This window comes from Crinia signifera, chromosome 4 (assembly GCF_055691185.1).
Source record: "Crinia signifera chromosome 4, ASM5569118v1, whole genome shotgun sequence".
NCBI lineage: Eukaryota > Metazoa > Chordata > Amphibia > Anura > Myobatrachidae > Crinia > Crinia signifera.
Window position 1 is genome coordinate 185,248,284 of NC_139220.1, and position 130,356 is coordinate 185,378,639.

Here is a 130,356-nt window from a genome sequence, read left to right on the forward strand (position 1 = left end):
AACCCCCAGGGGTTTCACCAATTGTGGTACAACTGGGCAGTGAAAATGAAAAATTATTTTTTTTACACAAAAATGCAGTTCTGGCTCCAAATTTGTCATTTTCAGAAGGTATGAAGGAGACAAAGCACCCCAAAATCTGTGCCCCAATTTCTCCCGAGTACGGCAATGCCTCACATGTGACCAAAAAATACCATTTGGGTGCATGGCAGGACTCAGAAGGGAAGGAGTGATTTTTGGATTTTGCAGCTCAGATTCTGGTGGAATTTTGGTGGGTGCTATGTCGCATTAGCAAGACCCCCCAAGCACCAATACAGTGGAACCCCCCCACAAGTGACCCCATTTTGCAAACTACACCCCTCAGGGAATTCATCTAGGGGTATAGTGTACATTTCAAACCCCCAGGGGTTTCACCAATTTTGATACAAGTGGGCAGTGAAAATGAAAAATTACATTTTTTTACACAAAAATGCAGTTCTGGCTCAAAATTTTTCATTTTCACAAGGAATGAAGGAGAAAAAGCACCCCAAAATCTGTGCCCCAATTTCTCCCGAGTACGCCAATGCCTCACATGTGACCAAAAAATACCAGTTGGGTGCATGGCAGGACTCAGAAGGGAAGGAGTGATTTTTGGATTTTGCAGCACAGATTTTGGTGGAATGAATGGTGGGTGCTATGTTGCACCAATACAGTGGAACCCCCCCACAAGTCACCCCATTTTGCAAAGTACACCCCTCAGGGAATTCATCTAGGGGTATAGTGTACATTTCAAACCCCCAGGGGTTTCACCAATTTTGATACAAGTGGGCAGTGAAAATGAAAAATTACATTTTTTTACACAAAAATGCAGTTCTGGCTCAAAATTTTTCATTTTCAGAAGGTATGAAGGAGAAAAAGCACCCCAAAATATGTGCCCCAATTTCTCCCGAGTACGGCAATGCCTCACATGTGACCAAAAAATACCAGTTGGGTGCATGGCAGGACTCATAAGGGAAGGAGTGATTTTTGGATTTTGCAGCTCAGATTCTGGTGGAATTTTGGTGGGTGCTATGTCGCATTAGCAAGACCCCCCAAGCACCAATACAGTAGAACCCCCCCACAAGTGACCCCATTTTGCAAACTACACCCCTCAGGGAATTAATCTAGGGGTATAGTGTACATTTCAAACCCCCAGGGGTTTCACCAATTTTGATACAAGTGGGCAGTGAAAATGAAAAATTACATTTTTTACACAAAAATGCAGTTCTGGCTCAAAATTTTTCATTTTCAGAAGGTATGAAGGAGAAAAAGCACCCCAAAATCTGTGCCCCAATTTCTCCCGAGTACGGCAATGCCTCACATGTGACCAAAAAATACCATTTGGGTGCATGGCAGGACTCAGAAGGGAAGGAGTGATTTTTGGATTTTGCAGCTCAGATTCTGGTGGAATTTTGGTGGGTGCTATGTCGCATTAGCAAGACCCCCCAAGCACCAATACAGTGGAACCCCCCCACAAGTGACCCCATTTTGCAAACTACACCCCTCAGGGAATTCATCTAGGGGTATAGTGTACATTTCAAACCCCCAGGGGTTTCACCAATTTTGATACAAGTGGGCAGTGAAAATGAAAAATTACATTTTTTTACACAAAAATGCAGTTCTGGCTCAAAATTTTTCATTTTCAGAAGGTATGAAGGAGAAAAAGCACCCCAAAATCTGTGCCCCAATTTCTCCCGAGTACGGCAATGCCTCACATGTGACCAAAAAATACCAGTTGGGTGCATGGCAGGACTCAGAAGGGAAGGAGTGATTTTTGGATTTTGCAGCACAGATTTTGGTGGAATGAATGGTGGGTGCTATGTTGCACCTATACAGTGGAACCCCCCTACAAGTCACCCCATTTTGCAAAGTACACCCCTCAGGGAATTCATCTAGGGGTATAGTGTACATTTCAAACCCCCAGGGGTTTCACCAATTTTGATACAAGTGGGCAGTGAAAATGAAAAATTACATTTTTTTACACAAAAATGCAGTTCTGGCTCAAAATTTTTCATTTTCAGAAGGTATGAAGGAGAAAAAGCACCCCAAAATATGTGCCCCAATTTCTCCCGAGTACGGCAATGCCTCACATGTGACCAAAAAATACCAGTTGGGTGCATGGCAGGACTCAGAAGGGAAGGAGTGATTTTTGAATTTTGCAGCTCAGATTCTGGTGGAATTTTGGTGGGTGCTATGTCGCATTAGCAAGACCCCCCAAGCACCAATACAGTGGAACCCCCCCACAAGTGACCCCATTTTGCAAACTACACCCCTCAGGGAATTCATCTAGGGGTATAGTGTACATTTCAAACCCCCAGGGGTTTCACCAATTTTGATACAAGTGGGCAGTGAAAATGAAAAATTACATTTTTTACACAAAAATGCAGTTCTGGCTCAAAATTTTTCATTTTCAGAAGGTATGAAGGAGAAAAAGCACCCCAAAATCTGTGCCCCAATTTCTCCCGAGTACGGCAATGCCTCACATGTGACCAAAAAATACCATTTGGGTGCATGGCAGGACTCAGAAGGGAAGGAGTGATTTTTGGATTTTGCAGCTCAGATTCTGGTGGAATTTTGGTGGGTGCTATGTCGCATTAGCAAGACCCCCCAAGCACCAATACAGTGGAACCCCCCCACAAGTGACCCCATTTTGCAAACTACACCCCTCAGGGAATTCATCTAGGGGTATAGTGTACATTTCAAACCCCCAGGGGTTTCACCAATTTTGATACAACTGGGCTGTGCAAATGAAAAATTACATTTTTTACACAAAAATGCAGTTCTGGCTCAAAATTTTTCATTTTCAGAAGGTATGAAGGAGAAAAAGCACCCCAAAATCTGTGCCCCAATTTCTCCCGAGTACGGCAATGCCTCACATGTGACCAAAAAATACCAGTTGGGTGCATGGCAGGACTCAGAAGGGAAGGAGTGATTTTTGGATTTTGCAGCACAGATTTTGGTGGAATGAATGGTGGGTGCTATGTTGCACCTATACAGTGGAACCCCCCCACAAGTGACCCCATTTTGCAAACTACACCCCTCAGGGAATTCATCTAGGGGTATAGTGTACATTTCAAACCCCCAGGGGTTTCACCAATTTTGATACAAGTGGGCAGTGAAAATGAAAAATTACATTTTTTTACACAAAAATGCAGTTCTGGCTCAAATTTTTTCATTTTCAGAAGGAATGAAGGAGACAAAGCACCCCAAAATCTGTGCCCCAATTTTTCCCGAGTACGGCAATGCCTCCTGTGTGACCAAAAAGTGGCAGGACTCAGAAGGGAAGGAGTGATATTTGGATTTTGCAGCACAAATTCTGGTGGAATGATGGTGGGTGCTATGTCGCATTAGCAAGACCCCCAAAGCACCAATACAGTGGAACCCCCCCACAAGTGACCCCATTTTGCAAAGTACACCCCTCAGGGAATTCATCTAGGGGTATAGTGTACATTTCAAACCCCCAGGGGTTTCACCAATTTTGATACAAGTGGGCAGTGAAAATGAAAAATTACATTTTTTTACACAAAAATGCAGTTCTGGCTCAAAATTTTTCATTTTCACAAGGAATGAAGGAGAAAAAGCACCCCAAAATCTGTGCCCCAATTTCTCCCGAGTACGGCAATGCCTCACATGTGACCAAAAAATACCAGTTGGGTGCATGGCAGGACTCAGAAGGGAAGGAGTGATTTTTGGATTTTGCAGCACAGATTTTGGTGGAATGAATGGTGGGTGCTATGTTGCACCAATACAGTGGAACCCCCCCACAAGTCACCCCATTTTGCAAAGTACACCCCTCAGGGAATTCATCTAGGGGTATAGTGTACATTTCAAACCCCCAGGGGTTTCACCAATTTTGATACAAGTGGGCAGTGAAAATGAAAAATTACATTTTTTTACACAAAAATGCAGTTCTGGCTCAAAATTTTTCATTTTCAGAAGGTATGAAGGAGAAAAAGCACCCCAAAATATGTGCCCCAATTTCTCCCGAGTACGGCAATGCCTCACATGTGACCAAAAAATACCAGTTGGGTGCATGGCAGGACTCATAAGGGAAGGAGTGATTTTTGGATTTTGCAGCTCAGATTCTGGTGGAATTTTGGTGGGTGCTATGTCGCATTAGCAAGACCCCCCAAGCACCAATACAGTAGAACCCCCCCACAAGTGACCCCATTTTGCAAACTACACCCCTCACGGAATTAATCTAGGGGTATAGTGTACATTTCAAACCCCCAGGGGTTTCACCAATTTTGATACAAGTGGGCAGTGAAAATGAAAAATCACATTTTTTACACAAAAATGCAGTTCTGGCTCAAAATTTTTCATTTTCAGAAGGTATGAAGGAGAAAAAGCACCCCAAAATCTGTGCCCCAATTTCTCCCGAGTACGGCAATGCCTCACATGTGACCAAAAAATACCATTTGGGTGCATGGCAGGACTCAGAAGGGAAGGAGTGATTTTTGGATTTTGCAGCTCAGATTCTGGTGGAATTTTGGTGGGTGCTATGTCGCATTAGCAAGACCCCCCAAGCACCAATACAGTGAAACCCCCCCACAAGTGACCCCATTTTGCAAACTACACCCCTCAGGGAATTCATCTAGGGGTATAGTGTACATTTCAAACCCCCAGGGGTTTCACCAATTTTGATACAAGTGGGCAGTGAAAATGAAAAATTACATTTTTTTACACAAAAATGCAGTTCTGGCTCAAAATTTTTCATTTTCAGAAGGTATGAAGGAGAAAAAGCACCCCAAAATCTGTGCCCCAATTTCTCCCGAGTACGGCAATGCCTCACATGTGACCAAAAAATACCAGTTGGGTGCATGGCAGGACTCAGAAGGGAAGGAGTGATTTTTGGATTTTGCAGCACAGATTTTGGTGGAATGAATGGTGGGTGCTATGTTGCACCTATACAGTGGAACCCCCCTACAAGTCACCCCATTTTGCAAAGTACACCCCTCAGGGAATTCATCTAGGGGTATAGTGTACATTTCAAACCCCCAGGGGTTTCACCAATTTTGATACAAGTGGGCAGTGAAAATGAAAAATTACATTTTTTTACACAAAAATGCAGTTCTGGCTCAAAATTTTTCATTTTCAGAAGGTATGAAGGAGAAAAAGCACCCCAAAATATGTGCCCCAATTTCTCCGGAGTACGGCAATGCCTCACATGTGACCAAAAAATACCAGTTGGGTGCATGGCAGGACTCAGAAGGGAAGGAGTGATTTTTGAATTTTGCAGCTCAGATTCTGGTGGAATTTTGGTGGGTGCTATGTCGCATTAGCAAGACCCCCCAAGCACCAATACAGTGGAACCCCCCCACAAGTGACCCCATTTTGCAAACTACACCCCTCAGGGAATTCATCTAGGGGTATAGTGTACATTTCAAACCCCCAGGGGTTTCACCAATTTTGATACAAGTGGGCAGTGAAAATGAAAAATTACATTTTTTACACAAAAATGCAGTTCTGGCTCAAAATTTTTCATTTTCAGAAGGTATGAAGGAGAAAAAGCACCCCAAAATCTGTGCCCCAATTTCTCCCGAGTACGGCAATGCCTCACATGTGACCAAAAAATACCATTTGGGTGCATGGCAGGACTCAGAAGGGAAGGAGTGATTTTTGGATTTTGCAGCTCAGATTCTGGTGGAATTTTGGTGGGTGCTATGTCGCATTAGCAAGACCCCCCAAGCACCAATACAGTGGAACCCCCCCACAAGTGACCCCATTTTGCAAACTACACCCCTCAGGGAATTCATCTAGGGGTATAGTGTACATTTCAAACCCCCAGGGGTTTCACCAATTTTGATACAACTGGGCAGTGAAAATGAAAAATTACATTTTTTACACAAAAATGCAGTTCTGGCTCAAAATTTTTCATTTTCAGAAGGTATGAAGGAGAAAAAGCACCCCAAAATCTGTGCCCCAATTTCTCCCGAGTACGGCAATGCCTCACATGTGACCAAAAAATACCAGTTGGGTGCATGGCAGGACTCAGAAGGGAAGGAGTGATTTTTGGATTTTGCAGCACAGATTTTGGTGGAATGAATGGTGGGTGCTATGTTGCACCTATACAGTGGAACCCCCCCACAAGTGACCCCATTTTGCAAACTACACCCCTCAGGGAATTCATCTAGGGGTATAGTGTACATTTCAAACCCCCAGGGGTTTCACCAATTTTGATACAAGTGGGCAGTGAAAATGAAAAATTACATTTTTTTACACAAAAATGCAGTTCTGGCTCAAAATTTTTCATTTTCAGAAGGTATGAAGGAGAAAAAGCACCCCAAAATCTGTGCCCCAATTTCTCCCGAGTACGGCAATGCCTCACATGTGACCAAAAAATACCAGTTGGGTGCATGGCAGGACTCAGAAGGGAAGGAGTGATTTTTGGATTTTGCAGCACAGATTTTGGTGGAATGAATGGTGGGTGCTATGTTGCACCTATACAGTGGAACCCCCCTACAAGTCACCCCATTTTGCAAAGTACACCCCTCAGGGAATTCATCTAGGGGTATAGTGTACATTTCAAACCCCCAGGGGTTTCACCAATTTTGATACAAGTGGGCAGTGAAAATGAAAAATTACATTTTTTTACACAAAAATGCAGTTCTGGCTCAAAATTTTTCATTTTCAGAAGGTATGAAGGAGAAAAAGCACCCCAAAATATGTGCCCCAATTTCTCCCGAGTACGGCAATGCCTCACATGTGACCAAAAAATACCAGTTGGGTGCATGGCAGGACTCAGAAGGGAAGGAGTGATTTTTGAATTTTGCAGCTCAGATTCTGGTGGAATTTTGGTGGGTGCTATGTCGCATTAGCAAGACCCCCCAAGCACCAATACAGTGGAACCCCCCCACAAGTGACCCCATTTTGCAAACTACACCCCTCAGGGAATTCATCTAGGGGTATAGTGTACATTTCAAACCCCCAGGGGTTTCACCAATTTTGATACAAGTGGGCAGTGAAAATGAAAAATTACATTTTTTACACAAAAATGCAGTTCTGGCTCAAAATTTTTCATTTTCAGAAGGTATGAAGGAGAAAAAGCACCCCAAAATCTGTGCCCCAATTTCTCCCGAGTACGGCAATGCCTCACATGTGACCAAAAAATACCATTTGGGTGCATGGCAGGACTCAGAAGGGAAGGAGTGATTTTTGGATTTTGCAGCTCAGATTCTGGTGGAATTTTGGTGGGTGCTATGTCGCATTAGCAAGACCCCCCAAGCACCAATACAGTGGAACCCCCCCACAAGTGACCCCATTTTGCAAACTACACCCCTCAGGGAATTCATCTAGGGGTATAGTGTACATTTCAAACCCCCAGGGGTTTCACCAATTTTGATACAACTGGGCAGTGAAAATGAAAAATTACATTTTTTACACAAAAATGCAGTTCTGGCTCAAAATTTTTCATTTTCAGAAGGTATGAAGGAGAAAAAGCACCCCAAAATCTGTGCCCCAATTTCTCCCGAGTACGGCAATGCCTCACATGTGACCAAAAAATACCATTTGGGTGCATGGCAGGACTCAGAAGGGAAGGAGTGATTTTTGGATTTTGCAGCTCAGATTCTGGTGGAATTTTGGTGGGTGCTATGTCGCATTAGCAAGACCCCCCAAGCACCAATACAGTGGAACCCCCCCACAAGTGACCCCATTTTGCAAACTACACCCCTCAAGGAATTCATCTAGGGGTATAGTGTACATTTCAAACCCCCAGGGGTTTCACCAATTTTGATACAAGTGGGCAGTGAAAATGAAAAATTACATTTTTTTACACAAAAATGCAGTTCTGGCTCAAAAGTTTTCATTTTCAGAAGGTATGAAGGAGAAAAAGCACCCCAAAATCTGTGCCCCAATTTCTCCCGAGTACGGCAATGCCTCACATGTGACCAAAAAATACCAGTTGGGTGCATGGCAGGACTCAGAAGGGAAGGAGTGATTTTTGGATTTTGCAGCACAGATTTTGGTGGAATGAATGGTGGGTGCTATGTTGCACCTATACAGTGGAACCCCCCTACAAGTCACCCCATTTTGCAAAGTACACCCCTCAGGGAATTCATCTAGGGGTATAGTGTACATTTCAAACCCCCAGGGGTTTCACCAATTTTGATACAAGTGGGCAGTGAAAATGAAAAATTACATTTTTTTACACAAAAATGCAGTTCTGGCTCAAAATTTTTCATTTTCAGAAGGTATGAAGGAGAAAAAGCACCCCAAAATATGTGCCCCAATTTCTCCCGAGTACGGCAATGCCTCACATGTGACCAAAAAATACCAGTTGGGTGCATGGCAGGACTCAGAAGGGAAGGAGTGATTTTTGAATTTTGCAGCTCAGATTCTGGTGGAATTTTGGTGGGTGCTATGTCGCATTAGCAAGACCCCCCAAGCACCAATACAGTGGAACCCCCCCACAAGTGACCCCATTTTGCAAACTACACCCCTCAGGGAATTCATCTAGGGGTATAGTGTACATTTCAAACCCCCAGGGGTTTCACCAATTTTGATACAAGTGGGCAGTGAAAATGAAAAATTACATTTTTTTACACAAAAATGCAGTTCTGGCTCAAAATTTTTCATTTTCAGAAGGTATGAAGGAGTAAAAGCACCCCAAAATCTGTGCCCCAATTTCTCCCGAGTACGGCAATGCCTCACATGTGACCAAAAAATACCAGTTGGGTGCATGGCAGGACTCAGAAGGGAAGGAGTGATTTTTGGATTTTGCAGCACAGATTTTGGTGGAATGAATGGTGGGTGCTATGTTGCACCTATACAGTGGAACCCCCCTACAAGTCTCCCCATTTTGCAAAGTACACCCCTCAGGGAATTCATCTAGGGGTATAGTGTACATTTCAAACCCCCAGGGGTTTCACCAATTTTGATACAAGTGGGCAGTGAAAATGAAAAATTACATTTTTTTACACAAAAATGCAGTTCTGGCTCAAAATTTTTCATTTTCAGAAGGTATGAAGGAGAAAAAGCACCCCAAAATATGTGCCCCAATTTCTCCCGAGTACGGCAATGCCTCACATGTGACCAAAAAATACCAGTTGGGTGCATGGCAGGACTCAGAAGGGAAGGAGTGATTTTTGAATTTTGCAGCTCAGATTCTGGTGGAATTTTGGTGGGTGCTATGTCGCATTAGCAAGACCCCCCAAGCACCAATACAGTGGAACCCCCCCACAAGTGACCCCATTTTGCAAACTACACCCCTCAGGGAATTCATCTAGGGGTATAGTGTACATTTCAAACCCCCAGGGGTTTCACCAATTTTGATACAAGTGGGCAGTGAAAATGAAAAATTACATTTTTTACACAAAAATGCAGTTCTGGCTCAAAATTTTTCATTTTCAGAAGGTATGAAGGAGAAAAAGCACCCCAAAATCTGTGCCCCAATTTCTCCCGAGTACGGCAATGCCTCACATGTGACCAAAAAATACCATTTGGGTGCATGGCAGGACTCAGAAGGGAAGGAGTGATTTTTGGATTTTGCAGCTCAGATTCTGGTGGAATTTTGGTGGGTGCTATGTCGCATTAGCAAGACCCCCCAAGCACCAATACAGTGGAACCCCCCCACAAGTGACCCCATTTTGCAAACTACACCCCTCAGGGAATTCATCTAGGGGTATAGTGTACATTTCAAACCCCCAGGGGTTTCACCAATTTTGATACAACTGGGCAGTGAAAATGAAAAATTTCATTTTTTACACAAAAATGCAGTTCTGGCTCAAAATTTTTCATTTTCAGAAGGTATGAAGGAGAAAAAGCACCCCAAAATCTGTGCCCCAATTTCTCCCGAGTACGGCAATGCCTCACATGTGACCAAAAAATACCAGTTGGGTGCATGGCAGGACTCAGAAGGGAAGGAGTGATTTTTGGATTTTGCAGCACAGATTTTGGTGGAATGAATGGTGGGTGCTATGTTGCACCTATACAGTGGAACCCCCCCACAAGTGACCCCATTTTGCAAACTACACCCCTCAGGGAATTCATCTAGGGGTATAGTGTACATTTCAAACCCCCAGGGGTTTCACCAATTTTGATACAAGTGGGCAGTGAAAATGAAAAATTACATTTTTTTACACAAAAATGAAGTTCTGGCTCAAAAATTTTCATTTTCAGAAGGAATGAAGGAGACAAAGCACCCCAAAATCTGTGCCCCAATTTCTCCCGAGTACGGCAATGCCTCCTGTGTGACCAAAAAGTGGCAGGACTCAGAAGGGAAGGAGTGATATTTGGATTTTGCAGCACAAATTCTGGTGGAATGATGGTGGGTGCTATGTCGCATTAGCAAGACCCCCAAAGCACCAATACAGTGGAACCCCCCCACAAGTGACCCCATTTTGCAAAGTACACCCCTCAGGGAATTCATCTAGGGGTATAGTGTACATTTCAAACCCCCAGGGGTTTCACCAATTTTGATACAAGTGGGCAGTGAAAATGAAAAATTACATTTTTTTACACAAAAATGCAGTTCTGGCTCAAAATTTTTCATTTTCAGAAGGTATGAAGGAGAAAAAGCACCCCAAAATATGTGCCCCAATTTCTCCCGAGTACGGCAATGCCTTACATGTGACCAAAAAATACCATTTGGGTGCATGGCAGGACTCAGAAGGGAAGGAGTGATTTTTGGATTTTGCGGCTCAGATTCTGGTGGAATGAATGGTGGGTGCTATGTGGCATTAGCAAGACCCCCGAAGCACGGTGAAATTATGAACCTAAAAATCCATAGATGTGTGGTATATTTTAAAACACTCCTTTATACATAGGCCGGGTTTGTCGGGGCAAGTGTCACACTGGAAAATAGTTTGCTTTCTTATTCCCTTTTTATAGCAAACTTTGCACCTTTTTTGTGTCCTGCCCTTTTTTCCAGTGGAGGAGATTTCATCAGGAAAATGCTGCCCTGGTACAATACGGGGGCCAGTACTAGAAGTACTGGGGCCCTCTGCCTGCTGGTTCCCAAATATTAGGCCCTTTATGACTTCCTCTTGAAAGTGCATAAATGTCCCCCTCTGGCCGGTAGAACGGAATAGCACGTAAGCGTTATACAGTGCCATCTGGATGATATACACGGCCAGCTTCTTGTACCAGATTTTTGTTTTCCGCAGGGCACTGTACGGCTTCAGTACCTGATCTGAAAGATCCACTCCGCCCATGTACCTATTGTAATCCAGGATACAATTAGGTTTTGAGGTGTGGGTACTGGTACCTCGTACAGGGACGGAGGTGGTACTGTCTCCGTGAATTGTTGTCAGTATAAGGACATCCCTCTTGTCCTTATATTTGACCAACAACATATTTTCGGTGCATATTCCCCTGCTTTCACCCCTTCTCATTACTTGGGCAATGTGCGTTTTTGGGAGGCCTCTTTGGTTCTTGCGCACAGTACCGCAAGCTGCTGTACCTCTTGAACCAAGGGCCTTAAACAGGGGGATGCTGGTGTAAAAGTTATCCACATATAGGTGATAACCTTTATCCAGGAAGGGGTGCACTAAATCCCAGACAATTTTTCCACTAACACCTACGAGGGAGGGGGGGCATTCTGGCGGTTCAATTCTTGAATCCTTCCCTTCATATACCCTAAACCTGTGAGTGTACCCTGAGGTGCTTTCACACAGCTTATACATTTTTATGCCATACCTTGCCCTCTTACTGGGAAGGTACTGGCGGAATTTAACCCTTCCTTTAAAATGTATAAGGGACTCGTCTATGCAAATGAATTTATCTGGGATGTACATGTCTTCAAATTTGGCACTGAAATGATCAATGACCGGCCTGACTTTGAATAGCCGGTCAAAGGTGGGATCATCTCTGGGTGGGCACTGTGCATTATCGTTGTAATGCAAAAATTTAAGGATCGTCTCAAATCGAGCCCGGGGCATGGCCATACGGTAAAATGGGGTGCTGTACAGAACATCTGTACTCCAATATTTTACCTAATTTCTGGCTTTTTTACTATGCCCATATGAAACACCAGACCCCAAAACGTCATCATCTCTACTGCATCTACAGGGGTCCACCTAGCAAATGATGACGTGGGTTTTTTTTTTGTGTTACTGGTAGTGAAATGTTTCAACACGTGTATAGTGTAGGGGGGGGTACAAACTTTATTTCAACCCGGGGGGTATGTAGTGTGTAGTGTGTATGTAGTGTAGAAAAAAAAAATACTTTATACAAAAAAAAAAAATTGAAGGGGTTAAAAAAAAAAAAAAATTGAAGGGGTTAAAAAAAAAAATTGAAGGGGTTAAAAAAAAAAATTGAAGGGGTTAAAAAAAAAAAAAAAAAGGTCCTGCGCCAAAAATTGAGCACAGATGTTGGTCAGTAACGTCCGTCACTGAACAGCGCTCAAAGGCAACAGGAATTTGATCAAAAAAAAAAAAAAAAAATAGATCAACCCTGTGCCGAAAAAGATGATCAGTGATGTACGTCACTGATCAGCGCACAGCGGCCACAGGACACCCACAAAATCACAGTGTGTGTAAAAAAAAAATTAAAAAAAGACCCCACAGCACACACAAAAAAAAAAAAGGTGATCAGTGATGCGACACTGATTACCAGTGAGGGGCAGCAGGTGCACAACCTTTGGTGCAACTGACAGTGCAACTGGCAGGTATATATAAAAAAAAAAAAAACCTCTGCACCCCCAAAAAGTTGCTGATCACCTCAGATATAGTGATCAGCACAAAAGGCGGGGGCAGCAGACACAAAATTTAGCACTCTCTATCACTCTCTGTCACTATCTCTCTCTATCTCTCTATCTCTCACTATCTAACACTCTATGACACTGCAGCGGCAGCAGTGACAGGTATATATATATATAAAAAAAAACCTGCGCCCCCAAAAAGTTGCTGATCAGTTAATTTATACTGATCAGCACAAAAGGGGGGGCAGCAGTCAGTTATATAAAAAATATATAGCACAATCTGTCACTATCTCTATCTCTCTCTCTCTATCTCTCTCTATCTCTCTCTATCTCTCTATCTATAACTATCACACTGCAGCAGCACAAAATATAGCACTCTCTGTCACTAGGCCTCTATCTCTCTCTCTCTCTCTCTCTCTCTATCTCTCTCTATCTCTCTCTATCTCTCTCTATCTCTCTCTATCTCTCTCTATCTCTCTCTCTATAACTATATCACACTGCAGCAGCACAAAATATAGCACTCTCTGACACTATCTCTCTCTATCTCTCTCTATCTAACTAACGCTATTACACTGCAGCAGCACAAGTTCACAACACAGGAAGTCACAAGTAACAGGATCCAGGAAGCATCCAGCACACTACAAGCAGGCAAGATATTTGCAAGGATCAGGTAAGTATTTTGCAAGGTTCTGGTCAGTATATCGCGGCAGCTAGGCACGGTGACCGCACTGCACGCAATTCCAGACCGGAATGGCGTCTGCAGTGCAGTCACCGTTAGTTTAAACCCCCCTCCATGGCTGTGATTGGTCCGTCGGTCCGACGGACCAATCACAGCCTTTGGGGGCGGGCGGGGTGAGGTGGGGTGACACCAGTGTCACCCTTACACCCCGCGGTGATTGGTGCTGTACTTTACAGCACCAATCACCTCCGATCGCGTGTCACCGGCGAACGTTATTCGCCGGTGACACAGAAAACGCTGTAATTGGCTGTTCACACTGAACAGCCAATCACAGCGATCGCCGACGGGGGGGCGGCATCGCAGCCCCCCCTGGGCATGCACGGACATGTCTGCTGTCAGGGACAGCAGACATGTTGAAACTGTCACCGCGTCTATAGACGCGGTGACAGTTAAATGCCATGACGTACATTTACGCCATGTGTCGGGAAGTACTTCCCGACCATGACGTAAATGTACGTCAATTGTCGGGAAGGGGTTAAGACAGAAGCCCGGGGGAATGAGTCATGTTGGTTGGTATTGATTGTGTATATTACATTTAAACCACTGGAGTATATTAGTTTTAAACTAATAGTGTAATAATGCCTGGATAATGTTTATAGCTCCATCCAATTGAGAGACAATTACTTTATAAAGTCTCCTTGTAGTGTTACAAAGACAATGTATACATGCTGTGGCAAAGATCCAGACCAGGTTTTGGAGCAGTAGCAGCAACAATCTTGTGTAATCAGCAGCACCTGTGCTCTCTTGATAAAAGTGTTTCCTGGGCAGGGTGTAAATGCTCTTGATGGTAGATTAGCTGCCAGGGTGTGGGCTACGGTAGGGACCACTGGCTATTCCTGTAGTGCTTGTATTAGGCTGTGACTTGAATGCTGCAAATGCTGTAACCATCATTACTGTGCTGATTATGTGGTATGCTGTTTACCTGCTATGAAGAATAAAGACCAATACTCTATCTGATCCAGTGTATGGGCTTAAATTATCACAATACTTAAAATACACATATAAAAATAAAATCTATTGTATCATCTAGCTTGTCACATGCAGGAATAGAAGCAGCCTCTGTACTACTTACACACTGCAACAAGAATCAGTAGAGCTAGTGATGTCGCTGTACTCTGGCCAGGGGACCCCCTGACAGAGGGGGGCCAAGGGCACTACACCCCCCCCCCCCTACACTCCCTTAATCTAACTGTGGTTGTAACTTGTGCCTCATGAACTGTATGTGTGCAGATGTAGTGTAGTGATCAGTCACTGCTATGTTATCACAGAGTAAACCCAGGTTGTGCGTTGGTGTGACAGAGTTGGCCCAGCTAAAGAGTGCTGACTGCAATCCTAGTGGTGACGGGTTTTTCCAGGGTCTATTATCAGGGTGAAATTGTTATTAAAATAAGAGCTCCTTATGATGGAGACTAACCAAAGTCTCCCTTTTCACAGCATGTCCAGATCGGTCCATGGGAACAAACCCAGTAATAAATAGCCCAGACAGGCCCTTTCACACTGTCACAAGACCCATGTTTATCAAAAAGGGTATAAATGAACTTGTGAAAGTTTGGTAAATTAACCAGAAGGCAAAGAGACCCTTGATTATTGTGCTCTGTTTGAATTAGAGCTCGTCAGGCATCACTGAGTCTGTGCTGGGAAGCATCAGCTGATAGCGCCATCAGAAGGGAACAGTCGTTTCTTTAGCTTTGAAACTTTAGAATACAAGTATGCCCTCTTGTGCTTATGAGTAGTAGTCCCCCATGCTGTAGGGCCCTGAAATGGCAGCAATCTGGATGTAGCTTCTAGTTATTGCATGTATCCTCTGCGGGATGTAACAGGCACATAGAATGGTAAGTACGTTTGTGCCATTCTCAGATAGCTCTTTCAGCATGCATATGTTGTTGATTATAGTTTCTAATGTAAGCTCTATTTCCCTGAGGAATTGTGCGTACATATTCTAAGTGGCATATATATTTATTCTCTCATCGAGGGAAATTTACTATTTCACATGGGATGTTCCTATGGGCAACCAGTCAGAATGTACTTCTTATTTATTTAGCAACTACTAGAAGGTAAGAGATAGTATCTGATTGGTTGCCTATAGCAACATCCCATCTGAAATAGAACTTCCATCTTAGTAAATTTCCCCCATCATGTCAATTAATTTGACATGGTTCCAAATTGCATTTCTTTGCAAAAAGAAACTCTATTATTGTATCATCACACCATACTTTTTGTTGGTAGTGTTGCATTCGTGTATATTTATGATTACTTTATTACAGGCAAAACACTGTATTTCTTCAAACTTATTTTTGTTCACACTTTAGAGCCCCTGTCTTCCACTTCTTCAAGTACAAGCGCCCCATTTATCAACAGCCTCAGTGCAGCTACACAGGGCCGGCGCCACCACTAGGCAGCTTTAGGCATTTGCTTAGAGTGCCAGGCAAGTGGAGGGCGGTACTGAGTTGCAGCCAGTGCCACCCGTCCCAGCAGCAGCACTCCCGCTGAGGAGAGCAGGAAGAAAGCTGCAGCAGCAGCCAAGAAATACGGTACCCAGCTATTCCATCCAGCAGGGAGCAGGTGAGTGAGCCTTTCCCCCCCCCCCCCCGTGCGCCTGGAGCCCGCCCATGGAGCAGCGTTAAACCCGCTGGCCCCCCTGTGCTGGTAGTCATCTTTGGCAGGGGTAGCGCCTGCACCCAACCCTCCTGGAGCTCGCCCATGGATTATGATCGGCAGGTGGTGCCCCCCCCCCCCAGTTAGTCAGTGGCAGTCACCCGTTACCCCCCCCCCCCTTGCTGGTCAGCTGCACAGAGGCAATCTGCGGGTAGCACACATTTAAAAATGAATATATAAAAAATGGCATTGACAAAATAAAGAGGGGGGTAGGTTTGCCTAGGACACCTAGATGCCTTGCACCGGCCCTGCAGCTACAGTATGTTGGTGACATACTGTACCGGTGTTTCTAAATAGAGTACCATGTATATGGTACTGTATATTTTATATATATATATATATATATATATATATATTACACAAAAAAAGGAGGTACCCCTTCAATGCGCTAAAGATATGTTGGCTGGGCAGCAACCCCGTTAGTCCCCCCTGTTAGTGGGGGATATGGGGAAAACAGATAAAGGAAAAAGAACAGAGTGAACAGTTCACCTGCAGTTTGGTCTATGCTTCGACCTGCTGAGATGTTTTAAGGTTGTTGTTTGGAAGAATCTACTCAGAACCTGTAATTTTAACAAGGATATTTGTGGAAATTGATGCAGGCACGCATCTATCCATTAGGATCTTCAAGGGATCCAATTTTATAAATTGCACACCTTCCTTGAAAGGTCGACATCTGGAGTTCATAACAGTACTCATGGTCTTTGTACCTATGGAACGTTACCCCCGATGAAGTCGTTATCGACGAAACGCGTTGGGTTGTTTCCGTATATTTGTTGAACCGAATCATTGACTGCTTACAGATGAAAAAAGTGCTTTTATATTGTGTTTTATGAGAAAAATTTGTATTAAACCTGTTGAATAGTGATTTGTGCATTGTCACTACGGTTCTTCTCATTCGGTGGTGGAACTATATATCAGGGGCGCACTCTGTTCTTTTTCCTTTATATATATATAAATATATATATATATATATATATATATACGTGGATGGGCTCTGGCACTCTCTATAAAACAAATACTTGTCCCGTTGCCTTCCGCGATAAGGAACCTAGGCAGGTCCCATACAATACAATGTCCGGCGGCACTCGGAATGATAAAACAAAACAACAGCCACAGGCAATGTGCTGCCAACGTTTCAATTAGATTTACTAATTTTCCTCAGGGCATACAGAATATAAAAATTACTCACCATTTATGTGTTCACCCATCACCAAATGGGTCCGTCAGCGCTGCGCGGCAGGCACCACGCCGTCTGCACGCACGTAACGTCATGACGTCATCCCCGTGCTCCCACACCAATACAACAAACTTTATTAAAACTGTAACAAAAATGAACAGGCATCAATATCAAAATTCTCATAATAGCGCAACTGTCACTGTATAACAACAGCAGTATGCATAATAAGCAATCATTTGCTATATCCAAGATATGGATCTACTTAATGAAAATTAAGGTGATTATTGCACATAGAGAAACACTTTAAATAACAACAAGAAACAAATGGAAAACACTATAAAAAACAGTGTAGCCCGAGTGATTCATTCAGACCTTGGGGACTGAGAGTGCCCAGTCTGAAAATCCACTCCGCCTCACGCTGTAGAAGCATCTTAGATCTATTGCCCCCCCTAACTGTTGGGGGGACATGATCAATAATTTTATGCTTGAAAGCCGTGGGTGAGTGCCCCATTACTGCATAATGTCTAGCAACGGGTTGCTCACTAGACCCTTTGAGTACCGCGGTGCGTATGGCCATTCTATGCTGGGCCATGCGCACTTTGAATTGACAATCTGTCTTTCCAATATAATACTTGCCGCAAGGGCAGACAAGTACATATATAACATGAGTAGTGGAACAGGTGACCCTGAATTTTATGGGAAATGTGATGTTTTTGGCAGGATGTTTAATGCTGTCACCTGTCCACATGTAACTGCAAGTAACACAACCCGTGCATTTTACACAGCCCACTTTGGGAGCACCAAGGAACATAGTGTTGGGGGACTTTTCAAAATTAGTGATGTCGCTATGTACCAAAAGGTCACGCAAATTGTTGCCCCTCGAATAACTGGTAACCAATTTTTTACCATTAAGGCTGGGCAAATCCTTATCTGTGGTAATTATAGGCCAATAGGTTTTAACAGCTGCACTAGCTCTAGCACTAGCTGTATTAAACCTATTAGGCCAAAAAATCCTATTTTCAGAGGTTTTGCGTGATTTTTTCTTCAAAGCTTTTGACCTAGGGACTGCTAAGACCCTTTTCTTGGTGGATAACAGTTGTTCATAGTCATAACCTCTCTCCAAAAACTTATGGATCATCTGATCCAATTGGACCTGAAGATCCTCCTCATTGTTACAGATCCTCCGGACCCGCAACATCTGTGAATATGGCAGTCCCTTGGTTACTGAAGAAGGATGGAAACTGGAAGGAGACAGTAACATGTTCCTATCCGTAGATTTTACAAAAAGGGACGTATTCAAATGGCCATCAACAAGACTGATGCGCACATCCAAGAAGTCAATCTGACTATATGAATGTGTACATGTCAGTTTAATTGGACTATCACTGCCATTTTGATGATCAATGACCTCATTGAGGGCAGCTACAGAGCCTCTCCACAATAAAATCATGTCATCAATATAGCGAGCGTAATAAATGACGTTTTTGGTGACTTCGGGGTTAGAAAAGAAAATATTGCGTTCTACCATCATCATGAACGCATTAGCGTACGATGGGGCCACCGAGGACCCCATCGCACAGCCGGTGAGCTGAAGAAAAAATTGGCCATTAAAATAAAAATAATTTTTGGTAAGAACCATCTCTAAAAGATCACAGAAAAATCCCGCATCAGGACCCTGGTACTTGGGGCTGGTGGAGATCAAAGACCGAGTGGCCGCAATGCCCTGAGGGTGTGGTATGCTAGTGTAGAGTGAAGACACATCTATACTGCATAACACACATCCCTCAGGCATCTGGCCCAAATTATTTAATGCCAACAATAATGCAGTGGTATCTTGCAGGTAATATAAAGAATCTTGTATAACAGGCTGCAGGTAAATATCTAAATAGGCCGACACTGGTTGAAAGATGGATCCCCTGGCAGAGATGATAGGCCTGCCAGGGGGATTAACCAGGCTTTTATGCACTTTTGGGAGAGTGTATAACAACGGTCTCACCGTTGTTATACACTCTACCAAAAGTGCATAAAAGCCTGGTTAATCCCCCTGGCAGGCCTATCATCTCTGCCAGGGGATCCATCTTTCAACCAGTGTCGGCCTATTTAGATATTTACCTGCAGCCTGTTATACAAGATTCTTTATATTACCTGCAAGATACCACTGCATTATTGTTGGCATTAAACAATTTGGGCCAGATGCCTGAGGGATGTGTGTTATGCAGTATAGATGTGTCTTCACTCTACACTAGCATACCACACCCTCAGGGCATTGCGGCCACTCGGTCTTTGATCTCCACCAGCCCCAAGTACCAGGGTCCTGATGCGGGATTTTTCTGTGATCTTTTAGAGATGGTTCTTACCAAAAATTATTTTTATTTTAATGGCCAATTTTTTCTTCAGCTCACCGGCTGTGCGATGGGGTCCTCGGTGGCCCCATCGTACGCTAATGCGTTCATGATGATGGTAGAACGCGATATTTTCTTTTCTAACCCCGAAGTCACCAAAAACGTCATTTATTACGCTCGCTATATTGATGACATGATTTTATTGTGGAGAGGCTCTGTAGCTGCCCTCAATGAGGTCATTGATCATCAAAATGGCAGTGATAGTCCAATTAAACTGACATGTACACATTCATATAGTCAGATTGACTTCTTGGATGTGCGCATCAGTCTTGTTGATGGCCATTTGAATACGTCCCTTTTTGTAAAATCTACGGATAGGAACATGTTACTGTCTCCTTCCAGTTTCCATCCTTCTTCAGTAACCAAGGGACTGCCATATTCACAGATGTTGCGGGTCCGGAGGATCTGTAACAATGAGGAGGATCTTCAGGTCCAATTGGATCAGATGATCCATAAGTTTTTGGAGAGAGGTTATGACTATGAACAACTGTTATCCACCAAGAAAAGGGTCTTAGCAGTCCCTAGGTCAAAAGCTTTGAAGAAAAAATCACGCAAAACCTCTGAAAATAGGATTTTTTGGCCTAATAGGTTTAATACAGCTAGTGCTAGAGCTAGTGCAGCTGTAAGAACCTATTGGCCTATAATTACCACAGATAAGGATTTGCCCAGCCTTAAAGGTAAAAAATTGGTTACCAGTTATTCGAGGGGCAACAATTTGCGTGACCTTTTGGTACATAGCGACATCACTAATTTTGAAAAGTCCCCCAACACTATGTTCCTTGGTGCTCCCAAAGTGGGCTGTGTAAAATGCACGGGTTGTGTTACTTGCAGTTACATGTGGACAGGTGACAGCATTAAACATCCTGCCAAAAACATCACATTTCCCATAAAATTCAGGGTCACCTGTTCCACTACTCATGTTATATATGTACTTGTCTGCCCTTGCGGCAAGTATTATATTGGAAAGACAGATTGTCAATTCAAAGTGCGCATGGCCCAGCATAGAATGGCCATACGCACCGCGGTACTCAAAGGGTCTAGTGAGCAACCCGTTGCTAGACATTATGCAGTAATGGGGCACTCACCCACGGCTTTCAAGCATAAAATTATTGATCATGTCCCCCCAACAGTTAGGGGGGGCAATAGATCTAAGATGCTTCTACAGCGTGAGGCGGAGTGGATTTTCAGACTGGGCACTCTCAGTCCCCAAGGTCTGAATGAATCACTCGGGCTACACTGTTTTTTATAGTGTTTTCCATTTGTTTCTTGTTGTTATTTAAAGTGTTTCTCTATGTGCAATAATCACCTTAATTTTCATTAAGTAGATCCATATCTTGGATATAGCAAATGATTGCTTATTATGCATACTGCTGTTGTTATACAGTGACAGTTGCGCTATTATGAGAATTTTGATATTGATGCCTGTTCATTTTTGTTACAGTTTTAATAAAGTTTGTTGTATTGGTGTGGGAGCACGGGGATGACGTCATGACGTTACGTGCGTGCAGACGGCGTGGTGCCTGCCGCGCAGCGCTGACGGACCCATTTGGTGATGGGTGAACACATAAATGGTGAGTAATTTTTATATTCTGTATGCCCTGAGGAAAATTAGTAAATCTAATTGAAACGTTGGCAGCACATTGCCTGTGGCTGTTGTTTTGTTTTATCATTCCGAGTGCCGCCGGACATTGTATTATATATATATATATATATAATATTACTATATATATATATATAGAAATCCTGGGGATGGCACTCCAGTCGATGAATATATTATGCAGCAGGTAAATATCCGGTGCCTTCCTAATCAAGGGCGAGCATTGTCCCCTCTGGATATAGATAGGTGTGGGCGGCGGCACCCGGAAATAAATGCGAGACAGCGGGCAATGTGGGGTGCCGACGTTTCAAAGCCCGCAGGCTTTTTTATCACCAGCACCTTAATAAAAAAGCCTGCGGGCTTTGAAACGTCGGCACCCCACATTGCCCGCTGTCTCGCATTTATTTCCGAGTGCCGCCGCCCACACCTATCTATATATATATATATATATATATATATAATATTACTTTGCATTTGCTGATAGAAAAATAAAGATGCCCACCAGAACTACAGTATCACAACTCATTTACAATTGCGTACACATTTGCACCCTATATGCAAGAACAAAATATACAGTAGTAGGCTTAAAAGGTAGACTAATTGTTATGCAAATTGGACACGGCAGTGGCGACATAGGTGTCATGTTTCTGTATGTAAGACCTCTTAGCTGACATCTGATACACGCACCCAAAACGGCCGTGAAACCAATTTTTTTAAACCACACCCTGTTAGCTCTCCCAAACAGGCCCCCCGAGTCAGTAAAAAAATTCTCATTGCGAGCGGGTTCACAGTGGCGCCATCAGGGGCAGATCTAGACTTTTTTCTAGGGGGGGGGGGGGGGGGGCAGTTTAATCTTGACCCTCCCCCTTCCAGTGCCAACCCCTTCCCTTCCCAGTCCCCTACCAATAACTATATTTTAGTAACTGGTAGTGCCATTATTAAAGATAAAATAATTTATATTAAATAGGTGGGTTGGGGCTCTATTGTAGGCAATTAAATCCTATGTATCACTATAGGCAAATCATGGCAAAAGATGCAGCTTTCTGCACCTTCTCCTGGCAGCGCCAGTGTTCCCGGCACTTCTGGGTAAAGATATACACGCAGTGGCATAACTGTAAATTTTGCACGCCCCCATGGCATTTTAGTGCCAAGTACACACATAATGCCCCCTGAAGTGATGCTTACATGCATAATGCCCCTATGCAGTGCCGATTACACATAATGCCTACTGTAGTTACTACATACTGCCCTTGTAGAACTGCTGCTTAGTGCCCCTATAGTGGTCTGTAGTCTGGGCCGGCCTCCTTCTCCACCGCTATGTGTATGAGAGCCAGGGCTGGCAACAGAAATTAGGGGCCCCATACATTGATGTCTGTGGGGGCCCCCTCACCCTCAAAAACTACTACCCCCCACCTTTGCTGGAAAATAACCTGGAAGCGCATGCCCATTACTGGAGAGGTGTGGAGCAGGCCTGTGCTCTACCAATCAAAGAAAAAAAGAGAGATTTGAGCGCTGATTGTTTTATTTTGCACTATAGAAAAGAGTGGAGCTGCGCTTTGCAAAATAATATCCAATTTATTAAAATATAAAATATACAATTTATCTCAAGTGGCCACTGTGACAGACAAGACAGACACACATATAATAATGCTCTGTTAAAAAAGTTCCTTGTGTTAGGATATTAGTATGCATTCATCCTGTTAGTCCATTACTGGTAACATACACTGGTTAGTATGATCATTTATAATTCCCAACTTTGGATAATGTCCCCCACTCATGTGCACATGTAGGTGGTATATATAGTCACTCAATTGAGGGTTTTTAGCCAAATGGGGATCCGGCTATCGGTACCTGCATATTGACTCTGACCACACTTAGTAGATTCTTTCCGTGGTCATATCTGAGCGCTGTTATCTCACCAGGTCTGCCTCAGTCGCCAGCCGCTGTTCCCGTCGCCCTCTATGCGTTTCTCTGACTTCTAGTGTCAGCGGCTTCCTCAGGAGGTGTTTTTAACAGAGCATTATTATAGAACCACGAATGCTGAATAAGCACTGAGTGAGCATAAACCCCTGATGGGTTCCCCAGGTTACACTGGAAGGTCAGCTGATATGCTAATAGGATGGGCACAAGGCCTATCAGAGCAGTGGGAGGGTACAGACAGGGAAGAAAAGGAACATACTTACAGGAAGTTCTCCCTCTGTCTGAAAAAGCTGCTGCAGGACCAGGCAAGCGCTGCTCTGCAGCAGACATTTAATTGTGCTTTACAAACGGAGCTTTTCATCTATATATTCTCTCTTTCTGTCTTCTAGATCAGTCCCTCTCTATCTTCATCTGTCCCTCTCTACCTAGCTAGTCTAGCCCAGGAGTGATCGCTTACCTGCGTCACTTGCATCATGGCCTACAGGCCGCGCAGGGCTACCCGCCCGCCTGCCCGCCTTCATGATCGTGCGGAGGCTGCCTGGGAGGTCGCTGGGCCTAGCGGCGTGGTCCCTGGTGGTTCCAGTGGGGACAGGAGGGGATCGCGTCGGGGCCTGGCGGCGCCTGAGCCGCCCGCACAGCCTGACGCGAGGGTCGCGGCGCCGGCTGATGACGCGGCCCGGCGCCGGACCTCGCGTACAGCGCATACAGGCCGCGGCGCGCGCGGCGGAGGTCGCGGGTCAAAGGGGGGTCGGGCAGGGGTAGAGCCCGTGCCGCACAAGTACGCGGAAGAGGGCTAGGCCCCCCGCACAAACACTGGCGCGGCCGCTAGGCCTGGATCGCGGCCTTCCGCCTGGTCCAGCGCCGGAGGCGGATTCGCGCTAGGGAGACAGCCCACCTCCACTCAGCCCCATGATGCTAGGGCCTTGCCCAGCCTCCACCCCTCATCCAGTCCCATCCTGGCTTCCAGGCTGACCCAAGGGGGTCTCCCCTCCGGAGCCCCCTCTCCCACCATTAATAGACCGGGTAGGGGCCGTGGGCGAGCCAGGGGAGGAGGTCAGGGGCCGAATAGGGCCCAGATGGTGCCAGCAGCCCCCGCTGACACCCCTAGGGGCCTGAGCATACTGCTGTGCTAAATCTTCTGCTGGGATCTGGGTAGGGGTTCCGCAGCAGCCATGTTATTCAGCTCTCATGCAGTACATAGGTGGCAGTACATAACTGCTGCCACAGGGGGCAATGCTGAGCTCAGACATGGTCTAGACTCTGTGGATCTACATTGTACTGTTGACTCATGAGTCATGTAAATAGTTCAGTAGTTCAGTTAGTTCCCTTCCTACAGCTCCCAAAACTAATCTCTGACTCATACAGCCATAATGTGACTGTACAGTGCCTCTGGGCTGCCATGTGGGAACTGCCGTGCTCAGGCACATGTATGGTGTGTATGGAGCTGAACTATAGTAGGCACTGCCATGCTGCCTTCCTATTAGGTCACGAGCTACACTCCCAACCATGTTTAGGATGTTATATACTGTAGCTCTGTTTACTCCACAGGACAAAGAGGGATATGTATGAACCTCCATAAGACATAAAGTGGAGCAGTTTCCCCTAGCAACCGATCGGCTTAGGTCACATTTAGGCTGTGGAAGATAAATGACAGAAACTGACTGGATATTTTGCAAACTCTTTACTTTATCTCTCTCTAAAGTCAGTTACATTGGGGGAAAGGGACAGGTTAAATGCTGTATTTTAAAAGCAAAAAATAGTGACAGTATATTACTCTGAATTTGGGTATTTTAATGGCATATTATGGAATTTAAAATAATAACCAAAATGGGATAAGTTTGGTAGAGCTAAACAAAGAATGGGTCCCTATAGTGCGCTTTCGCACTGCCTAAACGCTTTACAAAGCTGTATTTAAGGCGGTATTCAAGACAGGTCTGAGCCTTGACATTGCAGTAGATGGCCGCTTTGAATGCCATTTGAATACTATTCACATCAATCAACCCGTTTGATCCCCTCAACACGTTTCAAGGCAGTAGGTAGGGGACGGGTCTGTAGTCTGATGTTTGTTTTTGCTAAATACCGTTTCGAGCCATTCTCACTGCATAACAAATGGCCCTAAAACGTGTAGGACCGTTTTGGAATATCGGGGATCTTTCACCGGTAAATCAGCTGGCACTTTCTGTTTGCCTTAAACGTGTTTAAATTGTGAAACAACGGCAATATACCGTTCAGGGCAGTGTGGAGGGGGTATAAGGGTGCTGTATAATTTACTCCTTCTAAAATAGGTTTAATAAATCAAAATTTCCCATCTGATCATCCTAACAAGAATATTACTCCTCCAATGAGCTAATATTAGAAATCCCTGCTCTGCGTGTAATAAGTTAGTCTGGTTCATCTAGTTCTAATCACGCCTCTCAGTCTCTGATGGAATAATGAGCCGGACGGACTGCCGTATGTAGGCTCGAGTGGAGGTCGTCCCGAATATAAGCCTAAGCACCTGAGTCTACATCAAATACTGGGAAGGTTATTGACTCGAGTGGGACCCTCACTTGAGTATAAGCCGAGACGGGCATTTTTCAGCATAAAAAATGTTATCGAAAAGTGAGCTTATACTCGAGTATATATATATGGTAGTCTTCTGAGCTAATCTTTTGGGTGAACTAGATCATAATGAAATAGTCACAAAAATTAACTAGATTTCCCATCACTAAGGGGTAGGCCGCGGCAATGGCGCCAGGACCTCCTGGCAGCCTGGGGGGTTGGGCAGAGTAGTGCCTATGGCGCATCGACCCCGGGGTGCGGCAGGGCCGCTTGGATGATGCCACTGCCCAGTCCTCGCCATTGGGGAGGTGCAGCATCTTGGCGCGATGGTTAACGCCATGAGGCAGGCTTCAACCCCCATAAGGGGCACCACCATATTATATAGTGGGGCCGTTAGAGGCAGGGGGCGGTGTACTCCTGCCACGAGCGCGGCACGCCCCTCTGGCGTTCCCGGCAGTACAGATGGTGTAATGGTTAGCATCACTGCCTCACAGCACTGATGGCATTGGTTTGGTTCCCACCATGGCTCCAACTGTGAGATGTTTGTATATTCTCCCTTTAGACTGGCCTGCGGGGTGACGTGTGACAGGGAGGTAGGGCTGGTAGTGCAGGCTACTGGGGACGGCCACCCCCTCCTATTGTGGGACCCCAGTCACTCCTGTCCATCCCCGGGGACATGCCTCCTGCAGGACCGGCCAGGCGACGATGGCTGCGGAGGACCAGGCCGGTCCCTCAGTGCAGCGCTAAAAGGGGGTCTCGGGTAGTTCCCGAAAATACTTCCCCTCTGTGGGCTGACGCGGTGTAGGGCCCCTGCCACCTACTGCCTGTAAGGGAGTACAGCAGTTTATGGCCCTTCTGAATTCCTTCATGGACCGCATGTCTGGGTTTTCCCCTACTGGGGCTCTGCCAGCTCCCAACCCTGTATTTTGCCTGCCCCTGATGAGCTGCCTGGGGTTACAGCCTCTTCACGGGTGGCGCCCGTAATTGTGTCCCCAACATGTGCAGTGGCACAGGAGCTCAGGCCGTTCGCCACTTAGGCCTCACAGGGCGGGCCAGCTCCTCCTCTGGTGGTTGTTCCTGGAACTCGGCTGTCGGGACCCCTGGCATGTCCACAGAGGTGAGCCTCATGCCGGAGGCAGGCACTTCAGGTGCTTGGCCTGGAATGGAGGGGCTAGCTATGAGGGCTATCATGCCCGGGACACTGTGGTGCTATCAGGAAGGATGGCACAAGGGGGAACAGTTTAGGCTGTCTGCCCCTCATGCAGGTAAGACACCTGGTGCGGCTATGGTGGCCGTTGTATGGAGTTGGTACTCCTTGGGGCGTTGTTGCCTCAGTACGCAGGATGCTGGCAGGGGCGCCTTTCTTTTGTCTCGGCTTGGTAGGGCGGACCCGTCCCGGTCCTTTCTGGTGTCCAGGGCGTTGCGTGGATGGCTGCGCGCCTCGCCGGCACTCCCAGACTGCGGGCGACCAATTGATTTGACATTGCTCCCAGCCTTGCTGGGTGCCCTGAGGGACATTTTGCGGGCCTGACTATGAGGTCCTGTTGTTCCGAATGGCGTATGCAACGGCGTATCATGGTGCCTTCAGGTTTGGGAGCTGGTGGCGCCGTCATAGCGAATACCCTCACCATTGACCGTGGATGACCTGGTGGTCCATGTGGATTCGGTGCTATGTCACCTGCGCCGTTCCAAGACTAGCCTGGCTGGAAGGGGGCGGTGGCTGTCTTTGCTCCCATGTGCGGTGGAAGGGGTGTGCCCCGTGGCGTTGGTTACGGCCTTCGCGCAGGTGCACCCAGACCTACCTGGTGCATGGCTGATGCATGATGAGGGGTCACCGCTCACCGAGTATCAGTTTTGCCACGGATTGGGACGGGCGCTGGAGGCCACGGGTCTCGATCCAAAGGAATTTGGGTCGCATTCCTTTCGGATTGGGGCTGCTACCTCGGCGGCTGCGGAGGGCCGCTCCGATTCAGAGATTCAGTCCCTGGGTCGATGGCGCTCGGCAGCATTCCGAAGGTACATTCGGCCAGCCTTATCTGTCACTTTCACCATGGTCGACTGGACGCATAAGCGCTCATCAACTTCCAGTGGGGGCCTTGAGGTGTTTTTTCACATCCGTCTGGGGGCACAATTCGGCTATAATTACAATCTGGCATGGCGTACTTGTTAGTTTACTCCAGACGGTGTGTTTTGTGCCTCAAGAGCTGGTCGGCCACGGTTTTTCTTCCATTCCTCTCTCCTAACAAGTGTGGTGCGTGTTTGGTATGCAAGCTTGTCGACAGCCTTCTAACCTCTCTATAAATATTTCAGGTCGACAGGACGTTAGGTCCATATGGATGATGGGACATTCCTTTGTCTTTTGAGCTTATAGGGCGACCATCGCCTCTGATGTGCGTGTGTTCCGTCGGGCTGGGGAGGTTAGGTGGCTGGGTGAGAGAGGTATGTTGTGGAAAGGACTGCAGGCTGGGCTGATTCGAGCCCTGCGAGATTTTGGGGTCCCGAGAGTCATTATATTCCACCTGGGTGGCAATGACTTAGGGCGGGTAACCGCTCTTGAGCTACGCTCTGTGATTGTGCGGGACCTCTATTTCATTTCGTTGTATTTGCCTGCATGTAAGTTGGTGTGGTCCTCCATTATATCGAGGATTGTGTGGAGGAATGCGGTGTCCTGCCCCCGCCTGGAGCGTTCGCGGAAGACGGTGAACGCTGCAGTTGAGAGTTACCTGCTGACCAATGGCGGGGGTGTTATTCGCCATGACGCCATCAGCTTTCAGCGGAGTGCGCTGTATAGAAGCGATGGTGTTCATCTGAGCCCGGAGGGCGTGGCTCTGTTTTTGGGCGATGTTTTAGTTGGTACACAGTGCTGAGCGTTTTCCTACTTGGTGGCGGTGCTGCGGCTTAGGGCCTAGCTTTGGCGGTAAAGAACGGTCATCCTTGTAAGATCTTGATGTGTGTGTGTAGATAGTGGGGTGTCGCTCTCTCCTGACATCGATGGTCATCGGCCATGCTTCCGCCCGGGGGGTGGTCACCACTAGCACGAGTGGATGACCGGGGAGAGCGATCACCAGCGATGGTGTGTATGGTAACATCTTTAACCCCACTTTCCTATAATGACCGTTCTTTGGTGCCGCCACCATTATATATATAGTTAGTTTAATTGTCAAAATAAATTGACATTCATTTTGAAACGCCAGCACTTGTGTCTGTGTCTTTTTTATTATATAAGTTAGTGTTAAGGTTTAGGTTAAGTTTATGGTGAGATGGAAAGGTGTGGACCTGGGGGATACCTGATGGGGAGTTTAATGTGTGTCTGTCTTGTCTGTCACAGTGGCCACTTGAGATAAATTGTATATTTTATATTTTAATAAATTGGATATTATTTTGCAAAGTGCAGCTCCACTCTTTGCTATAGTACTGTGCTCTACCACATTGACCGACTCCCTCACCCCACGGTCTGCGCTTTAGCATATTGACGCACTCCCTTGCTCTGCGGCCTGTTCTCTATCACACTAATGCACTCCTTCACCCTGTGGCCTGCGCTCCTATCAATTAACCTGCTTCCTCAACCCGCAGTCTGTGCATTAGAATACTGGCGCAATACCTCCCCCCACAGCCTGTGCTCTATCACACTGGCACACTCACCATGCGGCACTCCCTCACCCTGTGGCCTGCACTTTATCACATTGCCGTGCTCCCTCACCCTGCGCTCTATCCCACTGATGCGCTCCCTCACCCCACGCGGCCCTTGCTCTCATACTTGCGCACTCCCTAATGCTCCAACCTGTGCTCTATTACACCAGCGCACTCCTTAACCCTCCCCCCCCTGCAGCCTAATGCTGAACTTGTAACCACCACCGATTCTTACCTTAGAAACACCAGTCTTACTGTCTGGGCATCCTTGTCTAGAACTGCAGCAGCCTCTATCCTTGCTCAGGCAGCAGTAGCACCAGCAACTGTGAGTGCCATGTAGCCCCGCCCCCATTAACTATAGTGTAACTCTGCTCCAATTGAGTCCGTGTAGCCCCTCCTCCATTTTATAGCCCCACCCCCAATGAGCCCTGTGTAGCTCCGTCCATGTCCTGTCGAGTGAGGGGTGTCCGAGCAATGTGGCTATGTGCCTGGCTGATTGAGCTGCTGCATGGCAGCAGGCTGCAAGGTAGGGCCATGACATTGTGCCTGTGGAGATCTGAGCTGTTAGATGGCTGAGCACCCTGATGGCTTTGGGGCCTCTCAAACGGTCAGGGCTCGGGAAAGCTGTCCCGCTTGACCGCCCCCCCCCCCCCTGTCATCTGGACTGATGAGGGTGAAGAGCAGTGCCGCAGGCTTCCCTCAGCCCTCCGGCGGCTCTCAGACAATTTCAAATATGGCACGCCACCTTTATCCGTCCCTGTGACACAAATGCGTAGTGTGATTGCAACACATGGCATCTACTGAAAATAGCTCAGTAGTAAGGAACATCAGGATTGCGTCCATCTTTCAACCTTAAAACCAGAGGAACAGAATCCTTACTTAATAAAATAACTACTAAATTATATATAATAAAACTCATACTATGAAGAACCATATCCTATAGACAAGGAATCTTTAGTATTTTAATAAATGGCAGCATGAGCTACTGTACAGTAAAGCACAATAACAGGCAAATGTATGAATAAATTGCTTTCATTCATATTTTTACTTCTATTTAACATACATCTTCATGGGATTTTCCTCCCATGTGGGCAATGTGGACAATTTGTTGATGGTGGTCTCCTCAAGGGGCCATCCCCAGGCCTGGAAGAAAGGAGCCAGGTTCTTATCTACAGCTTGAGAGAACTTCTCTGCCCACAGATTCATTTTATCCTTATTGTTATTGCTGACATTTGACACTGTCTGGTAATCAGAGAAAACGCGTTTGAAGGAATCCCAGCCAAAGCCTTCTTGTAGCTAAAAAACAAATAAGATACAAAATAATACTGGATTTACTAAAATGTTACAATTACAAGTGATACAGGCACACATCTATGATGTGTGGGAGGTACCCATACGTAAGTCCCAGATACGCTCCATAATCCTTCCATTACACACCCTACTTCTACTGTTCCCCAACATACTTATCCCATAATAACTATCCCCCCCCCCTTCCTCACATCCCACAACCATGTGGGGGACTCCTTTATCCTTGTGAAGCTTGCATGAATGATGGTCCCACACCGACTTCTCACTTACCAGCACGTCGGTGGACCAGGGGCAGGATGAGGTTAGATGCAGCTAGTTGCTCTGTCTGAACTCCGAAGTTCTTGCAGCCTGCCCTCTCAGCACAGCCCCCCCCCCCCTCCCGTCTACACAATATCCCCTCGTCTGCGCTTCCCCACCACGGGCCCCCATACTCATCATGCCCCTGACTTTAAATTAAAAAAAAATGGTGCAGACGGCAGTGGGTCGGGCCCCATGAACTGGCTTGGGCCCTGGTGCACTGCACCATCTGCACCGCCAGTAGTTTTGCCCCTGGTCCAACACTATCCTGCTATTTCAGTAACTTTTTGGAGGGACCAGGATGGTTTCACTACTTTTTCATGCATTTCTCCCAGGTTACATCTAGTAGAAAAGTCACACAACCTCTCCGTAACTACGACAATAGGATATTTCTAACTAGTAGGATTAGTCATACCTGATCGCTGGGATCACTGCGATCAGATAATCAGCACCCAGCAACAGTAAAATCCCACCCTGTGCAAGCCTGTAAATCGATGTCCCCGGCTTGTGCATGGCTTGCAAATAAAATATTACGGCAATCGGAGATAAACAGTTCATCCATACACAAGACTGGAACCATCGATTGATTTCTCCACTGCATGGGAACACAAAAATATGCAACCCCCCCCCCCCCCCCGACATTTGCACGCACCCAAAAAATTCAGTTGTTGTGCTGCAGGAGGTGTGGCATTGCTGCAATGACTGTGGCTTTTCAGTAAAAGACCTTAAACTGACACAATAGTTGCTTTTACACCTGATAGTGACCTACCCTGTAATGCCCCTTGCATCATATTATGCCTCCTAGTAATGCCCCTGTCACTATACACTATACACAGGGCCATCTTAACAGCTGTGTGGGCCCCTGGGCAAAGCAATGCACTGGGGCCCTTACCCATTCACCCCTCCTAGGGGTGGGGGGTGCTATCAGCAGCAGCTTTGATGTCCCATGGGTGGCAGGGGGTGCTCTATCTTCCATTCAACATGTAGGACCTGGAGCAGTAACTTCTGCTAATTACTCCTTTACTGCACAGGTGGTGGGAGGGTGAACACTAACGTGTGGAAGGGGGCACTGAGCTGAATGATGAGTCCCCCTGTAAATGACTTCCAGTGAGGTAGGGGGTGTTTTATACGCAGTGGAGGGTTGGATAATGGAGTGGGCTTAATATTCGTCTTTTTCCGGTGGAAGGGCAGCTTGTTTAACTGCAGATAAAAACCTAGAGTCCCAACTTTCAGGAGGTGCTGGGAACTTGGGGATCAGAGATCAGGAGCCAGAGCAATCCATTGACAAAAATATAAAACTGTACACCAGACGTTTGGAGCAGGAGCAGGGACTGGCTGCTGGAAGGCTGATATCTCTGGTTCTGGGCATGATAGAGACAAGCTGCTAGTATAGACAGAAAGGGGAGAGTCCCAGCTTTTGGAATATACTCAGAAAAACTTTAAGTCAGAGAGAACCTGAGAAATATGACTTGGAATTGCAATTAACAGGAACGGATGTGGACTGCTGCTTTGAAGTTGGATATCTCCAGTTCCCCAGGGCCGATTTTCTAAATTCTGGGATCTCTGGAAAAAGGGTATCCTCAGCTATAAGCAAAGGGTTCTTATACACCTGGGGCCCCTGGGCTAGTGCCAATTAAGCCCATACGAAAAGACAGCCCTGACTATACATAATTGTGTGTATCATGACCCACACAATTATGTCCCTGACACCCTATTATACCACACATAGTAATGCCTGTACGAACTGCCTGTTACCTGCAGCTCTGAGTCCAAACCACCAATCCCAAATGGCTCAGAGGCAACAGCACATCGGAGAACCATTGTTTGTGTCTGCTTTCTTTAGCTTCTACTATGTTACTCTGTCAAAATGGCCATTGCCTCCTCTAGCATTTTTTCACAAGTGTCTCTTCTGAGTTGGCTGCCATTTTTGAAAAAATATTTTTCATGAAATACTATTTGCAGCAGAGATTGGCCATGGCCAAAGGTGGCCCATGTGATTGTTTGGCTCGCCCATCACTAGAAACCAGGTGCATAATGTGCCTGTACTACAGAATAGCAGCACAGTCCAGCAGTATGCATCTACTCACTGGAAATGTGTATGAAGGTAGAGCCGACCATGGATAGCACCATTATTCACCAATAGTTAGAAACTTGCTCAGGGTCTTGGACCTTTCATAGTTATGTGTATGTACACAAATTTGCTAATGCAGAGATGAAAGTGCAATTGTTTGTGAAGTATGTTGCTTGGATTCTCATGATTACAAACATGTGCCCACTCAAGTGAGGGTGATAAATACAGTGCATTTCAGTCGCACCTACACTTACGACACTTGTAGCAGGGCAAAGGTCAGGGAGTGCTATTGGCACAAATAAGGGCACTGCAGACCTAATCTACTCAACCTCATTCTAAATGAAAAGTAACAATGATAACAAATCATTGGTCATGAATAGGACAGTGAGATCTTGGATTGGTATTATTCTGTGGCTTATTCTCTGTCATACCTGAAGATAAGTCTCAAGTGCAGTCCACACATTCCATTCTTCCAATTTAGCTCCATTCTTAAAATAATCCCTTATACGAGCAGCTCTCTCTCTGGGTGTTAAGTCCGAGTGAGCGCGATCCCTTGGGATCCCAAGCACTGTTTCATGTACGTATACAGACCATAGGTTGCACGTGGCTTCTGTGGTGTTAGGAGGGAATTCCCAAACATACTGTTGTTGATTGTGTCCTAGTTCATGTACAGGCCCCCAAATTCCAGCTATCTTAGCATTCTGAAGATTTGTTATCTTATTGGCTGACTCCAGGTGACACATGACTGGATATCCAGCATGCATCCAACCTGTAAAAAAAGCCATCATTTAAACAATTATATGACTGATAAGAGAAACAAGGAGTGCTGTGCTTTTAAATGTAGCATAATTATAGAGCAAGCACATTAAGCCATGTAATTTGCTATGAATGCCACATTATCTGATATTAATGTTTCTGCAAATAAATGTCTGCCTTTTACCTGCTGATATCTGCACATCTGTCACAATTCTTTCAGGGCGCAAAAATTTCTTAGGAATCATTGCAAGTTCAGTTATTGCCATCATAATCTTATCCCACTGAGACAAAAGCTCCTCTGGATCTTCTAATGAGCGGATAACATCAGAGGGGACAGTAAGGATAATGTTTTCTGTTATGAGCTCAGCCCAAGGTGCTGGATAATTACGAATTGTGTTCACCCAGGATGAAAGGTTGGTCTCTCCTGTTAAAAAAAACAGATCAAATGTATTTTACAATGAAGGTTTGCCATCAGGGAAAACTATAATTGGTTGTTGAGATAGGAAAATGGTGTCTGTAATACAAAGCAGAGGCCATTCTGGTGCCTGGTATACAAAGGAGAGGCCATTCTGATGTCTGGTATACAAAGAAGAAGCACTGGTCCCGGCCGTTGCTAAGCAGCCGGGATGACATGTCACTGCCGGTTCCTAACTTCCGGTCCAGGACGGCGTCACGGCAACAGTTGCTAGACTCTCAGAGTGTCTCTCCCTGCCAGCAGCACCTCTTTCCCAGTGGTTGCCTAGGCAACGGGGAAGCCAGGCAGCAGCAGGGAGGTAATTAGCCAATACACCTGTGGCAGCATGCGGCTGCTCTCTGTTACTAATCAGGGCGGACACAAAGGAAGCAGCCTTTATAAGTAGAGATGTGCGGCGACTACTTTTTCGGGTTTTGGTTTTGGATCTGGATCTCCCTTCGTGTTTTGGATCTGGATTGGTTTTGGCAAAACCACCCTTGTCGGTTTTGGTTTTGGTTTTGGATCTGGATTTTTATGAAAAAATGCTAAAAATTGCTAAAATAACAGAATTTGGGCCTTTTTTTTGCCCCTAAAGTATTTTTAACCTCAATAACATTAGTTTCCACTCATTTCTAGTCAATTTTGATCACTTCACAGCTTACAAAATTTTTTTCATTTACTGTAGTTGTGCCAAAAGGGTATACCGAGGTAGCTGGATGACTAAGCTAAGCGACAGCAGTCGGCATCACATACATGTGGACCTTACACTTCCAACCTGGCAGAGCGGCACTGCAGGGGCAGACAGGGTGGCAGTTTAATAAACTATCCCAAAAAAAGAGAAATGCTCCAAAGAGCAAATACAAAGAGGTATCGGCCTTGTCATGACTGGTGGTAGAAGCTTCAGCACTTCTATCAGGTTGCTTATCTCCCACTATTTCTTCCTCCATCATCCTCCAAAAATGTGTTTTTATTTTATTTATTACTTTTATTTATTTTTCTTACTTTACACTGGACACAGCCTGTCACACTGGACACAGCCCCTTGGACACTGGACACTGCCCATGGACACTGCCCCTGGACACTGGACACAGCCCGTCACCCTGGACACAGCCCCTGGACAATGGACACAGCCTCTAGATACAGATCTTGTACACTGGACACAGCCCGTCACCCTGGACACAGCCCCTGGACAATGGACACAGCCTCTGGACACAGCTCTTGTACACTGGACACAGCCGTCACACTGGACACAGCTCCTGGACAATGGACACAGCCGTCACACTGGACACAGCCTCTGGACACAGCTCCTGTACACTGGACATAGCCTTCACACTGGACACTGCCCCTGGACACTGGACACAGCCCGTCACCCTGGACACAGCCCCTGGACAATGGACACAGCCCGTTACCCTGGGCACAGCCCCTGGACAAAGGACACAGCCCGTTACCCTGGACACAGCCCCTGGACAAGGACACAGCCTCTGGACATCGCCCCGGGACACAGCTCCTGTACACTGGACACAGCCGTCACACTGGACACTGCCCCTGGACACAGCCCCTGGACACTGGACACAGCTCCTGTACACAGCTCCTGTATACTGGACACAACCCCTGTACACTGGACACAACCCCTGTACACTGGACACTGGATATATGTAGTCACACTGGACAATGGATATATGTCACACTGGATATATGTCGTCACACTGGACACAGGATATATGTCGTCACACTGGACAATGGATATATGTCACGCTGGACACAGGATATATGCCGGCACACATTACATGTCACACTGGACACAGGATATATGTTGTGACTTGTGACACTGGACACAGGATATATTGTCGTCACACTGGCCACTGGATATATGTCGTCACACTGGACACAGGATATATGTCGTCACACTGGACACAGGATATATGTCGTCACACTGGACACTGGATATATGTCGTCACAGTGGACACAGGATATATGTCGTCACACTGGACACAGGATATATGTCGTCACACTGGACACTGGATATATGTCATCACACTGGACAATGGATATATGTCGTCACACTGGACACTGGATATATGTCGTCACACTGGACACAGGATATATGTCGTCACACTGGACACTGGATATATGTCGTCACAGTGGACACAGGATATATGTCGTCACACTGGACACAGGATATATGTCGTCACACTGGACACTGGATATATGTCATCACACTGGACAATGGATATATGTCGTCACACTGGACACTGGATATATGTCGTCACACTGGACAATGGATATATGTCACGCTGGACACAGGATATATGCTGGCACACATTACATATCACACTGGACACAGGATATATGTTGTGACTTGTGACACTGGACACAGGATATATTGTCGTCACACTGGACACAGGATATATGTCGTCACACTGGACACAGGATATATGTCGTCACACTGGACACTGGATATATGTCGTCACACTGGACACTGGATATATGTCGTCACACTGGACAATGGATATATGTCACGCTGGACACAGGATATATGCCGGCACACATTACATGTCACACTGGACACAGGATATATGTTGTGACTTTTGACACTGGACACAGGATATATTGTCGTCACACTGGACACTGGATATATGTCGTCACACTGGACACAGGATATATGTCATCACACTGGACACAGGATATGTCGTCACACAGGATATATGTCGTGAGTGACTCGTGACACTGGACAATGGATAAGATATAGGCTGTCACACTGGACACAGCCCCTTGTATTACTGCAGCCCCTGTACACAGTGTACTACTCAGCAGCACTGCAGCCCCTGCGTGTGAGCACTGCAGCACTGAGTTAGTTAAATCACAAAAAACACAGGGTTCAGGGCTAAATAAATCACAACACAGGGCTTAGGGCTAAATAAATCACCCACAGGGCACGGGCCACAGGACAGCCCCTGGACAGTGGACACTGCAGCCCCTGCGTGTGAGCACTGCAGCACCTAGTTAGTTAAATCACACTACAGGGCTCAGGCCTATAAACAGTCACTGACTCTCAATACAAGTCTACAACACAGGGCAGTGAGGGCACAGGGCAGGTCACGGAGCACAGCACAGGGCAGTGAGGGCACAGGGCAGGTCACGGAGCACAGCACGGAGCACATGGCACGGAGCACAGCACAGGGCAGTGAGGGCACAGGGCAGGTCACGGAGCACAGCACGGAGCACATGGCACAGGGCACAGAGCACAGCACAGGGCACATGGAGCTTCCCAACCACCCTCTTCCCTCACCAAGATTGGAGTGAAGATGGCGGGGCGCGCGTGCGTCTTTTATAAGATCCCGCTCCCGCGAGAATCCGACAGCGCGATGATGACGTTCGGCCTTGTTATTGGTCCGGAATTCAGGCGGGAACTCCCGGGCCGACTCGGATCTGACCCAGATCCCCGATATTCGGATCTGACGGATCTCGGGGATCCGGACCCGCTCATCTCTATTTATAAGGGATTCATTTGGGCTGCTCCAATGCCAGTTATAGAAGTGTTTGGAGACTGCTCTGATCTTGTTGGTATATCTGGTCCTGCTGGTTAAACTCTTGATACCTGAATCCTGGGAAGCTACCTCTGGCTACCTCCAGGCTGCTCATTCCCTTCTCCCCTGCAAGCAAATACCATCTAGCTTTTATTATACTGTTTATTGGCAGGGAGTTTAGCAGACATTCATAGTTAGCTGTGTGAGGTCAGCTTCTCAGTTTGGGCCTGTGCTTAGGCCGTGGCTTTAGGCCACACAGTTCAGTGTATGTATATACCTTAGTGATTACTGTTTGTACGTGTCTCTATAGTCTGCGTTTGCATTTATTCTTATCAGTCATTGCACCTTCCTTGTCTAAGTTTTGCTCACTTTGTCATTGTGTAGTGCTCTGTCTCAGTTAGCCTGAGTTAATGTATCCCAGTCCTTGTTTCTTGTACCCCTTCTTGTCTCTAAGTCCAGTAGTTTAGTTTTAAGTTAGTTTCTGTAGGCAGTGTACTTCCATGCTTGCTGCTCCCTACCGGTAGCTGCCCGGGGCCCTTGGGGTTAAGTCTACCCTGCCACTTGCCGACGTAAGACCAGGCATCATACAAGCACCGGTAGACGTATACAGTCTTATGGGAAAAGGGCTGTTCTTGGCAAGAAGGCTATCTTGTGTGCTCTGTGGACTTAGACCTGGGTGTCCTGGGTGGCTACCCAGAAGACGTCCAGAGGCCCCTCGGCTGAAGACCTGCAGTCCAGTATCCATATTGGTCCTGCCCTTTCATCTGTTCCTTCCCACTCCAGGCATTCCCCAGGAAAACTCTGCTAGGGTTCACCAACACTGCCTGGTGAGTGTAACAAGCAGAGGCCATTGTGGTGTCTGGCATATAAAGCAGAGGCCACTGGTGCCTGGTATACAAAGCAGAGGCCATTCTGGTAGGGCTGCTTTAACAGTGCTAACCCACAGTTTACTGCATTTAAGACAATTTGTTATATTTTTAAATATATTAAGATACATTATCCAAAAATTGGATTTTTTCATGATATCTACATTGTTTAAATGTTGCTATTGTACATACAGAATGTTGACATGTGAAATTCAGACATTAACCCCTTCCCGACATTTGACGTACATTTACGTCATGGTCGGGAAGCACTTCCCGACACATGGCGTAAATGTACGTCATGGATTTAAACTGTCACCGCGTCTATAGACGCGGTGACAGTTTCAACATGTCTGCTGTCCCTGACAGCAGACATGTCCGTGCATGCCCAGGGGGGGCTGCGATGCCGCCCCCCCGTCGGCGATCGCTGTGATTGGCTGTTCAGTGTGAACAGCCAATTACAGCTTTTTTCTGTGTCACCGGCGAATAACGTTCGCCGGTGACACGGGATCAGAGGTGATTGGTGCTGTAAAGTACAGCACCAATCACCGCGGGGTGTAAGGGTGACACTGGTGTCACCCCACCTCACCCCGCCCGCCCCCAAAGGCCGTGATTGGTCCGTCGGACCGACGGACCAATCACAGCCAAGGAGGGGGATTTAAACTAACGGTGACTGCACTGCAGACGCCATTCCGGTCTGGAATAGCGTGCAGTGCGGTCACCGTACCCCCCTGCCGCCATACTGACCAGAACCTTGCTCCATACTTGCTCCATACTTACCTGATCGCTGCTTCATCACTGCTTCCTGGATCCTGTTGCTACTTGTGCCTTCCTGTGAAATTGTGCTGCTGCAGTGTACTAGCTAGATAGAGGCCCTTATTCTGATTGACGCGTACTTTACCGCATACTTTCGGATCGCGTCTTTACGGCGTCTGCGCATGCGTGGAGAACGCAACGCGCATGTGCCACGCATTGACTCCGTACCTGTTCGGGCAAATCCCGTACAAAACTGTGCACCGCAATCAGTCGGGAAATATGGGCGTATTATGGGCGTCATGCGGAATGACACATGGGCGTAGTTTCAAAGTGGGCAAAACGGGGCGGAAACATGGGCGGACACGGGGGAGTACAGTTATGTTGGGGGGCGTACATTCGGATAGCACTCCGAATGCACGCGACCAAAAAGGGCAGAAATGTGCGGTGTCCACAAGTGTACTATTGCTTTGCGGACACCACTCGTTCATGCGGTAGGCGAACGTACGCCTAATGACTACAAGCATTAACACCTGAACCCAATAGAATCGACTCCTTTACTCATTACTCACTAATAGGACGCTTGTCAGTGCTTTAATTGAAACCATTGCTGCTTCAATTGCTGTAAGGGTTAATGTGTGCAATGCATGTGTTAGGCATGCTTGTAAGGATATATTGGCATCTAATTGATTCCAATTCCAAATAAGAAGTTTTTTATGAGGATAGGTAATTGAATAAGTGGGGCATGTGATGTATTGCAGAAGATACATAATAGTGGGTTGTTTGGCGTAAATACTCCGCTTACCTGCGGTAGCACCGCTTGGCTCCCGTTCGGATGCGGTATTCCCGAGCATACTCTGTAATACTCTGTAATACCGTGCATAATCGGAGTGTTTCTCCCGCACACGCATGGTTTGTATGTCGTCCGTAAACACGCCCTGTTCTTAAAGAGTGAGTCCGTCCGAATGCGGAGGACACGTGGGCGTTTCTACGGACGATGGCCGCACGCGGCAAAACACCGTGGCGTACGGACCGCTCCGTAAGAATGCGGGAATATCCGCACCGATCAGAATAAGGGCCGATAGAGAGAGAGATAGAGAGAGATAGAGAGAGATAGAGAGAGATAGAGAGAGATAGAGAGAGATAGAGAGAGAGATAGTGTCAGAGAGTGCTATATTTTGTGCTGCTGCAGTGTGATATAGTTATAGATAGAGAGAGAGAGATAGAGAGAGAGAGATAGATAGAGAGGCCTAGTGACAGAGTGCTATATTTTGTGCTGCTGCAGTGTGATAGTTATAGAGAGATAGAGAGAGAGAGATAGAGAGAGAGATAGTGTCAGAGAGTGCTATATTTTGTGCTGCTGCAGTGTGATATAGTTATAGATAGAGAGAGAGAGATAGAGAGAGAGAGATAGATAGAGAGGCCTAGTGACAGAGTGCTATATTTTGTGCTGCTGCAGTGTGATAGTTATAGAGAGATAGAGAGAGATAGAGAGAGAGAGATAGAGAGAGATAGTGACAGATTGTGCTATATATTTTTTATATAACTGACTGCTGCCCCCTCCTTTTGTGGTGATCAGTATAAATTAACTGATCAGCAACTTTTTGGGGGCGCAGGTTTTTTTTTATATATAGATATACCTGTCAGTGCTGCTGCTGCAGTGTCATAGAGTGATAGATAGTGAGAGATAGAGAGATAGAGAGAGATAGTGACAGAGAGTGATAGAGAGTGCTAAATTTTGTGTCTGCTGCCCCCGCCTTTTGTGCTGATCACTATATCTGAGGTGATCAGCAACTTTTTTGGGGGTACAGAGGTTTTTTTTTTTTTATATATATACCTGTCAGTTGCACCAAAGGTTGTGCACCTGCTGCACCTCACTGGTAATCAGTGTCGCATCACTGATCACCTTTTTTTTTTGTGTGTGTGCTGTGGGGTATTTTTTTAATTTTTTTTTTACACACACTGTGATTTTGTGGGTGTCCTGTGGCCGCTGTGCGCTGATCAGTGACGTACATCACTGATCATCTTTTTCGGCACAGGGTTGATCGATTTTTTTTTTTTTTTGATCAAATTCCTGTTGCCTTTGAGCGCTGTTCAGTGACAGACGTTACTGACCAACATCTGTGCTCAATTTTTGGCGCAGGACCTTTTTTTTTTTTTTAACCCCTTAAATTTTTTATTTTTAACCCCTTCATTTTTTTTTTTTATTGGTATAAAGTATTTTTTTTTTTCTGCACCACATACACACTACACACTACATACCCCCCGGATTGAAATAAAGTTTGTACCCCCCCCTACACTATACACGTGTTGAAACATTTCACTACCAGTAACACAAAAATAAAAATGGCATCCCAAATGTCCTCCCAAATGTCCTCCCAAATGTCCTCCCAGTCATCCAGGAGAATGTATTCAGTGGAGGAGGCATATGCCATGCTTGCTTCTGACTCTGACACAGCCAGTGATGCAAGCGGGGAATTTGAAGGATTCGCCTTAAGCTCCTCTTCCTCCTCTGGTGATGAGGGACCCCCTCAAAGACGCCCCCGTAGAGCAGCTGAGACCCCCCCCCCAATAATTGATCTCGTATGGACCCCACCACCAGACAATTTTGAGCCCCAGGTTCCTGAGTTTTTGGCCATGCCAGGAATCCAATTTGATTCCACAGGTCTCAGAGAAATTGACTTTTTCAAATTATTTTTCTCTGATGATTTTATAAATTTAATGGTGGACCAAACTAATTTATATGCCCAGCAGTTTATTGCTCAAAACCCCACGTCATCATTTGCTAGGTGGACCCCTGTAGATGCAGTAGAGATGATGACGTTTTGGGGTCTGGTGTTTCATATGGGCATAGTAAAAAAGCCAGAAATTAGGCAATATTGGAGTACAGATGTTCTGTACAGTACTCCATTTTACCGTATGGCCATGACCCGGACTCGATTTGAGACAATTCTTAAATTTATACATTACACCGATAATGCACAGTGCCCACCCAGAGATGATCCCACCTTTGACCGGCTATTCAAAGTCAGGCCGGTCATTGATCATTTCAGTGCCAAATTTGAAGAGGTGTACATCCCTGAAAAATTTATTTGTATCGACGAGTCCCTTATACATTTTAAAGGAAGGGTTAAATTCCGCCAGTACCTTCCCAGTAAGAGGGCAAGGTATGGCATAAAAATGTATAAACTGTGTGAAAGCACCTCAGGGTACACCCACAGGTTTAGGGTTTATGAAGGGAAGGATTCAAGAATTGAACCGCCAGAATGCCCCCCCTCCCTCGTAGGTGTTAGTGGGAAAATTGTCTGGGATTTAGTGCACCCCTTCCTGGATAAAGGTTATCACCTCTATGTGGATAACTTTTACACCAGCATCCCCCTGTTTAAGGCCCTTGGTTCAAGAGGTACAGCAGCTTGCGGTACTGTGCGCAAGAACCAAAGAGGCCTCCCAAAAACGCACATTGCCCAAGTAATGAGAAGGGGTGAAAGCAGGGGAATATGCAACGAAAATATGTTGTTGGTCAAATATAAGGACAAGAGGGATGTCCTTATACTGACAACAATTCACGGAGACAGTACCACCTCCGTCCCTGTACGAGGTACCAGTACCCACACCTCAAAACCTAATTGTATCCTGGATTACAATAGGTACATGGGCGGAGTGGATCTTTCAGATCAGGTACTGAAGCCGTACAGTGCCCTGCGGAAAACAAAAATCTGGTACAAGAAGGTGGCCGTGTATATCATCCAGATGGCACTGTATAACGCTTACGTGCTATTCCGTTCTACCGGCCAGAGGGGGACATTTATGCACTTTCAAGAGGAAGTCATAAAGGGCCTAATATTTGGGAACCAGCAGGCAGAGGGCCCCAGTACTTCTAGTACTGGCCCCCGTATTGTACCAGGGCAGCATTTTCCTGATGAAATCCCCTCCACTGGAAAAAAGGGCAGGACACAAAAAAGGTGCAAAGTTTGCTATAAAAAGGGAATAAGAAAGCAAACTATTTTCCAGTGTGACACTTGCCCCGACAAACCCGGCCTATGTATAAAGGAGTGTTTTAAAATATACCACACATCTATGGAATATTAGGTTCATAATTTCACCGTGCTTCGGGGGTCTTGCTAATGCCACATAGCACCCACCATTCATTCCACCAGAATCTGAGCCGCAAAATCCAAAAATCACTCCTTCCCTTCTGAGTCCTGCCATGCACCCAACTGGTATTTTTTGGTCACATGTGAGGCATTGCCGTACTCGGGAGAAATTGGGGCACAGATTTTGGGGTGCTTTGTCTCCTTCATTCCTTGTGAAAATGAAAAATTTTGAGCCAGAACTGCATTTTTGTGTAAAAAAATGTAATTTTTCATGTTCACTGCCCACTTGTATCAAAATTGGTGAAACCCCTGGGGGTTTGAAATGTACACTATACCCCTAGATGAATTCCCTGAGGGGTGTAGTTTGCAAAATGGGGTCACTTGTGGGGGGGTTCCACTGTATTGGTGCTTGGGGGGTCTTGCTAATGCGACATAGCACCCACCAAAATTCCACCAGAATCTGAGCTGCAAAATCCAAAAATCACTCCTTCCCTTTTGAGTCCTGCCATGCACCCAACTGGTATTTTTTGGTCACATGTGAGGCATTGCCGTACTCGGGAGAAATTGGGGCACAGATTTTGGGGTGCTTTTTCTCCTTCATACCTTCTGAAAATGAAAAATTTTGAGCCAGAACTGCATTTTTGTGTAAAAAATTTAATTTTTCATGTTCACTGCCCACTTGTATCAAAATTGGTGAAACCCCTGGGGGTTTGAAATGTACACTATACCCCTAGATGAATTCCCTGAGGGGTGTAGTTTGCAAAATGGGGTCACTTGTGGGGGGGTTCCACTGTATTGGTGCTTGGGGGGTCTTGCTAATGCAACATAGCACCCACCAAAATTCCACCAGAATCTGAGCTGCAAAATCCAAAAATCACTCCTTCCCTTCTGAGTCCTGCCATGCACCCAACTGGTATTTTTTGGTCACATGTGAGGCATTGCCGTACTCGGGAGAAATTGGGGCACAGATTTTGGGGTGCTTTGTCTCCTTCATACCTTCTGAAAATGAAAAATTTTGAGCCAGAACTGCATTTTTGTGTAAAAAAATGTAATTTTTCATTTTCACTGCCCACTTGTATCAAAATTGGTGAAACCCCTGGGGGTTTGAAATGTACACTATACCCCTAGATGAATTCCCTGAGGGGTGTACTTTGCAAAATGGGGTGACTTGTGGGGGGGTTCCACTGTATTGGTGCAACATAGCACCCACCATTCATTCCACCAAAATCTGTGCTGCAAAATCCAAAAATCACTCCTTCCGTTCTGAGTCCTGCCATGCACCCAACTGGTATTTTTTGGTCACATGTGAGGCATTGCCGTACTCGGGAGAAATTGGGGCACAGATTTTGGGGTGCTTTTTCTCCTTCATACCTTCTGAAAATGAAAAATTTTGAGCCAGAACTGCATTTTTGTGTAAAAAAATGTAATTTTTCATTTTCACTGCCCACTTGTATCAAAATTGGTGAAACCCCTGGGGGTTTGAAATGTACACTATACCCCTAGATGAATTCCCTGAGGGGTGTAGTTTTCAAAATGGGGTGACTTGTGGGGGGGTTCCACTGTATTGGTGCTTGGGGGGTCTTGCTAATGCGACATAGCACCCACCAAAATTCCACCAGAATCTGAGCTGCAAAATCCAAAAATCACTCCTTCCGTTCTGAGTCCTGCCATGCACCCAACTGGTATTTTTTGGTCACATGTGAGGCATTGCCGTACTCGGGAGAAATTGGGGCACAGATTTTGGGGTGCTTTTTCTCCTTCATACCTTCTGAAAATGAAAAATTTCGAGCCAGAACTGCATTTTTGTGTAAAAAATGTAATTTTTCATTTTCACTGCCCACTTGTATCAAAATTGGTGAAACCCCTGGGGGTTTGAAATGTACACTATACCCCTAGATGAATTCCCTGAGGGGTGTAGTTTTCAAAATGGGGTGACTTGTGGGGGGGTTCCACTGTATTGGTGCTTGGGGGGTCTTGCTAATGCGACATAGCACCCACCAAAATTCCACCAGAATCTGAGCCGCAAAATCCAAAAATCACTCCTTCCGTTCTGAGTCCTGCCATGCACCCAACTGGTATTTTTTGGTCACACGTGAGGCATTTCCGTACTCGGGAGAAATTGGGGCACATATTTTGGGGTGCTTTTTCTCCTTCATATCTTCTGAAAATGAAAAATTTTGAGCCAGAACTGCATTTTTGTGTAAAAAAATTTAATTTTTCATTTTCACTGCCCACTTGTATCAAAATTGGTGAAACCCCTGGGGGTTTGAAATGTACACTATACCCCTAGATGAATTCCCTGAGGGGTGTACTTTGCAAAATGGGGTGACTTGTGGGGGGGTTCCACTGTATTGGTGCAACATAGCACCCACCATTCATTCCACCAGAATCTGTGCTGCAAAATCCAAAAATCACTCCTTCCCTTCTGAGTCCTGCCATGCACCCAACTGGTATTTTTTGGTCACATGTGAGGCATTGCCGTACTCGGGAGAAATTGGGGCACAGATTTTGGGGTGCTTTTTCTCCTTCATACCTTCTGAAAATGAAAAATTTTGAGCCAGAACTGCATTTTTGTGTAAAAAAATGTAATTTTTCATTTTCACTGCCCACTTGTATCAAAATTGGTGAAACCCCTGGGGGTTTGAAATGTACACTATACCCCTAGATGAATTCCCTGAGGGGTGTAGTTTGCAAAATGGGGTCACTTGTGGGGGGGTTCCACTGTATTGGTGCTTGGGGGGTCTTGCTAATGCGACATAGCACCCACCAAAATTCCACCAGAATCTGAGCTGCAAAATCCAAAAATCACTCCTTCCCTTCTGAGTCCTGCCATGCACCCAACTGGTATTTTTTGGTCACATGTGAGGCATTGCCGTACTCGGGAGAAATTGGGGCACAGATTTTGGGGTGCTTTGTCTCCTTCATACCTTCTGAAAATGACAAATTTGGAGCCAGAACTGCATTTTTGTGTAAAAAAAATAATTTTTCATTTTCACTGCCCAGTTGTACCACAATTGGTGAAACCCCTGGGGGTTTGAAATGTACACTATACCCCTAGATGAATTCCCTGAGGGGTGTAGTTTGCAAAATGGGGTCACTTGTGGGGGGGTTCCTAACTTTTAGCATCTTATGGTGCCTTGAAACCTACATGGTGCCTAAAAAATAATCTCATAAAAAGGAGGCTCCAAAATCAAGTAGGTGCTCCTTCTATAATGAAGCCTGTGGTTTGGTCACCGTGCACACTAGGGCCACATATAGGATATTTATGAAAACAAAAGAATTGGGGGAATCAATTTTTAGTCACATTTCTCTAGTAAAATGTACTGTGTTCCTTATAAAAATGTATTAAAATTGCAAATCTGCAAAAAAAAAGAAATTTTGAAATTTCACCTACACTTTGTTTTAATTCCTGTGAAACACCTAAAGGGTTAACAAACTTCCAAAATGCTGTTTTGAATACTGTGAGGGGTGCAGTTTTTGAAATGGCATCATTTATGGGGGTGTCTCACATACAAGTCCCTCAAAGTCACATCAGAACTGAACTGGTCCCTAAAAAAATCAGTGTTTGAAATTTTCTTGAAAATTTGAGAATTTGCTATTCATATTGTAAGCCTCCTAGTGTCCCAAAAAATTAAAAGGAAGTTGAAATAATGATGTCAACATAAAGTAGACATATGGTCTATGTTAGTTATTCACTATTTTGAGTGGTAAGATTATTTGTCTCACAAGCAGAAAATTTAACATTTTGCAAATCGCTAAATTTTCCATTTTTTCACGATATTTTGGTATTTTTCACAAAAAAACACAGACTGTATCGACCCAAATTTACCACTAATTTGAAGTACAATGTGTCACGAAAAAACAATCTCAAAACCACTGGGATAAGTAAAAGCAAAAAAAAGTTATCCCCACTTAAGTGAGACATGTCAGATTTGAAAAAAAGGGCTCTGTCAGGAACGCAAAAACTGGCTCTGTCAGGAAGGGGTTAAGGGGGAAATTTACTAAAGGAAATTTGTGAAAAAATAGGTGTATTTGTATCCAGAAATACACTTATTTTTGACATTTACTATCCCAGAAATACGGCAATTCGGAGTCGTATTGATGTGCTATCAATACCAATACGAATTGCCGTATTTTCAGGATAGTAAATGTCAAAAATAAGTGTATTTCTGGATACAAATACACCTATTTTTTACAAATTTCCTTTAGTAAATTTCCCCCGATGAATGGACCGGCAGTAGCAGCTTAGGCTATGGGGGAGGGTTAGTGCTTTAGTGTTAGGGGCTAGGGGAAGGGTTAGGCTATGGGTGGGGAGGTAAGGTTTATTAACTATGGGGAAGGTTAGGGGATAAGGTTAGTCATACTTCCACCAGATTCAATGCAAGAACCAAAGAAAGTCATCCTGACTTCACCCCCATATTCTTAAGACAGCGCTGGAGCTTCCGGGCCAGGTGTGTCACCGCTAAACCACCAGAAATGTTTTGTTAACATATTAATATTAACATTTTACTATTCTATATTTTATATTTGTGAACAGAATAGTGCCATGGGGAACAAAACAATGGATTGAAAGAAAGAAGAGTCAGTGGTTTTTCCATGTATTGGAGGGAATCATGGATATGTTGAAGAGCAATTCATTTGAAAAGACCACATGCACTGTATTATTATTATTATTATTATTATTAATAATAATTATTATTATTATTATTATTACATTGGAGACTCTAAGCCAATAAATTACTGGGATGTTTTATGGTATAGAACAAAACTGAAGAATATAGAAGAAATCAACACAAAGATAATAAAAACATGCAAAGTCTCCACAATAGGACCCTGGTTGGGAGTCAAATTCATGCCCCCAGTGCTGTGAGGTCTCATTGTGCAGGTGGTAAGGGGCCATCATAACCGTGTTTGCCTAGCGTGGTCAGAACCCTTAATCAGGTCCATCAGACAGCATGAAAGCACTCCAGACAGTGAGTCTTACACAGATGTGGGCAGCATCTCACATCAGGCCTATGGTCTCCTGGTTTACTCTCAACTAGTTAGCCATAATTAAAATCCTGTCTGTGCCCACCTTGTAGTATACTTAAAAAAAAAAAAAAATCAAGATACAGTACATTTTGCACTATATTTCACATACTGTAATTGCCCTTAATATGTGACTGATCCAGAATGTTATCATACAGTACTTTAAAGGTAGCTGTGTTACATAGCATAGGTTAATGAATAACTAAATACTTACCTTTTATAAAAGTTGGAGCCGGCTCTCCTCCATAGACTTCAACTGGAACAATGCCTAGTTGGCTTTTCCCTTTGACAATAACATACAGAAGTCCTCCCCAGATACAGGATATCGTGACCTTCTCACAAAGAACATTCTTTCTAGAAACAACCACTGGGGCACGGTGCAAATTCTCAGCTGCACTCAAGTCATCTGACTGACAGCCAACCTGGACCTGTAATAACACCAAGAAGATAGTAATTATGTTCAATTCAGATAAATCCCTTTCTTAGACTTTACACTGGGTTTTGGAATTGAGCTGGGGTCTGGTCACCAAACATTTAAGGTTTCTTTTCCCAGCAACCCAGGCTCTCTCCCCCCTATACTCCCCCACCTGCCACTAGAGGTCTAGTTACCTTAACAAGTCCAAGGAGTGGAGGAAGAGGAATGAGAAGGAAGTCTGGCTGACAATCAGATCAAAACGCATGCATCGGTCTGCCTGCATTCCCGGGGGGAAAGCCCAGTGTTTTCATGGGAACACCTATAAAATACTGGGCATTTCCCAGCTCCAGTCCAGTGTCCGCCCCCACCCCGGAACCAACTGCTCAGCAAGTGTGAAACTCGCTGAAGTCGTTCACTACTAGAGTTTGCACATGCACATAAATTCGGACCCATCTGAACGGGTCCGAATCGACCCTAAAGTGCATATGGCCAGTAACCTACACAGACCAAGCAGTTATTTGATATTGTCAATACCTTTCTCCAGATGAATAGGAGTACCTGATGATAGCTAGCTCTGGGGCCAGGTCATCCCTGCCTCCTGAACACATAACATCACAGTCTCTGTCACGGACAACAGCATAGTGAGAGGAGGCTAACAAAGTAGGTAAGTATGCTCTGCCCATTTGGCAAATGTATCCTAATATTAAATAGAAATGTATCTCTGTTAAGTCACATATTCAGAGGTAGAACTCTGGGAGGCAATGGAGTCATCTGCCGCAGGGCTCTTGCTCTCAAGGGGGTACCTCTCCTCCCCTGCCAGTTCAAAATCCATTAATTGAAAGCCATTGATATCACTTCTGAGTTCTGATGTTTCATTACCAAACTCTAGACTGTAGGGTTTAATAATACGGTTGAGTATCCCTTATCCAAAATGCTTGGGACCATGAGCATTTTGGATAAGGGATTTTTATAGTTTTTTTTTCAAAAACACACTTATCTGGTTCGCCAGATGGTCCCCCGGCGTCCATGGTGGTCTTCAGGATCATCTTCAGAGGTCCCAGGGGTTCATTGCGTGAGTTTGCAGGTGCACTCGCGCAATGCACCCCTGGGACCGGAGATCCCGCAGAAGAGGATCCTGAAGAAGCCTGCCATGGATGCCGGGGAACGTGGTAAGTATCATAAAAAGGGGCGGGGTAGGGGGGGGCAATACAAAAAAATTATTATTTATTTATTTATTTTGGAATAATCCGGGTATTGGATATTCGGATACAGGATACTCAGCCTGTAATCACATTTTGATGATAATAAGAGGATTTTTACCTGAATTTATTAAAGTGAAATCAACTTTAACATTTTTTTTATTTTCCTGGCATAGGTATAAAAGAGGAGAAATGGCCTCAGCATAAGACCATGAAAATCATCTCTAGCAAAGGTGACTAAAATGAAATAAAAATATGTATTTTAAGTATTTCAAAGCTATTATATTTAAAAATAATATATTTTACAGAATTTCTGGGGACTATACAAAGTGTGAAAATGGAGGGGCTTATTGGTCCAAATTACATTTTATACAGTAATGTGAATACATATTTTTTCATTTATTTTAGGATGCATATGGAAAATACATTAAATACATTAGGCCTAAATTAGAGTTGTATATTATGTCGATGTTTTCACAATTGAGTGATTATCGGTAGACTGCACATGTGCTGTGATCGCATTGTGCATGTGTAAAGGTTGCTTTGCACTTTTGCTTGCATTGAGGATACAATCACAGAGTGCTTGACACGACGTGACCATTTTTGGAGGTAATATGGTGTGGCGGCACAAATGCAGTCGGGGGCATAGCCATTTTTATGTCATGTATCTGACATCAGCTGTGAAAATGTGCACAGAGAAACATGGCACTGGCTTTTCTATTGCCACAGCCAGTCGGCGTAGCCACAGACCTACTTGAGCCTAAGTGGGTCATGTGATCGCTGTGTGTACTCAGTAAAAAAGTGTGGTATTTAGCGTAAAGACTCCGCATCGGTGCGTACGGACAGCTTCCCGTCCGTTTTCACGTGGTAAGACCGTGCTTACGCGGTAAGACCGTGCAGAATCTGTACGTATCCACCGCACACGCACGGTTTGTATGTCGTCCGTACACACGCCCTGTTCTTAAAGAGTGAGTCCGTCCGAATGCGGAGGACACGTGGGCGTTTCTACGGACGTTGCCCGTACGCCACCGCACAGCGTGGTGTGCGGACCGCACCGTAAGAATTCTGGAAAGTACGCACCGATCAGAATAAGGGCCAAAGTTACCCATTGTTGCATATACGCTATGAATGTATATGCATATTGTGAATGAGTTACAATGGCTCCAGTGGGCATGTCTGTGTAAGTGCAGACACCGGGGGTCTGCGGGGCTATGGTAATGCCGCTGCTGCGTCTGTGCTGTGGCCGGGACCCACAGATTTACCTGTCTGCACAGTGGTCCCGGCTCCCCTCCTGGCTTCTGCTGAAATGAAATGGACCATCATAAAATGGCCGCCCCCCATACAGCAGACAGTTCTCTAAAATTGTCTGCTGTATGGGGGCGGACATTTTGTGATGGTCCATTTTCATTTCAGCAGAAGCCAGGAGGGGAGCCGGGACTGCAGACAAAATCTGCGGGTCCATGGCAAGGAAGCAGAGCAGAGGGTAAGGTAAGGGGGGGATGCGGTCATCTATTAGAATGAACTTAGGTCTACAGTCATTAAGTCGACCCCACTAGGTCGACTGGCAGGAAGGTCGACCTGACTTAAGGTCGACATGGGCCAAGGTCGACATGACTTAAGGTCGAATTTGCATAAAGGTCGACATGAAAAAGGTCGACTGGTCATAAGGTCGACATGGGTTTTTCAATGTTTTTTGAGCCGACATGTGCCGACATCCACTAGGGCGTGGTGGGAGAATAAAATAGTGTGCCGAGCGCAGCGAAGCACCGTGCCCGAAGCATCGCGAGCGAAGCGAGCGATGCGAGGGTCCGATTCTCATTGCCAACTGTGTCCATGTCGACTGTGTTGACATTCGGATCAAAAAACAGTGAAAAACCCATGTCGACCTTATGACCAGTCGACCTTCCTCATGTCGACCTTTATGCAAATTCGACCTTAAGTCATGTCGACCTTGGCCCATGTCGACCTTAAGTCAGGTCGACCTTCCTGCCAGTCGACCTAGTGGGGTCGACCTAGTGACTGTAGACCTAAGTTCATTCTGACAGATGTCCCGATTCCGGTAAGGGGGGCATGGGCGGCGGGGGGTTGTTAACTTTACTGGGGGATGCTGCCGAAATATTTTGGCAGGGGGTGCAATTTTGATAATTATGCCACTGTGCACCAACATGTGATTGGGGGGGAGATTCTCTAACCTTATACGCAGCGGTGAGCCGTCTTTAACGGCGCCGCTGTCTCTTCTCTGTATGCTCTTTCATCCGGCGGATTAGTGCGTCTCTCAGCACTTCTGCATTCCTCTCCTTTTCGGTGCGAGCTTCTCTCCCATAGCTTTGTATTGGAAAGGCGCGCGCACCTTATGCTCTAAGCCCCGCCGTGCTAATCAGAGCCTCTTTCTAATTCGCCTCTTCAGGGTTGCGAAGAGGTAGTAATATAGTTTAGAAATTGGTGTTTTTTTGCAGTGACATTTGTGGTGCCTTTATTCTTTATTTTATTTATAAAATTTTGGTTTATGTTGTGTTTTTTTTTTTATTTTTTTATTATATCAGCAGCATACCAAATTATTGTAAAAATCTAGCCAATCGGGGGACAGGCACAGGCACAGGCGGCGCCCATATGGGCGCCCATATGAAGCCAGTGCGCATGTCCGCACAGCTCAGAGCGGGCGCATGCGCAGAAGATAAAAAAGAAAAAACGGAGATCGCGCAGGGGGACAATACCGCAAAGTGAATGCAGTAATCAAAAGGATAGAGAATATGGAGAAGATTAAAGTGATATCGCTGTGTAATTACAGCGGGAAAAAAACGGTAAACTGACACATTCGCCTGGAATGTTAGAGCATCTCCCCCGTAGTGAGCAAACCCTGCAATATCCACTTTGCATATTTCAGCAATGCTCATATCCACTGGTGGATCAAATAACTCAACAATGGGCACAACATCAACTGCTTTAGCCTGGTACAGAGCCTTGTTTGTAAAGCCCCAACACACACTAGAGTATATACAGTAGCTATGGGGGTTATTCTGGTTAAATTGTGCGTTCGCATGGGGGACCGATGTTTTACTACTGCGCATTTCTGTGCATGTGCATATGCTGGGTGCAGACTAGCATTTGCACCTACCAGTGTGGACAGGGGGCGTGGGGCGGCGGCAAGGGGACATGCCCGTAGGAACACCCAGCATTTCATGGGCGTTCATGTGAAAATGCTTAGCGTTCCCATGGTAATTGCCCGTTGGTGCGGGGGGGGGGGGGGCGGCCGTCAGCAGATGTCCGCTGCCCGCCCACTTCCCATACAGGGAGCCCACAAATGTAAGACATAAGAGAAGTGTCTTGCATCGGCCTTCCAAGTGCCTTCCAAATAATTTGTTGGTCGCCGACCATCAAATGATTTTGACCCCACACCCAAGGCTGCGAATGGATGTTTATGCAAAACATCCATTCACAGCTGTGTGGGGGACTCGGCAAGCAAAGGGAGGAGTACGGGTGGGCCGCTTTACAAATGGTGGGTGGCGTTTAAACCACACGTAACACTGTGAAACTCGCAGTGTTGCAAGTGGACTAGAATAAGGTCCTTTATAATATTGTTAATGATGATTGATGTCTGCTGAACATGCAGGTCAATTTGGCTATATAGCCAAATGACCTGCATTTTTAGTGGGCCCCGACGGCCTATAACTACATTGGCATGGGTGTATTGGGCTTAACTCTCTCCATAATAAGGTCCCTATGCTGTGCTACAAAGCACTCCAACTAAAACACGCCTATGACACTCCCATAACATGTACATGACACCTACTCTGTTTACAATCACTTCAGGACACCTCCAAGTCTCCAGCCTGAAATACCCAAGGATCGCAGGCTTGGTCTTGTATGCAAATGAAAACCTGCCACCTCTGAATCAGGCCAAATGTAATAATAAAAAAAAAAACTACGAATGTTTGCCAATATTTAATAGTTTGAACTTTGAACATTTTTATTGTAGAGTTTTACAACATTTATTGCCTTAAAAATCTCCAAAAGAGGAACAGATACGATGATTAGAATGTTCTAAAAGGAAAATGCAGGCAGAAATTTGGCCACATTTCTCATATGTACCAAGCTCCATAATGCGATACATTACAGAGTTAGAACCCAGTGGGTAACACCATCTTTATGTGGCATTAATCAATAGATCCAATTAAATCCCAGCCTGGACCACTGGTATTGGCCACGTCACTCTGTGCATGTGCACATAACATATAAAACACAGCCATAGTTCATACTTGCCTACTTTAGATTTCACCTCTCCGGGAGAAGCCCAGAGAGGCAACACATCAGGGGGGCGGGGCAAAGCTGCCATCACTTGGCCCCACCTCCCCCATGCCAGAAAACGCAGTGAATCGCGGGGTGCAGAGAAGGGGGGCTTAAATGAAGCAAAATTCCACAATCGCATCATTTAAGCCCCACCCCCTCACCGCGGACCCACGATTTACAGTAATTAAACCAGCTGGCAAGCAGGGCCGTCTTTTCGTATGGGCTTAATGGGCACTTGCCCAGGGGCCCCAGGTGTATAAGGGCCCTATGCTGATAGCTGAGGATCCCCTTTTTCCAGGGATTCCAGAATTTTGAAAATCGGCCCTGGGGAACTGGAGATACTCAACTTCAAAGCAACAGTCCACATCCGACCTGTTAATTGCAATTCCTAGTTAAATTTCTCAGGTTCTCTATAACTTGGAGATTGTCTGAGAGTATATTCCAAAAGCGGAGACTCTCCCCTTTCTGTTGACACTAGCAACCTGTCTCTACCATGCCCAGAACCAGAGATATCAGGCTTCCAGCAGCCAGTCCCTGCTCCAGCTCCAAACGTCTGGTGTATAGTTTTATATTTTTGTCAATGGATTGCTCTGGCTCCTGATCTCTGATCCCCAAGTTCCCAGCACCTCCTGAAAGTTGGGACTCTAGGTTTTTAAACTATTGAAGGCTAAGAAATCTATTTTCAGATAATGGCGATATCTGCAGTCAAACAAGCTGCCCTTCCATCGGAAAATGACGAATATTAAGCTCACTCCATTATCCAACCCTCCTCTGCGTATAAAACACCCCCTCCTCCCTGGAAGTCATTTACAAGGGACCCTTCATTCACCTCAGTGCCCCCTTCCACACGTTAGTGTTCTCCCTCCCACCACCTGTGCAGTAAAGGAGTAATAAGCAGAAGTTACTGCTCCAGGTCCTACATGTTGAATGGAAGATAGAGCACCCCCTTCCACCCGTGGGACATCAAAGCTGCTGCTGAGAGCACCTCCCGCCTCTAGGAGGGGAGAATGGGTAAGGGCCCCAGTGCATTGCATTGCCCAAGGGCCCACACTGCTGTTAAGACGGCCCTGCTGGCAAGGGGGGAGCGGGGGCTATCACCAAAAAGAGGGAGACTTGCCCACCTTCCCGTGGGGGCTGGGAGAAGGTCACGATTTTCGGGAGGCTCCCGGCCATTCCGGGAGGGTAGGCAAGCCTGCCATAGTTTGTAATACAAAAGAACAGAAGAGCACTTCCGACACTTACCTGGAGACCTTTCCCCACTGCTGAAGCTGGAAACACAAGTGCTGCTGATGTCCTGGCAGGGAGGTAGAGTCCAGTACTTCTCCATGCATCGTTACCTGGGCAGAGTATAAAAAGCACCACATATATTACAATAATCACTCTGAACATCCAACATCATTAAAAATGATGGTCAATGTAGCTTTCTCTGTTCCAGGACAGACCTCTATGGGAAGTTGTACAGCAAAAGTGAATACATGTATTTATAATTGTAATTGTGGTATTGGATGACCCAAAGTGATCTACAAATATACTTGTAGGCTGTTATTCATACATCTTCTACATTATTCTTCATATATTTAATATATACTATACCCAGATTTGTTGCATGAATCTGTACTGTAACAGGGCGTTTCTGAAAATGAACAATGTGATCCAAACTATCCATGCAGCTGGCTTCTTCGGCCAGGCACATCATGAAAGCCTCCTTTGAGCTGTTTTCTTACTTCACACATTTCAGGAAAGCATGGAAACCTGTATCCCTGTACAAGTTGCACCAGCTCTTGCTGTAGCAGTGATACAAGAGGGCTGGCTGGCAACTGCATAACATATAGGGCATCTTGTCTGAGCTTTAATAATTTTATGTAGAGAGAAAAAGGGACTGTTCTATGGGACGCACACTAATGCAAATTTAATAAAACTTAACTTTTAATGAAATTAGTATCAAATTCCCTTTTAATATATCGAGGGAAATAACAGTGAAATAAAGAAGTTAAAATCACGGACACACACAAAACATTTACACATATCATGGGTGACATTCTATGCTATGCGATTTTCGTTATTTTGCGGTAATTAGACCACAAAATGGCGATATCGCATTTTCCCATTAAATCGTTGATTTAATGGGATGCGCATAGGGGCTGAAATCGCATATTTTGTGCGTTAAGGTCTGGTGAATAAAAATGCGAGATTAATTCGCATTTTTATCGCATTCAGATGTTTGCGCACAGAAAAGTATACAAGTCGCTTATTTAATGCTATGCGCATTTGCACATCGCATTTTTTAAGTGACTAATTTTCGCACTAATTTCAGACCTGGGTCTGTTAGGCGAATTAGCCAGAACCCTGCACAGATCGCAATGTTCCGTGCAGGGTTCTGCTGTAAAAAATAAAACAAATGGTTAAATTAAAAAAAAAAACGAGCGCGGGGTCCCCCGCCCGAGTGTAACCAGCCCCGGGCTCACTGAGCCGGTGCTGGTGACATAAAATCAGGGTCCCCGACAAATAGGGGTCCCCTTGATTTTATGAAACCAGCACCGGGCTCAAGGTCCGGCGCTGGTTCCCAAAATACGGGGGACAAAGTGACTAGGGGTCCCCCGTATTTTAAGAACCAGCACCGGACACAACCAGCCAGCAGGGTAATGCCACAGCCGGGGGGAGACTTTTTATACAAGTCCCCCCGGCCAAAGCATTAACCCCCTGGCTGGTCAGCATGGGCAGGGGTCCTGGGGAAGTGGGGACCCCCCCAATGAAGGGGTCTCCCCCCTCCAGGACTTACCAGCCCATGCTGATAGTCCGGGGCTGTCCTCCATGCCCCTGGGCTGTGGGCATGGAGCTGATGCTTTGTGTAAAAAAAAGAATGATAACTATTGTTTTACACTGGCGAACTATGAGTCCCAGCAAGCCTACCCCGCATGCTGGGACTTGGGGAACCACAAGTCCCAGCATGCGGGGCATTAAAGGGCCCGCTGGCACTTGTAGTTCTGCAGTGTAAAAAATAGTGCACAAAATCACACTGACACCCTGTAAAATAAAACTTTAATACACACAAAACACACACACACTGATACTTACCTACCTTGAGCCCGTAGGTCGGTCCCTGGATCCTGGATTCTTCCTCCGGGGCTCCAGGGCAGAAGAGTCCGGTTCCGGGGACTTGGTCCTGGTTCCGGGGCTGGTCCTGGGGTTCCGGGGCTCCTGGCGTGAAGAATCCGGGGTCCGGGATCCGTGGTAGTCCAGAGGGGTACCTAAGGAGGAGAATCCAACTCACCTGCTCCCCGGCGGCGACCTCCGGTGACAGCGCTGCTCCAGACTGGTACCCGGCTTGCAGGAGGTTGTCCGGCGCTGAGATGTTTCCTCCTCGCCGTCTCTGAACAGAATGATTTCTCGGCCAATCAGGAGCCGAGAAAGTCGGCTCCTGATTGGCCAGAAATCATTCTGAATATAGACGCCGAGGGAGTAACATCTCAGCGCATCCAGAGCAGAGATGTTACTCCCTCGGCGTCTATATTCAGAATGATTTCTGGCCAATCAGGAGCCGACTTTCTCGGCTCCTGATTGGCCGAGAAATCATTCTGTTCAGAGACGGCGAGGAGGAAACATCTCAGCGCCGGACAACCTCCTGCAAGCCGGGTACCAGTCTGGAGCAGCGCTGTCACTGGAGGTCGCCGCCGGGGAGCAGGTGAGTTGGATTCTCCTCCTTAGGTACCCCTCTGGACTACCACGGATCCCGGACCCCGGATTCTTCACGCCAGGAGCCCCGGAACCCCAGGACCAGCCCCGGAACCAGGACCAAGGCCCCGGAACCGGACTCTTCTGCCCTGGAGCCCCGGAGGAAGAATCCAGGATCCAGGGACCGACCTACGGGCTCAAGGTAGGTAAGTATCAGTGTGTGTGTGTTTTGTGTGTATTAAAGTTTTATTTTACAGGGTGTCAGTGTGATTTTGTGCACTATTTTTTACACTGCAGAACTACAAGTGCCAGCGGGCCCTTTAATGCCCCACATGCTGGGACTTGGGGTTCCCCAAGTCCCAGCATGCGGGGTAGGCTTGCTGGGACTCATAGTTCGCCAGTGTAAAACAAAAGTTATCATTCTTTTTTTTACACAAAGCATCAGCTCCATGCCCACAGCCCAGGGGCATGGAGGACAGCCCCGGACTATCAGCATGGGCTGGTAAGTCCTGGAGGGGGGGGACCCCTTCATTGGGGGGGTCCCTACTTCCCCAGGACCCCTGCCCATGCTGACCAGCCAGGGGGTTAATGCTTTGGCCGGGGGGACTTGTATAAAAAGTCTCCCCCCGGCTGTGGCATTACCCTGCTGGCTGGTTGTGTCCGGTGCTGGTTCTTAAAATACGGGGGACCCCTAGTCACTTTGTCCCCCATATTTTGGGAACCAGCGCCGGACCTTGAGCCCGGTGCTGGTTTCATAAAATCAAGGGGACCCCTATTTGTCGGGGACCCTGATTTTATGTCACCAGCACCGGCTCAGTGAGCCCGGGGCTGGTTACACTCGGGCGGGGGACCCCGCGCTCGGTTCTTTTTTTTACAACCTTGCGCTGTCCTGCAAATGTGCGATTTTCAGACATGAAAATCGCACATTTTCAGGACTAAAAACAGCGCACCACTTCGCTGCAAATCGCCCCTATTCGCACTTTTCAGCCTCCAATGCGCATCACATTAAATATGCGCATTTAGGCTGAAAAATGCGATTTCAAAATAGGCGATTTGCGGCGATGTGATGTGCGAATTAAACATGCGCATTTAGCGCATAGCATAGAATGTCACCCCTTGTGCTCAAATTGAATAAAGAGGTGTATTAAAACCACAGTAACGTATTATTGAGAGATATTATGTCAATTATCGCACGATCTCTGCAGAACTACAGTTTTATGATAAAGCCTTTATTGGCTTATATGTCTTATGGCATTTTCATTTGGGAGATTCGAAAAAAATATAACAACAGACAACTGTCCAATCATTGGATGAATACTGTGCTTGAACCCACACACTGAGGTATTTTACTGGTATAGCATAAATTTTATCTTTGTTGGAGCTCAAATTTTCCCTCCTTACTCGAGAGGGCTCAGTCTCCCACTTGTTCTGGGAGGCTGGGCAGCTTGTCAGCTCTCAAGTGTATGGTAAGTATTGGATATATTAGTAAGTGTTGAATATAATCCAATAATACTTTGCTGCCACCTAGTGGTTAGCACATAACAACACACATCTCCAAACTTGCAGTATGATACTATTCAAATGAATTGCTCAGTAAAATATTCTGGGCAAATGATCTGATAAATAGGTGCAGACTGTTTGCTCATATGCTGCTACCTATTGGTCTCCTCAAACTACTTGCACCCTAATGGGTATGCAGTAATGCCTATTATCTGAGTTCTGCAATAGGTTAAATTATGCTAACACATATCTCAATAATACAGTCCTTTCCTACACGTGTTTCACTCAATTAACAGCTTTCTCAAGGCCCGTACAGTCCTTTCCTACATGTGTTTTACTGAATTAACAGCTTTCTCAAGGCCTCATGTAGCTTTCTCTGTTGTACAGCAAAAGTGAATACATGTATTTATAAGTGTAATTGTGGTATTGGATGACCCAAAGTGATCTACAAATATACTTGTAGGCTGTTATTCATACATCTTCTATATTATTCTTCATATATTTAATATATACTATACCCAGATTTGTTGCATCAATCTGCACTGTGACAGGGCGTTTCTGAAAATCAACATTGTGATCCAAACTATCCATGCAGCTGGCTTCTTGGGCCAGGCACATCATGAAAGCCTCCTTTGAGCTGTTTTTTACTTCACACTTTTCAGGAAAGCATGGAAACCTGTATCCCTGTACAAGTTGCACCAGCTCTTGCTGTAGCAGTGATACAAGAGGGCTGGCTGGCAACTGCATAAAATATATGGCATCTTGTCTGAGCTTTAATAACCAAGAGCTTAGAGGGGGTTTCAGTTCTGTTCCACTTCTCAGGTCACTGAGCAGTTGGCAGATTGCTCTGCGGAAACAGTAAGTGTCAGTAGCTGCCTGAGGGTCCAAAGCCTTATAAATTCCTGCTCCAACTCTCTTTGGCAGGATGCTTATCCCAAACTTGTTGAGAATTTTATTTCCTGGATATTGAGAAAGTACATCTGGATTGGAATAGGACCAGTACCAGGACTGGCCAGCAATGAACAGACCTCCTCCCTCTGCCACAAACTGCTGGATTTGTTCTGCCTCCCTGTCACTGTATGACGTACAGCAATATACACTGAGTCCAGGAACCAAATCTGATGCTACACAAGATAATCCTTCATTCTGCAAAATGTGTAAGAGACCTCCCAGTTCCTTATTAATCCCAATTATGCCCTTTCTACCCTTGTCTAGCCATGAAATAGTATTCAGAGAGAAGGTCTTAAGCTCAGGTTTAAACGGGAGACGTTCATGAGACTCCACAACAACACGTCCTCTGCCATAGAAGGCAGCTCCAAAAAAGCATTTATAGTCATCAGTGATCCCAACTGGAAATGCCAATGGCCCATGCAGCAGAAGTTCTGAGGGAAAGCTCTGACTACTGATGTCCAGATCGGTAATGTCTTTTAGAAGAAGCTTTAAGTCCACTGAGAAATCCACACTGTAAAATAAAAACATAGTTACAAACATCAGCACTGTAAAAAATCAACAAGAAATAGCTGTAAAAAATCAGCTTCTAACTGCCATGTTACAGGCTGTGTTTGAAAAATGAAAATTAGGAGCTGATTGGTTGGTCATTTATCACTCTCTGTTTTATCATTTTTCAAGGCTTATTGCTCCCAGTCTTATTACAAAGACAGCCTAGTCATTGAGAATCAGTGGACATTGCTATAGGGCAGGGGTGGGGAACCTTTTTTGTGCCAAGGGCCGTTTGTATTGGGAAAAAATCCTTCGGGGGCCATATGTAAAAATGTATCTTACAAATTGTCCTGCTGCAGCCGTCCCACGCACCGGAGGCTGCTGCTGACTAGGACTGACAGTCTCCGGCTGCTGTTGATTAAGAGGAATCTCACGAGAACTACCAACCTCTTGCGAGCATTCCCCTGTACTTGACTCCCGGCAAAGTCGCCAGGTGGGTGGGCGGGCTACTCAGCGAAAGGGTGAGAAATACAGGGTTACTATAATAGAAGCAGATACTTTCAATGTTTTTATATAAACCAAAGTATTATTTATATTGTAAAAATACGTATGTGGATATGTAGTATCCTGTATCCTTCTATAACTGTTACTAATGTTCTATGAGCTTTTTGTCACACAAAAGCAATTAATTTCGAACACACCGAGAATGTCCTAGCAAAATTTGCAACAGCTCCTGTGAGGTGTTGCTTCAGATTGTTTACACTTACAGAAAGTGGAGGAACAAAAAAAATTACATTTGGAATGAAAGTTTTTAAGATTACAGTATAAACTATTTGTGACTTCAACATCACGTGGCGTAGCAAAATGTCCGCTTCTCCAGTAAAAGAGGCGTTCTGTGTGCTAGAATAAAATCAGTTCAGGAGGTGATAAAATCAGATTAGGATGTCGCCAAGTGCAGAGTGACTTAAATATACTGGAGGATTGGGCAGCAAAATGGAAGATAAGGTTCAATATTGATAAATGTAAGGTTATGTATTTTGGGACCAGAAACATGTTCGCAATTTATCATTTAAATTTGTAAAATCTCGAGGAATCGTTAATGGAGAAGGATTTTGGGGTTCCCATCGACAGTAGACTCAGCTGCAGTGCCCAATGTCAAGGAACAGCAGCAAAGGCCAATAAGGTATTACCATGCAAAAATTGAGCATAGAGGCGAATAAAGACGTGTGTAATCATGTCACTGTATAAATTGTTGGTACAGCCTCATCTGGAATACAATGTACAGTTCTGGGCACCTAGTTCATAAAAAAAGACTTCTTGGAACTTGAAAAGGTTCAGAAAAGAGCAACAAAATTGTTTAAGAGTTTAGGGCAGTGGTTCCCAAACTCTTTGTAAAGACAGCACCCAACAGTATCGGAATTTTCTTCACGGCACCTCATAGCCAAAAGTTTGTTATTGAAGAATGTAGAATAAAAAATATTACATTAACTAAATTGTGTTTGTATGTCATCCACAGTTATGTGGTGAGGGTCAAGATGAGCAGCCACCATCTCTGGATTTGCCTATTACAGGGGTTCTCTAACTCGGTTCAACATCAACCCTACCTTGTTTTGTGTTCTGTGGAAATATAATGTGCAGGGGCGTGCACTTAGGGGAGGCAGTGCCTCCCCTGTCAGTGCGGTGCCTCCGGCTCTCAATGTTAAAGATCCAGAAAGAGGGGATGGGTAGGGGTCAGGGCTGAGCACCTGGCTGTAAAAGCCCCTTTGAAAAGCTGTAAAAGCGGCACCTATAGCAGTGCCTCAGTGACAGGGAGGTGCGTTATGCCTATAGGAAAGCATGCCCCTGTCACTGAGGCAGATATGACTGGGCATCAGATGGCCCTGCAGGATCCAGCCACCAAGGAACATTCTGCAGCCACTTACCCACTCCCATTCTTCCCTGGGAGGAAAGTTGAATTTCCCCGTCACCCAACTACAGCTGGCATGCCAGACCTCCACTCAGGACCGACACTTACAACAGGTACGCAGCTACATGTGACATGGCTGCACAGTGCATCCTAGGACCCTGTTGTGTGCCAGCAACCCCACTCCCAAGAAACCGCTGAGCCCCAGCAACCCCAGCTCCAGAACCCTGTCTGGTGCTGGCAAAGATCATCCTGCTCTCAGGCCACTGCCTGTGGACTCTGTCGTACACCAGCAAACCCACTTTTAAGGATAACGCTGGACACTGGGCACCCCCTGCATTCAGGGCTGAAGAGTAGACTTGTCCCGACAGGGCATGCACCTGTGGCTGTAACCACGGTACTGCCTGCTCCTGTACTGCTGCTACAGGCGCCGGTGATAACTAGTAGGAGCGGTCAGTTTATTGAGGGGAATCATTAATTATATTTTAAAAGGAGGGAGTGGGAAAAGCTAATTATTTTATATATGCAGTATATATATATATATATATATATATATATATATATATAGGGTGGGGGTGAGTGGGAAACATTAAAAATTCAAGGTTTGGGGATGGGGGTTAGGGGTGATCTTCAATATATGAAGAGTTGATGTAATGACTTGATCTGGGGGGGGAAATAGAGGTCAGAATGTCAGGGGTCAGCATCCCAATAAAGAGAATCTTATCAGTGGCTCCGCAAGTCCCCCCCACTGGTGCCTAAACCTGATACCCCACTCCTTCCCCGGCCACACGCAAGTAAGCCCAATTGGGATTCAAGCTGTTGGTATGTGTATATATATATATATATATATATATCCTGCACATGGGGAGTAGGCCCAGAAAGGGGTCCGGTGCTGGCATGATGACCTCTGTCTTAAGTGCCTTGGGTGCCTCATAGGCTTAATCACACAGAGGGAAAGTTAAAACAGCCCCTGGGCACTGGGGAGCAGTTTCCCCAAGCAGGCCTCTGGGACTTCAGCACAGTAATCGCCACTCATAGCCAGGTATCAGCTCAGTCGTGGCTGCCCTGCCAATCCTCCTAGGCTGTACTCAGTGCCGCACCAGGGGGGGAGGGGCTCTCATGTGCTCATCTGACCCCCGACCGCTGTACAGGAGGGGGGGTGCTGGTGATTGCGGCGGCAAGCCGCTGCAGCGTTCTGGGGCGGGGGTGGTGATTCCCAGTGTGATGCGGTGGCAGGCCGCCGTGTCATTTCCTGGGGGTGGAGGGGGGGTAATAGGAGACCGCCAGTGCCACTCACCTCTCTGCTCCCTGCTTCCTGCTGCACACTGGCTGTACTGCTTGTGTCATACACGTCTGCAGCTACAGGAGAGTATAAAATGTTACATGGACTTCTCCTTAAATTGTTTGTAAAAGGAGGTAACATTCTCTGTTTGAGCCCCTTGGTTGTTTTATGAAAATCTTGAAATCTTGAATCTAGTGTGTACGCTCAATATCGATAACAATGTGTGCTCCCGGGCATTGTTAAAGACCCCCTAGTCATCTAGTGTGTTTGGGGCTTACCAGCCATTGAACTCACGGCACGTCACTGATAATGTGACCTGTTTTAATACATATGTTTTAATGGATGTATTGAAGTTTTTTATATATTGAATACTGGTTGTCTGAGAAATCAAGTGAAAGATACCTAGATGTGTTTGAAACTACATTCTGAATTGTAAGTTTTGGTACGGCCATCAAATAAACTCTAATAGGATAATACACACCCTAAAGATACCTTTATGAGTTCATTACAACACATTTAATTGTGAGTGTGGTATGTCCTCTTATGGCCTTGAAGTCTCTATTGATTCCTCTTCATTATACAACCCTACACACGGGATGCGGTCATTTGGTCTACTGCATTATGGTAGAAAGTCATTAGGTCGAATCCATTAGGTCGACATGCTAAAAGGTCGACATGACTCTAGGTCGACATGGGAAAAGGTCGACATGATTCTAGTTCGAAAGGTCATTAGTTCGACAGGTCATTAGTTCGACAAGGTCATTAGTTCGACATTGTCTATGTCGACATTCACAAGGTCGACATGGAGTTTTTCACTGTTTTTTGAGCCAACATGTGCCGACAGGCGGTATTTCATGCCCTACCATCCACTAGGGCGTGGTGGGAGAATAAAATAGTGTGCCGAGCGTAGCGAGGCACCGTGCCCGACGCATTGCGAGCGCAGCGAGCGATGCGAGGGGATGCAGTGCACTTTAAACTGTGTCCATGTCGACTGTGTTGACATTCAGGTAAAAAAACAGTGAAAAACCCCATGTCGACCTTGTGAATGTCGACATAGACAATGTCGAACTAATGACCTTGTCGAACTAATGACCTGTCGAACTAATGACCTTTCGACCTAGAATCATGTCGACCTTTTCCCATGTCGACCTAGAATCATGTCGACCTTTTAGCATGTCGACCTAATGGATTCGACCAAATGACTTTCTACCATAATGCAATAGACCAAATGATCCCAACCCGTTTTAATGGATGTATTGAAGTTTTTTATATATTGAATACTGGTTGTCTGAGAAATCAAGTGAAAGATACCTAGATGTGTTTGAAACTACATTCTGAATTGTAAGTTTTGGTACGGCCATAAAATAAACTCTAATAGGATAATACACACCCTAATGATACCTTTATGAGTTCATTACAACACATTTAATTGTGAGTGTGGTATGTCCTCTTATGGCCTTGAAGTCTCTATTGATTCCTCTTCATTATACAACCCTACACACTGTGGTTATCTTTCTTCATTTCCCAACACACTGAATCCACGATAATTTGAGAGGAGGAAGAAGAAAACCATCTATGAGAGTTACAGACAACGGTCCAGATATATCCAGATTTTTACATATTGTAACTTTTATTCCCACCACAGATTGCTGTAATGTGATATCAGCTGCTTTCCCCGAGCAGGCAGTGATGCACCTGCGTTCCCAGGGGAACACCCAGCGCTTTTACTGGGAAACACCCTGCGCTTTTACTGGGAAACACCCTGCTGCTGCCCCCTTCCTTCAACTCTTTGAGCGAACGACTCTCCCGTTCACTCCTGGGGTTTGCACATGCGCATATTCGCACATACACAAACCCCGAACATCGGGGAAGGGTGGAAATTCGGACCCCACCAAACTGGTCTGAATCGGCCCAGTAGTTTGGTCCAGACAAAGTTCCTTTTTTTTCTACTTCACTTACAAACATGAATCAGGACTATAATCTCTCCATTTATCCAAATAAGTAAATATCAATCTACAGTGTATCATTTTTTTCTACTCAAATATTACCATAATTTCATCATGTAGTGGACATTGAAAGGTGTATTTGAATATACATTAACTACAGAATACTGTTCTACTTACTCAGTGTACAATGGGTTCCATGGCATGTTCTCACTAACATTGAAGTTTCCTTTTTCTCCATAACTGCTGGTAAAATACACTCCAGCAACAGATGTGATTTTGTTGCCAGGAAAATGGTCCAAAACATTATCTTCTTTGTGGCTGTAAGACCAGTACCAAGCTTGGGCTCCAATAAGCAGGCCTCCGCCCGCCTTCAAAAATGAGACAATCTCCTCTGCCTGACTGTCATCATAACCAGCTGTACAGAGGACTCCTATACCTTTTTTCAGACTAGTATTTGTCTCTACCTTGTGACCAGAGGTAGAGAGGGTCTGTGCAAGGAGACTCAGGCTGCTATCAACACCAATTACTGCATTTGAGGATGGTTTCAGCCAGGATATTGCATTCTTCAGAAAAGCCATAAATTCTGGTTGGTCTAGATATGATTCATGGGACATGACCACTACCCGGCCCTTCCCATACTTAGAGGCAGCAATGAGGACATGCTTGTCAGGACTCACAAGCACCGGGAATGCGTCATCACCAGTCAGGAGCAGTTTGCAAGGCCGACTGCTCCCAGAGAAATCCAGACTCAGGAGACCATGGACAAGAGAACGGTAATCTTCATTTGCAATCATGTTTTCTGTAAAGAACTAAAATAGAATAGTGAGTGGGTAAATGGAAATTATTACAGAGATTAATGAAGGGGCTTATAGGTAGGTGATACTACATACAGGTGGAACAACCAAGCGAGTATACATTTATAGTTAAGAAATATATACTGTATACAGAATCAAATATGTTTTGAAACATTTTCTAAATTTATCTGTGAAATAATTTGAAAGGTTTATCTTATTGCTTACCGAACTCACTGCAAAAGCCAGTTCACATTTAGCCACAAACTGCAACTTTATTAGTAATTTCTAAATGAAAAGGTGTACATATTACTTCTTAACCAACTCTTCAGTCCATTTCAAATGTGATTGAGATTGATTAAATAAAATTGGGTTTTACAGTATGTTTTAATTTAAATTGCTGTAAAATGCAGTGGTCTGGTGATAACATTAGCACATGTCATCATCCACAATATGTGGCCTCAAAGTTAGACTGCCCCACAGGGTACAGGGGTAATCCCCATGTTACTGCTGTTCCAGTATCCTGCACCTCTACCTGCAATCAGAAGGCAGTCACTAGTTTGTGAGCGGTCACACAACCCTACTCCGCTTCATGCCTCAACCACTGTAACAGTGAGCATAGCTATACCTTCCCTTTTCAACCTACCACAATTCTGGTTAAAGAATTGGACTAGTGATTGGGCAAATACAATGCCACTAGTATGTACATTACTCTGCCAAACCACCGCTGTTATACACTTCCATAATCATCAGTTGGAATGTAAAGAATTATAGAGAAAAGCTTGGATATCCTCCAAGGAGGGGAAGTTGAGAGGGAGATGCCCAGGCAAGAGGAGATGTTCTGCTGGCTGGATAACATTTTGGAGGTGAAGAAACAGGTGATGTCAAGAGTGAAGTGGGATGGATGGAGATGGGGAGTGAGGCAGAGAAGGGAGATGAATGTGGCATAGTGCCGCACAGGGGCGGATTGGCCATTAAAGCCACCGGGAATTTTCCCGGGAGGCCGGCCGACCCTGAGGCCGACAGCTACCTGTGACACTGACTGAATCAGGGGCCGGCCACCGCGGAGTGTACTAGCGCCGGTGGCCGTGCCCGGAAGTGGTCCCCGTCTCCAGCTTTGTTTGCACCCATAGCTGCGCACTTCCTGCTTCAGCATTTTTACCGAGGAGAGGACGGAGGCCAGCCGCAGCGAACACCAGCAGCTCAGGTGGCGGAGCTGCGGCTGGGAAGACAGCGGGGGTGCCAGTCAGTCCGTGGAGTCAAAAGCCAGAGAGAACACCTCCCCCTCCTCCCCGCTGCTGCTGCTCTCAGTGGCTGCTGCTGCCTGTCACACTACAGGCAGCAGCGCGAGCAACATGAAGCCCAGGGCGGCTAAGCTCCTTCCCAGCCCCCATATCCCAACCCCCCTGTACATCAGTCACGATCAGTGAATTGATTGTCAGCAGAGACTTGACAGGGGTCGGAGCTATACGGAATGGATGGGCAGAGCCACGCGGGCCAAGGGGGCGGAGCTACACGGGAGCACAGCACCAGCAGGGATGATGAAAGGAGAGGATGAGGCTGAGCTGCCACACACATTTTAAGGTAAAAAAAAAAGTGTGTGAGAGCAAGTAATACTGTCAGCAAACTATGGGCCTCATTCAGATCTCATCGGTACTGAGTGCATTCGCACGCAGTACCGATGTTGCACGTCTGCGTAGACGGGTATCTCTGCGCATGTGCAGGCGTATCGTGCGTGCACCCACGGCGACCTTTCGGTTCGCCGGATGCACGCACCCATGGGGGGGGGGGGGGCGGAGATGGGGGGGGGGCGCTGGGCTGCCCCATTACCATATTTGAACGCCCAGTGTTCCATGGGCGTTCCCATGAGAACGCTGGGCGTTCTCATAGTAATGAGGCAGTGACGCGGGTGTGGGGGGTGGGTAGCTGACATCACCGGATGTCAGCTGCCCGCCCATATCCGTCCCAGCGTGCACGCAAATGTACACAACTGAAAAGTCACTTATATATGCGTGCACGCTAAACATCATTCGATGGTCAGTGACCATCGAAAGATGTGGGCGGATACCCGAGCCATGCAAATGGATGTTTATGCAAAACATCCATTTGCAGCTGTTCGCCGGGCGGGGTTTGGTGGACTCGCGAACATGCGAACAGCCACACTGACAGTGACAGGCTGGGGCTGCTCAGGGCTTGCCCAGTCCCTGTGTGCGGCCCTGCCTCCTCCGCCTGTCATTGGTGGGTGGCTGCCGTCAATGAGAGTGGACCCGCCTCCTCCTGCACGCTGTTGTACCTGTCCACTGCCTGACCCTCCTCCTCCAGCTTCCTCAACATGGACCATGCCATGCCAAGAATAATGAATAATGGCATGGTGATCCCATAATGTGTAAAATAAAAATATAAGTGATTCCCTGAACAGTGGCAACGCCGCACACAGTGCCCTGCTGGCTGCTGCTATATGCGGCCCCGCCTCATCCCGCCCGGCCTTTCTCCGAGTGACCGAGTCCCATTACTACTGTTCTCCGGGACTCGGTCACTCGGAGAAAGGCCGGGCGGGATGAGGCGGGGCCGCATATAGCAGCAGCCAGCAGGGCACTGTGTGCGGCGTTGCCACTGATCAGGGAATCACTTATATTTTTATTTTACACATTATGGGATCACCATGGCATTATTCATTATTCTTGGCATGGCATGGTCCATGTTGAGGAGGAGGAGGGGGGCAGTGCTGCACCGCTGGGTGCGATTCCGGACTAAGATTGGCTCCGCCCTTTACACCACTCCTTCTGCATGGTCACTGTCTTCCCTCTCTGCCTGGGGTCTCCTGAAGCTCCGCCCCTGGTCAAAGTATGCGATGTATGCCCTTCCAGAGGTATAAATATGGCGCCAAACAGAGCTGTAACCTGCCCTTGGTGGGCGTGGAGGCTGCAGCGGGAGCCATTGGCGAGGCTGTGTGGGAGCAACTCGGGAGGGCTACTGCTAGTGCACATCTTCTCTTTGCTGCCGAGGAAGAGAATCAGGTGAGAGGGTCCTGCCTGTGCATCCATCTATGCCCCATCCATCCATCTCTCTCTCTGTGGCCCCTCACATCCATCTCTATCTCTCTGTGGCCCCTCCCATCCTCTCATCCATCTCTTTGCGGCCCATCGTGTCCGTCCCTCATTCTGTGCCCAATCACGTCAGGCTTTCTCTCTGTGCCCTCTCCCAATGTGTACTGGGCATAATGGCGTCTGTTGTAATGTGTACTGGGCATACCGGCGTGTGCTTTAATGTGTACTGGGCATTACATAGTGTGCTGTAATGTGTACTGGGCATAATGGCATCTGTTGTAATGTGTACTGGGCATACCGGCGTGTGCTTTAATGTGTACTGGGCATAACGGCGTGTGCTTTAATGTGTACTGGGCATTACAGAGTGTGCTGTAATGTGTACTGGGCATACCGGCTTGTGCTTTAATGTGTACTGGGCATTACAGAGTGTGCTGTAATGTGTACTGGGCATAACGGCGTGTGCGATAACATATACTGGGCATTACAGAGTGTGCTGTAATGTGTACTGGGCATAACAGTGTGTGCTGTAATGTGTACTGGGCATAACAGTGTGTGCTGTAATGTGTACTGGGCATAACAGTGTGTGCTGTAATGTGTACTGGGCATAACGGTGTGTGCTGTAATGTGTACTGAGCATAATGGCGTCTGCTGTAATGTGTACTGGGCATAACGGTGTGTGCTATAATATATACTGGACACAACGGCATGTGCTTTAATGTGTACTGGGCATTACAGATTGTGCTGTAATGTGTACTGGGCATATCGGCGTGTGCTATAATGGGGCGTGCTATAACATATACTGGGCATTACAGAGTGCGCTGTAATGTGTACTACTGGGCATGACGGCATCTGCTGTAATGTGTACTGGGCATAACGGTATGTGCTATAACATATACTGGGCATTACAGAGTTTACTTGGCATAATGTCGTGTGCTGTAATGTGTAATGGGCATAACGGCTTCTGCTGTACTGTGTACTGGGCATAACGGTGATGTGATCCTGGTTGGTGTACTGTATATAGTGTTTTCTGGCTCTTTCCAGAGAGAAGCAATGTCCAGTATCAACAGCCTGAAGTTGAGAGTGTGTAAAGTCAGGGGTTAGGGCCAGATGTATCAAGCTTCAAAAGTGATAAAAAGGAGAGTGATAAACAGTCAACCAATCAGCTTCAACCTGTTATTTTTCAAACCCAGTCTATGAAATGACAGGTAGGAGCTAATTGGCTGGTTGTTTATCACTCTCCATTTTATCACTTTTGAAGCTTGATACATCTGGCCCCGTGCCAGACAACCATGGGTCCATCCACATTTTACAGTCTTACCAACCAACACAAGTTAATATTGATGAATCTGATATTCAGACACTATGATGCTTTAGTTTTGCCTGTCAACAATCTATCTAAGTGCATACCTTCCAACTGTCCCACTCATCGCGGGAACGTTGCGGTATTTTGGGACATTCCTGCGTCCCTCCCACCGCCAGCAGTGTCCCGCCGCGGGGGGGGAGGGGTAGTTGGGAGTCCCCCCCTGTCGTCCGTGAATACACACAGCATCTATTCTTGGAGGTAGGGGGGCTGGGGGCTGGGCAGCAGCTTATAGAGCTTCTGGGCATGCCTCCACCGCAGCGAAAAAGGGACGCTGCAGCGCCGTTAGTATAGACCACGCCCCCTTTCCAAGAGGCCAAGCTCCCGGAAATTTGACGCGCCCCCATGTCCCTCACCCGGTGTCTACGAATGTTGGGAGGTATGTAAGTGTAGTGATGTGGTAATCCTGTCTACTGTTATGTTGGCTCCGCCCATTATTGAATTGTTGCCGCCCACATGAGGCCACTTCCAGAAATATTCCAGGGCCAATTTTAGTCCCCAATCCGCCCCTGGTGCCGCATGTCTGAAGGATTGTGAGAACATGGAGGCTTTTAAGGACTCTGTGACTATAGTGTGGGCAGAACTATAGGAATTGAATATAAATTTGAAGTGAACAAGATCCACAAGAATGTATAACTTCCTCCATATGTGTAAGTTAGTGCAGAAGCACCTTTGGATGGAATCTAGTCAGTGCCAGGGTTGGGGTTTTGTCCATTACCAAAGCTAAGCAAGACCATGCTACCTCTGCTGCACAATGAATTGGGACTTAAGAAGAATTTTATTAAGGTGATGGATCAAAACAGATCTATAATCAGCTACCTTATGAATATATTTCCTACATTTAGGGATACTTACATGGTATGTTTATGCTATCCCTATGACCATAATTAGAAGCCTTAAAGTGGGGCATAATTTGTAAGAAGCATTATTGTGTGGGGCATAAATTGGCGTCAGGGGCATAACTGTGCACATGCATATTTTTAAAGGGTGCAGTGTGTGCTGAGCATACAGACCACTGGGGTCCAGGAGGGCCCACACCACAGACCCTGCACCCATTTTTGTCAATAGTTACCCCCGACGATGGCAGACATTTTCCCACTATTTTGAGAATATGCAGTAGACTCTGAAACATAGTTCAAGCTGGAATGAAGGGGGGTGGGGGCTGACAGAGTTTGCAGAAGGGCTTCCTCCTCTGTAGAATGCCCCTGTAAATGTATGTGGCGTAATGTGTAAGGGGTATTACGATCTGCAGCATAATGTGTAAGGGGAATTATGGTATGTGGCATAATGTGTAAATGGCATAAGGTGTGCTGCATAAGGTGTAAGGAAATATATGGTGTTATATATGTGTAAATGGCACTACTTTAAGGAGGAAAAAAAAGGAGAAATAATGTAAGGGGTATGAATCCGGACTTTTTTTCTTCCTGTGGAGGCCATTGTCTGGGTGTGCAAGTTGCAAAACTGAGGGAAAAAGGTAGGCATTTCCTTCAAGGTCATGCTGCCACACCAACTTTGTGAAATAATTCTTACTGTTTTAAACACACACTTTTTTACCTGTTTGCACTGGGAGAAAAATTGCATAGAACCCACCTCGTTTGTTTTACCATGGGGAGGTGCCAGAAACTCAATCAAATTTTACTTTTATTTATGTGTGTGGATTATTAGATAGACAGGGGTAAATTAACTAATATCAGCCTTACAGACGGGTACACATGGGATTGGCCGTATATGGCCCAACAAAACGAATGGAGAATACGGCAAATTTGCAAAGCTGCTGAATTCTCCAGATTCATATTTTCCAATGTTATAGCTGTTCATGTTTCACTGATGTACTTCCGGCTAACAAATACGTATGACCCTGTCCAATGTAAAAAAAAATAGCATAAATAATTTAAAAAAATGGTATGGCGCCGTGGCGCAAAAAAACTGGGTTCCCCCTGTATTTCTGTAACCAGCACCAGGCTCATGCGCTGATCCTGGTTCCAAAAATAAGGGGGACAAAATGAGTAGGGGACCACTGTATTTAAAAAAAACCATCACCAGGCACAAACAGCCAGCAGGCTAATGTCGGGGAGACTTTTTATACAAGCTCCCCTGGCCAAAGCATTAACCCATGGCTGGTCAGCCTGGGGCGGGACCCTGGGGGAGTGGGGACCCCCAAATAAAGGGGTCCCCCCCATTCAGGGAACCCCTCAGCCTGGGCTAAAGCCTGGGGCTGTCCCGGGTGCCCCTGGTACCCAGGCTGACCAGCCATGGGTTAATGCTTTGGCCTGGGGAGCTTGTATAAAAAGTGTCGACCGGTTGTGGCATGACACTGCTGGCTGTTGGAGCCTCATGCTGGTTCTGAAATACGGAGGGCCCCTACGCTTTTTGACCTCCACATTTTTGGAACCAGGACAGACTCAATGAGTCCGGAGCTGGTTTGGCTCAGAAGGGGGGACCCGATGCCGTTTACACATGTGTAAAAAATTTCCATGACCAAAAATTGCCAGATATCACATGTGAATTTCATTTGTACCCCTGAAACCACATTTAATTAAATTTTTGCAATTTTGGGCAACAAAATGCAATTTTAAAACATTTGATTTAATGCAATTTTGGAACGTTACAAAAACTGCATCCTACTACATGACACCCTGTATATCTATGAACTGGAACCAGTCTGGTTTAAATGTTTAAATTAATTGTATTTGTTGTAATTTTTTTAACCCCTTCCTGACAGAGCCAGTTTTTGCGTTCCTGACAGAGCCCTTTTTTTCAAATCTGACATGTCTCACTTAAGTGGGGATAACTTTTTTTTGCTTTTACTTATCCCAGTGATTTTGAGATTGTTTTTTCGTGACACATTGTACTTCAAATTAGTGGTAAATTTGGGTCGATACAGTCTGTGTTTTTTTGTGAAAAATACCAAAATATCGTGAAAAAATGGAAAATTTAGCGATTTGCAAAATGTTAAATTTTCTGCTTGTGAGACAAATAATCTTACCACTCAAAATAGTGAATAACTAACATAGACCATATGTCTACTTTATGTTGACATCATTATTTCAACTTCCTTTTAATTTTTTGGGACACTAGGAGGCTTACAATATGAATAGCAAATTCTCAAATTTTCAAGAAAATTTCAAACACTGATTTTTTTAGGGACCAGTTCAGTTCTGATGTGACTTTGAGGGACTTGTATGTGAGACACCCCCATAAATGATGCCATTTCAAAAACTGCACCCCTCACAGTATTCAAAACAGCATTTTGGAAGTTTGTTAACCCTTTAGGTGTTTCACAGGAATTAAAACAAAGTGTAGGTGAAATTTCAAAATTTATTTTTTTTTGCAGATTTGCAATTTTAATACATTTTTCTAAGGAACACAGTACATTTTACTAGAGAAATGTGACTGAAAATTGATTCCCCCAATTCTTTTGTTTTCATAAATATCCTATATGTGGCCCTAGTGTGCACGGTGACCAAACCACAGGCTTCATAATAGAAGGAGCACCTACTTGATTTTGGAGCCTCCTTTTTATGAGATTATTTTTTAGGCACCATGTAGGTTTCTAGGCACCATAAGATGCTAAAAGTTAGGAACCCCCCCACAAGTGACCCCATTTTGCAAACTACACCCCTCAGGGAATTCATCTAGGGGTATAGTGTACATTTCAAACCCCCAGGGGTTTCACCAATTGTGGTACAACTGGGCAGTGAAAATGAAAAATTATTTTTTTTACACAAAAATACAGTTCTGGCTCCAAATTTGTCATTTTCAGAAGGTATGAAGGAGACAAAGCACCCCAAAATCTGTGCCCCAATTTCTCCCGAGTACGGCAATGCCTCACATGTGACCAAAAAATACCAGTTGGGTGCATGGCAGGACTCAGAAGGGAAGGAGTGATTTTTGGATTTTGCAGCTCAGATTCTGGTGGAATTTTGGTGGGTGCTATGTCGCATTAGCAAGACCCCCAAAGCACCAATACAGTGGAACCCCCCCACAAGTGACCCCATTTTGCAAAGTACACCCCTCAGGGAATTCATCTAGGGGTATAGTGTACATTTCAAACCCCCAGGGGTTTCACCAATTTTGATACAAGTGGGCAGTGAAAATGAAAAATTACATTTTTTTACACAAAAATGCAGTTCTGGCTCAAAATTTTTCATTTTCAGAAGGTATGAAGGAGAAAAAGCACCCCAAAATCTGTGCCCCAATTTCTCCCGAGTACGGCAATGCCTCACATGTGACCAAAAAATACCAGTTGGGTGCATGGCAGGACTCAGAAGGGAAGGAGTGATTTTTGGATTTTGCAGCACAGATTCTGGTGGAATGAATGGTGGGTGCTATGTTGCACCAATACAGTGGAACCCCCCCACAAGTCACCCCATTTTGCAAAGTACACCCCTCAGGGAATTCATCTAGGGGTATAGTGTACATTTCAAACCCCCAGGGGTTTCACCAATTTTGATACAAGTGGGCAGTGAAAATGAAAAATTACATTTTTTTACACAAAAATGCAGTTCTGGCTCAAAATCTTTCATTTTCAGAAGGTATGAAGGAGAAAAAGCACCCCAAAATATGTGCCCCAATTTCTCCCGAGTACGGAAATGCCTCACATGTGACCAAAAAATACCAGTTGGGTGCATGGCAGGACTCAGAACGGAAGGAGTGATTTTTGGATTTTGCGGCTCAGATTCTGGTGGAATTTTGGTGGGTGCTATGTCGCATTAGCAAGACCCCCCAAGCACCAATACAGTGGAACCCCCCCACAAGTCACCCCATTTTGAAAACTACACCCCTCAGGGAATTCATCTAGGGGTATAGTGTACATTTCAAACCCCCAGGGGTTTCACCAATTTTGATACAAGTGGGCAGTGAAAATGAAAAATTACATTTTTTACACAAAAATGCAGTTCTGGCTCGAAATTTTTCATTTTCAGAAGGTATGAAGGAGAAAAAGCACCCCAAAATCTGTGCCCCAATTTCTCCCGAGTACGGCAATGCCTCACATGTGACCAAAAAATACCAGTTGGGTGCATGGCAGGACTCAGAACGGAAGGAGTGATTTTTGGATTTTGCAGCTCAGATTCTGGTGGAATTTTGGTGGGTGCTATGTCGCATTAGCAAGACCCCCCAAGCACCAATACAGTGGAACCCCCCCACAAGTCACCCCATTTTGAAAACTACACCCCTCAGGGAATTCATCTAGGGGTATAGTGTACATTTCAAACCCCCAGGGGTTTCACCAATTTTGATACAAGTGGGCAGTGAAAATGAAAAATTACATTTTTTTACACAAAAATGCAGTTCTGGCTCAAAATTTTTCATTTTCAGAAGGTATGAAGGAGAAAAAGCACCCCAAAATCTGTGCCCCAATTTCTCCCGAGTACGGAAATGCCTCACATGTGACCAAAAAATACCAGTTGGGTGCATGGCAGGACTCAGAACGGAAGGAGTGATTTTTGGATTTTGCAGCACAGATTTTGGTGGAATGAATGGTGGGTGCTATGTTGCACCAATACAGTGGAACCCCCCCACAAGTCACCCCATTTTGCAAAGTACACCCCTCAGGGAATTCATCTAGGGGTATAGTGTACATTTCAAACCCCCAGGGGTTTCACCAATTTTGATACAAGTGGGCAGTGAAAATGAAAAATTACATTTTTTTACACAAAAATGCAGTTCTGGCTCAAAATTTTTTCATTTTCAGAAGGTATGAAGGAGACAAAGCACCCCAAAATCTGTGCCCCAATTTCTCCCGAGTACGGCAATGCCTCACATGTGACCAAAAAATACCATTTGGGTGCATGGCAGGACTCAGAAGGGAAGGAGTGATTTTTGGATTTTGCAGCTCAGATTCTGGTGGAATTTTGGTGGGTGCTATGTCGCATTAGCAAGACCCCCCAAGCACCAATACAGTGGAACCCCCCCACAAGTGACCCCATTTTGCAAACTACACCCCTCAGGGAATTCATCTAGGGGTATAGTGTACATTTCAAACCCCCAGGGGTTTCACCAATTTTGATACAAGTGGGCAGTGAACATGAAAAATTACATTTTTTACACAAAAATGCAGTTCTGGCTCAAAATTTTTCATTTTCAGAAGGTATGAAGGAGAAAAAGCACCCCAAAATCTGTGCCCCAATTTCTCCCGAGTACGGCAATGCCTCACATGTGACCAAAAAATACCAGTTGGGTGCATGGCAGGACTCAAAAGGGAAGGAGTGATTTTTGGATTTTGCAGCTCAGATTCTGGTGGAATTTTGGTGGGTGCTATGTCGCATTAGCAAGACCCCCCAAGCACCAATACAGTGGAACCCCCCCACAAGTGACCCCATTTTGCAAACTACACCCCTCAGGGAATTCATCTAGGGGTATAGTGTACATTTAAAACCCCCAGGGGTTTCACCAATTTTGATACAAGTGGGCAGTGAAAATGAAAAATTACATTTTTTACACAAAAATGCAGTTCTGGCTCAAAATTTTTCATTTTCAGAAGGTATGAAGGAGAAAAAGCACCCCAAAATCTGTGCCCCAATTTCTCCCGAGTACGGCAATGCCTCACATGTGACCAAAAAATACCAGTTGGGTGCATGGCAGGACTCAGAAGGGAAGGAGTGATTTTTGGATTTTGCAGCACAGATTCTGGTGGAATGAATGGTGGGTGCTATGTTGCACCAATACAGTGGAACCCCCCCACAAGTCACCCCATTTTGCAAACTACACCCCTCAGGGAATTCATCTAGGGGTATAGTGTACATTTCAAACCCCCAGGGGTTTCACCAATTTTGATACAAGTGGGCAGTGAAAATGAAAAATTACATTTTTTTACACAAAAATGCAGTTCTGGCTCAAAATTTTTCATTTTCACAAGGAATGAAGGAGACAAAGCACCCCAAAATCTGTGCCCCAATTTCTCCCGAGTACGGCAATGCCTCATGTGTGACCAAAAAGTGGCAGGACTCAGAAGGGAAGGAGTGATATTTGGATTTTGCAGCACAAATTCTGGTGGAATGATGGTGGGTGCTATGTCGCATTAGCAAGACCCCCAAAGCACCAATACAGTGGAACCCCCCCACAAGTGACCCCATTTTGCAAACTACACCCCTCAGGGAATTCATCTAGGGGTATAGTGTACATTTCAAACCCCCAGGGGTTTCACCAATTTTGATAAAACTGGGCAGTGAACATGAAAAATTACATTTTTTTACACAAAAATGCAGTTCTGGCTCAAAATTTTTCATTTTCACAAGGAATGAAGGAGACAAAGCACCCCAAAATCTGTGCCCCAATTTCTCCCGAGTACGGCAATGCCTCACATGTGACCAAAAAATACCAGTTGGGTGCATGGCAGGACTCAGAAGGGAAGGAGTGATTTTTGGATTTTGCGGCTCAGATTCTGGTGGAATGAATGGTGGGTGCTATGTGGCATTAGCAAGACCCCCGAAGCACGGTGAAATTATGAACCTAATATTCCATAGATGTGTGGTATATTTTAAAACACTCCTTTATACATAGGCCGGGTTTGTCGGGGCAAGTGTCACACTGGAAAATAGTTTGCTTTCTTATTCCCTTTTTATAGCAAACTTTGCACCTTTTTTGTGTCCTGCCCTTTTTTCCAGTGGAGGGGATTTCATCAGGAAAATGCTGCCCTGGTACAATACGGGGGCCAGTACTAGAAGTACTGGGGCCCTCTGCCTGCTGGTTCCCAAATATTAGGCCCTTTATGACTTCCTCTTGAAAGTGCATAAATGTCCCCCTCTGGCCGGTAGAACGGAATAGCACGTAAGCGTTATACAGTGCCATCTGGATGATATACACGGCCACCTTCTTGTACCAGATTTTTGTTTTCCGCAGGGCACTGTACGGCTTCAGTACCTGATCTGAAAGATCCACTCCGCCCATGTACCTATTGTAATCCAGGATACAATTAGGTTTTGAGGTGTGGGTACTGGTACCTCGTACAGGGACGGAGGTGGTACTGTCTCCGTGAATTGTTGTCAGTATAAGGACATCCCTCTTGTCCTTATATTTGACCAACAACATATTTTCGTTGCATATTCCCCTGCTTTCACCCCTTCTCATTACTTGGGCAATGTGCGTTTTTGGGAGGCCTCTTTGGTTCTTGCGCACAGTACCGCAAGCTGCTGTACCTCTTGAACCAAGGGCCTTAAACAGGGGGATGCTAGTGTAAAAGTTATCCACATAGAGGTGATAACCTTTATCCAGGAAGGGGTGCACTAAATCCCAGACAATTTTCCCACTAACACCTACGAGGGAGGGGGGGCATTCTGGCGGTTCAATTCTTGAATCCTTCCCTTCATAAACCCTAAACCTGTGGGTGTACCCTGAGGTGCTTTCACACAGTTTATACATTTTTATGCCATACCTTGCCCTCTTACTGGGAAGGTACTGGCGGAATTTAACCCTTCCTTTAAAATGTATAAGGGACTCGTCGATACAAATAAATTTTTCAGGGATGTACACCTCTTCAAATTTGGCACTGAAATGATCAATGACCGGCCTGACTTTGAATAGCCGGTCAAAGGTGGGATCATCTCTGGGTGGGCACTGTGCATTATCGGTGTAATGTATAAATTTAAGAATTGTCTCAAATCGAGTCCGGGTCATGGCCATACGGTAAAATGGAGTACTGTACAGAACATCTGTACTCCAATATTGCCTAATTTCTGGCTTTTTTACTATGCCCATATGAAACACCAGACCCCAAAACGTCATCATCTCTACTGCATCTACAGGGGTCCACCTAGCAAATGATGACGTGGGGTTTTGAGCAATAAACTGCTGGGCATATAAATTAGTTTGGTCCACCATTAAATTTACAAAATCATCAGAGAAAAATAATTTGAAAAAGTCAATTTCTCTGAGACCTGTGGAATCAAATTGGATTCCTGGCATGGCCAAAAACTCAGGAACCTGGGGCTCAAAATTGTCTGGTGGTGGGGTCCATACGAGATCAATTGTTTGGGGGGGGGTCTCAGCTGCTCTACGGGGGCGTCTTTGAGGGGGTCCCTCATCATCAGAGGAGGAAGAGGAGCTTAAGGCGAATCCTTCAAATTCCCCGCTTGCATCACTGGCTGTGTCAGAGTCAGAAGCAAGCAGGGCATATGCCTCCTCCGCTGAATACATTCTTCTGGATGACTGTGATGACATTTGGGAGGACATTTGGGAGGACATTTGGGATGCCATTTTTATTTTTGTGTTACTGGTAGTGAAATGTTTCAACACGTGTATAGTGTAGGGGGGGGTACAAACTTTATTTCAACCCGGGGGATATGTAGTGTGTATGTAGTGCAGAAAAAAAAAAAATACTTTATACCAATAAAAAAAAAAAAAAATGAAGGGGTTAAAAATAAAAAATTGAAGGGGTTAAAAAAAAAAAAAAAAGGTCCTGCGCCAAAAATTGAAAAAAGCTGATCAGTGATGTACGTCACTGATCAGCGCACAGTGGCCACAGGACACCCACAAAATCACAGTGTGTGTAAAAAAAAAATTAAAAAAAGACCCCACAGCACTCACAAAAAAAAAAAAAGGTGATCAGTGATGCGACACTGATTACCAGTGAGGTGCAGCAGGTGCACAACCTTTGGTGCAACTGACAGGTATATATATAAAAAAAAAAAAAACCTCTGCACCCCCAAAAAAGTTGCTGATCACCTCAGATATAGTGATCAGCACAAAAGGCGGGGGCAGCAGACACAAAATTTAGCACTCTCTGTCACTCTCTATCACTCTCTGTCACTATCTCTCACTATCTATCACTCTAGGACACTAAAAAACCTGCACCCCCAAAAAGGGGGGGTAGCAGACACAAAATATACACTCTCTATCACTCTCTGTCACTATCTCTCTCTATCTCTCACTATCTATCACTATCTATCACTATCTATCACTCTATGACACTACAGCAGCAGCACTGACAGGTATATCTATATATAAAAAAAAACCTGCGCCCCCAAAAAGTTGCTGATCAGTTAATTTATACTGATCAGCACAAAAGGAGGGGGCAGCAGTCAGTTATATAAAAAATATATAGCACAATCTGTCACTATCTCTCTCTATCTCTCTCTCTCTATCTCTCTCTATCTCTCTATAACTATCACACTGCAGCAGCACAAAATATAGCACTCTGTCACTAGGCCTCTCTATCTATCTCTCTCTCTCTATCTCTCTCTATCTCTCTATCTCTCTCTCTCTATCTATAACTATATCACACTGCAGCAGCACAAAATATAGCACTCTCTGACACTATCTCTCTTTCTATCTCTCTCTATCTCTCTCTATCTCTCTATCTCTCTCTATCTATCTCTCTATCTAGCTATTACACTGCAGCAGCACAATTTCACAGCACAGGAAGGCACAAGTAGCAACAGGATCCAGGAAGCATCCAGCACACTACTAGGCACAGATCAAGCAGTGATCAAGCAGCGATGAAGCAGTGATCAGGTAAGTATGGAGCAAGGTTCTGGTCAGTATATGGCGGCAGGTGGCACGGTGACCGCACTGCACGCTATTCCAGACCGGAATGGCGTCTGCAGTGCAGTCACCGTTAGTTTAAACCCCCCTCCATGGCTGTGATTGGTCCGTCGGTCCGACGGACCAATCACGGCCTTTGGGGGCGGGCGGGGTGAGGTGGGGTGACACCAGTGTCACCCTTACACCCCGCGGTGATTGGTGCTGTACTTTACAGCACCAATCACCTCCGATCCCGTGTCACCGGCGAACGTTATTCGCCGGTGACACAGGAAAACGCTGTAATTGGCTGTTCACACTGAACAGCCAATCACAGCGATCGCCGACGGGGGGCGGCATCGCAGCCCCCCCTGGGCATGCACGGACATGTCTGCTGTCAGGGACAGCAGACATGTTGAAACTGTCACCGCGTCTATAGACGCGGTGACAGTTTAAATCCATGACGTACATTTACGCCATGTGTCGGGAAGTGCTTCCCGACCATGACGTAAATGTACGTCAAATGTCGGGAAGGGGTTAAATAAAAAAAATGGTCTCCATTCAATGTTGAACGATTTTAATGTTCTTATTTTAAAGTGGCACACCATTGGATCTTTTACAGAAATTGTTCAGGAATGTTGGCGCTATCTGAGATTGTGCAGCTAGGGAACAGGTGAAATTGGTCTTTGTCAATCACCAATGATAGAAATAGTACTGCAAGAGATATCACACAGTGCCCATAAGCGCTATCTCCGTTAACATGTGACAAGTGACACCCTATGATAAAGATGGAGTACAATACATAACTTATATAGAAACACAGGTGACTGCTGCTTCCAAAGTTCCAATTGAATAACACGTGTTTCAAATCTGAAAAAGATATCTCCAAAAATCCCAATAGTGGAATTCTTGGAGGGAAAAAGCAACAATCTAGTGTAGTATTTTTGACCAGAGGATGCTTTTATTTGATAGATGCACTCACAATTCACCAATAAAATGAAAGCACATCAAATTATCCTCAAGGCATATGACTGGCATATGACTGGGATAATGTGTGCTTCCTGTAAATAAATATTTTGCTATTTTTATTACCTACTGCACCAATGGTATTTTTCCTGTTTGGTCTCCGTCACACCCATCAAAAACCCTGGAGGGTGTGGAGACTTGTTATTACAGGTTTCGAGTGCTCTCATATGGTCACTGGAATTTATATGGAATAAGCCCAGCTGTCATATGCCTTGAGGATAATTTGACGTGCCTTCATTTTATCGGTGAATTGTGAGTGCATCTATCAAATAAAAGCATCCTCTGGTCAAAAATACTACACTAGATTGTTGCTTTTTCCCTCCAAGAATTCCACTATTGGGATTTTTGGAGCTATCTTTTTCAGATTTGAAACAAGTGTTATTCAATTGGAACTTTGGAAGCAGCAGTCACCTGTGTTTCTATATAAGTTATGTATTGTACTCCATCTTTATCATAGGGTGTCACTTGTCACATGTTAACAGAGATAGCGCTTACGGGCACTGTATGATATCTCTTGCAACACCATTGAATCTGCTACTAGCGCTAGGGCTGTTGAGCCTGACTAGATGTTGGCCGTGAAAAGGTTAAGGGACAATCGAAGTTTGAATATGGGTTTAATCGGATGACCCCTTAAAAGCTGTCATAAAGGTCCATGTTATTTCTGTTGTTTTCATGCATTATGATATGTCATTGGAAAGCGTATGACTTTCTGAATGCAACCAGGGCCGCTGAAAGCAACCAGGGTCGCTGAATGCAACCAGGGTTGCTGAAAGCACCAGCGGGCCCCAGAAAAAAAGGGTCATGGCCAGCAGGAGGGGACATGGCCAGCTGCAGCAGGAGGGGAGAAAGACTGTGCTGCTGTGGCAGCCTCTGCTCTCCACCCCCAATGTCGGTCTCTGCAGCAGGGGGAGGGGCGCGGGACCCAAACCCCTCCAACAGACCTGGCCCCGGGTGAAAAGTATCCCCTCCACTCCTCTCTCGACACCACTGAATACAATACAATAAACAGACTCCCTTAAGTGGACCCTTAACCCCTTAATTGGTGGGTTTTCCTGGGGCAGGACAAACCTACCAGGGCAGGGTTGTCCTTCCCCAAAAATACTCCCCACAGAAGGGGCAGCGGCTGCCTTCTGCAGCAGCCCCTCTACCCTGGGGCTGCTGCTGGCTTCAGCTGTTTCTGGCCGCTTGGATTAGTTTGGGGCTGTTTGGGGGGGGGGGTGTCTCGGGAGCACTCAGGTGTTTGGATGCTCAGCTGTTCATCTAGTCAGCCATTCCTGTGTTTGGACGCCCAAACACACAAACGGCTGAGCATGGCTGAACCTCCCGGAGCGACGACGGGGTGAATCAGCAACAGGGAAGATGGTTCACCACTGGAGGCACCACTGTGCACCCTTTATTTACAGTGGCATGCACAGAAATTTCTCGAAAGAGCTGCTTCTTCAGCGCAGCTCAGCCTGATAAATTTCCAGCCATACCACCAAAGGGGTTAAAGACCTATAAGGGTCCATTAAATGAAAGACATTGTCACTTTACAAAAATTTAAAAGAAAATTTACAAAAAAGTTGGATGGGCCTTAAGAGTAGTAATACTGTAGATCAAATTGGTTGTTATGGGTAATATCCCATATTCAATAAAAATCCCATCTAAATAAATTTACCACTTAAAGAAGGAGCCCAGTGGCAAACACAGGATTTTTAGAGGGGGGTTTCCAAATGTAATCCAAAATCTCTCACTCTGGAAGAAAGGTAACAACCCTGAAAATTGTTCTTTTTATACACTGAATACTGTATGGAATACAGTATTAATATTTAACAGTACAGATAGTCTATAGCAAGGGTGCTCAAACTATATTGCTCCGGGACTCCGTCAAACAATAAAAATTATTACAGGACCCCAGTAAGTTACTACTGAATGGCCGCCACATGTGTGGTCAGTGAAGTGAAGTGACCACTTTTGTGACAGGGAGGCAGTGGGTAATGGGGGGATGGAAAAGTGTGACATGTTGGGACTTGTGGTTCTCCAAGTCCCTGCATGCAGTGCAAGCTTGCTGGGACTTGTAGTTCCACAAAATTACACAATAGTTTATTTTTATATTAACCATTTATCAGCCCAATGCCAATCGGCCCAGGGGCACTGGGGAAACTTCCCCCAGCTTGGACATTACCCTGTTGGCTGTTTGGGCCCGGTGCTAGTTGCCAAAATACAGGGGACACCTACTCATTTTGTTCCCTGTATTTTTGGAACCTTGAGTCTGATGCTGCTTTTAGATAACCTGGGGATCCCCTATGTTTTTTGACCCCTAAATTTCCAAAACCAGGACCGGTTCTTTGAGCCCGGGGGTGGTTATGCACAAATTAATTCATTCACACATTTTCATGCCTAAACTTTGCACATTTTCAGGACTAAAAATCCGACCACATCGCACCATATAGCGTTTTTCAGTCACAAATTTGCATCCCATTAAATAGTTGATTTTTTTTATATTGAATGCCAACCTACTGACTGTATGAACCAGAACCAAAACAAGATACAGTAACTAGTCAAGAACCAGAATTGAGAACCATGAATAAAAAAACTAGTATTTTCCCTTCCTAACGTAAAAAACAAGTATTTCTGGTTTGTTTCCTTTTACATAATGTCACAATAGGATGTTTGTAATGAGGTTGAAATTTGCTCATATGATCTATTTTCCATGAAAAACAAGTATGGGCACAATGATTGGACCCATTAAGTTATGGTGATGTCAGTTGCTACGGAATATATGGAACTTTTAAATATTTATGATTATCTTACTATAGATTGTAAGATCAGCAGAGTTGACAAAGCATAAATGTCCCACAGCATTGAGGTGGTGGGTTCTATGCCTTGTCATAGTCAATCTATGCATAACTTGTATTTGTGCTTGCATGCGTCTCTTCCCACACTCCCATGCAGATAGGTTAAATGGCTGCTGAGTAGAAAATGAACCTTAAAAGCTGGCAGCCATTATTGCGATATGACCATTTTTATGCGACTTTGGGATTTTTTCTGACGCATTGCATGAGAAGTAATTTTCCTGCAATTGCGAGGTGCATTCCCATGTGCCTTGCATCACAGTCGCAGATCCTACAGGCTGCCATGAATATTTATTACAGCCCATAGTCCCTGCTGGAATCGCATTTGATACATTGAGTGGTATTCAATTGTTCTATCGAATTGTGCTAGCTTCTAATGTGATGGGAGATTGTGGAGCAATATTCAATTGATCTATTGTTTTGTGCATATCGTGCTCATTTTGGTCAATTTTAGCAATACATTCACACATTTCCACTCACCACCCCTGGACATAGTAAGCTTAAATACTGGTGAAAAACAAGTGAATACCGCCCACTGTGTACAAAAAGACTGTGTACAATGTATTGTATGCGATCCTGCTGCGCATAAGTTGATGGGTGAGGTGGTGGGGTATCTGAAGGCCCTAGTGGATGGGGGCGTGTATACGCATAGTAGGGAATATAGATTTTAAACTCCACTGGAGCTGATTGAGTGAATTATTCCCTGTAAAAGCGCTGAAGGACAAGTGTAAGCTATATAAATAACTGTCAATTAATAACAAATTTAATGAGAGAGGGACCATCTTACCTTTCTGTCTTTTAATAGTATTGTTCTCAAACTGTGGTTCCAAATGTAAAGGGCAACAGAAAGAATATGTAGGCACTAAATAATAAGTGTTAATATATCTATATCTTACTTGCACAAAGTTTATTTAAAAAAAAAAAAGACTTTCTTCATTTATCTACTAATCTTCAATGGTGCTCTAGCCAATCAGCCCCCAATGGCCACACATTTGAACAATGGCAGTTAGGGGCTGATTGTTTTCAGCACCATTTAGGATTAGTAACGACAATTAGTTTTCACTCCATATTAAATGTGCCGCTAAATATCAAACTCTACAGTTTAATGTAAAATCTAAAAAAAAAAAATAGAAGTCTTCTGTCAGCATCTAAGCTGCAAATTTCAATTGGCAGCCCTTTCACTATCTACTCTGTTTCACTCTGATAAGCTTCTAGTTTATGCCATATTTCGCATAAAAAGAAATCCTATTGTCAACATCATTCCTCTCTGCTTTGGCAAGGAACAGAATATAACGAGATACAGGAGAGAGAGAGAGAGATAGAGAAAGAGAGAGAGAGAGAGAGATAGATTATCATACATACATGAGTTGTCACAGCAGCTGCCTGGAGTGGACTGTGAAAGTGACGGTGCAGACAGTACTGTATATCTGAATAGGGTCAGATAGAAAAGGTGTGGCATTCAGACTAGTAGCCAGTACTGCAAACGTGGACGGGGCAGAGGGACGGAACAGGAGGGGAATAGAGACAAAATAGCTGCAGGGTAGTTGTGTCCATATCTACGTGTAACAGATGTTGTGTAGATCTTGGTTTGCAGATAGATCTGGGTGTAACAGAAGTTTCCTGTAAAACTACTTAAACACTAGATAACCAATATCAACTGTTTTCCATCAAACTTTCATTATTATAGTCTGTAAAGTGCAAATCCATAGAAAGCATTCATGCTAGAAAATCTTTAAAAGTAGAAATCCATGTTTACTTTCAAATAAAGAATAAAATTGTTCTATAAAAATGGCCCATTGTGCATCCTGGAAATACAGGGTATGCAGCCATTAGGTGGACAGTGTATAGGTCAACAGTCAAAAGATCGACATGCATTAGTGCGACATAGTCAAAAGGTCAACACAACCAAATGGCTGACCTGGAAAAAGGTCGACCATTTGTTTTTGTTTTTTTTAAACCACCTTGTTCATACTTTTCCATACCCAGTGAGCATAGAGGTAGTATTATAATAGTGTGCCGAGCGCAGCGGTTCACTACTACATTGCACATGTTGACCAACAACATTAATAACCCTGAGGAAGCTTGGTGAAACGGTCGTTGGCTACCAATGACCTCAGCCCCCAATCATATGCCTCTAAAAAATGCACTTTACGTTGTAGAAATGAAATGAAATGAAATGTATGTGTTATGTTAAAAGTCTGTACCAATAGCTGAGATAGAGCGGCAGAAGTAGCGTGGGCGCGTGTCTGGCTGACAGGAGCCGGCTTACAGTCTCCGTGCAGCCTGTGAGACACGGAGCTGCTTAGATATACATAATAGACAGCAGCGGTATGAGTGTATTATTTGGCTTTCTATAGCCAACTCATAACCGCGGGGATACTGTCTCACAAGCCTGCAATAAGGCAATAATAAACGCTGTGAGCGATAACAGCGTATGTTAAATAACTGTCAGCGGTAGCCGCACTGGTATTTATAATAAACAGCGGTGGTATGAGTATATTTTCTGGCTGATCACAGCCGACTCATAGCCACTAGAGATCTGTTCAAATAAACCCAGAATACGTCAATAAAAACATAACGCTGTAGGCAGCAGTAACATTTATTAATTAACTATCAGCAGCAGTAATTTCATATTGACAGCGGCGGTATGAGTATATTTTCTGGCTTCTTATAGCCAACTCATAGCCACCGGAGAACTGTCCTATAAGCCCACAATACAGCAACAACATAACGCTGAGGGCAATAATAACAGCTGTAAAGTAACTGTCAATGACAGTTTTTTCACATAGACTACGACGGTATGAGTATACACTCTGGCTTGTTACAGCCAACTCATAGCTGCCGGAAAACTGTCTAATAAAGCCCACAAATACAGCAACAATAAATGCTGTGGGCAGCAATTATAATTGTGAAATAACTGTCAATAGCAGTATTCTCACTACCGCAACATACCAAACGTAAAAATAACCATTCATCTTTATCTTATGAGCTGGGGTGTATGACTATCACTTATAAAACATACATACCAGATATAGCTCAGCATATGTATGTTTACAAAGCAATATCTGCACGTCAATAAACAAGTGCAGAATGGTTATACTTTATATATATTATAACTGCACAATCCGTGAGAAGTGAACCTAGGCATTTGGTATTACAACACTTAGTGCAGGAGGCACTAATACTGTGTATTAAAGTAACTGTCAGTTAAAATACTCCAAGAAGCCACTTTGTATAAAGCAGAAAGGCTATCAGACACCTACCAAATTAGGAGCTGGGTTATACAATTGCTTACTAAATAGCATTAATACCAGATATAGCTCAAAGTGTCTGTACAATACAAAACCATAATCTGTGTAACAAATAGACAAATGTTTGGCCGTGGAGACAAATACAACGACAGAGAATCATAATACAAACAAATACCTATTTAATACGGGAGCACGGAATAAAGAGGTTATTAATTATCTATTACCTCTGTGCAATTGATAAAAATTAAATCTTAAGCACTGTAATACACAAATACAGTTGGCATTACCTGCGGTTATGTGAAATGCTGCTAACAGAAATAAATAAACATCAATATAATTTCTGACAGCTAACCCACGTCTTCTGTCAGCCCACAAAGTATAATCTACTATCATAGATAAACTAGAGTACAGCTGCATTTAAAAGATATATATATAATAAACAACAGAGAAACAAACCGTACCTCTCTCTGCAATAATATTTGACAAAGATCTGTCTGCAGACAATATAAGATGTCAGTTTGATTATATCAATTGAATGTAACAAAATATAACTCAAAACATACACATTAGTCTGAGAGATTCAGAGAAAACAAGGGCCCTTATTCTGATTGACGCGGACTTTACCGCATACTTTCGGATCGCGTCTTTACGGCGTCTGCGCATGCGTGGAGAACGCAACGCGCATGTGCCACGCCTTGACTCGGTACCAGTTCGGCCAAATCCCGTCCAGAACTGTTCACCGCTATCATTCGGGAAATAGGGGCGTATTATGGGCGTCATGCGGAATGACACATGGGCGTAGTTTCAAAGTGGGCAAAACGGGGCGGAAACATGGGCGGACACGGGGGAGTACACTTATGTTGGGGGGCGTACATTCGGAAACCACTCCGAATGCACGCGATCAAAAAGGGCAGAAATGTGCGGTGTCCACAAGTGTACTATTGCTTTGCGGACACCACTCGTTCATGCGGTAGGCGAACGTACGCCTAATGACTACAACCATTAACACCTGAACCCAATAGAATCTACTCCTTTACTCATTACTCACTAATAGGCCGCTTGTCAGTGCTTTAATTGAAACCATTGCTGCTTCAAGGAAACCTTACTAGTCCCCCACATATGCTGTACTTGTCAGACACTTTCAAACTGCTAACAATGGACATGACAGAATATTAATACTATCAATACACATGTGTATTTGACATGTACTCATGAAACCACACATTTTGGGTAAAGTAAACACATTTATTTATATTCATGTCACAGTCAATGCCAGTGTGATGCATTGCAGAATTGACATAATAGTGGGTTGTTTGGCGTAAATACTCCGCTTACGGGCGGTAGCACCGCTTGGCTCCCGTTCGGATGCGGTATTTCCGAGCATACTCTGTAATACCGTGCAGAATCGGAGTGTTTCTCCCGCACACGCATGGTTTGTATGTCGTCCGTAAACACGCCCTGTTCTTAAAGAGTGAGTCCGTCCGAATGCGGAGGACACGTGGGCGTTTCTACGGACGATGGCCGCACGCGGCAAAACGCCGTGGCGTGCGGACCGCTCCGTAAGAATGCGGGAATATCCGCACCGATCAGAATAAGGGCCAAGATCTGATACATAAAGATCCAGTACATAATAAAAATTCGCAACATTTAAGCACAAAAGTATTTCTTCCCTAAATTGAACAGGGAGAAAAATGCTAATACAAAGCATATAAGAGGCATACAGGGATAAAAGAACCCTATAATATTTTTGTTTGGGGAGCAGAGGTCATTGATATTTTAAACTTTATTTCTTTCTTTATCTTTCTATATTTTAAATATTTCACCTTTTAATGAACAAAATAAAAGTTACATCTTAAAAATAAACATTGTGATTGTCAGTGCACTTACAATATACTTACTTTTCTTGTAAAAATGTGTGTCTTGTTCTAAGTAGTAGGTGGCACCTCCTTTTTTGAGATAAAATATACAGGGGAACTTCCCAAAGGAATTCTTATATTAGAGGAGATAGGACAATCGTACAAATAGAAAAGACTGGTGCGGGAATCATCCTTTGTGTTTGTAAACATTAATAACTTGTGTTGACCTTTTCCCATGTTGACCTTTTGCTTGTGTCCAACTTTTGACCATGTCGACCTAACGCATTTCAACATTTTTCATGTGTTGACCTTCTGCCCAGTGGCGTAGCTACAGACAGTGCAGCTGATATGGGGCCTAGCATCTTGAGCGTCCCCAAGGCAATCCCCTGCACCCTCTTATATTTTTTTTTATACTTGTCATTTTTACTTTTTAATACAAAGTAACTTATATAGTGCAGCATATTCCGTTGCGCTTTACAATTAGAAACAACAGTGATAAAACAGACTGAGGAGAAACAAAGGCAGATGTATTAAGCCTTAACAAGAGATAAATGCAAGGGTGATAAGGAGAGATAAATGTCCAGCCAATCACCTGCTAACTGCCATGTTACAAGCTGTGTTTGAAAAAAGTCAGTAAGGAGCTGATTGGCTGGACGTTTATCTCTCCTTATCACCCTTGCATTTATCTCTTGTTAAGGCTTAATACATCTGCCCCAAAGTGACAGGAGTGCCCTGGTCGCAAGCTTACAATACAAAGGGAAATTGGAGGGATACATAAGGCTAGGATTTAGCATGGCAGTCCCACCAGATTACAAGACAGTCCCAATGGGATGCAATTAGCTATGACTGCTACTGGAGGTTATATGGCCGTTCTGGGATACGTTTTTTTCAGGGAACGCTTGAAAGTTTGGAGGCTAGAGCAGAGTCTTAATGGAAGGGCATTCCATGGTGGGTGCTGCCCTACAATAATCCTGTAAGTGTAAGTGGGAGCAAGTAATAAGTGTGGATGAGAGACGCAGATCTTGTGCAGAGCGGAGAGGTCGGGTGGGGATATATTTTGAGATAAGCAAAGATATATAAATCACTGTAGTAAGAGTAATGGCTTTGTATGTAAGTAGAAGTATTTTATATTGAATGTGGTAATATACAGGCAACCAATGGAGGGACTGGCAGAGCGGATCAGCAGACGTTGAATGTCTAGCCAGGAAAATCAGCCTAGCAGTAGCATTCAAAATGGATTGTAGTGGTGAGAGTCTTTTATTAGGAAGACCGGTAAGGAGGCTATTGCAATAGTCAATGCAGGATATAATGTGTGCATGGATTAGAGTTTTTGCAGTGTCTTGTGTAAGGTATGGATGCATTTTGGATATGTTTTTTAGATGCATGTAACATGATTTAGAGACAGATTGAATGTGGAGATTAAGTACAGTCAAGGATGACCCCTAGGAGCAAGCTTGAGGAGTAGGATTAATTGTGTTCTCTACAGTGATCGAGATACCAGGTTGGTAACTACTCTTGGAAAAAGTGTGTGATCGGTGCGATACTACAAGAAAAGGTATCAGTCCACTGCTATACTATACTCAATGGAGATACAATACCTGGACCCATTTACCCTCATGGTAGTATGCTTGCTTTGGTACTTATGTATTATCTGGGCTCCCATGTTAAATGCACCTCATTTTTTCATACCCCTACTATCCAACTACGCATGGAGTTGATTTTATATAGTGTGGCGAGCGCAGCGAGCCACCGTGCCCGAAGCGTGGCAAGCGCAGCGAGCCCCGCGAGGGGACGCGGTCTCATAAGAAAACCGGGAGCCCAGATATTACATAAGTACCAAAAATTATATTTTATTAAAAATGACATTGTAAAAGATCCTATTATGTTCATTTACAACAGCCAGCGCTGGTAAATTTACTTTTAATCTGGTAACTACTCTTGGCTGGTGGGAATATTTCTGTTTTGTTGAGTTTGAGGTGGTGAGGCAAATGTAGAAATGGGTGAGAGCAGTTGTTGCAGAGAGGTAGAAAGTTGTTGAAAATCAATAGCGTTAGTACAGTGTTTCTGCGGGTTAGAGGAGGCTTGTATGATTTTGGTATTATAGAGTTTGGAGAAATGGAGGAGGTTGAGAACGTGATGAGGTTGTGATCAGAGAGAGGGAATGGAGTGTTAGCGAATTCAGAAACAGAGCATAGTCTCTCCTTGTGAGTAGAGGAGTCAGGCCATTGGGTGAGGCCAAGAGAGGTGGTTAAAGAGAAGAGTTTAGAGGCATGAGGAGAAAGTGGGTTATCAATAGCAATATTGAAATCACCCATGATGATGGTGGAGATGTCAGAAGATAAGAAGTTTGGGAGCCAGGCAGAGAAATCTTCTACAAATTGTGGTTTGGGAAGCCCAGGTGGGTGATAGGGATTGGGATAATTTGGTCTACAACAAGTTGGTTGACAAGCATTGAGTCGACACCATTAGGTCGACATGGGTCTAGGTCGACATGGGTCAAGGTCGACATGGGCCTAGGTTGACATGGGTCTAGGTCAACATCACTTTAGGTCGACACACGCATTTGGTCGACATGATCCAGGTCAACAGTCAAAAGGTCGACATGGGGTATTTCACCATTTTTTTACCCAAATGTCGACCCAGTCGACATGGACACATATTAAAATGCACCTCGTCCCCTTGCATGGCTCGCTGTGCTCACCATTCTTCGGGCACACTATATTACATCCCTAGTGGATGGTAGGGCATGAAATACCACCTGTTGGCACATGTCATGTCGACATGGACCCCGAAACTTAGCACTGCCTAGCCTGTCAACCTAAAGCCATGTTGACTTAGACCCATGTTGACCTTGACCCATGTCAACCTTTCCCCGTGTCAACCTAATGGTGTGGACCCAATGCTTGTAGACCAACTTGTTGTAGACCATATGACCATATCCCGGGTGATAGATAGCTGCAACACTCAGAGAGAAAGGGGTGAAAACCCTGATAGAGTGAACTTCAAATGGTGATGGAACCAAGGGAAGCACTGTGTATGTGCACAATTGGGACAGTAATATTCCAACACCCCTCCTTTACTGTTACCAGGCCTGGAGGTGTGTGTGAAGTGCAAAACACCATTCGACAGTGCTGCAGGTGAGGCCTTGTCTGATTGAGCCAAGTCTCTGTAATAGCCAGAGATTGAAGTTGCCAAAAATGAAGAGGTCGTGGACTGATGTAAATATGTTGCAAACAGAGCGTTCATTCAATAAGGCACTTGGAGGGTGACGGGAGACATGTGGGGTGACATTGAATAGAATGCAAATTTGTTTTTTCATGAAAATTAGGCTACAAAATGGCGTTATCGCCTTTTTTTCAGAAATCGACAATTTAATAGTGTGCGCTAAGTCCAGTAAATCGCACTTTTTGTGCAATAACTCACATTAAGGACACCTGTGAGGGTTTGAGAGATGGAGATTGTGCAGAGTGGTTTGGAGTTGGCTGTTTGTGATTTTGAGCGTTTGGAGGAGCTGCGCAGGAGGAGGGAGGAAGCTGTGCACCAGATCCAGGTACCCCGAATACTGCGTGCTTCACGTAGCTATCGTGCTAGGCTGTTATTGGACTCCCTCTCAGATGAACAGGTTGAGGGGATGAAATAAATGTGTGCCCTCTACTTCTTGGCCACAGGCTCCACTCAGTCTGTGACCTCATGGGGTCTCACAAGCCACTTTCTCTAAGCATTTTTAATCAAGTGTTACTTGCTTTAAAGAAGTTGTGGCGCACATACATCAGATTCCCATGTTCTGAGTGGCAGGACCTTAAGGTGGCTTTCTATAGGCTCTCAGCAGTTCCTAACGTGCTGGGAGCTATAGATTGCACACACATTGGACTTCGGGCACCGCACTTGAGGGGACATGTCTACATCAATTGGCGTGGGCGGCACTCCCTGAATGTGTAGGTGGTATGTGATGCCACCCTGAAAATGCTAAGTGTGGTTGCAGGCTACCCAGGGAACTGCCCTGACACCTATATTCTGCGGCACTCAGCCCTCTGGGACCGATTCCAGGACCAACAAATGCCAGAGGGCTGGCTACTTGGTAAGGACATTTTAAAATATACAAATGTTTCCCCTTTATTGTTAGTGTTAATATGTGTAATTTTAGAAACTAAGAAATTACTTTACTCCTGTGGAGTGTCCCTATAGTCTGTAAAATATACCCACAGCTACATTACATCCTCATTACCATTACAATATGCTTTAATTGTGGCTAAAATATGGCTATGCATGTTGTTACAACCAGTCATTAGCAATAGTGTTCCCTGGACTAATGTGCATGTGGTTTTACATCTAATGTGGCACTGTAGTGCGTACTCCCCTCTGATATGTGCAATATATAGGTGGAAGCAGTCCCTCTCCATTAACAGTTTTTAATGCATATTTCTGATGTCCCACTTAATCATGTTAGCCCAATGCACATACGTTACCATATACTGCACTGACCTCATCTTTTCTGTAAAGGTGATGCAGGATATGCATGTCTTCCGTGGCTCGTGACACCTCTGCAATCCCCAGAAGGCCCTGCACAGCACCGCTACAACGAAGCACATGTTGCCACTTGCAATGTTGTGGAACGCACCTTTGGGGTGCTGAAAAGTTGTTTCAGATGTTTGGACATGTCACCAGGAATACTGCTTTACCACCTAGCAAAAGTACTGATGATTGTCCAGGCTTGCTGCATGTTACACAACATTGCCCTTACCCAACCTTCTTATGTTGAGGATGACAATGCAGCAGTTGTGCAGGAAGCAGAAACTACCACACCTACGGTAGTGAGGGGTACGCAGAGGGGGAATCTGATGCATAGTGTGGCGCTACTTCTCAGGTAATTACATGTGTACTTTCTCCTAACATGCACCTTTGCTGTGTCAAACTCATGGGACTCCAGCTGTTGTGGAACTACACTTCCCAGCATGCCCTGCCACACTTTAAGCAAACCATTTATGGTGGGTATGGTATATGGTCCCGACAGTTGGGATCCCGACAGTCATTAGCCCGACATGCATTTATCCATATTGAACCTCATTTTCTACTTTTTTGCCCATTCATCTAATATATTAAGATTTCTCATCACCTATGCACAACCTTGGATTGCTGAGCACTACACCTGCTTATTCAACTGACCACTTGGTCCCACAAATTGGATGTTTGAGGCCCTAAGGATCGGGAGATACAAGTCGTGCCACTAGTGAGGTTTAAGATTGGTCCTAACATTCATCTCAGCACCAACCCTTCCAGCGACCCCCCGGAACTTGCCTACTATTGGGCCTGCATTGGAGTTAGGATGTTGGGATGGGAGTTAGGATGTTGTGTCTGGGATGGGGGTGGTATGTATGCAAAGTGTCTGAGATGGGGGTGGTATGCACAATGTGGGGTATGGGGTGGTATGCACTGTGTGGGGGATGGGGGTGGTATGCAGTGTGTGGGGGATAGGGTGGAATGCACAATGCCAGGGATGGGGGTGGTATGCACAGTGTGGGGGAATGGAGTTATGAAGTACAGTGTGGGGGGTGGGGCTGGTATGCAGTTGCAGTGTCTGGAATGGGGGTGGTATGTATGCAAAGTGTCTGAGATGGGGGTGGTATGCACAGTGTGGGGGATGGTGTGTTATGCACTGTGTGGGGGATGGGGGTGGTATGCAGTGTGCGGGGGATGGGGTGATATGCACAGTGCCAGGGATGGGGGTGGTATGCACAGTGTGGGGGAATGGAGTTATAAAGTACAGTGTGGGGGCTGGGGCTGGTATGCAGTTGCAGTGTCTAGGATGGGGTGGTATGCACTGTGTGGGGGATGGGGGTGGTTTGCAGTGTGTGGGGGATGGCGTGGTATGCACAGTGTGGGGGAATGGAGTTAGGAAGTTCAGTGTGGGGGATGGGACTGGTATGCAGTTGCAGTGTCTGGGATGGGGATGGTATGCACAGTGTGGGGTGGTATGCACAGTGTGGAGGATGGGAGTTAGAATATACAGTGTAGAGTATGGGGGTGGTATGCACAGTGTGGGGTGGTATGCACAGTGTGAAGGATGGGAGTTAGGAATTAAAGTGTGGGGGATGGAGGGCGGTATGCAGTGGCTGGGATGGGGGTGGTATGCACAGTGTGGGGTGGTATGCATAGTGGGAGTGGGAGTCAGGATGTACAGTGTGGGGGATGGGTGTTAGGATGTAGTACAGTGTGGGAAATGCACAGTTTCTGGGAAGGAGCTGGTGGTATACACAGTGTGGGGGATGGGGTGGTGGTATGCACAGTGTGGGGAATGGGGGTGGTGGTATGCACAGTGTCTGGGATGGGGGTGATATGCACAGTGTGGGGGATGGTGGTGGTATGCACAGTGTAGAGGGTGGGAGTTAGGATGTACAGTGTGGGGGATGGGGGTGGTATTCACAGTGTGGGGGAGGGGTGGTATGCACAGTATGGGGGTTTATACATTTTAATTTGTCAGTGTGTTGTTTCTTATGTACTATCTGCTCTTAATTGTTAGGGCTTATATTAGGAGATATTTTCTGCATATTGCAACAAATGTACTGAAAATGTTTCAAAACCCTTCAAGCTCACTGAGTTTTGTTACTCTGTATTTATTTCCATTGATATGTCTTCAATACAAATTGTGCTGACATTCTGTTTTCTACAGGGTTATAAATATATCCTGAGAGTTCGCTGGAATTGCTTAATTGCCTATAATAGGTAATAAATTCTCAGCTTATATCAGAAACAACTGTTTCCTTATTATAGTGTATACCTGTAAATATGTCTGTTGTTGTTTGACATTTAATACATAAAAACTCAATGGGTGACATTTAATACAGTGTGATTTTGCTTTTTTGCCGATAATTAGACCACAAAATGGCGTTTTCACATTTTTTACTGAAATCGCCAATTTAATAGTGTGCGCTAAGTCCGGTAAATCACACTTTTTGTGCGGTAACTCGCACTTTCTCACTTGCCGGAAAAAAATCGCATTTTTATTGCATCCAGATGTACTCACATAGAAAAGTATACAAATCGCTTATTTAATGGGATGCGCAAACGGAAATCGCAGTTTTAAGGTGTGTGAAAAAAAGTGCACAAATGGTTAATTTGCTCACAGGTGTCCTCATTTTTACTCATAGACTCCCCTACATATACCCCAACATCATTAAGGACACCTGTGAGGGTTTCAGAGATGAAGATTGTGCAGAGTGGTTTGGAGTTGGCTCTTTGTGATTTTGTGCATTTGGAGGAGCTGCGCAGGAGGGAGGAAGCTGTGCACCAGATCCAGGTACCCCAACTACTGCGTGCTTCACGTAGGTATCGTGCTAGGCTGACTCTCTCTTGGATCAACAGGTTGTGGGGATGTTTAGACTGAACCGCTCTAACCAGGTGAGAGATGATTTGGACACTTACGGGGGTGCCAACTATGCAGTGTCTCGGCTGCACAAATTAATGTGTGCCCTCTACTTCTTGGCCACAGGCTCCACTCAGTCTGTGAGCTCATGGTCATTAAGGGTCTCACAAGCCATTTTCTCTAAGCATTTCAATCAAGTGTTACTTGCTTTGAAGAAGTTGTGGCGCACATACATCAGATTCCCACGTTCTGAGTCCAAGTGGCAGGACCTTAAGGTGGCTTTCTATAGGCTCTCAGCATTTCCAAAGTGCTGGGAGCCATAGACTGCACCAACATTGGGCACTGCACATGAGGGGACACGTCTTTGTCAATAGGCGTGGGCGGCACTCCCTCAACGTGCAGGTGGTTTGTGATAACCTCAAAATTCTAAGTGTGGTTGCAGGCTACCCAGGGAACTGCCATGACCAGAGCCGGCCCCAGGCATAGGCAAATGCATAGGGCGTTTGGAATGCCTAGGGGCACCAGCAGCTTCTGCTGATTAAAATGATATGCATCATGCCTATATTCTGTGTGTGAGTGAAGCTGTATCTGCATATGAAATAGTGTATTCATGGGAATCACTGTAACATAGTATTCCATATTCAGGTACAGCCATAACCGCACACAGAATATAGGCATCCTCCAGTCCGGGTAGCCATTTTTGTCTTCAGCTGCCTCTGACGATGCGTTTATGTGTGCTGACTGCGTTGACCGCCTCTGTTATGGAGTTCCACATGGCCCTCTTGCGCTGTGCAGTTGTTCTATTGTTATGTTTCCCCAGCAGCCGGTCATATATAGGGATAATGGCCCTCACTAATGCAGCATTCTCTTCATAGGAAAAGCGAACCTTCCGGCCACTTTGGGTGCGACCAGTTTCTCCCTCCTCCTCCAGCTCCTCTATGGCCATGTCCCTCTCCTCCTCCAGGGCAGTCTCCCTCTCCTCCTCCTCCTCCTCACCTCCATCTTCCTCCACCTCAGCCCAGTCGACCTCTGAGATATGGCCTTCCTCCTCTGTCTGAGTGGTGAACAGTTCCTGTGTGAGTGGATGGGATGGGGATGCAAGAGGGTCCTCCACCTCCTCCTGCTGTGGCATCTCCTCCAGGGTCCGGGCTGGGCCTAGCCTTGCTATGGCCATGCTGCCTGCCACACTACTGCCTCTCCCTCTGAATGTGCTGGGTGTCAGCATTCCTCTGCTACTTCTCCCCCTGGCTCCTCTAGCACTGCTGCTGCCTGTCAGTGGGCCACTGCTCCCTCTGCCACCACCACTTACTGCCACTCTTCCTCTGCCAAACATACCTCCTCTCCTCTCCATACTCCTTACTCCCTTTCAAAGGTTAAAATGGCACCTGTGCCCCTTTATATAGGGGGTGTGATGCATAATGTAGGGGACTTAGGTAGGCCAATAGGTTAGGGGGTTATTTGTCATGCAGAGGCAGTGTTGTAATTTGCACTCTGGTTGGCCCTAAACTCGCACATGACTGGCGGCAAAAATCGCACATTTACAGTATGTGTAATAAAATTGCACCACATCTCACCACATTGCATCTCTTTTCACTTTTTAACCGCATATTCGCGTTCCATTAAATATGCAATTTACAAGGGAAAAATGTGAATTCAAAAAGTGCGATGTGCGGCGATATGGTGCGATTTTAAAAAGTGCGAAAAAATAGCATCCTATTAAATGTCACCCATGATGTCACGTATAGTTTATTAATCTCTCAGGGAGTCCTCACAGAGACACGTCCGCAGAACCGCCAGTCCGTGCCCCCTTGTTTGGGTCCCTGTTGTCTGTTTGGTATTCAGGGTTTACTCTAAAATTGACCTGAAAGACAGGCGAACTACCTATTATTGGTAGTAGTGTCAGAACAGCAGTGGGGTGAATTTTTTTAATGTATTGAAGCCACAATAACAGCATGCATATATATATATATATAGTTAAAGTCGAGTTGCACACACGCCATTTTAGGATAGTATGGCCGCCATTTTGGTTCGCAGAGTTGCGCAAATAAAGTATACATACCCGAGTCCGTGTGACCAAGTGGACCAGAAGCGCAGCCATACTATTACACATAAATTCATAATACCATACTTACACCAAATAAAATATAGTTAATTAAAGGATTAGTGCACTACACATAGTTTAATTAGAAATACATGATTGTTTCTGTACATGTTTGGTATCTTTATGTTGAGTGTCCCGTGCGCAGCATTCTGGTCACAGCCAAATATTCGCAAGTCCTATGGTCTGATAATTACGGACAAAATACCTATTATATGTACTTTTATCATGTGTCCTGTGTGAGACAAAGGAATGCAGTTGTAACAAGTTCCTGTTGCTGTTTACGACCCCCGACGACGATGCCAGCAAACAAAAGGACACCAAAGTACCCTCCCCCCCCCCCTGCACTTTTCCAAGCCAGATGTAATACCTTGCCCAATCACTGAGGACTGGACATTTGAACCCTTAACCAATCGTAAGGGCCTTTGACCCCCCCTTCCTGGACCCTATAAGATAGCCATCCCTGAGCTGGCTCGCTCTCTCTCTTTGGAATCTGCTGAGTATCCCCTCACCATTAACCCGGGCTTTAGTTCTATTTGAATATAGCGAGCTCCGACCGGACTGCATTGCGCATAATTTCATGACGGTAACATTTGTATTCCTTTTCTGTGTAACGTGGCTGGTAATCATTGTATTCTGTAATTGTTTATCTTCCCCCTAGTAGTATTTGACTTGTATTAGTATTGTTAAGGACATTGTATCACGTGTTATCCTGTATTTCTTCTTTCTGTAACCCCCTTTTGTCCGCTAGGGACTAAATACACTATTTTGGAGAATCTATCTCCGCATTTGTTATATCGTGGTCTCATCTATTATTCGCATCTAGCGATAGCGTATATTACGGACATTGTCCTTAAAAGGTATTCGCAGATTAGAGACTAAGTACTGCTAAGGGATCTCCTATTACTGCAGTGATTCAAGCGTGTACAATACACGGTAAAGGTCAGCTACGCTGCGTTCGCACGTAGCTAGGAATAAAGGGTAAGCAGAGTTACGGAATGAGTACGTAAACTGCACATTTCACTTATTGTTCTTTGGCTATATAAATATCGGTATCAACAATTGCGGGCTTCGTCCGGGCGTTCCATACTCTAGAACACTGTACCAAGCGCACGACTTGAGCCTATACCAGCAAAAGGGTGGAAGTGATCATTTAACCATTGCTGGAGAGGCCAAGTCCGCGGCGGTACAGGGTTTGAGAGGTGCTAGCGTATGAACCCGAGGCATAATAAGTGAAATCCAAAGAGAAATTACGTTACGTGTTTAAAGTATATAAAGTGTTTAGTAAGCTGTACTTCTGCCTGCCACAAGTAGTTTAACGGGGTATAGTGTCTTGAATTGCTTGTTTATTATAGTATATGTGCCGCGTGCGATAAAGTTTCACACACGTGGAGGCAAAGGCCTGTGTTTATTATAGTACATAGAGGATCCCTTCTGTGCAAAACTATAACTTTTATTGTTAGTTACTGAAGGGCCAGGGACTCCGCCACGTGGCGATAAGTTCTGGGCCTTTTACAGTAACGTGAAGCGTCTATTGTGTATTACGCAAGGTGCGCACGCACGTGCTTACGTTGAGAAATTTTCGCATCTTTTGTACGTAATTTACGGATTAAGTGCGGGATTTATTTGGCATCTTTATACGTAACTTTCGGACTGAGTTATGGGATTTATTCCATATTTATTCCATATTTATGCGCAATTACTGCATGTAGCGAAACCCGAGCGCGACCTTGCAAATACACTGTAGAACACGTGGGTGGCCGATTCATCGGCGGGCTGTGAACAGGTTTAACAAACGCACGTACATACGTGGCTGTTCACTGGCACTGCGCATGCAGCACACATAGGAACCCAGAGGTGAATAGTATTAAATCACTAGCTTTATTTAAAACAGTATAGTAACATACTGTGGATAAAGCGGTAATTAATAAGAGAAAATAAGTTTTTCTTTTATTGTTCATTTTTCCCAAAAACAAGCAACTCAAGCATTATTTTAATAGATTCCTATAGCCATTAAAAGGGATTTATACCTGCATAAGTATCTAGTGAGAAACTACCAACCTGGGAAGATTTTCTGTACAGAAATATTGCAAGTTTAAGCGTAAGACCAAGGTGTAAGTAGCACCCAGTGTGAAACAATCATTGGGTGAACGGGTGTGTGACGACACGACTCAGCGCAGTCCAGAGTAGGACAAGGTTTAAGATATAGAGGCGTACGTGACGACGTGCCCATAGGAACTGCCCCTTCCGTGGACCTACCTATTTTGATCCACCGGAAGGGTACAAGAAGCTAAATCGGAACCCAGTGATCTGATTAGCCACTTTAGAAATATACCAGTTTTGAGGATACAGGAAAAACAAGTTTTTTGTGTTCTGCAAAACTCGGCCGCACTCCGCAAGTCGTGTAGTTATGCGTTTCTGACCGTAAGCGAGTGGTGATTGAGTACATAACCTCGCAGAGTGGGCTTCACGCTTAAGTGTGGAATAGTGTCACTCTGTTGGGGAGGAGTGTTTTGGGAGCTACTCAAGGACAAACGACCCACCGGTTTCTGCTAGCTGTGAACGTTTATTCCTGTAACAATGGGGAATAACGGGTCACACAGGGATGCCGTGCTAGTTAGGGAAGAATCAAGCCGACCTAAAGGGTCGACAGCATTCATAATGTGCAGAAAGCACGGTGAACAAGCAGTTGTTTACCAAGAGAAATGGAAAAAGATGACACGGGGCAGCAAGTTAGAATTTCCCAGTGTTGGTAGTTTCGATCCAAAAGTCTTATCAGCAGTTAGAGATCAGATATGTTTGCTCTTGCCACTCGAGGAAAGAGTTGAACAGAATGAATGTCTAAAATTGTGGCAGAAGGAAAGTACAATTCAAAGGGAACATAGTTATCTGTCAGATGCAAGTGTAATCAGCCACAGGAATACGAATGTTTCTGCCCCCCAATATGTAAAAAAGGGAACAATTCAAGTCCAAAGTGAAACCAAAAATAACCTGAAAATGAATAACCTGTATACTGTTTTTACCCCCTATAAGCAAGATACAGATCCACAGGAGGGATTCCTGATATCAGCCATCCCTTGTGAAGCTAGCGGAAAGGAGAGAGAGGCTGAGACAGCCCAAGCCGCTGCTGCCATCCTGGTCGAGGAGATGGCTGATGCCAGGAACACAATTGGAGACACAGGTAAGTACACACAACACAGCACAGAGATAGTTATTCCTGGGATGTTGTCCAATGGTGCAGGGGGGATACAAATCCACCCTCTGCACACAGTGGAACCTCCTTGTGGACGGGGAGGCAGGGATGAGGTAATGCCTGTAAGGGATAGCGACATGCACAATACGTGGACACGATTGGAACGTCGTTCAATCATCAAAAATTTCCCTGATCCCAGCAAAGATCTGGCAAAGTGTCAGAAATTTGTAAGGGAACGAGGAAATTCAGATGAGCCCACCAATAAAGATTGGCGATACATGTTGAGAGCTTGCCTCCCTTCACACATAGATGTCCCGAAATTCATTCGGGACAGTGGTGTGGAGGGCGATAAGATTTTAACTGAACAGGGCAACCAGGAAAATATACGCCTAATAAATATACAATTGGGTGTATATTTCCCAGCGACGGTTGAAAATACTCTGATGTTCACCATCAAACAAAAAGATGGTGAGTCTACCAGCGGATATTTCAACCGTGCTTTACAGGCGTTGCCAAAACACTCTGGTATCCCCGACCCCAGGGACAACATACATCTTAAGGGAGTGATTGTCTCTGTGCTGATACAAGGTCTTAGGGAAAATTTGAGAACAAGCATAGAAACCATTTTCCCCAACTGCAGACAGATGACAATACATACTTTAAAGAAATCTGCTGTTGATCTAGATAAACGATTTATGACAGAAATACAGACAAACGGCATGCAGAAACTGATAACAGCCGATAGTCACACTTTTAATAAGGATCCAACCAAAAACATACAACACCCAAGGCAAGACACGGTAAGACGGAAACAAACCGTATGTTTCAACTGTGGAAACAAAGGACACCTAGCCAGACATTGCAGGGTAAGTAACCATAGGAAACATAACACATATGTAAGTGACTGGGAGACACAATGGGAGGAGACAGGTAGGTCTCAACACATAGCCATAGCCCCACCTAGTAGCCAACGCCGCCCTAAGTATGACACATATATGCAAACAGGGAATAGGACATACATACACCCCACAACCAGGTAACATGACACAATATCTGAAGGAGGAGCCTCAGATATGGGTAAGTGTAATGGTTTAAACGCAAAAGTTTTTTTTTAATTAAACCTGTTAACAACATTCCCTCCTGATCTGTGATTGACCTTCTAATTACAGAACTACCTTGAAAAATAAGTTATGTCTGCTTCTGGGCTCCAGAGGATTCATAACTTAGAGACAACAGGACCAGTATGCACGAACTAGATGCACAATCGTTAGATATACCCTTATGACTAATGCTGCACTGTACTGTTATAGATTTTTTTTAACCCATCTAAGGTAGCTAAAAACTACAGCACAAATACTGAGTTCCCTTTGAACTAAAGATGGGCAGGACACAGGATTAATGGCAACGATAGCTTCAATAGAAACCCATTTAAAAACAGAGAGCATAGCGCCCCAAAGTACAGCTTCACCATTTGAAACCTGAGGTCGAGCTGGAAAAATACTCAGTGAGATAACAAGGTTCCCAAAAGAGAACTTGTTAGCTAATACCCCTAGACACAGCTCATAGTCACAACCCCACTGGGTAAGAGAAAGGAGGGAGGGCTTACAGATCAGAACAGGAGTTGAAAAGGGTGAGAACCAAATAGTTGAGAGCCAATTCCCCCATAGTGCCAAATCCTGGTGTCATCAAAATAAAAGAGAAATTTCTGTTGCAATAAATGTACACATTTTTTAATTTTTCTACCCTTTTGATTTTTTTTCTCTCTTTTTCCATTTTTTTCCCCTACCCTTCTTTTCCAGAAACTTTAGAGAGCCACAAAGCCCCTCCCCCGGGTCTTGCGGGATTGCACACTGTCCTTACAGCCCACAAATGGTTTGATACCGATACAATGGGTCAATGATCTATTGTTATGTCCTTTCTCATCCACAACACCAGCAGATGGCGATAGACAACTTCTGGTGTATCCTCCTGAGGCAGGACATAAGGTATCTCAGGACAGATTGCAGTTGTGCCTGAACGGGGGGGAGGGAGGGGAGGGGGGAAATCTGGGACACATTAGTAACCACAAACCCACAAACGATAGAAAAGTAGTTCGAAAAATCTGTCGCACACCCAGCAGAGAAATACCTATTATGAATATGCAGTACCCCATAAAGCAACACGAGTGGACAAGAGAGTAGTCACAATATTTTTCAGTAAATTTTGAACAAAGTCCCAGTAACTTTAAGCATTGCTCCTTACGTTACCCAGGGCAACCACAGCCACCATCTTGTGAAAAGCAGTCCAAGAAGTGCACAAAGCATTCCCCTTCAACAGAGAATGAAAAGGGTTGTAAAACGCATTTACATATGAATAGGTGCAATCACAAAACCCATGTCCTCACAGACAGATGTGGATAGTAAAGAATGAGAAACAGGCCTGATTACAGCCTTTGCCCTGGGTATGACTGACACAAGAGACCATGTGATTTGGAATACTAGACATCTGCTGAGTGTGCGACAGATATAGTGACTTAAGAAACCTGGTGATGCCAGCCTGACCAATGTCGTACTGCAGTGTACAATTAAACCCAGTTACTCGAGCACTTCCTACTTGTCTACACAGTGTAGTTGCCATAGCACTACCGGTAAACAAGACTGAGAATGTGGTGTTGGGGTGTGTTTTAACTGGTTATGCTCCTCATATAGTCTGGACACTCCTAAAATTCTGCCTAAACATGAGAAAAATATTCACCAGCCAAGTTCACTAAATGGGAACTTGCATTGATGAATTTTATAAATGTTACCAGTAACATGGGTAATATTGTAAACCCAGCAACACTCTTACCAGGTGTGCCCTTCAAGGCACAAAGGGTGGGGGGTTGATGCTGAGGTTGCTGGACTGGTGGAAGTTAGTGGGAGCCGAGACGAATATGATTGCATGACATGTTTGAATCAGACCTTTGCAGCATGCCCCCAAAGGGTGGTAACAACCTATTGGAAGAGGTAATTCATTTTATTTTATTTTTTTCTCCCTCGTTCTTTCCACAACACTGAGATGGGAAAATTGTACACTGGCTATACCGTAATAGATGGAGAAGGCATAGTAGAGGCTGGACCCCTTGGACGTCTCACTCAGCAACAGCAGCCTCATTAGTAGTGCTGCGGGCTGAGAGAAAAAAAAAACAGCCAATATTTATGCCGACTCCAAGTACGTTTGTTGGGGCAATGCAGAAGATTTTGGGCCCTATGGCGCCTCAGAGATGTTTGTTTCAGTAGCTGGCACTCCAGTGGTGCAAGCGTTGTAAGTTCAAAAGATTCCTGACAGCCACACAGCTGCCGGACAGAGTGGCTGTTATCAAGTGTAAAGCCCACACCTTCGATAAGGATTCAGTGTCACTTGATAATGAACATGCTGGCAAGGCAGCTGGGTGAGCCATGCGCTCTGCGGATAATGTTTGTGTTCCCCCTGTAAATGTCAGTGTATGCACATAGAAATGCAAGATTTGTGTCCCCTGCAGGAGAAAGCAGTCTGGAAGCCGAAGGGATGTGGACAGGAATAGAAAGATGGACAAGGAAAACCAGTGACTCTGAGAACATGCCAAACTGTCAGGGCAGAGATAGCCTATGGCCTGACTTGCCTTGGCAGGGAAGGTATGTGGGAATTAGTCCGAAATTACTGGTGTGCCCACAGACAGGTAATACGACAGGGTCATGCCTTACTTGTCTGGGGAAAGATACTGGAACGGCTGTTCCCACAGAGCCATCTCCACATCCCTCCTCCAGCAGGATCCTCTGCAGGTAATACAAATCGACTTTGTACAGTTCACTCTAGAAGCGTCTTAGTTATTTTATTTACTTATATTTTTTTTATATATATATGTGTTAATGTTTGTGTGTATAGATATGGTAGCCCAGAAGCACCCCTGAGTACGCAAGTGTATATGAAAGGTCATGTGTAAACCTCTAGGGACTGATGGTACACCCTACAACCTCTTTTTGTAGTAGTAGAAACACTCTCAGACCTCCACCTCAGTTGTCCCCATCGAAACATTGCTTGGCGGGCAGCCACACGTTATGGTAATCCCACAAGAAGATCCTAGACCACACCACGAACTGACCCATGTTTCAAATATAATGCAAATGATGTATCCACACCTGGAAAACTGCAGCAAAAGGACTTTGTTGACACCTGTTGTGAACTGTCATAACCATGAACCAGGAGATGTTGTTGTTTCCCATGCTTTGCCAAATACAGGTTGCTTGATAGACCTTTGAAAGGAACCACCCCAAGTCTTGTTGATTCGGGTACGTTCGTCCTACTGCCAGAAGACCAGAAACCCAGAAGGTCCTTACATTCAAGAGCGAAAGAAAGAAATCGCTAGAGGCACCATTTCGGGGGGACTGGAGAGCAGCTAAGGTCAAGCAACCTGTACAAGCTACAAAAAGGACTGTGACACACCCCACTGGTAACAGGTTGGAAGGATCACTAACAAGTTTTTTTTTCCTTTCTCAGTTTTTCTCCATTATTTTGGGTCCTATTTTTGTCTTTCCCCCCCACTATCCGTTCTTATCCCCAAAGTCAAGGATACTGCTTTCGCACTGCTGCCAGGTATTGGGCAGACGATACAGAGTTCTGAGAGTGTGTTACCCGTCCCAGTTTTGGTCAAGATAGAATCTCTAAGCTTGACACGTTACCCAGGACCGGATGTTTGATAGTAATAATACCAGCATACTTAAAAGTATACCAAAAAGAGAGATAACAAAGAATTCAAGGGTCTGTTGTCACAAACAATGCCTACCAAAGGATGCCATATCTGAAAAACAATTGTATATAGTGTAACCTCCCCTGTTTTTATTTTTATCCCAAAAAATAAAAGTATATTATCCTTCGTCACCCTGAGTAGATTGTTCGATAAATGTGGCCCCTCATTTATCCATAATCCTGGATTGGCCTAGCGCAGATGGTTTACTCCCCTTCTATGTAAAAATCAAGGATCCCAAAATTATTGTTAGGATTATGAATTTCTGTGTTTTAGGAAATATATTTTTTGTACTGTGACAGTTTTGTATTTACTGTCAAAGGGTGGACTGTTAAAGTTGAGTTGCAAACACGCCATTTTAGGATAGTATGGCCGCCATTTTGGTTCGCAGAGTTGCGCAAATAAAGTATACATACCCGAGTCTGTGTGACCAAGTGGACCAGAAGCGCAGCCATACTATTACACATAAATTCATAATACCATACTTACACCAAATAAAATATAGTTAATTAAAGGATAAGTGCACTACACATAGTTTAATTAGAAATACACGATTGTTTCTGTACATGTTTGGTATCTTTATGTTCAGTGTCCCGTGCGCAGCATTCCGGTCACAGCCAAATATTCGCAAGTCCTATGGTCTGATAATTACGGACAAAATACCTATTATATGTACTTTTATCATGTGTCCTGTGTGAGACAAAGGAATGCAGTTGTAACAAGTTCCTGTTGCTGTTTACGACCCCCGACGACGATGCCAGCAAACAAAAGGACACCAAAGTACCCCCCCCCCCTGCACTTTTCCAAGCCAGATGTAATACCTTGCCCAATCACTGAGGACTGGACATTTGAACCCTTGACCAATCGTAAGGGCCTTTGACCCCCCCCTTCCTGGACCCTATAAGATAGCCATCCCTGAGCTTGCTCGCTCTCTCTCTTTGGAATCTGCTGAGTATCCCCTCACCATTAACCCGGGCTATAGTTCTATTTGAATATAGCGAGCTCCGACCGGACTGCATTGCGCATAATTTCATGACGGTAACATTTGTATTCCTTTTCTGTGTAACGTGGCTGGTTATGATTGTATTCTGTAATTGTTTATCTTCCCCCTAGTAGTATTTGACTTGTATTAGTATTGTTAAGGACATTGTATCACGTGTTATCCTGTATTTCTTCTTTCTGTAACCACCTTTTGTCCGCTAGGGACTAAATACACTATTTTGGAGAATCTATCTCCGCATTTGTTATATCGTGGTCTCGTCTATTATTCGCATCTAGCGATAGCGTATATTACGGACATTGTCCTTAAAAGGTATTCGCAGATTAGAGACTAAGTACTGCTAAGGGATCTCCTATTACTACAGTGATTCAAGCGTGTACAATACACGGTAAAGGTCCGCTACGCTTTGTTCGCACGTAGCTAGGAATAAAGGGTAAGCAGAGTTACGGAATGAGTACGTAAACTGCACATTTCACTTATTGTTCTTTGGCTATATAAATATCGGTATCAACAATATATATATATATATATATATATATATATATATATATATATATATATATATATATGAAAACAAGAGGATGTGTGGCGCCACCTGTGAAACCTTAGTCCAGATACCAGGTATGCTAGGCAATATCCCCCTTCTAGTTACGGGGTGTCAGCCAATCTTCAATAGTAAAAGTAATGGTAAGTTACTTAGGAAAAAATGTGTGTTCAATAAATGAAGATGCGGCGACTAATTGCTCTAGAGTAGTCTATGCTGAGTGTGCTGGTCCGCACATGTGACAAACCATAAAAAAGTTCTTTAAAAGTGGACTTAGAACACGATGTATACTTCACTATGGGTATGATAAAAATATCAAAAGATGGGTATAAAAAATGAATACATTTATTTGAACAAGGTAGAAATTATTTTCAATATAAAACAGACAATTTAATAAATTTTTTTAAAAATACGTTCTATCCTAAAAGAATCCTAAAAACAATAATAAGGTGCAAAAAGAGAAAGGAGGGTAGCTTATCTTAGATAGATGAGACAGGAGGGCTATAGAGTCCCAACGCGTTTCGTCCTTCAGACTTTATCAAGGGGTGCCTTGATAGAATGGTAGCTATGAAAAAGCCCCAATACTACCACGGAGGACGCGGAGGGGGAAACAGAACTCAAGGGAGAGGAGGTCCGCGTACAAGTCGACAATAAAAGAATTAGTTTTCAACTTGACTGACATACCTTTATCTCCTGCAGAACTGTCCGACATATCTAAAGGACTTTCATACATGCATACTTTCATGCAGTACATGATCCAGTGCAGTGGCAGATTGACTCTTACAGATTCACAAGATCCCTACGTTTGAAAGAACATTTTGGCCCTAATTCAGCAAACACGGACACATCCAATATTCCATCCCAGCTGCACAAGTTGAAACAGGTATCGTCTTTTGATCCCCCATCACACTCCCCCTCTGTTAAATCTTTCACCCGTTTATTAACAGAGACTCCAGAGATATGTTCAACTTCTGTGAATTATTGCCCTAACTTGACTGCTATTGAGACTAAGGCTCTAAAATCCTTAAGTGAACGGAGGGATATTGTCGTGCGATCAGCCGACAAAGGGGGTGGGGTTGTTATACAATCTACGATTAAATATGTCCACGAATGTCAACGCCAACTTGATGATTCATGTGTTTATAAATTGTTGGACTCTGATCCTACCGCACAGTTCAAATTGGAACTTGATGAATTATTGTTGAAAGCGTTCTCTGGGGGTGTCATTTGTGAAAAAAACATTAGGCTTTATCAGTACAATATCCAATAACTCCTTTGTTTTACACCCTCCCAAAGGTGCACAAGAGATTGGTGGATCCCCCTGGCAGACCCATCATATCTGCCAGGGGTTCCTTGTTTCAGCCAATCTCTGTATACCTTGACAGCTTTTTAAACCCTTGTATACAGGCCACTGACTCCTATCTAAAAGATACCAATGATTTGTTAAAACGGTTATTGTCATTGAACCAGGTTGATCCGGGGCTCATTCTTTGTACAGCAGATGTGGTGAGCCTGTATACCTGTATTCCCCACCAGGATGGTATGCTGGCTGTTAAAAACCTTATTGCTGATAACTCCAATTACAAGGGCCACGCAATTTGGTTCTTTATGGATTTGCTGCAACTGGTATTGACGAGGAATTACTTCCTCTTCAATAACCAGTATTACTTACAACTGCTTGGCGTAGCGATGGGGTCCTCAGTGGCCCCGTCATATGCCAATGCATTCATGGTGTCATTGGAGACACAGCTTTTTTCACCCCTCAAAAATGATTGCTGCTTGCAGCTATATGTGCGCTTCATTGACGATCTACTATTTTTATGGGAGGGTGAAGAAGAAGTGCTACTATATGCCTTAAATCAACATAACTCCAAAAACCATGCAGTTAAATTTACATTCATAACCAGTCATACATCAGTGCCCTTTTTGGATGTATGCATTAATCACACTGCAGGAATAATATCCACTGGCCTTTACATAAAGGAGACTGACAGAAACTCTTTGCTAATGCATGACAGCTGTCATCCATTGCCTTTGCGCAAGGGTTTACCATTCTCCCAAATGTTAAGAGCTAGGAGGATTGTCAGTGATGAATTAGAGGTGTCCAATACTATCGATAATATGATTGTCCGTTTTCTTCAGCGGGGGTACCCCGCCACTGAATTGGATAAAGCTAAGAAACGTGTCATGTCTCTAACTAGGAATGAATGTCTTGATAAGTCTCCTAACGAAACCCAAATACATACCAGCATCCCTTGGGTTAATCAGTATACCAACAGCAGTCCAACACTCAGCAAATTTGTTAAGAGGGTCTGGCCAATCATTAACACCGACAAAAATCTGCCGACATTACACAATGTACGTTTGATGCCGGCATACTCAAGGGCTCCAAATTTGCGAGACAAGTTGGTTGAGTTAGATGTATCTGATTTGGCTAAACCATTGAAACCTGCGCACTTTATGACTAAGTCCCCAGGTTGCTACCGTTGTACGGGTTGTACCACCTGTAGTTCCTTACTGGTGGGTAAACACTTTATGCACCCCTACAGTGGTAAAAAGTACAACATAAGACATGTCCTCACCTGTACATCAAAATTCATTATATGCCTATTGTACTGTCCGTGCGGATATGTCTATGTTGGAAAGACAGAAACCACCTTTAGGGAACGCATGGCAAATCATAGAGCCACTATCAGATCAGCATTAATGACTGGCACGGCTGATATGCCTGTGCCCCGACATTTTTTAGACGCAGGACATTCAGTCTCTAGCCTGCGTACTAAAATTATTGATCACATCCCCCCCCTGAGGCGAGGTGGCAACAGGGGAAAGTTGCTACTTCGCTGCGAGAATAGATGGATAATGAAATTGGACACCCTGGCCCCACGGGGTCTTAACGAAAAACTAGGGTTACACTGCTTCTTATGAGATATGACCATACTGTTTATATTTAAAAACAAATGTCATAAATCCATTGGGCTCGACTCTGGCTTGGTTTATGGATTTTAAACAGTCTTCCCTTAAAAAATTGCCGGTTGACCTGCAATGTTATGGGTAATTTGAGTTTATTTGATGTTTTCAAATTATTTATTAAACATACTGAATTATATATACCCTGTTATTGATATACTTCTGTTGCGCAGAAATCCTTCTTTTTTGTATTTTTTCTATTTTTATTGTTTTTTGTACACTGGGTTGTGGGTTATGTATATATCTGTTTATATTTTTTTACACTTATTATTGTGGGTTAAACCGGTCAAACCGGTCAAACCGGTCGGTCTGACACCTGTTCTCCCTGAGGGCTGGACCATTAGTCTGGGTCCACAGGTGAGCGCAGATGTCTCGACTGATTGGTGAATGCTGCTGATTGGTGGAGGCACTGTCTGTGATGAATAAAGCTTTGTGTGTTTGAACCTGTATTTTATCCCTGACGACGGGAGTACACACTCTCGAAACATGTTGGAATAAAATTCTCCAAACTTTATGAAGACTCCTGAGTGCCGCATATTTCTTCTCTATTTTATATATATATATAAAATATATATATTTTATATATATATATATATATATATATATATATATATATGGCTCCGGGAGAGAATGAAGGACAAATTGTAAATATCGGCAGAGAGGAGATAGTCAGCGTGAGCAGATAGCAGTCAGGTCGACCTAAATGCAAGTCGACCTAATGGTGTAGACCTAATGCTTGTAGACCTAAATGCAGTCTGACGAATGATCCCATTCCCTGTTACTATGACAGTCTCTATATAATCCTTATATTGCCTATAGTATGCAGTCCAAAATACTTTTATTTGAAAACCGTTTATATAAATAGAATGGGATCATTCGTCAGACTGCATTTAGGTCTACAAGCATTAGGTCTACACCATTAGGTCGACTTGCATTTAGGTTGACCTGACTGAATGTCGACATGGGTTAGGTCGACAGGGTCATTAGGTCGACAGGGGCATTAGATTGACAGGTGTTAGGTTGACAGGTGTTAGGTCAACAGGGTCATTAGGTCGACAGGTATAAGGTTGACAGGGTCATTAGGTCGACAGTGAAAAAGTCGACATGTTTTTTTATTTATTTTAAAAAATAATAATTTTTTCAAGCGTCGACCCAGTCAACATAGCACCACGTCCCCTCGCATGGCTCGCTGCGCTCGCCATGCTTAGGGCATGGTGCCTCGCTACGCTCGGCACACTATTTTATTCTCCCACCACGCTCTAGTGGATGGTAGCGCATGAAATGCCGCCTGTCGGCACATGTCGACTCATAAAACAGTCAAATGACCCCATGTCGACCTTTTGCCTGCCGACGTTCCCCATGTCGACCTAATGGCCATGTCGACCTTATAAAAGTCGACCTAATGACCCTGTCGACCTAATGACCATGTCGACCCAAGTTATGTCGACCTTCAGTCATGTCGACCTAAATGCATGTCTACCTAAATGCAGGTCGACCTTAATGCAGGTCAACCTAGTGGTGTAGACCTAAATGCTGTAGACAATATGACCGTATCCCATCTGGGTACACTATAATAAGGAAACAGTTGTTTCTGATATAAGCTGAGAATGTATTACCTATTATAGGCAATTAAGCAATTCCCGCGAACTCTCAGGATATATTTATAACCCTGTAGAAAACAGAATGTCAGCACAATTTGCATTGAAGACATATCAATGGAAATAAATACAGAGTAACAAAACTCAGAGAGCTTGAAGGGTTTTGAAACATTTTCAGTACATTTGTTGGAATATGCAGAAAATATCTCCTAATATAAGCCCTAACAATTAGTACATAAGAAACAATGGGATGCGGTCAATTTACCTACAATTAAAATCCCGAAGGTCAAAATACCAACAACCATTGACCGACGGTCAAAATACAGACAAGGTCAAAAAACCGACTTGTACATACTTTACCATCCCGGTGGACATGGAGGGGGAATATAATAGTGTGCCGAGTGCAGCGAGGCACCGTGCCCAAAACACTGGGTTCATGTCGACCTACTGTATGTCAACATACAGACCCCCCAAAAAATGAAAAACATGTGTCTAATTTTTGACCTGTCTATATTTTAAATGTCTGTATTTTGACCTTGTTGGTATTTTGACCGTCGGTTAATTGCTGTCGGTATTTTGACCTTCGGGATTTTGATTGTAGGTAAATCATACCGGACCTGAAACAACAAACTGACAAAGTAAAACGTATAAACAATTTTTTTGAGGCATTATCAGCCCAGGAAATATAACTTTTACTCAAACAGCAGACACCAGACTTTAATATGGTACTAGACCCGACTATAGACAGATCCTCCGGCCTACCCCCCCCCCCCCCCCGCCACGTGACCAATCCCACCTTTTTAGACGTATTCTATCAGAATATGATCTGCATGACGTATGGAGAGCCAGGCTCCCATCCACGAGAGATTATACATTTTTCTCTCAGGCCCACCATTCCTATTCCCGCATTGACCTATCGCTGTTAGACAAATGGACCCTCCAGCAGATAAAAAAGGCTTCTATCCTGCCTATAACGTGGTCAGACCACTCTGCTATACAACTTAAGTGGGAATGCTCTGAGAACAAACCCCCCCCCCCCCTAGCCCATGGAGTCTGTCTGATCACCTCTTATCAGACCCAGGGGTTACTGATGCTCTTGCCCTCTACTTAGAAACCAATCACTCAAGTGACACATCTAGCTTCACATTCTGGTGTGCCCTCAAAGCGGTAACGCGTGGGTAAGCGATTCAGGCTGCTGCCCATATCCGTAAAAACACCCAACGCACCCAGGCAGAACTAGAATCTAAAATTCTAGATTTAGAAACCAAACATAAACGAGCCCCGACTGATAAGGCACTGTACCGTGCATTATTACAGGCACGTGACGCATGGAACGTCCTAGCTATGAAAGAAGTCCATAAAAATCTCTTTAAACTGAAACAACAATTCTAGTGCAGGGTGACAGGGCAGGCAGAATGCTGGCCAGGAAGCTGCGAGGGAAACAAGCAAAGGATCGCATACGAACTATTGCTAACACACAGGGCACTAAGCTCACAGACCCCTCTGAAATAGCTGCTACCTTTGCACATTATTATTCATCTCTTTATAACCTAGTGAATGACCCCATGACAACTCAACCCTCCTCACCAAGCATTCAAGACTTCTTGAACAAACTCACCTTACCCTCCATAGGGGATTTTTCCCTCCGGGCTCTTGAGAAACCATGGACCACAGAAGAGATAGATACGGTGATTAAATCTTTGCCACCTGAAAAAGCTCCAGGCCCGGATGGGTATACCAACTTGTTCTATAAAACCTTTAAAACTGAGCTCACACCTCTCCTAACTCAAATGTTCAATGTTGCCTCAGAAACTGGCACCTTCCCAAAAGAGATGCTAGAATCCAGAATTGTGGCTTTTCCCAAACCAGGAAAAAACCTGATTCTTACTGCAAATTATCGCCCAATCGCTCTGCTCAACACAGATGTCAAAATATATGCTAAACTCACTGCCAATAGACTAAACCCTTTATTGCCATCCCTTATACATCAGGATCAAGTGGGATTCATCCCGGGTCGCCAATCACCTGACAACACCAGACGAGTTATTAACATACTAGAATCTCTATCCTGTTCAAACTCCTCTAACCTACTTCTGTTATCTTTAGACGCAGAGAAAGCCTTTGATCGGCTTCATTGGGGCTATCTCCGGGCTGTCCTTCTAAAATTCGGACTTACAGGTAGGACACTCTCCTCTATTATGGCCCTTTATTCAAACCCTTCGGCCAGAGTATTTATTAATGGGGTACTATCCCCAATATTTTCCATAACCAATGGAACACGCCAAGGATGTCCTTTATCCCCTCTAATCTTTGCACTGGCAATTGAACCCCTAGCCGAATCTATCAGATCACACCCAGATATCACTGGCCCTCTACTCCAAGGGAACTCCCACAAAATCTGACTCTTCGCAGATGATGTCCTATTAACTATCACTAACCCATCCTCCTCGCTACCATGCCTTCATAAATTGCTCGATGAATACTCAGCAGTCTCATACTATAAATTAAACAACACTAAAACCAAAGCCTTACCTATTAATTACACTCCTGACCTCCTTCAATTGCATAAGGGGGAGTATTCCTATTCATGGCAGGATAGAAGCCTCAAATATCTGGGGATTCAAATCCCCTCGCAAGTATCAGACTTAATTTCATGTAACTATCCCCCCCTTTTAGCCAAACTTACAATGTTGACATCCGATTGGATGCTCCAGTCTGTTTCTTGGATGGGGCGTATAGCAGCCCTAAAAATGGTGGTCCTCCCCAAGATACTATACTTATTTAGAACCATCCCCATTCTAGTTCCTAATACCCTCCTCTGTAAATTCCGTTCTCTTTTCCTCAAGTATATCTGGAGAGGGAAAAAACCCAGACTGGCTAATAAAATTTTGTCTCTACCTAAACAGGCTGGGGGCCTGGCGCTGCCTGACCTACAACTTAACCAATACGCCACCTTGCTTGCTCAGGTAGGAGCGTGGTTCGCAGAGGAAGACACTAAGCCGTGGGTCCTCCTTGAGCGTGGTTTAGTAGCGCCCTTTCCTTTAACAGACATTCTATGGTTACCACCGAGTGTAGTACCTCCCCCAGTGTTACGTTTGATGGCGGTATTGGCCATCCAAAAAGCATGGCTTATCTCTGGCTCAAAGGACACCACCCTCCCTTCTGCTGACTTCTCGTTACAAGCCCTATCCCATATTATCCTGAATCTAAATTTTTCTACATGGAAGGCTCGAGATGTAGTCTCTCTGGAAGGAATCACATCACAAGGTTTATTGATGTCCTACTCGCAACTCCAAGACCTCTATTCCCTTCCCCATAATGATTTCTATAAATTCCTACAACTGAGACACTGGCTCTATAGTAACACTCCACCCCCCCATAAGATATCAAAGCTGCCCAGATACCTTCAAGATAAGTTGACCGCCTCTGACAGTAAAGGGAACATAACGTGGTGGTATGCCTTACTGATTAGTCATAGTATGCCTAATAAGTTACCATCCACAGTTAAATGGGAATCTGACCTAACATGCTCACTGACAGAGGATGAATGGAATACAGTTTTTCGGACATGCTTCAGTCTGTCCAGATGCATTTCCCACTCCGAACACTTCTACAAACTTCTCCACCGACTATATATGACACCAGTGTTGCTACACACCATCTGGCCCTCTACCTCTAACCTATGCTGGCGCAATTGCTGCCACACGGGAACACTCCTTCATATATTTTGGCTTTGTCCTGCTCTGTTGAACTTGTGGACGGCCATCTTCAACACCATATCTAAATTAACTCTCCAATTACCCCAAACCCATTATTAGCTATGCTCCATGTTTACCGTGGCGACATGTCCACCAATGACCGTTATGTGATGGGCCACATCTTGGTGGCCACGAAACTCATGATAGCACGACATTGGCGCACCCCCTTTGTACCAACTTTAGATATGATTGAATCGGATGTACAAATGCACTGCGAATTCGAAATAGCTGGGATTACCTATTCTTCATCAGCCTCGAACCCTCTGATAAAATGGTATAAATAGACTGAGTATTGGCTTTCCCGGAAGCCAACACCAAACCCTAGAATCCTACCTTCATCAACACAACCTCTAGACTTGTCTAATTACATTGAAAGCTGATTAGCTCAGGCCCTCTATTTTACTATCCAAGCCCTGTGATTCCTATTGATCGGTGAACCCCCTTACAGAACCAATCTCCTATGAAGCATGTAACTGATAAGAGCCGCCTCTCTATACCCATATAACCAATGATTACAAATTTCTGGAGTATCCCCCCACCCCCTCCCCTTCCATATTTTTATTTCTCCCTTTCTTTCATTCAGTTTCAGGTTTTTTTTTGTTTTGTTTTATTAACATGCATACTGTTCGATGCTATTAATGTGTTTATACTTTATTGAAAACTCAATAAAAATTCAATAAAAAAAAAAAAAACAGCAGACACCACGACCAAACAGTTAAGACTGTTTTCTTAATCACAAATATTTTAAAAACGTTTTGCACTTCTTCTATATGTTTAAAAAAAAAATAAAAAAAAAATACACCCTAAACCAGGCATGTCCAAAGTCAGGCCTAGGGGCCAAATGCGGCCCATGCTGTAATTTCAAGCGGCCCACAGCCTCCAGCTGGAAGCAAGCAGAGCATCAGATGTGGGAAGCACAGCACAGGACACTAAAGGTGGGGCCCAGGCGAGCGCGCCTTTACCTTGTTGTCTGCTGCAGTGAGGAGGTGCCGGCCACCACAGTCAGATGTGTTTGGCATCCTACCCCTGCTGCTGCAATCGTATATATATAACCCTACTCCACAATCACAGTGACAGCAGTGTTTGGGGAGGGGGGCAGCAAGGGGGAAGCTTGCTCCCATAATATGCAGAGTGGAGGAGGGCAGCAGCAGGAGCCCAAGCATCTCCTGTCCTTACAGTGCCTGCTTTGCCTCTCATTCCTCTGGCTCACACAAGGGGCTAGGAAACATGCAGAGAAGGGAGTGGGCAGAGTGGGGGACATACAGTGAAGAAGGGTCAGGCATACAGTGAATGGGGGAAGAGTTGGGTACATAGTGAATGGGGGTCATACAGTGAATGGGAGTCATACAGTGAAGGAGGGTCAGGCTTGGGGACATACAATGAATGGAGGCACTGATGGACATTAAGAGAAGGAGGGGCAGGCTGGGGGACATACAGTGAATGGGAGCAGGCTGGGGGAAATACAGTGAAGGGGCAGGCTGGGGGACATAGACTGAATGGGGGCAGAGTGGGGGACTATTCTGATGTGATAAATGGTTCAAAGAATGTCAGGCTGAATGGTCGGCCCCCACACATTTACACTTCACCAAATCTGGCCCTCATCGCAAAAAGTTTGGACTCCCCTGCCCTAAACTAAGGGAATTTTTTAGGGAATTGTAATAAAAGTAAATTTTTATTAACCCTCTTATTTCACTGGAATCAAATAATAGTATCCATAGAGTGCACCAATAAAGTCTCTCTCTCTTTTTCTTCTTTTTTGTTTTTACTAAAATGCCCCTTTCGAACTTTCATCTTTCTGTCTGGAAGGGAAAAATATGGGAGACTGAACTTTTGCCTAGCATGTCACTAAACCTTTAACCTGCCCTGTCTATGATTCATTTGTAACTAGGTTACTGTTTTAACTGACTATGGGGTAGATCCTGTCAGACAAATTTAATTAACTTCTAGGGGGCTGGACTTAGGGAAATCTGTTGATGTAATACTGCTTGATTTCGCTAAAGCTTTTGACAAGGTGCCTCATAAAAGGTTATTAATGAAACTAGGTAATTTTGGGTTAGGAGATAAAATTAGTATTTGGATTAAAAACTGGATGCACAATCGGGGACAGAGAGTGGTGGTAAATGGCATACATTCCATCTGTGGTAAGGTCCAAAGTGGAGTCCCGCAAGGTTCAATATTGGGACCCACCTTGTTTAATATATTCATTAATGATATTGGAAGTGAGATAGTGATTACAATTGCAATATTTGCAGATGACACAAAATTGAGTAAGGAAATGAACTCAGGAGAGGATGTGGAAACACTACAAAGTGACTTAAATAAACTGGAAACGTGAGCGGAAAGGTGAAAATGTGGTTTAACGTTGAAAAATGAAAAGTAATTCATTATGGGAACAAAAATGAACAAGCTACTTAGTATAGGCTAAATCGAGTTATTATAGGAAATTCGGTACTTGTTTCCTAGCACGGCGCCCATTGCATACCATCGCATGCCTTAATTAGTGGTATGCGATGGGACCCGATTTTCGGGTCCTAAAAGCCGCACTGTACAATTTTAAAATTGCATCGCATGCCATTAAAATGGCATGCGATGCGATCGATGTGATCAAAACGATGATTAAATTGTACATGCACCCTGATGGGTGATTAGTATGTAATATGCACCCTCATCGTTAATGCCACCGCCACTATTAACGCCAACCCAAAGCGTGGCGAGCGTAGCGAGCCCGCGAGGGGTGGTGGTACGCATCCTCCGACCTTTTCATACCCCCACTTTCCACGTCGGCGTGGAGTTGATTTTATATAGTGTGGTGAGCCACCGAGCCCGAAGCATGGCAAGCGCAGCGAGCCCCGTGAGGGGACACGGAATACATGTGAAGTTATCCACGTCCCCTCGCGGGGCTCACTGCGCTTGCCACGCTTCGGGCTTGGTGGCTCGCTGCGCTCGCCACACTACATAAAATCAACTCCACGCCGACGTGGATAGTGGGGGTATGAAAAGGTCGGCGGAAGCGTACCGCCGCCCCTCGCGGACTCGCTGCACTCGCCACGCTTCGGGTTGGCATTAATAGTGGCAGTGGCATTAACAATATAACATACTAATCACCCATCAGGGTGATTGTACAATGAAATCATCGTTTGATCACATCGATTGCATTGCATGTGATCTGGTGGCATGCAATGCGATCGATGCGATCAAAACGATGTACGTGGGTGCCGTGCTAAGAAACAAGTACCAGAAATTCTGCTGTAGAGAGGGACTTGGGGGTCATCATAAATTAAAAATTGGGTAATAGTGCACGATGCTCAAGTGCATCAGCAAAAGTAAACCGGACACTGGCATGCATTAAAAGGGGTATGGATTCAAGGGATGCCAATGTGATAGTGCCTCTTTACAAGGCATTTGTGAGACCACATTGGAATATTGTGTTCACTTCTGGGCACCGCACCTTAAAAGGACATAAATTAATTGGAACAGGTACAGAGAAGGGCGACTAAGCTAGTAAAAGTTCTTGAATCACTAGAATACAAAAATAGGCTAACCAGGCTGAATATGTTTTCACTGGAGAAAAGGAGGTTGAGAGGTGATATGATTAGTATGTTCAAATACAGGATTGGGAATCACATGGAACTGGGAGATGATTTGTTCACTAACAGGTCTATACAGGTCTATACTTAGGACACCATCATTAGTATAATTAGAACACAGTATAATTAAATACACCATAATTTATATATTCATTAGTATAATTAGAAGAACCCACTCACTTTAAGTCTAAGGCACCAAAAGGACAGCACATAATAAACACTTAACCTAATTATGTAATTAATGGTAGTTTAACATTTTCTATTTTTATTTTTTTATCATTTTTTATTTTTTTATTTTCATGTTTATTTACATTTATTAATTTTTTTTTTATATTTATTTTTATATTTATTATTTTTGTATTCTATTATTTTTTATTATTCAATTTTATTTATATTCATTTTAATAATTATTTCCAATATACACTTGATACTAAATATTCACCTATATCACTATAATATACGGTATTAAACACGGTATTAATCACCTAGCAAGCTGAGAGCAATATTATTTTACTTGCTCCCCTATAACATTTGTTCCACCTCTCACATATAGATTCATATATATACCAATACACACATATAAGGAATAGCACTATCACTAGTAAAAACACATTAGCACAAATAGCCATTTATGATTGAGAAAAATCCACTATAGAAAGCGGAAGCCGCCTAGTTATGAGGTGACACGCTATTAAAACGCAAGCAAGTGTCTCCTTGGTTAGAGACAGGAAGCAGAAGAAGCTCCGCAGTGGAACGCATGCCAGAATGCATAGCATTCTACATAGCGGGTTTCTCTGCTTAAAAAGGGTTAAGTCCACACTAATCTACATATATATAGTAGTAGCGCTATAAGCGCTGTTTCATTCAAGTTATGGGCACTATTTTAAAAACCATCTTCACTAGGAAAAACGATAAATAGCTATGATAACTCACAGGAAGTGGTCAGATGCCAAGTCCTATATATATATATATATATATATATATATATATATATATATCAGCTCCAGGAGTCACTTAGGCCCTTATTCTGATCGGTGCGGCTGGATCCGAATATGCGGCCGGCACCGTGCGTCCTAAACCCCGCCTTACATACGGATCGCCAACTCCGTCCGTACGCGGTAAGAAGCTGTCCGAACGGAACGCACGTGTATTTCTCATGAATACACCTCCTCCATCTCAGGGAACCACCCCCATCATTCGATGGTCGCAGACCATCGAATGCAGGACCGAGTGGCCAGGCAGCTCCCACAACCTTAGACCACACGGGCATTTCTCCGTGCAAAAGCAGGGATCTGGGCTGGCAGCTGACATCCGGCAATGTCATATGTCCGCCCCCTACACGTGCGTCACGGCCGCATTACCATACGTACGCCCAGCGTTTGCATGGGAACGCCCATGAAACGTGGGGTGTAAACATATGGTAATGAGCCCAAACAGCCCTTCACACCCCTCTCCACCCCCTGTTCGTAGTGTACACATTTCATGCGGAATGTGGCCGTGCGTCCCGCTCGCACATGCGCAGAGACGCCTCTGCACATGCGCAGACACAAAACATCGGCGGCATGAACGCAAGCGGATATTACCGCACCAACCAGAATAAGGGCCTTAGTCTGTATTCAGACACTGGAGACTGAGGAGCGAATCCATAGTGGTAAGGTTGCACTTTGAATGACTATTTCATCTTGAAGGAGGTTTATCTCCATCTGATGTTGTTGTAGGAAAATCTTGTAACATTTGTTGTAAAAAAATCTTGTAAGATTGGGAAGTTTTTATATGTAAATCTGGACCAATTATCTGGCATATGTCTGATATACACAAGTATATTTTTTATGTATATTTTTCCCATATTTTTTTCTATGTTTATGAATGATCTTGTATTTTGATATTGTATAACCATCTGCAAGTTAAGTGGTATACATTTTTTGATAAAAAGCTATATAGCAATGTCAAACAGTATATTTATCGAAAGTTTTATCTCGATGAATTACTGAGACACTGTCACCATTTAGGTGCAATTTGACATCATACAACCCTGACGTTTGTTTTACAAAACTCTCTTCATGTGGTATGTATATACCAATCTCTTTTATCATCCGGATTAAACATGCTCTCCTCCCCTCCGACTCTCAATATCATGTTACAATTTAAAATTTTCAGACGTAATTCTAACGTTGTGGTGCCAATAAATGTCCTTTCCCACACCGTGCGATTTAAAGGTGTTGGGTACGTATCGTATTCTAGATCTCTTGTTGGATATAAATCACCACTTATATTTGATTGTATACTAAAAAGTTGGATGTATGTATTTTAGAACCAGTACCCCTGATGAAGTCACTTCGGTGACGAAACACTTTGGGTATGTTCCCATGTTTTTATGAAACGGATTGAAAATCACCATGTCTGATATGCTGAATTCTGAATTGTTTTAATAAAAAAATAGTTTTTTTATCAATACTGTAGTTGTATTTATATAAAAACAACTTTCCATTGAGGTGAAAGTAGCGCACTTTACATTTTTTTTTAACCATTTCTATCCCACTCTATCCTCCGCTAACAGGGAGGTTTTGTAAAGTGCAGCTGACATATAGAGCGCAAACAAAAGTCTGTTCTTTTCTATCTTTCCTATACTTAGGACATGCAGGCATGTACTGAGGCTCGAGGAAAATAAATTCCGTACTGAATTAAAAAGAGGATTCTTCACCATTAGAGCAGTAAAATTCTGGAACTCCTTGCCGGTGGGGGTGATTACAGCAACTACTGTTAATGAATTGAAGTCAAAACTGGATGCATTGCCACTAAGGGATTCTAATAGATGTGACTTATTCAAGTCAGTAGTCACAAGTAGATAGGTTGAACTCGGTGGACTAACATATTTTTTCAGCCTTAATTACTATGTTATTATGTTACTAGTGATAAAGGAGGAGAAGTCAGCCAGAGGAGAAGTGGACCATGGCAACCAATCAGCACTGAGGTAACATCTATAATTTGCATAATAGAAAATTATACAGAGCAGCTGATTGGTTGTCATGAGCCACTTCTCCTCCCTATCACTGTTTCATACATCTACCCCTATACCCACCACTACATCCCTGATCCCTCTATACCAGGCATTCCCAACCACGGTCCTCAAGGCACACCAACAGTGCAGGTTTTAGTGATATCCAGGCTTGAGCACAGGTGACTTAATTAGTATCTGAGGGATTCTGATTAAACCCTCTGTGCTGAAGCCTGGATATCACTAAAACCTGCACTGTTGGTGTGCCTTGAGGACCGTGGTTGGGAATGCCTGCTCTATACACTACACTACTTCCCTGACCCATCTACTTGAGTGCTGTTGGAGAAAGTGTGCTATATAAATAAAACTTACTCACTTACTGTATACCCACCACTACATCACTGAACCCTCTAGAGCCACCACTGCAACAATGAAGGTGGTACAATATTGCGTGCGTTTTGAACTAGATTGCATCGCATCACATGCGATCAAATCACATGCAATTTACGTGGGGTGTGGTGCAATCGGGACCTAGTTCAAAATGCACGGGCTGCACAGACTTTATGTGCTGTGCGATGGAATGCCCGCGGGAGCGTGCATCGCACAGCACCCTCGCACCGTGTATGGGCACCTTGACCCCTTGATACCCTACACTACAGTATATCACTGACCTCTCTTTACCCTACACTACCTCACTGACCCCTCCATATGCTGCACTACATCCCTGAGCCCTCTATACCTTTCACTACATCATCATGACCCCTCTATACCCTATAATACATCACTGACCCACTGACCCTATCTAATGCCCAGTGGGGGCAGTTGAATTAAGCCTGGTGAAGTGATAGAGTGGAAGTTGATAACACACCAGCCAGTAAGCTCCTAAAAGTAATTTTGAAAACCCAACCTATAACTTGACAGTTAGGAGCTGATTGGCTGATTGATTGAGTTCAGGAATGTCTCTATGCAGTTGTTGTTAGTACTTTTTTGTTAGTAGTGCAGAAAGCACAAAGATGGAATTTTGTTTAGTCCACGGTAGTTAGTAATTAAACGTCAGTTAATTACAGTATCGCTGCTACAAAGGAGTGGTATCTATAAACCCAACTCTACATCTGTGATATTTTATGGAAATAACTGATGTCTAATTACTAACTACCATGGACTAACCAAAATTCAGTCTTTGTGCTTTCTGCACTACTAGCAAAAAAGTACTAACAACAACTGCATAGAGACATTCCTGAACTCAATCAATCAGCTCCTAGCTGTCAAGTTATAGGTTGGGTTTTCAAAATTACTTTTAGGAGCTTACTACTTACAACTGCATAGAGACATTCCTGGCTGCTGCTATACTAAACAAAACTAAAAGTGAAAAATCTTTCTCTCTCCATATATCTATATAGCCTGATCAGGAGTGGCTTTTTTATTGTCATTTTATATAATTTCTGTATAATTATTTTGTGTATTTTCTATGATTTTTTGTATGTTTAATTTAATCATTTTTGTGAGTTAGAATTAAATATATTATTTTATCTTATCTTGTATATTGCATTTCTTCTGTGCTAATTATTTGAATTTAATCTTCTCTCCTCTCATTTAGTTGATTTGCATCAAATCAACTAAATGAGCATATAGTGACCCCTACTGGTGATAAAGTATGACTAAAGAATGACTAGAATTGGTTGACATTTGGAAGTATCTCAATTTCCAGCGCAGTATTTTTCTTTTTGTTTTTTTTTCAAACATATACACAGAGCTGAACCCAGGGGAGGTGCCAGACCACAGTAACAAGCCATACACTGTAGGGGTTGGAGCTGACTGTAGGAGGGAGAAGGACCCTGGAAGCAAGTGGAGAAGGTTGAGTTGTCCTTGCAAGTAGGTTGCTGTATAACAGTTATAGAAAGAAGAGGGGTACACTGTGCTAAACAGATAGTGTGAATTTAGAAGGAATTATTGTCCACTCGTTAAAACTAAACTTTACAATTTAAGAAATTAATTAATTAATAATCCAATACCATGGTGCCAGATAGGATTTTAAAAGGCAGCAACATTTAATAAAATACATATAGACAATATGACATATTATAACACAAATAAAAGACAAATAACGATTGCAATAGACTGGGAATGTCTGTACTGAAACAGAGGGAACCAAAAAATAGGAAAAATAGGATAAAAAAGTGTCAGTCCATACGGTACCATATTTTGCATGTTCCTGTATTGGGGAGGTCCGTTCATATATTGCCTCTTTTGAATGGTATTGAGATCAACTGTGAGACAACTTCAGATGTTCCAAAGATTACAGGGGGATATTGTAGAAATAGTATTGTAATCAACTGGTCCGTGGTAGGTTCTTTTGGGGGGTAGAGACCCCTTTCCTTGTTCTAGACCTCCGTTTGGATCAGGATTATAAACTCCAGATAGTACTCTTTGATTAGAGGTGAAGATATAGAAGTGGATTCCTCAGCAGAAAAGGTTCAGAGGCTGGCACCGGAGCCCAATAGCAGTATTGGCAGTGTTTGCAGAGTATGACTGCATTTAGTTGGCTCCCTCAGATCCACCAACGCGTTTCGCTGATAACACAGCTTTATCAAGGTGTACGGAGCATTGATCTTATGGGGTTTATATGCCCCTCTGGTCATATTAATTGTCAGCACCATTAACACATGTGTTTGTACATAATTAACAAAAGTGCAAAAAAAGGCAACCTATGGTATATATATATATATCGCAAGAGCAGGAAAAAGGATTTCATATAAACATTACTTCTAGTAAAAACGAGCATTAGAAAGTGTAAAAATGGGTACTTGTGTATGATAGCGGCGCCCCCGATGTACATCGCGCAATGTTTTTATCGCATCGCATGCCATGCACCCGATGGCATGCGATGCAACGCGATTTTTGCCCCCTATGCGATGAAACATTGTATAAGCACCCAAATGGGTGCTTACAATGTGAAATGCACCCCCACGCCACCCCCCCACTATAAACGTGAACCCGAAGCGTGGCAAGCACAGCCAGCCCACGAGGGGCGTCGGTACACGTCCTCCGACCTTTTGGAGTTGAGAATAGAAAGTGTGGCGAGCCCTAAGCGTGGCAAGCGCAGTGAGCCCCGCAAGGGGACGCGGATACCTGTGAAGCCCGCGAGGGGACGCCGATACCTGTGAAGGTATCCGCGTCCCCTCGCCACGCTTCGGGCTAGGTGGCTCACTGCGCTCGCCACACTTTCTATTCTCAACTCCATGCCGACGTGGATAGTGGGGGTATGAAAAGGTCGGAGGATGCGTACCGCCGCCCCTCGCGGGCTCGCTGCGCTCGCCACACTTTGGGTTCTTGCTTGCATAATCTACCAAAACGATCTCCTCCTCGGGGTGTTCTAGCGATATGTTCGAGGCCAAAAATAGTGAGACTTTCTGGATCACCCGCATGGGCTTCATGAAAGTGACGGGAGACACTGTGATTGATGTAACGCTTAGAAATATTGCGGCGATGTTCCAGAAAGCGGACTCTAATTCGCCTAGTGGTACGGCCCACATACTTAAGTTGGCAAGAGCAACTTAATAGGTAAATAATGTATTCAGTATTACAATTCATAAAGCCGATAGGCTGCACCTTTTTACCTTCTCCATCTATAAGGGTTTCACCCAACCGAGTTTTAATATGGTTACAGGTGATACATCTGCTGCTTCCACACTGGAAGAGGCCATTCGGTTCAGGGCCCAGCCATGTTAAATTCGAGGACACTGTGTTTGTTTTGATTTCTCTCTGCATGCTGTATAACAGTTATACCTCTTTTCCACTAGGCTAAATATCCCGGGTTTTTGCACGGGAGCGTGTTAAAACTGGTTTATTAATTAACGTAACGTTATTATTTACTATGGATTCAAACTGCCGCTATTATGCAATCAATAATACGATTAATATATATATTTATGTATTGTGTCCAAAACACAGTATCAATACAGTGGCGTAACTATAAATTTTGTTCCCCCCTGCCAAAACGTTTGTGGTCAACCCCCCCCCCCCCCCACACACACACACACACATAACAAGCGACCGTCTGACGACTGAAGAGTGGACTGTCTCTGCTCACTGGCTGCTGTGCTGCTCCCTCTCTGCTTCCCGGCTCCTCTCCAGCATGTTTCACTTTCCCCTGCGTGTGATGTGATGACGTCACACACATAACCCAGAGGGAGCCAGAAAGACCAGCAGACTGCTGCTGCAGCCAGGGGCTGGCTGGCTGGCAACTTTCAGCCTGGGGGGCACACACAATGCATTGGGCTAAGGCTAGACACAGCTGTGCATTCAGTTGCACAAGTGACACAGCACACGAATCATAGGTGCCGATTCTGTGGGTGCTCAAGGGCCCGAGCATCCATGGAAATTGATGAGCACCCATGGGCCTGAGTCCTGCTGCTAGGCCGCTGTATTAACTTGCTAATTTGCGGCTACAGCACCCACATCACCGGACCCGGTGGGAAACAGTATGCTGAAAAGAGCAATGGCGTAGATAGCGTAAGGCAGCCCCCGCTGCTGCTTGGGGGAGCGGGGGCTGCGTGGGCGCCAGATGCTGGCACCGGCCACTGCCCTCCACCCCTCTCCTTACTGTTTCCCATCCGCTGTCTCCCCCGCCTTGTCTGTATTCCGCTGGGAGTCGGGACCACATATCTACTAATCTGCTGCTGCGTCCCGGCGCCTGGCTCCTTGAGTCAAATGTTCATTACAAAATGGCCGCCTCCTTACAGCAGACCGTTTGTAAGGATGCTAGAGGAGGCAGCGACGTCCTCCTCTAGCATCATTACAAACGGTCTGCTGTAAGGAGGCGGCCATTTTTTAATGGACATTTGATTCAAGGAGCCAGGCGCCGGGACGCAGATTAGTAGATATGCGGTCCCGACTCCCGGCGTAATATAAATTGGTATTATTTTGTGGCCACGCCCCTTCCCCATGAAGCCACTCCCCTATATTTGTGGCTTGAGCCACCCACCAGCAAATCATAAATCGGCACCTATGGTCCGGATCATATGTCTGTAGATGCTGGATTATACAGTACATGCACTTTAAGTATTGCTGCTAAACTTTGTCTTTTTTTTGCATGAATTCTTTGGATATGCTGGTTATTTTGGAACTGTATATAACATATCTACATGCTCTCCATAGAAAAAAAGGAGCAGTCTGATCACATACAGATACTTAGCCCCCCAACACACATATTTTCCATACACCAGGGTCAGGGGGCAGGTAGCCGGGAACAGAGGGGGGGGGGGAGCTGGGGTCCCCCAGAAACTGTGAGGGTTGCCCACCTCTCCAGGAGACCAGGGGGGGGACCCGATTTTCGAGGGTAGGCAAACCCTGCCATACACTCACATACAAACACAGTCCATAAACATACCCTCCAACATCTGAAGGGCAAAATTTGGTACACATTCAAAAGGGGGCGTGGTCATGGTCAAAAGGGGGCGTGGTCACACCCCCTTTTCAAATGTGTACTGGGCATTGATTGGACACCCCCCCCCCCCCCCCACACACACACACACACATATTTACAGTTATATACATAGATGTTAGATCAGGCACCTGGGGCAACATAATAACAAATATAATAGTCATCTTAAGTTAAGGGACTGATGTGCAATCATTAACTTAAAATGTATAATTAACTTAAGTGTACCCCAGTATGAGCTGACTGTGAGACACTGCTGCGACCGGCTAGCGGCTCCGAACCCAGCCACAGACGTGGCTCTGCTGCACAGCATCGCACAGCTTTCCAGGTCCAGATAT

The 130,356-nt window shown here is 44.7% G+C and overlaps 1 protein-coding gene across 2 annotated transcripts; it reads right to left on the minus strand.

The window, feature by feature from the left end:
• Positions 1 to 30,258: 30,258 nt before the first annotated feature.
• TCAF2 (TRPM8 channel associated factor 2) lies at positions 30,259 to 87,030 on the minus strand. Of its 2 annotated transcripts, none has more exons than XM_083183180.1 (8): positions 86,990 to 87,030; positions 66,289 to 66,920; positions 60,059 to 61,002; positions 55,611 to 55,705; positions 48,682 to 48,895; positions 33,933 to 34,172; positions 33,424 to 33,761; positions 30,259 to 30,612 (listed from the first exon to the last, which is right to left on the minus strand). In XM_083183180.1, exons 2-8 carry the CDS (start codon positions 66,903 to 66,905, stop codon positions 30,367 to 30,369), a joined length of 2,694 nt encoding a protein of 897 aa, XP_083039306.1. In that variant the 5' UTR covers positions 66,906 to 66,920; positions 86,990 to 87,030; the 3' UTR covers positions 30,259 to 30,366. The 2 variants fall into 2 exon arrangements, with proteins under 2 accessions (XP_083039306.1, XP_083039307.1); XM_083183181.1 differs by lacking the exon at positions 86,990 to 87,030 and adding an exon at positions 64,181 to 64,242 and having other exon boundaries at positions 66,289 to 66,356.
• Between the last annotated feature and the right edge of the window lie 43,326 nt (positions 87,031 to 130,356).

What these genes read in the sequence shown, in the direction of transcription:
- TCAF2 (XM_083183180.1), bottom strand. Translation starts at nt 66,905, where the DNA reads ATGATTGCAAATGAAGATTACCGTTCTCTTGTCCATGGTCTCCTGAGT. An exon ending in TGGAACCCATTGTACACTGA is followed by an intron (nt 61,003 to 66,288) that starts GTAAGTAGAACA and finishes TTTATTTTACAG; the next exon opens with TGTGGATTTCTCAGTGGACT. An exon ending in GGCTCCAACTTTTATAAAAG is followed by an intron (nt 34,173 to 48,681) that starts GTAAGTATTTAG and finishes TTTTTTTAACAG; the next exon opens with GAGAGACCAACCTTTCATCC.